Source organism: Delphinapterus leucas, chromosome 12, assembly GCF_059928025.1.
Source record: "Delphinapterus leucas isolate spDelLeu-1000000601 "Yukka" chromosome 12, BTC_Dleu_Yukka2, whole genome shotgun sequence".
NCBI classification, from domain to species: Eukaryota; Metazoa; Chordata; class Mammalia; order Artiodactyla; family Monodontidae; genus Delphinapterus; species Delphinapterus leucas.
The window spans coordinates 19,358,854-19,503,032 of NC_143140.1; the positions used below are offsets into that span (position 1 = coordinate 19,358,854).

A 144,179-nucleotide genomic window follows, 5' to 3' on the forward strand; every position below is an offset into this window, starting at 1 on the left:
TTTTTCAGAGCTTTCCTTAAGTACCTTGAAATAGATTACCTAAGTCAGATGGACCTCTTCACTGAATTGCTCATGATATAAAGACCTACGATATTTAATTTCTTTGTTCACTTGGTATCCTCTAAGACTTCATACGAGACCATATTGACATCTGAGAACAGGCTGAGAAATTATGCTCAGAGAAAACACAAGTCTATGTTTTGAAATAAATAGCCAGTATCTGTGCCATCCTATATCATCAATCGTTATGTCTGTATAGGTCCTCCCAGCTCCAAGGATTTCTCCCATTGATGGTTTGCTTCTCTGGTTAAAATCTTTCCTTATTCATAGACCCAATCAATCTGTACCTCAGGCTGTCCCCTTTCTATGCCTTCGCCACTGGTGAAATAGAATCAGTCATGAAACCATAAATTCCCCCCACATTAACCAATGGGATTAATGTGTTGTAGCAAAGCATAGGTCCAACAGTTCAGGAACAATTATTTTTTCTTTATTAGTGAAGTATAGTTGATTTACAGTATCATATTAGTTTCAGGTGTACAGCACAGTGATTCATATATACATATATATACATATATATATATATATATATATATATATATATACCTTTTCAGATTCTTTTCCCTTATAGGTTATTATCGGGCACAATTATTGACATAGAAACTTATTTGATCTTAAGTCCCAAAGGCAATTGTACGCCTCTACGTAGACTAATAATGCCTTGTTACATTTCTCAATGACTAAATTCAGAGCAAAGGCCAGGTTCTTCACTTTTAACCTGTGTAGATGGGTTATAGATATAGATTTAAAGCTGGCAATGCTCAGAAGTCTTCTAATTTTTCTTTCATTTGTGAGAAAGTAAATCTTTATGTTGTATATATGTTATTTTACTCAACTATACAGTTCTAACAACACTCACTAATTATTCTGTGGCTTTAAAAGATCTCCTCAACTGGGAACCAGTAACTCAATGCAGTTTGAAATATGGGGTAATAATAATGATTTCTGTTAATTGACTTGTGGTACAAGTTTTGAATAACTTTTCCATCTTAATCTCAAAAAAATGTTACCAGAGAGTAGGTTCTTGTCTTGAGGAGGAGTTTTTGCCCTTATTTGGTCTTGATCAAAAGTGTCATGGCCCCATGGCATCAGTCCGTGATGGGAACTTCTCGTCTGCAAGGCTAATTTTATTGTAACGAGAGCATAATGAGCAAAAGGTTACATTAGGTCGCTGGCGAGTCCCACCCTTTCCCACCTTCCTCTGTCTGCTTCCAGGACACTTACGACCCCCAAATGTGGTTTCCTGTCAATTTGGAGGTTCCTGCTTTTCTTTGTCTGCCCAAGGAGCCCCTGCTGTTTACAAGCTGTGTGGTTTCCTGCCATCTGGCCCGTGCCCCCCTTTCTCTGCTCATATTCAGTTATCTGCCTACTCTAACATTCCCCCTCAAGGAGTCTGCACTCTTAAAAATCTTTTAAGGGGCAAAGGGTTGATGCTCTGTCTTCTGTAACTGCTTCAAGCTGAGCATGGTTGTTGCCCCTACCTGGGGGTCCAGATCTCCTTGTTGTCTGTCAGAGATAGGGGTCGTGGGGTTGTGTAGAGTGGCAGAGAAGGAAAGTGCGGAGTAGAAGGAAGCAACCTTGCCCAGTGGGTGTTGATGTTCCTCATCTTCAGGCGGGATGGGTTGAAATCTCTGGTGTAGCATCATCTGAAGCTGGAATTGTTGTGTTCTAGAGAATAGAAATCTAACTAGGTAGATAAAAATACAAGGACCAAAAAGAAAGAGGAGAAATATAGTGGCTATGGAACCTAGAAATGGCAGAAGCCAAGTATATCCTGGAAACCAACCCTTCAGGGTCTCGGTCCATTCTTGCTTCCCTTGATTATACCTGTGGAGCCAGGAAGCCTGTTCATGGATTTTTTTTAACATTTACTTCTACTTCTCCCATGACATTAGTATATGTGCAGCGTGTTTTATTTATGACAGCAGAAATCCCTCCTTAGCTTGCTAGGAGATAGTCTAGGGCGTGGTGGTTGTCAAAGGCCTCCCCTGCCAGGGAATCTAGGGATTTTTGTAAGAGTGTGAGAATGTCTCCCGTTTTCTTTAGTGTGCTATCCAGGGAAGAGGTTGCCTCTTGGTAGGCAAATCCTCCCCAAGGGGCAGCTGCAGCTAGAGTTCCCATAATTCCTCCTAGCACCAGACCAAAGTTCCTTTATTTGTCTCACATGGGTTACAATGAAGACGGTTATTTGGGCTGGGGCCACAGTACCCAAGATGCAGTTTCCATAAGAAGTGTGTTGTCTGGATGTGAGAGAGCAATGGCTTTGGTCATTGTGAGGTAGTTCTCAGAGGTCCCACATAGCCATAATGATCCAGGTGGTGCTGGTAAAGCAGTATGACTGGTTTGGTTATACAGCTGCAGAAAAGTTCCGTGAGGTGGAATACCGTTGCGGTGGGGTCCCATCTATATTCTGGATTTGGTCTCTGGTTTAGAGTGTCAGTAGGGACGGCCTTCTTAAAGCTGAATCAGGTAAAATTAAATAAGTTGAGTATTTTTCCCAAATTCATACAGCTAGCATGTGTTTAAGTCAGAACCTGAAACAAAGTTCCTGATTTTAAACAGTGTGATCTTGAACAAGACTTTGGAGATTTTATTGGCCCAAAAAGTATTTAGAATATAAATACTGTGTTAATTGCAGGTCATAATTCTTGACAAAAAGTTGCCATAATTAAATTCACGAAACTTTTGGGTAGGGGAAAATTAATGATTAACAGGAAAAATTTCACATCTTCCAAAATTATAGGTCAGCCTATTGTATAGTCTTTTAGAGTTCTGTGGCAGTTTTATGCTCAAGAAAGTTTGGAATTTAGTTACCCAAATTGATATCTAAGATGGAAAGTTGTGTATCAGTTATGATCACGTCACAGATCTGGTTGCATATTTGTATCTAATCTTTTATGAAACTTTCATCTATTTCTAATGACAGAAGACAGAACAATACCCACATTTTTAAGCAAATGCTCTGACTGACTTCTTATCATTTCCCCAAACCCTTGGGCCAGAAGAATAAGAGAGTGGGTCTCTGGTGGAGGGCATCTCTCACACTTTCATGCAGCAGTCAGTACACACAGGAGGGGAGGGGATGTAGCAGCTCATCCCAGCAGTCTGTGACTCCAATATAATGCTAAGTCAGCACCTTCCATTCACCATTTCTGACCCAGCAGGGCTTGTATGGCTGAAAAATGGAAATCATTACAGAGAGCTGTAGAAAAAAGGAGTCTCAAGATGTCCATTCTTTTATGAGGTGGAAAACAACTGGGATTACCAGCAGTCACTCGGGTGCCACCATCTGCTCATTTAGTTCACATATCCAACTTAACCAAACAAACCACTCGACTCCACTAATTCAAAATTTAGACCAACATTTACATCAACGTAATAAAACCCTTTATGGATGAGGGAGGAAACTCCAAATGTTTCTACCAATTTACTCAGTGGTGTTAATGATCAATTCTAGCAAGTCACAGAATAGGAGGATTAAATCTGAGGAAGCCAGAAGAGGATTCTCCCAGGGTTTCTTCCTTCTCAGGCCTCTACCACTGTACTAACCTGAAAACCACCTAAAGGCAGGTAATGAGTCCTTATATCTATACTCACCAAACTGCATCAATCACTGCGTTACTCTCATTGCCTTTACTCTGAAATATGCCGAAGAACATATACTCATGTAAGTTACACGTCAACAAATAAAATCAACGTGTAAATTTAAGAACACAAATGTACAAATACCACAAAAACACACTCTTTTCAAGCTCATAAAAGAGGGAGTAGAGACTGTGTCATCAGCGTCATTGGAGCCAGTTGATAAGAGGTGAGCCACATCATCCATATGGATTCCTCCACGGGCCACCAACGTGTCTTTAGGCTTTTATCAGAATTCCAGCTTTCACAAGACTGTGTTCACATTTTGCATAGTCATTTAGTTCTTGCTATAAGAGTTATATTCAAAAAAAATTGAATGCTATTGATTTTAAAGTGACTTTTTAGAGCTACACCTGCACCAAAAGGCAGAAAATACAGAGTAATCGTTTATTCAACAAATATTCACTGAGTGCATATTATCTAGGCACTGGAGACACAGAAGTGTACAAGTTATGTGTAGACTTTCTTTTAATGAAGCACACGGTCTGTTTGTGTGTGGGGTGGAGGGGCTTAAGTTTACAAAATAACTCACTAAATAAATAAGCAATATTATTTAGGATAATATGAAGAAGTGCTATGAGACGGTGTGCTAGGGAGTGCATAGGACCACTTTAGATGTGGAAAGAAAGCCAGAGGTAAGAACCGATTGACCAGAGGAAATGTCCGTGGGAAGATCTAGAGGCAGACCTGAGGCAGATCATTCCAGGCGCAGAGAAAAGTCCTAGAAGACCCTGATGCAGGAAGGGAGTTGGCGTGATGCGTCAACAAAAGGCGGCCAGGGGGCTGGAGCAATGAGCTGTGGTGATCGGTTGAAATCAAGTCGGTGGGAAGGTCAACAATGACTGTGATGTGAGAGGAGATGAGAAATGATGATTTGAGTCTCCTGAGCACATACCCAGGAGCTGGTAGCTCGCTTGCAGCGCTTTGTATCCGTGGGCACCGGCTTGCTCTGAGGCAGGGCTGCATCCCTCCGCTTCTGCTGAACTGCCTAGCTGTAGAGCGTGCTGTTCTCTGAAAACATCACCTTCATTTCGACTGCACTGCGAGTAGGTGGCAGTGCCATTATGTCAGCCTTTATGAAAAGAAATTTTCACCAAAAGGTACAGAGTGCAGGATCTGGGAAATTCCTGCTTTAACTGCCCAGCAGGACTGAAACAAGGAGCCCGGGCCATTTCTGCTTCCCGGTAAGGCTCAGATATGCTCTAAAGCCCAGCGCTCTAACCCCTTCCATTCTGGTGAGGGCCCCAAGAATGCAGGAGTCCTGAAGAATCCAGATCCTTCTCAGTGGCAGACCAAGACACTGGCAACACAAACCTCTGTTCAGAAATGAGGCATCACAGCGCTCATGTTCAAGGTGCAAATAATCTGCCTTTTTAGCTGCAGAAGCCAAAATGTTTCTTTGGTTAGCATTTGGGGAAAGAGATGGGAACGAAATTGTCAGTGCAAACATTGAAGTGTTACAGAAAACGTCTTCCAAAACGGGATTTTTTTTCTCCTGCCCAAGTTCGTAAGACAGTGACAGAGGTAGAGGCAGACGTTTTCTGCAAAAATGTTTTCCCCTAACCAATGCCTCACGTGTATAGCACACAATACTCTTCAAACAGCATACATGGTAGAGTGAAGCCACAAGGAAAAAATATATTCTTTATTTCTACAGATGTCTTTTACTCTCTGTCACCTGATGTTTACATAAGAACTAAACAGTTTGAAGAGAATTATTTCTCATTTTGAAAAGAATATCACAGAACACATTTTGTGTTTGCCATCAGAAGTCTGTTCCCCTTTTTAGTTTTTCTAATAAGGTAATCACACTGCTGGAATCAAATGATTGTGACTCAGGCTAGATCACACACACACAATACCCAAATTCAACAGAAGCAGGGAAGAGCTTTCAGATGTATCTCTTCCACTGTACAAATGCTGGGAGTCTACAATTCAAGAAGCTGAAGAGAGGATGACCCAAAGCAAAAAATATAAATATGCTCCATTACTGAAGGGACTTGGCTGAAAAACACAAAAGTTCTACCCCCACTGCAATCAGCTCACATCCTTTTTATACTTTCCTCCTCCGAGACCTCCTCAGCCTAATGCACGGTTATTGAATTCATCACAGTGGAGCTATCCATTAGTTTCCAGGGTAATTGTTCTTTATCTAAAATAAAACTTTACAAATTATAAAAAGCATGCAGAGTTCACAGATATTATTCAGTATAACTCTTATGAGTTATAAAGTACTTTATAATTGCTTTTTGTTAATTATGAGATTAACTTTTTAAAATAAAAGAACAAAGGCAAAATAGGCTGGATGACACTTGACAAATACCAAAAGTGTAAGACTATTTAGAGGATTTTAACATTCAGGAGAAGGTAATTACCTAGAAGTCTGTAATATTAAGGATCAAATATGATGGACATTTACCTTCTTACCAGCAAGAATCTTCAAGCTATTTACTTTTTATTCTGATTATAACATATTATAAATTTGGTTTCTTTAAATTGGAAATGCTGCAAAAGAGAAAAAGTCAAATCATAAATTTGATTTCTCTTTCTGCTACAGTAAATTCCCATTAATGTGCTACAATAAAGATAGCAAAATAAGTAATGTATTAGTGTACTATCTGGGGAAACAGGGGTAGACGCTGCGTTGTTCTTTCATCTACCTGAACCCTTCAATAAAAACAGACAGAGAAACTAAACAAAAAAAGCCAAACACCAAAGGACCATGTCTATAGTGATACTAGGTTCAAGGGAAAAAAAGAAGCTATTAGTTTATTTTAATTTCGATCATCAAAGTGAACCAATAGATAATAACTGTAAAAGAACTAAGAGTATTTTAAGGGGACTGGACTACCATAAAAATAACCATTGTAAAAAAAAATACAGCCCTTCTTTTAAAAAAACAAAAACAATTCTAGAAAGCAAATAAAATAGAAAACTTAGGGAAAGAGGAAAGACTGATAAGATAATATGTATCTAAGAAGTGATTAAAAATATATATATTTCTGAGTTATATACTAATATTAAAAATGAAAGGATAAACCATAACATGTTTTAATGGTTATCCGTAGAGGAATTCAGAGAATAGATTAGAAAAGACATCGGTAGCAGCTACGCGTCATTATTTATTGTTGTTTTTTTTAAAAAATTGACCTATAAACATGTATGGATACATATAAAACAAAATTAAATTTTAAAAGACATCCCTAAAATTTAAAAATAAAACAAATCAACCCAAATATTTCTCTAGTTTATAGCATAACCACACAGAAATCACCTTTTCCAAGAGCCTTTAAAACAAAGTAATTTGATGTCATCTCTAGAGAGATATATCCTAAAGACAAAAGAGGTATTAAAAATTACCTGTTTTAATTATCATATGATTGCTGGTAACACTGGCATTTTATTCTGAGAAAATCATGTATGTAGTATGTGATAAAGTAAATGAGTATGTGATATTCAAATTTCCCAGAGTGGCTGTCAGGTTTCTTGTGGGAGAAAGGAGAAACAGATGTAAATTAGAAGGAACTAAGTAAAAATTCTATAGTGTCGTTTTAATTGTAGTTATCAATATTTATCCTTTAGTATTTTATCTTTAAAAATACAAACATTCAATTCCCTTCCTCTGTCCATCCACTGAAGAGGCCCAGAAATCTTTATAAATTAATAGCAATGAGCACCCCTGGTGTGTAGATTAGATTTTTTAAACATCATTTCGCACTGAAAGAAACAAGGGTTCTTTGGAATAAGGGCTAATTTCATCACTGAGACATAAAATACACATGGGGAGGGGGGAAGGGTAAGCTGGAACGAAGTGAGAGAGTGGCATGGACATATGTACACTACCAGATATAAAATAGATAGCTAGTGGGAAGCAGCCGCATAGCACAGGGAGATCAGCTCAGTGCTTTGTAACCACCTGGAGGGGTGGGATAGGGAGGGTGGGAGGGAGGGAGACGCAAGAGAGAGGGGATATGGGGATATTTGTATATGTATAGCTGATTCACTTTGTTATAAAGCAGAAACTAACACACCATTGTAAAGCAATTATACTCCAATAAAGATTTTTTTTTTTTTTTTTACAAAAAAAAGAAAGGATATTGAGAGATTGTGTTGAAACATTTTAGATGTTTAGTGTATGTTTTCTCTCATTATCACTTACAGTTAGAGCCATCAGCCTAGGGCAGAGAAACTCAAATTTGTCATGCATACTTAAGCATAGAAATTATAAGAAAACTGGAAAGGTGAAAGTTCACATTACAGATTAAATATATTTACTGCATATGATTAAAATTGTTAAAGAATGACCATATCTAATTTCAAGGGTTGCCCATCATTCTGCAGTGCTAAAATTCCATCATTCATTCATTTATTGATTTATCCATGAACTGGTGAACATATATGTACTTTCCTATGTATCGAGAGAGTGATTTCAGTGTTAGAGTTTCAGTAATTAATAAGGCATACACTTTATTTTGAATACTGAACAAGACAGTACTAACAAATAAGCAAATAATTTAAAACAATGTGGTAAATTTATGATAGAGATATGCAGTTTATTAGAAAATAATAGAAAAACATAAATATAACCACTCAGCAAGTGAAGGGAAAACTGTGAGGTGTTCCAGGTTTAGAAATATAATAAAGAAAAGGTCTGGGGTGGACATTACGTAGGATAGAGAGAGGGACAGGGATAATGATATGACAACACACAACTCTTTTGTCATCAAAATCGAAATACAGTATAAGTAATTTTATTCAATCTGCTGGGTCATTGTGTCGGGGTTGAAAATTTAGATCATTTTCACTAGTCTGTAAATTCTCCATGAGGATAAGTACTGCCTTGGCTTTGCTCATCATGATATGCCCAGCATCTAACACATTTTCCAGCCCATAATATGTGATCAATGAAAAGTTTTTGAATAGAGGTACGGCTGGATAGAGAGATGAATGAATAAATGTCTAGTTATTTTCAGAAAGACTGCAGTCAGCATTTACAGGCGTTAAAATTTGTCCTTCTCTTGGATTATTCCTTCCCATAAAGCCCTGGAAGTGACATTTGTTCAGAGAGTTTAAATATTGGGCTGGCTTTTGAAACATTCGCAGACACGTTAAGAAATAACCAGGGGGTGTCAGCTGCAAACAAGCAGCTGAGGCTGAAGAGATGGGCTTCAGGAGTCATCAGCAAGGCCTGCCTCTGCAGAGCCCTGACCCTGTTAGCAGACAAACTCTCCAGGGAAACTTTGATACATGCATTCATCCATTCAACAAACGTCTACCCAGTGCCTACAATGTGCTGGCACCATATGAACACTGGAGATGCAGAAACAGACTTTCACACACACGTGCACGCATACACCTGCCCCTACAGAACATATCTTCAAGTCAGAGGAGACAGATAATTAGTGAAACGTATAGTATTTCATCTAGTGATACGTGCTATGGAGAAAAATAAAGGAGAGAAGAGGCAACTAGAGTAATGGTGAACTGTGGTCTCACTGTCTATGGAGGAAGAGATAATCTGGGTGTCCAATGCATCTTGAATACTGATATAACCGGGACATAAGGGCATGAGGTTAGACCTATTGCCTCCAGAAAGTTAGTGATGGGGCTATGAGGGTTTGATTTGGGTGGAGGGAGGTAAAGGTGGAGAAAGGGGGTTGCTTGGACTGTGCATTGCTCACTCGTGCTGGGGTGAGAGGTAGTCTCATCTGGAGCACTGCCAGTTCCTGGGCCACCTCCTGACTCCTTCCAGGCCGATGTGGAGGGCTGGGCCAGCTGGTTATCTCCAGACACGTCCAATGAAGACGTTGTATTTACCATAAAACTTAGAGATGTCAGAGAGTCTAAGGAATCATGTACCTCAAGTTAATTAACTATTAGGGCTTTGGGATAATAAAAATAAAATCAGGGCTGTAAGCTTTCAATCAGTATAACTAATGCATTGGTCCTTAGATTGGTCTACTTAATAATTATAGGGCTCAATATTCTCACCACATCTCCATCCTCAAATTTGTTATATGACTTAGCTATATATCCAAAGAAATACTGTTAGAAAGAACTGTGTTGAGATACACGAACACGGACCAGTCTCTTTCAGACCAATGAATTAATTTTATTGATTGAAAGCGTAATGCCCCAATTTTATTTTTATTACTCCAAAGCCCTAATAGTTAACTTGGCATTCATGATTCCTTCTGATTCTCTAACATTCCTTTATGAGTTTTAGGATAAATATAACATCTTTATTGGAAGAAGACACGGACCTGTGATTCGCGCCTATGGTCAATGCAGGACCGAATGACTTGGCAGGTTTCCCAATGGTGCCAGGATTCCAGGAGACATCAGCTTTTCTATGGATACTGTGGTAACTCATTAAGCAACAAATCAGAGTGCGTGTCCAATCCTCCGTGACCCTTTGCCACGTAGACAATAAAAATGGGGTTTATAAACAAAACTTGGACAAAACAGAGTAATAATCACCTGCTTCAAAAATAACAAATGCTAAGAAACTTCTTTCGTATAAGGCAGAGTAGGGCCCAAATAACTACTTTCCAGATTGGAAGACAAAATTGCACTGTATGGCAAAGTTGGTGGCATCGCAAAACCATTTCACACCTGCCCCCTTAATGTAGTACACGATAGACAGGTGCGAAATGAGAAATACAGGCAACTCAGGTAACAGCTGACAAATGAAGAAGGGCCCAGCTGGGCTTGAGATTTTTAGAGTTGGTTTGGGAAGAGCTTAAATCTTTGAAAACTGGATGGATGGAGAGAAATGGAGAGGGAATTCCAAATAGGGTGAACATTGTGAGAAGAAACAGGGAGGTGGAAAAGTAAACTGCTTTTCCCAAATTTATTCGCTAAGGGATGGGCAGATTATAAGGATTTCAGCAAGACGGCAGTGGGATGGGTGCATAGCATTAGATTCGTGTACAGACAACTACAGAACTCCATGACCTTAAAAAAACATGGTAGGGAAACATTCCATCCCCAAAATAGGTTTGCTTCTTTCTTTCTTTTATTTTTTTCTTTTTGCAACATAACCAAATCAAACTTCAGAGCAAGTAAGAGAAAGAATGTTCTCTGCTGAGTTTTGAAAACCCAATTCCCTTTGCGTTCTTTATATCTTTAAATAAAACCAGAGGGAACTGCCATTCTCTCGGATATTGCTAACAAGCCAGTTTAGAAGCTTTCTAAAAAATCTAGAAACAATAAATGCTGGAGAGGGTGTGGAGAAAAGGGAACCCTTTTGCACTGCTGGTGGGAATGTGAATTGGTACGGCCACTATGGAGAACAGTATGGAGGTTCCTTAAAAATCTACAAATAGAACTACCCAGCAATCCCACTGCTGGGCACATACCTTGAGAAAACCACAATTCAAAAAGAGTCATGTACCAAAATGTTCATTGCAGCTCTATTTACAATAGACCGGAGATGGAAACAACCTAAGTGTCCATCATCGGATGAATGGGTAAAGAAGATGTGGCACATATACACAATGGAATATTACTCAGCCATAAAAAGAAACGAAATTGAGCTATTTGTAATGAGTTGGATAGACCTAGAGTCTGTCATACAGAATGAAGTAAGTCAGAAAGAGAAAGACAAATCCCGTATGCTAACACATATATATGGAATTTAAGGAAAAAAAATGTCATGAAGAACCTAGGGGTAAGACAGGAATAAAGACACAGACCTACTAGAGAATGGACTTGAGGATATGGGGAGGGGGAAGGGTAAGCTGAGACAAAGCGAGAGAGAGGCATGGACATATATACACTACCAAATGTAAGGTAGATAGCTAGTGGGAAGCAGCGCATAGCACAGGGAGATGAGCTCAGTGCTTTGTGACCACCTGGAGGGGTGGGATAGGGAGGGTGGGAGGGAGGGAGATGCAGGAGGGAAGAGATGTGGGAGCATGTGTGTATGTGTAACTGATTCACTTTGTTGTAGAGCAGGAGCTAACACACCATTGTAAAGCAATTGTACTCCAATAAAGATGTGAAAAAATAAATAAATAAAAGCAAACAAAATGAAAAAAAAAAAAAAGAAGCTTTCTAGACAGAATGTTTTCTTTGGGGAGCTTCAGAGCTGCCACGCTTATGAAGTATTCAAAACCACTTCCTCCCCCCAGCATTTTGCTTCTGAACGAGGGGCTCAGTATGACTCTCATGCTGGACTTGTTTTCCCCCTCCCAAGAGAGAAGGGAAGGTCTTACAGAACAACTAAACACGTAGAACTTAGTCATTCCTCCAGGAGAATGAGAAACTGCAAACAGTACTCTGACGTACGAAGAAATGTTTTGAAGACTGTAAATGTCTCTGAGGGGGAAGTTGATGAACGGGAACTCGGGCATTATTCACACTTCTCCTTTGTTCAGGTTTTATGTGACAACTAAAAGCACCCACGAAATTGTAGACACATCTTGTGCAAGGTTTATCTTCAGTGAACATAATGAAAGTCATACTTGGGACTATGGGGAAATCAGAAAACTTCCACTTGTTTTGGTATTTAAAAGACGTGTATCAGAAATTGCAAGAATTGTGCCTGGGTGGGTGAGAGCTCACTGAGCAGGCAGTGGCTAGGCTAGTTCATAAAAGACAACGAAGCAGCAACAATACTAATACGGGCACTTACTATGTACTAAGAGTTTGTATATACTATCCCACTTCAAGGTCATACCACCTACTCTTTGAAGGAAGGATTATTATAGGGAAGGTGAGGCTTAAAGAGGCTTAACCAACTTGCCCAAGGATATCAGGGCTAAACAGTGGCAGAGGCAGAATTCAGACCTAAGTGTCTTACTCCAGACTTGGCATGCTTCCCCACTAAGCCCCACCACCTCCCTGCCCACTGATAGTTCTGAAATGAGCAGGGAAGTTCCTAATTCCCTTAATTTCTTGTCTTTTTTGTCAAGTGATGTTGATTTCTACATGCTTGAGATAACTGAATGGAGTCTAGAAACTGGTCACCGTAAAAGGTCATGGAAGCAACCCCCGGAGGTAATGCAAGGAGTTCTTTCTGGAGATGCCAACATGTGGGGCTGGATAGCTTCTTCCTCAGGACCTGCCCAACACATGAGAGGGTACCCTCTGATGGCTTCCATGTGGCATCCAGTAGAGACCTTTAAAATATCAGGAAGATGTTTCTGAGGCTGCCCCAGAGTTAAATAACTTGGAAGCAGGGACCATAGGGAAGGCTATCATAGAATTCATGGGCCTGAGCAGAGACTCAGAAACTTTCACTGATGCTTAATGGAACAGCATTCATCCTGAACAAACAATTTTATCTCTCCCGCTCCCCAAATAGACCTTCAGTGATAAAAAGGACACAGCGCTGTTCCATGTTCTTGATACAGGAATCTTTAGAGATAATCTTCACGTAATCAGAAGAACTGAAAATACAACAGTGAAAAAATTTTAAGGGCCTCTTAGAAGTACTTTTAATTATTTTTTTACCATATTAATAATGTTAATGTTCAGATATAAAACTACATAGAGAAAAAATGGAGTGGTAGGAAAAGGTTGTTGATTCTTCAAGTCTAAATTTATTGAGCACCTACTGGATGACAGCTGTTATAAACTGTATCATGGAAGATAGGAAAGCAGTATATCCATAGACTATTTTGACTTAAAAGAATTGAAGATGCATGTATAACATGATATTTTTCAAGGGAAATAGTTACATATTGTCCATACTCTCCATTTTGGCGATTTGGAAATTGCACAGAATCTGACATCCAAATCGCATAAGGACCATATTGCAGTTTCTACTACTTCTTCATAAACTTTTAGTTTCCTTCCTTTAGTGGGTTAACACCAGGCTAACTACACTGAAAGCAATGACTCACCTTGCCTTAGGTTACGCACTAGTGTTTATAAATCTCTGAAGGAGTTATATTTTTTAGATAATGGATTTCTGTTCCTTCTGCCTTGCTTTGTATGATCACTTCTGCTATCTCAGCATGATGAATCTTTCCACCTTGTTAGATTTATCAGACAGTGAAGAAACTTGACAGTCTGATGACTCTCTTTGTTCTCCTTTCTCAAGGTTCTCCCTTGAAACTTAATGAACCTGTAATTAAAGCAGCTGCATTTCCTAAATAATCCTTTAAGGCAAAAACACTACCATTGTGAGCTGAGTAGTTATTATTGTCCAGAGAGACACTCTACGTAGCACTAAATATTTTAAATTGATATTAATAAATGTGTCTGAGCAATCACAAACTCAGTCCCAAGACTGGTCAAATATGCAGACTGAATAGGCAACTGCCTGCCCTGCAGTGACAGAGGGGCCGGCAAGTACCTGGTGGGTCCATCAAGACATCCATCCATATTTGCTCTCCCTTATGTGAAAATCAACCAGGGAAAATTTTTTTTTCTTTTGTCTTGGGTTTATATGTTCATCCCTACCGAAAGTATAAACATTGATGATGTGTATACATTTAATATAAGTTGGAAATGCTTTCTTCAAAGCATATTTTAGATTCAGGAACTATAAAGTGAAAATGAAAGGATGGACCATAAGGGAAATGGACACCTAATGTAAGTGGAAAGAGAATTCTTCAAGGGACTCAACTGCATTGGAGGCCAATGCAAGCTTTGGCTAATTCAGAGACATGCTCGGAGCTAACTGTAGTAAAACGAAAAGTAAAATAAATTCTGAATAATAATATCCTATCACAGGACTAGACTATTCGTCTGCATACTCTAGTGAACGACTTACGCCCCAATGCCCCATGACTTAATAGTTTCCCAAAATTTTACTCATTTATTCAACAAACATTTAAGTGTCTAAAATGTATCTTCCAATAGTCTGAGTGCCAGGGTAACAGCTGTGAACAAGATGGACAAAATTCACTCAGGAGATTTACATCCAGCTTTAAAATACCTCCTTTAAATCGAATCCCATTACACCATTTCTTATCATCTAGATCTATCATAGATCTGTCCAAAAGCCACAGGGCAGTTTTGCTTACAGATTACAAGTGGTCCCTTTCTATGGACTATTTTCACAAGTAGCGAAACAAATAAAATATTTTATCATTTACAAATATGTCTTTGCTCTGAATGAATAAGTGAACTCATTTCTCTGTCCCAGGGCATCGACTTCTCTTGTTAAGAAAGAACAGTCCAACCTCTCTGCACAATTCTACCTCCCATAATAAACATTTAATGCCCTTAAGCAAAGAATGTTATTCTCATTCTGGACTCTAGAAATTAAACGGAAACATTAATGTTATTCCTCTCATTTTCTCTCTGATGTCCTGTGTTGTATCCAAAGCACATTAGTTTGTTGAAAGGGTCAGAACTGAGACACAGGTGTCAGTGTGAATGACTGGGAGGTAAAGAAGAACCTGCAGAATACATCTTCATATCAGTTTGAGGTAGGAACCTTGGTTCCATCCACAGTTGTGAAAATGAAATGCTAGGCAGGCAGGAGTTCCTATTCAGGGTAGTTTATTAACAAGAAATAGAGGCTAAGGTCAAGTTCTGTATTTCTACCTGCTAGGCATATGCCCTAGTGCAATTTGCTTAATATCTCTAAGCCTTAGTTTCCTCACCTGTAAAATGGACACAGTATGTATACTCACTTGTTATGGATTTCAGAGGAAGCATTGTTCTATCCTTATGTTACCAATTTTGCTTGGTCCCTGTAGCCCTAAGAGAAGGCAGTCTTGAATATTTCTACCTCTTCTCTAACACTTTTTCCTTTGCTAATCAATGTACAAAGAGTAACATGTCAGTTGAACATGGGGGAAACCTGATATATACTGTCGTATCAACCCTGAGCAGTGTCATTGCATTAAAAGAAAAAAAGGAAGTGGTCCGGGCCTTACCTCCCTTCTGCTATCCTAATCACTAAGGAAGGCTTTTATCTTGTTGGCCCAGATAGCAAAACAGACCTTCTAAAGGCCTAGCTGGAGGCTTACCTTGTGCTGTACCTTTCTTCCTTTCTCTCTGAAACTATCCATCCTTTAGGAGACTGTATATTTGATGAAGCCATGTGGATTCTTCATGTATAAAGGTCATCTCTGTATGCTCACTTTCTGGACAAATGCCTCAAGATCTAGCTTTGGGGAAAGAGGGGAGCCTCCTTTTTAATGAAACCGTAGCCACAGTCTCCAAAGCAACTTTACGCAAAACAGAACCGATGCTGTACTTTGCTTTCATCTGGCACTATGCATCAACGTCTCACCTTGTTAAAGAACACAGAGGACAAAAGATTCGTAAATTTCCAAGGAAGAGTGTATAAAGTGTATGTATATGAGTTCAAATTCAAGAATCTAGTCCCTACAAGAACTGGTGAGAGTAGGTGGACCATCAAATTGCAAAGGCAGAAAGCCAGGAAGAGAAAGTCTTGTTACTTAAATGGAGCTGCAAGCTGTGGTCTTGGCACCAGAAACAATGCAAGATCCTAGTTCTTGGGACTTGGGATGGAAAGGAAGAGCAGAATTAGCTGTAAGATTGAGATGTTGGATGAGAGCCCATTTTGAGGAAAGATAACACTAGGCCCAGATACTGAAGAAGCACTGAATGTCTTAGTGAGGGATTGTTTGACACTTGCTATAGCCATTTAGAGGACAGGAAAAGACCATAAATTTGACAGGGAATTAATTAACACTGATCCAAATTGATTTCAATGTAAAATCCTTCTTACTCAATTAAAATAATCTAGAAAGATTTCATTCAGTGCAGTAGCTTTATTTAAGTAGCCATTAATATCCTATAAAAATATCCCCTTGGGTAGATCAGTGTTAGGATGTCACGTACCTCAAGGGGCCAACCATGAGATGCAATTGGACAAAAGCAGTCAGATGCAGGGAATCTAATAAAGAGCGCTGGGTGAAGAGAAGGGGAGAACTGTAGATCGCACAGAGCAGCTGCCAGTTGGACAGCACAAGAGCCTCTTCAGGGTGTGGTTTCTCAAGAAGATCCAAAAACCCAGGTTCTTAGAGTTTTTTAAGTACGGCATTAAACAAGTTTTAATATTGGCAACTAAGTCTAATTTTATAAATTCATGTTAGTGGGAATATCAGTGGTTTCAGCGTGAAGCCGTGGGTTTGTTATAGGACTGAGGAACCATTTTTTTAAATTCATGGGTCACTAGTCAGGGTGGAAATCAAATGTACTTGGCTTGCCCTTTTCTATCTGACAGAATTTTACCTAAATGACTTCATTAGCTTTTTTTTTTTTTTTTTTTTTTTTAATGCATTACGCGGGCCTCTCACTGTTGTGGCCTCTCCCGTTGCAGAGCACAGGCTCCGGACACGCAGGCTCAGCGGCCATGGCTCACGGGCCCAGCCGCTCCGTGGCATGTGGGATCTTCCCGGACCGGGGCACGAACCCACGTCCCCTGCATCGGCAGGCGGACTCTCAACCACTGCGCCACCAGGGAAGCCCTTCATTAGCTTTTTAATTAACAAGAATGGATATACCACTTAATCAAGTAATTTGAAATATGCTTTGTACCTTATATTATGATCTGTTATTAAAGTTATAACTAGTAAGAGGGAGATGTTTGAGTGGGAGGGTGAGCAGAGGAAGCAGGTTTGAAGATAAATGAAAAAAGAAGAAAGAGAGAAGCAAGGAGAGAGTGAAAAGGCAGAGCGGACAAATGGTGCTGGAAAGAAACACATCCTGGAAGAGAGGAGCCATATTCACACACTGGGAGAGCATATAGAGAGTAGTTAGGGACATTCTGAATTGACAGCAGTTGAGAATTTCACTTTGCTATGTACCTCATTTATCCACTCCCCAATTAATTCAAGTTAATAAAGATATATTGACTCTCTTTGGATGCCAAACACGGTGTAGCTGAAACAGATGCTGCAGTGAAGAAAAGCAGGCCCACGAGTTTATGGGATTTACGTTTTCATGGGGAAACGGAAATGAGAAGATCAAGACATTAATATCTAATCTGTCAACTGGTAGGAAATGTTATAGAAGGAAAATACCAGGGAAGGACAGGGAGAACTCGTAGATAAGAGATTGCCTCTTTGGGTAGGTGGTCAAGGAAGGCCCCATTTTAGCAGAAATCTTAAGGATGTAAAGGAGCTGCCCATGAAGTTAACACTACATACTTTAAGCCACCTCCATGAGGGCAGACATTGCATCTACTTTGTTCACCTCTGACTTCTCATCACTCAGCACACAATGATTACTCTGGGAGGGATAGCCAAAATAGCCTTACGCGGTAGGTATTAGTCTCTGGACAGCCATAGCAGGAGATACAGCACATTCCCCCAAACCTGGAAGAGTTCAAGGTCATCATATTCGTCTGTTAGGCTGCCATAGCCACATACCTCAGACTGGCTGGCTTAAACAACAGAAATTTGTTTTCTCACAGTTCTGGAAGCTAAAAGTCCAAGATCAAGGTGCTGTCAGGGTTGGTTTCTAGTGAGATCTCTCTTTCTGGCATGTAGATAGCCACCTTCTCACTGTGCCCTCACATGGCCTTCCCTCTATGTGTATGCAGAGAGAGGTCTCTGGTGTCTCTTCTTCTTCTTTTTTTTTTTTTTTTAATTTTATTTATTTATTTATTTATGGCTGTGTTGGGTCTTCGTTTCTGTGCGAGGGCTTTCTCTAGTTGTGGCACGCGGGGGCCGCTCTTCATCGCGGTGCACGGGCCTCTCACTATCGCGGCCTCTCTTGTTGCGGAGCACAGGCTCCAGACGCGCAGGCTCAGTAGTTGTGGCTCACGGGCCCAGTTTCTCCACGGCATGTGGGATCTTCCCAGACCAGGGCTTGAACCCGTGTCCCCTGCATTGGCAGGCAGACTCTCAACCACTGCACCACCAGGGAAGCCCCTCTTCTTCTTCTTATAAAGACATTGCTTCTATCAGATTAGGACCCTATTCTTATGACCTCATTCAACCTCAAATGAGGTTTTCCCTCCCTAAAAAACCTACCTCCAAATACAGTCTCATTGGGGGTTAGGGCTTCAATATTTTGACACTGGGGGACTACAATTCAGTTCATAATAGCCATTGTATCCAGGGAGTTTCATTAGGCTTCTTTAATCACAAGCAACAGGTAGTGACCATGATTAATTTAGACAAAATGGAATGTGCTGAGTGGATGTTAGGGACAAAGCTGCCTTTACTTCAGCCTGGTACCGCTGGTACCCAACTATAGTTGGGCAGTGAATAACCTGTACGATCATAATTCATGGCCTTATTCAAGAGCCTTGGAGAATTGAAGGAAATGAAAAACCAGACTTTGGAAGAACAAAAATCAGAGAATTTCCAGACTTCAGAAGCTGGAACTAATAGAGTCTCTTCAGTGTGCCATCTTGAATGACGCCAGTCATTTCAGTCTTTTTAGACCTCCCATCAAGATAAAAGTTTGGAGGCTCTCAAGTCAGGCACATCTCTCTTCGTAAAGAGAGGTCAAGAAACTTGATAAACAGTTCTACTGAGTCTTTCTTCATTGGGTCTGGGATGGTGCCCAAAGATAAATCAAAGGGCTGTTACAAGAAGCAGGAGGGGGCTTCCCTGGTGGCGCAGTCATTGAGAGTCCGCCTGCCGACGCAGGGGACACGGGTTCGTGCCCCGGTCCGGGAGGATCCCACATGCCGTGGAGCGGCTGGGCCCGTGAGCCATGGACGCGGAGCCTGCGCGCCCGGAGCCTGTGCTCCGCGATGGGAGAGGCCACAACAGTGAGAGGCCCGCGTACCGCAAAAAAAAAAAAAAAAGAAAAAAATGAAAAAAAAGAAAAAAGAAACAGGAGGAATGGACTCTTGGCAGACAAAGTTGTGACAGCTAAAACTCCTATTCCAGAGGAAAATGAGCCCTGGCGCCAGTGTGTGGGGATTGGAGTTCAAACTCTGCCGTGTTCACTGGCTCTGTGACTTTTGTCAAGTTACTTAACTGATCTGTGCCTCATATTCCTCATCTGTAGATAAAAGAAAATTGTAGAATTATCTCATAAAAACGTTGATTTAATTCATAAAAAACTTAGAGCAGTGCCTGACAGTCTGTAGGTACTCAAAAAACATTAGCTAATATTATTTTATCTGAGACTTAATGTCCTTATTCATGATCTACTGTATATTCTGCTTTAGAAAGTAATTTCTAAATCATTTGATTACCTGATTATTATTAAACAAATTTGGATTTAAACTGAATTTCTCTCTCTTTCTCTCTCTCTCTCTCTCTCTCTCACACACACACACACACACACACACGTACGTGCGCATGCACATGCTCTGATGTACGTCTCCTAAGTTTCTTCCTAAATATATTATTGGAAAATATGCTTATGAAATTGCTCTTCATGAAATTATAGTTGTGAATATTCAAACTCACTCAAAGGCCAGAGATCAAAGCATATGATAAATGCAGTATTTAATAGGCTATGAGGAGGCGGCCAGAGAGTGAAGGTGGGTGTTAGTAACGGTTGTGTAAAATTATTTCTATTCAACATCAGGCAGAGGGAAGAAATACAAAGTTAATGAAATATTTACATGACACAAAATTGGGAGGCACTGCAAATGTTGGAGAAGCCTAAGAACCAGTAGCAATGTAGCCATAAAAAGGAAAATAAAACAAATGAAATTCAATTAAACAACAGTGGAATATTATGATGAAATGAAATGAAATTGAGACAGTAGACTCCTAAATTATAACACTTATTACAGTGCACTTTGCAAAATTTTTTACATCGTCATCTCCACTGCTCAGCCAAAAGCACTGAGACATTAACTCATTTAATTAAAAAATTATTGAGTATGGACTATGTAGCAGATATAGTGTTATTCAGGGAGATGCACCAATGAACAGGTCCACATCCTAGCTAGTGATTGCTCAGAGTCTATTTCACCCATCTTTGTACCCCCTAACACACAAACCCGGAGAACAGGAGAAGAAAGGAACCAGAGGCCATTTTTCAAGTAATACCTAACTAAAAAAGGAATACTCACAGTCAGATGTATCTAAAAGGAAAACTAATAATAACACGTATTCACTCCAACCAGACCCTGCTTTCAGTCCTTGAGTTGCATTCTCACTTCATCCTCAAACAGATGCTGGCACCTTGCCTTGCACTATGGTTAAGGAAGCTAAAGGTAAGTAACTCTTCCAAGAGTACCTAGATTGCTATAGTTAGCAGTGGTGCTGAGATTCAAACCAGGTCTGTCTGATTTGGTCCTTTTAAATCCTCATAGATCATTTTAATTTCTAGGAGGTAGGACACATCTAAGAGGAGAGGAGCTTTATTTAAATCTGTGAATCTCGTGCATTTTTACTGAGCACACAGAGAATTTTCATGCTTGAATTCCTGATTCTTTTAGTTGAAAAAACTGTAAAAAAATTTTCAACTGGCCATCAGCATTAGTGATTATTTCATTGTTAACACTTCTTATTAAGATTAGAGTTAGAATATATCAAACATGCTCACTGCTTCTTTATTCTGAGCTAAACTCTCCTTTGTGAAATATTTATATACATTATCTCAGTTGATGCTTACAGCAACTTTGTAAGGTAGGTAGTGGATAGGGAGGGAGAAGCATTTCCTTATCCTTCTTCTATACTGTTTGTAAACTAAGATTTAAGATTTATCCAAGGGCATATGAGGAAACTTTTTTTTTTTTTTTTTTTGGAATCACCATCCCCACCGCAGCTTACCTGATACATTTTCCTAATCTTGTTTGAGCCCAAAATCACTCCTTCCAGAGAGGTTTGTTTTACCTTCCCGTAACTTGTTCATATCTATTTGTAAAAGACAAAGAACTACTTCAAAGACACTGTAAGACTTTCCTGAAGGGTGTATATAAGAATTTGAAGCTAAGTTCTGAAGTACTCCATAAATGCTGAAAAGAACAAACAAGAATAGACCTCAGGAAAATAATCTGAAATCAATGAGCAGAATCGCTCTAGAAATCAGTATCACCAAAGGAGACAAATGGCTGAAAACTGAGGACAAATTAGAATTGCACACACAGTGTAACACAGTACCCAAACAGGCAGTGATTCTCAAAGCTGTGTATAAAGAGACATTTGATCATACGTTAGGAAAGTAATAGCCTTTTTCTGCAAAGCTCTGGGGACACCGCATCTGACAGTAGTGTCTGAGGTAATATAACCCTAGCAAGAGTGCAATAGACAGGCAAAAGAAATGATTGGGGACAAGAAATATTAATTTCCAAGTTAGGCTAAGGAGCTTAATGTGTGTAGGTTGGTGATGTAATGTCAAAGAGACGCATGATTCTGAGCAATAATATCACTTCTCCAAAGAAAAATAGATGTTATTTAGTCTAATTTATGTGGGCTCATAAAAACAAACCAGCGGACCACTGAGGACTTAAAGAAACTAAAGCCAGATCTGTGCCTCTAAAAAGAGTGTTCAAAACATTCAAAAAATGAAAGTGTATCTTAATTTTTAAATTGGCCTAGTGGCAAAGATTTTTGTTGATTCATTCTTTCAGTGAATTCTTATTGGATAATTGCCATGTGCTAGGCAGTGTATTAGGGGCTGAGGTAGAAAAATGAAGAAACTTTACCCTAAAGAGCTCATTTTTAATTCAAAATGCAATTGCATTAGAGGGTAAAAAAATTGTTGGTTGTAGACAAGGGCAGAAATCTAGAAATTCAGGGAGGCACAGGGTAAGAAATGAGGTTATGCTCAGCGTTGGTGCTGTCATAGCACCTATCTCTACTCGGCAAAGTCACAGCTAAAGTCCAAATCTGTCAAAAATATGAAGTCAAGAATTTTCCCCATAGGATTCTGTTTCATTCTTTTACCTACTAGTTTCTTTTTATAAAACATATCTAGAGAACTTGAGACAACACGTTCGTTAATGATAAGATGTAGTTCTTTCTGATAAGCACAGCCCTGGCATATCCATTTATGAGAAACCAGAGTGACTTTTTCAACTTCGATTACTGTGAGATGACCACATCAAAGAAAAAAAAAATGCAATTGCAAACAAATGCTTTATTAAAAGGTGTTATGTGTCTTAAAATGCACTTATCTGTATTGGGATGAAAATAGGCGCTTAGAGGAAGGGCAAATTTTTTAATGGGGTGGGAAAAAAAGAAATAGCACCGTAAAACGAATTTCATGTTTTCTTTCATTTGGCTTTATAACATAAAGTTCCCGTGTTATTATACACTTTTCACGAACATTTTAATGGCTGCAGATCACGTCCTGGAGTGCAAGTGATCACACTGCTGGCAGAAAGGGTATGGAACAGGCATCATGCCAGGCTGGTGCTGACAGTAAGCCAGGTCACTTTATGTGTGGGTGCCTCCAGCATGTCAACCCCACCAGTGAGCAAAGTCACACTTCCCATAGCCCAGGTTTGAACTCTGCTCACCAAATCCATGCTTTGACTTCCATTGGAAGAAAATCAAGACTTGTCTCTATGTCATGCACTAGGGGTACCTGGTAGCTTCTGTAGCCTGGCTTTGGGCCAGTGACTCATCTGTGCTAAAGCTGAAGCACGTACTCAGAGAGGAGGAGTGGCCATGGCAAGTGGGTGCCATCCACACTTCGCTGGCACTAGTGGCATCATCCCACCATATCCTTCAGACCTGGAGGGGCAGTGTCTTCACTGTCTATAAGCCCTGTGGGTTGCCATAATCCTTTCCACACTAATCCTAAAAAGGAGGGAGTAGTTAACAGGTTAATACTATTAACCATATCAATTATCTCTTTAATTGTAATAGTAAGTAACACCTATGGCAGGCCCTGTTCTATCTTGCATGCACTAATTCATTTCAACCTTGGACTAACTTTAGGAGGGAAATGTGATTGTTTCCCATTTTATAGGGAAGGAAACTTAAGGTTTAAGAACAGTTGAGATTTCTAGGAGAAGCTGCCCAAGGTCACTCAGCAGGGCTGTGAGAGAGCCAATGTGGGAATCCAGGCAGTCTAGATATGGAGCCTACCTGCTTTACCATGGTGTTACCTGCACATCAGGACTTCACCTGTTTAATTAATCCAGTGAGTGGCCAGATCTCCACTAACAGAGTATATACGATATTGGAGCCAAAAGTCCTCTTTCAGTACCAGTTCATTGAAGCAACAACCCGTGCTCTTATTAAGACAGCTCTGACAAGGCCAACATAGCTTCAAATGAGAAACGGACAGAAGAAATGTTTGAAACAATAATGACTGAGAATTTTCTCACACTAAAGTCAGTCACCGGGCCACAGTTCCAGAGAGCTGAGAGAACACCAAGACGAATGCCCAAAAACTACACCTAGGAGTATGGTCTTCAAAGTACAGAAATTCAAAGATAAACTCCTGAAAGAAGCAGGGAAAAAACAATTGTGTGTAGAGAAATAAACATAAGATTACATTCAGCTTCTCCTCAGAAACTATTCAATCAAGAAGAGAGTGGAATAAAATATTTAAACTCTTCAAAGACTATAAGCATCTCTTACAACCAAGCTCCATGAAGCAAAGTGTAAACACCATATGTACTTATTGGTGTTTACACTTCTTTTTCTCTTTTACTTATTGAGAACTGTCGGTTCTCAATAAGTTCTCAGCAGACAAATAAAACTCTAAAAAGAACTAACTGGAAGTTTTAAAAAGAAAATATATTAGCTGAAATAGGAAATTCAATAAACAGGCTTAATAATAGAATGGTGGTGACAGGGAAAAAATCATTGATTTTGAAGATAGAGCAATAGAAATGATCCAATTCAAGGAATAATAGTTAAAATGCTTTAAAACATATCAAAGGCTTGAGACAAGTTCAGTAACAAAAGTCTTATCATTCATATTATTGGGATCCTAGAAGGAGAGGAGAAAAGATTGGTGTGGGAAAGAAATATTTAAATAGTATCTGAAAACTTCCCACATTTGTTAAAAGGTACTAATTTAGAGATTTCAGAAGTTCATTAAACCTAAATAGGATAAACTCAAAGAATGCCATGCCCAGACACATCACAGTTAAACCATGGAAATCATAGGCAATGAAAAACTTTTAATTTATTACATGTAAAGGAAAACAGGATGTGACTGAGATAATTGTGACTTTCTTGCCACAGACAGTGGAGGCTAGAAGACCTTGGAACAGCATCTTTAAAACACTGAAGGAATAGAAACAGGTAACCCAGAATTCTTTATCCATCAAAATGTTTTCCAGCAATGAAGGTGAAATAAATACATTATAGATAAAGCAAAACTAAGAATTTGTTGTCAGCAGAACTGCTCTAAAAAATACGTTAAAGGGAGTTCTTCAAAATGAAGGGAAATGATACCAAAGGTAAACTTTTTGAGCTTTAGGAATGAAAAAAGGGCAAGTAGTATAGTAAACACAAAGGAAAATATAAAGAAATATATTTAAAGAAATACATTTAAAATATAAAGAAAATATTTTCTTTCATTTTATTTAAAATATGTATTGTGGATGAAAGGAAAATTATACCACATTGATGTAATTTTCTATGTGTATAGATGAATACATATAAAAACTATAACATGAGAGTAAAGGAAGCTGAAAACAAGAGTGTACTTTTTATAACCACAGTACTGTTACCAATTCAGAAAAATTAACTTCGATAAAATGCTTTTATCTCACTTACAGTCCACGTTCTAATTTTCATAATGATATATTTTATATCACTTTCCCTAGAGTACAAGATCAGTTTAAGATCACATGTTACGTTTAGTCACATCTCTTTAATCTCCTGTAATCTGGAAGAATTTCTTATCTTTTCTTTGTATTTCGTAACATTGAAGGTTTAAAGTATACAGTACAATTATTTTATAGAATGTGCTTTGATTTCGCTCTATAGCTTCATGATCGAGATTTAAAGTACACATTCCCAGCTGCTGGAATACTACATAAATTATACTGGGACCTTTAGAGGATACCCCATTTGAAGGCACCTGTTGTCTGTCTGCTCTTTATTGGGTATGTTAAATTTGATCATCTAATCAGAGTGTCCTCTAATTTTTCCACTGAATAGTTATTATTTCTGTTTTCTAATAAGCAATGTATAGGAAGACCCTTTGAGATTATGCAGCTATTCTGATCTTCATCAAACTTTGTCCCTGTTTTTTTAATGTTCAAGTGATTTATTGTAAACAGGATTACCCTAGCACTCCACCATACTGGCTGGCCCCCTAGACTTAATACTCATTCATGATTCTTGAAACCTTTGGAATTATAATTTCAAAATAATAACCTTCCAACTCTGCCACTTCCTCTATATTTACCAATCAGCATTCTATTGTAAAAAGAGACATTTATCTAAACTAACCAGCTAACTAGCTTCTACTGCAGACTCGTAGATTCCTATTTTACTTTTAAAAAAATCTGCTTATTTTCTGGCATAACAAAAAATTCTAGGGTCATCTTGGACCTTCCCCAGTCCAGGCCTGGAATTAGCCATTTCTTCAGGAATATCTGGTTCCCGAGGATGGGATACGGTACTTATAAAACAACATTCAGGTGCTAGATACACTCTTTGCTATTAGGGCATCATTATTTCTAGGTCATTTCAGTGGACAGAGGTAAGATATATTTACAGGGATTTTGTTTTGCTTTGTTTCTCTAACCTGAGTTTATTTAGCCAAAGCATTGTGTTCAATAGTTACTTGAATTAGTTCCCCCCTCTACCCATTCAATGTGGCTATGTTACTCATTTATAATATAGTTGGATTTACTGGCATTCCATCTTAGAATTCCTTCTATCTTTTTAAATTTAATTTTGAATGTTTAGAATATGAACATGATTCCCAAATTAATCAAAAATTATACTCAGAAAAGTGTTACTCCCTCTGTTTTCTCTTTCTTTTCTCCTTAACCTAATAACATAGGTAACAAATCTTGCAGGGTTCTAGTTATCCATTTTGTGCTATTTTTTACAAAAATAAGTAGATTCACTCTGTATGACAGACTCTAGGTCCATCCACAAGTAAAGAGAAAAACAAATACCATATGTTAACAAATACAGTACATACGGAATCTAAAATAAAAATGGTTTTGATGAACATAGGGGCAGGGCAGGAATAAAGACACATACAGAATGGACTTGAGGACACGGGGAGGGGGAAGGGTAAGCTGGGACGAAGTGAGAGAGTGGCATGGACATATATACACTACCAAATGTAAAATAGATAGCCAGTGGGAAGCAGCCGCATAGCACAGGGAGATCAGCTCGGTGCTTTGCGACCACCTAGAGGGGTGGGATAAAAAGGGTAGGAGGGAGACGCAAGAGGGAGGGGTTGATTCACTTTGTTATACAGCAGAAACTAACACAACACTGTAAAGCAATTATACTCCAATAAAGATGTTAAAAAACAAAAAATGTAGATTCATGTATGTTATATTTCTCCTTCTTTTGTACACAAATGGAAAAATGCTATATATAAATGTGCACTTTACTTTTTTAATATATTACATATTACAAAATATATAAAGAACATAAAGAATAAACAATTTCCCTATATATTATGGTTATTACAATGTATTTTGTAAATCAGTTTTTACTCAATTTTTTTCATAGCTGAACAGAACCTTTTGTTCATTCAACAATTCCACTATATTTGGACATTTAAGTGGTTTATAATATTTTGCAGTTACAAATAATGCTTTAATTAATAACCTTGAGCATAGCCATTTTTGTTGGAGGTGTATCTTCAGAGTTAATTTCTAGAAAAGAGATTGCTGAGTCAAAAGGCAAATGCATACCCATTGACTTTTAGACATTCCCTTTCCTAGCGGTTGTACATTCTTTGAGCAATATATGAGTGACTATTTCAGAGTGACCACAGCTTCACCAGCATTGCCAACAGGATATATTGTCAAGCTTTCAAATTTTGTTCGATATTTCACTTATAAGTAAAGAAGAACATCTCTTCATGTATTTAAATATTTAAAGAATCCGTATGTATGTGTGTGTGTGTATACTGTTTGTGTGTGTATGTCTATATGTGATTTCCCATTTTCTTTAGGTTTTTTCTCACGTTTATTAAAATTTCTTCATATACTGAGTATATTTCTTTGTATCAGTGATGCATGCTGCAAATGTTCTTCCAGTTTGTCATTTGCCTTTTGCTTTTCTTTCTGATGTGCATTTTTCCTATGCAAATTTTAATAAATCTATTTATTATGAATATTTATATGAATTTATATATTTATATATATCATATGAACATAAATCTCTATAAGGTCTAAAATAATCTTATTTTATTGAATATTAATTTTTACATATATTTAGAAAGTTTCCCTACATTCATAAAGGAATTCATGAAGGTTTTTTTTTTAATACTTGGACAGTTTTATATTTCACAATTAGAACTGGTTCATTTGGAGTTTCCTCTGTGTATGTTTTGAGAAAATAGTCTTTTATTTTTCAAAATATCTCTTAAACTATTCCAACACCATTTACTTAAAAGCCCATCTTTGCTGTGGTGATTTGAGATATTCCTTTATTATATGTACTTGGGTTTATATCTGAACTTTCTATTCTATTCCATACATCTATTTGTTTATTCATGGGCCAGTGACACAAACTCTAATCATAGAGGCTTTGTTGTATGTTTCACATAGTGTAAAATACTACTTACTCCTCATAACTGTTCCCTTTCAGTGGCATCCTAGCCGTCTTTACATGTTTATTTTTTCCATTAACTCAACTAGCTCCAGAGAAAACTCTATGATTCTTTTACTTGTATCACATTGTTTATAAATTAACTTAGGGAGAATTTACGTCTTGATGCTGTTGAAATGCTCTAAAGAGCTACTTTTGTTCAATTCCACTTTTGTGAAATTTCAGGGCATTTTATATCTTTCACGTATGTTCAGGTTTTTTTAAAAATAAATTTATTTATTTTATTTTGGGCTGCGTTGGGTCTTCGTTGCTGCACGTGGGCTTTTTTTAGTTGCGGCGAGCGGGGGCTACGAGCGGGGGCTACTCTTTGTTACGGTGCACTGGTTTCTCATTGCAGTGGCTTCTCTTGTTGTGGAGCACGAGCTCTAGGCGCAGGGGCTTCAGTGGTTGCAGCACACGGGCTCAGTAGTTGTGGCTTGTGGGCTCTAGAGCGCAGGCTCAGTAATTGTGGCACACGGGCTTAGTTGCTCCGTAGCATATGCGATTCTCCAGGACCAGGGCTTGAACCCATGTCCCCTGCATTGGCAAGCGGATTCTTAACCACTGCGCCACCAGGGAAGCCCTGATCAGGTGTTTTATGTTAAATGTATTTCTAAGTATTTTATCGTATTTTTATTATCATAAAGAGGCTTTCCCTTTTATTATATATTCTCAGATTTTATTTGGTTTTGATGACTTTGAGGAGTATTGGTTGGATGTTTTTAGGATGCTCCTCTATTAGAACGGGTTTAATGTTTTTCTCATATTTAGACTCGGATTGTTGGTTTTAGGGAGGAAGATTGAGAGATCAACTATCTTTTTAATCTCTCCACACCATATCATATCAACATGAGTTACCATTGTAATTCATGATCTCCAGGCTGAGGTACTACAGGTCAGATTTTTCCACTGTCAGTTACTCTTTTGCCCCCTTTCTATAGATTTTTTTTCCCTCTTCCCATAGCATACTCTTTGAAAGACAATTATTTAAGAAGCGGGGATTTACACTCCCCCTCCTTGAGCATAGAGTGTCAACATAGATTATTTAGAATTCTTCTGCACACAAGACATGTCTATTCCCTCCCAGTTATTTATTTACTCAATAATTTATAGATATAAGTATGGGATTACGGATATTTATTTTATACCTTGGGTTATTCTTTTGTTCAGTTATCTTTTGCTCAAATTGTTCCACCATTGGGAGCTATTTCAGTTGGCTCCTATGTACCTCTGACATACCCATTATTGTGGGTTTCTATTTTTTAGCATTCTGTACTTTCTGACAGTACAAGATGCTCCAGGCCCATCTTATATTTTCTGACTCCAGTTCCAGAATCATCCACTTTTCTAAGCCAATTTTCCGAATTTTTTTTTTTTGGCAGAATAATGCTAGAAACCAGGATCTCTCCCTTAGAAACTAGGTGTGTTCATTGCTTTTGGGGTGTCATTGTTTCTTAGTCTGAGTTGACAGACTAAGGAAATCTATAGGCGTGATTCAATTTTTTATTAAGATTTTTTTAGAGCAGTTTAAGATTCACAGCAAAATTAAAAGGAAAGTACAGGGAGTTCCCATATAGCCCTCACCCCTACACATGCACAGCCTTACCCATGATCAACAACCCTCACCAAAGTGGTATTACGTTTGATGAATGTATATTACAATTGACCAGCCTATATTGACACATGATAATCACCTAAAAACCATAGTTTACATTAGGATTCACTCTTGGTGTTGTACATTCTATCAGTTTAGAAAAATGTATAATGACATGTATGCATGGCTATGGTATCACACAGAGTATCTTCCCTGCCCTAAAAACCCTCTGTGCTCTGCCTACTCATCCCTGCCCACACCCCACCCCCTGGCAACCACTGACATTTTTACTGCCTCCACAGTTTTGTTTTCTCCAGAATGTCATATAGTTGTTATCATACAGTATGTAGACTTTTCAGATTGACTCTTTTCACTTAGTGATATTTATTTAAGATTCTTCTATGTGTTTTCTTGACTTGATAGCTCATTTCATAGTGTAGAATAATATTCCATTGTCTTAATGTACCACAGTTTATCTACCCACTCACCTACTGAGGACATCTCAGGTGTTTTTAAGTTTTGGCAATTATGAATAAAGCTGCTATAAATATCCTAGTGCAGGTTTAGAGCGGCCATAAGTTTTCAATTCCTCTGGGTAAATACCAAGGTGTACAATTTCTGTTGTGTTGCATGGTAAGAGTATGATTAGTTCTGTAAGAAATCTCCAAACTCTTCCAAAATGGCTCTGCCATTTCCCATTATCACCAGTGATGAATGAGAGTTCCTGTTATCTCACATCCTCGCCAGCACTTGGGGCTGTCTGTCTTCTGTTTAGGCCATTCTAGTAGGTGTGTGGTGATATCCCATTGGTGTCTAATTTTGCATTTTTTCTGATGACATATGATGTGGAACATCTTTTTATATGCTATTTGTCATTTGTATGTCTTCTTCGTGAGGTGTCAAAGTCTTTGGCCCATCTTTTGTTTTGTTTTTCTTGAGAGGTGAGAGGCATGAAGTTTATTTTTTAATTGAGTAATTCTACCATATAATTAAACAACAAATTCTAGAGGGTTGGCCCATCTTTTAATTGAGTTATTTATTTCCTTATTATTAAGTTTTAAGAGTTCTTTGTATATTTTGGATAACAGTCCTCTTTAAGATGTGTATTTGGCAAATATTTTCTCCCAGTCTGTGGCTTGTGTTCTAATTCTATTGACATTATCTTTTGCAGAGTGGAAATTTTTAATTTTAATAAAGTTCAACTTACCAATTATTTCTTTCATAGATTGTGCTTTTGGTGTTATATCTAAAAGGCATATCCAAGGTCATCTCATTTTTCTCCTATGTTATCTTTTAGAAGTTTTTTTTTTTAATTTTGTGTTTTACATTTAGATCTGTGATCCATCTTGAGTTAATATTTGTGAAGGGTGTAAGGTCTGTGTCTAGATTCATATTTTGGCATGTGGATGTCCATTGCTTCAGCACCATTTGTTGAAAAGACTGTCTTAGTCCCATTGTTTTGCTGTTGCTCCTTTATCAATCTGCAATTAAATTTTGAAAGAAAAACTTGATCTTAGGTCACTTTGTGTAAATAATACCCTGAGATAGTAAGGTATCCTATTTTAATTTTTTTTCCACTTGTGAAAAAAACCCCTGGGTAAATCAGTATTTTCCTAATTTTATTCACCCCTCTTCCCCCAAAATGTAGAATGTAACTATGTAACTAATAAGATTCTGAAATTATCATCCATAACCATGCATTTTTAAATGGCTGGACTGATTAAATCATTCTTGCTGATACCACAATTTATCTAAAAGAAGTAATTCTCCTGAAATTGAACTTAGAAAATAAATGAATACAAATACCAGTCCACTTATAACTTTTCATTAATTACACTTTGCAGAAGATTTTATTTGATGAAGGGTATGATAATAAAATGTTTGATAACACACATGATTAAAAAAATATCTTAAGCTATTTTGGACCCACAACAGATCTCTTTTAAAACTTTACTTTGTTTATATCTCTTTTCTCCTGGGACACCACTGAACCTCTAAAGCTGTGATTACGGCATATTTAACTGGTTAGATGTACTGCATATGTGTGTGATCTAAACAATTTCCTTAATTTTTATGTGGAACTAAACCAGAATTCTTGTGAAATTTGAAATATATCATTTGTATTTTTTTTCTGTCATCTGCTGGTCTTGTTACTCAATTTGATTGAAGATTGAAGAAAAGTCCCCAATCTTAGACAATTTTAGACAATTGTCTTGGAAGGAAACCAGTTTCTTAAAAACGGGTTTCATAGTAGGAGATAAATATCAACAAATCTCTTTTTTTTTTCCTTCTTAATATGAACTGGGACAAATTTTACTATTGTTTTTGCAAACAAGAAATAATAATATTTCTGAAATAAAAAGGCACATCTTCCTGTTAACCTCTCTGGATAGGTACATTACTATATAGTAATCTACATTAGCAGGCTCAAGGTATGGAAGAATATGAATCCTTGGAAACACTTCATTCTGTGAAGATGTTCAGCATTTGGGTTCCTAACTTACCAGCATCCCTGAAGTGTAAAGGACAGCACAAAAAGGACCCTAGGAGATTTTTAAAACAAAGAAAAATTTTAGCCTGCCCCTATTTCATAGTCTTTGGGGAAACCTGGAATGGAGAAGAATCGGTGACAAAGTCAGAGCAAGGAAAAGTTGGACATGGTAAATTACAGACACTGACACCACTGAAACCGAGTCCCCCTAAAACTGAGTTCCTCTGCTGAGTTTATGATTAACCTCACTATCCAAAATTTTATTCTGTTTCTTTTCCTGAACGTGTCCCCACCAAGATTGAGAGGTATCAAAGGAAAGGGGGGATTGAAACCGTATACCAGCCCCTGTGTCCCTGTTCTTTGAAGTAAAAGGCTTTTGCTGTAGTCTCCCAGGCACCTCTTGAGTCTCAAAAGGCTGACTCAACAGTTAATGATTAGGAAACCTGAAGATGTAGAAACAAAGAACAGCTCTTGGGCTGGGGAACTGGTAACAATTTAGACTATAAATCCACCACATAGCAGAATCACCTAACTCACAGTTCAATGAAAGAGACAGATAAAGGCCTGGCACACATTCCTAAGTTGTTTTTACAGGAAGCAGTCCCCACCAGATGAAAACAGCTGACCACAAGAGCATAGACCCTAGACTGGTTGAAAGCAGAATGTTGATGATGCTTGAAATTTCACGTTGATGCCAACCAATCCAAGAATTGTGCACGAGCCAATCATGCACCCTGCAGCCCCCTCCCTCACACTGCCTATAAAACCCCTTCCCTGAAAGTCATCTGGGTGTTTGGGTCTTTTGAGCATGAGCTACCCATTCTCCTTGCTTGGCAACTTGCTATAAATGCTGCACTTTCCTTCACCACAATCCCGTATCAGTACATTGGCTTCACTGCGTGCAGGTGACTGGACACAAGTTTGGTTCGGTAACGCCAACACCAAAATCTTCCCCTCCAATGGAGATGTGTTTTCTTGGTTCTTCATCTTGCTTCATACTTCTATCTTTCCCCCTAAAAACGAACAAAAACCACCACTGTCTGTTGTCCCTGATATCTATCTTTCTCTTCTTCCTGTCTCTAAGAAATGAAGGAAAAATGGAAGTGACATCTCATTTTCCAGCAGAAGTAGACAATCCTTCCAGACTGCTGCTTTGAAACAGAAAGCCCCTCAGATGTTATTTCTGCTTTCTAAGTGGCATTTGGAAAATGAAAGAGAGGATATGAATCGAGGTATTTTCAGATTCTCCTTAATGTGTTCAGGTTCCCAAAGGATTCTGACTCACGTGGATCCAGTGAGTATGTTTTTCTTGATTCAGGAGCTCTGTAGCCACACTTATTAAAAAGCTTCCCCATTATCCTTGTCAAGTAGTTTTTCTCCTCTGCTGTCAGTTTAGGGACATGGAATTTCTTGTCCCCAAAGACTATGTTTTAGGGACATCAAACATTTCCCTTTGTTTCTTACAATTACCCCTTTAATGAAGTGTCTTCAGCACAGCAAAAGCAGTCTTCTGGTTATGGTATTAAAGAAGGTTTACCTTTGATATGTGGAGATCTGTGTTTACAAACAATGACTAATAAGAAAATTAAACACAGAATTCCCTAACTGAATGGATATCACATGTATTTACTTCCTACCAATAATATGCATAGTGATCTAGTCAGCTGTCACAGACCTCCATTTTTTTCCTTCTAACCCCAAAGCCATTTCAGGTTGTCTATACTCTGTAGAATTTTCTTCCCCCTTTTTCCTATTCTTTTTTCTCTTCCTCTTTATTATCCTGTTTCAGAGGAAGCAAGATCATATCTGGCCTGTTTCCCAAGTGTCACCTTCCTGATATTAAGCCACATTTCCTTTTTGTCTTGTTCAGGAGGATATGAAATGTATAGAATGAATTAAAGTTTTGCCAAAAGCATATATATTATGTAAAATATCATATTTGTTAGCAGAAGATTCTCAGATTATATATAACTTTTTTTAAATATAAAAATATTTTAAAATATAACTTTTAGATTATAAATAATGCAACTAAAATTAAAAGATAGAGAGCTGATGAGAAAAAGGAGTGGAATTAATTATATTGCCCAAGTACTAACCAAAAGTTAGTTGCATTGGGCAAAATATAATCAAAGGAAAAGCTATTTACAGAAACTCACAGACATATATTAATAAAAAAAAGAAATGTGTGATATGAAATATGCACTATATATTTTTTAGACCACAAAGGAAATCTTCACATTTTTTTCAAAATCAATATCATAGGTCCCATGTTCACTGACTAGAATTCACTGAAGTTAGAACTCAAAACAAAATGTTGATTAAAATATAATATTTGGAAGCTAAAAATTGAATTTAAAATAATATATAACCTAAGGTGGATATCAGAAAGAAATTTAAAAATATGTAGGCCTGAAATAAAATAAAAGTACAATATATCAAATCTCTTGAGTGTAACAAAATTATATATGGAAAAAATTAAATACTAAATGCTTTCAATGAACAAAGTTTTAAATTCTAGAAATTAGACCTATAATCAGCAATAAATTTTATCCATATCATCACAGTAAGGAAATAATTATGATTTAAATTAGTTATTAAACTATAAATAAATAAAAACAAGTTAGTTTACTCTCCCCCTGCAATTTTTCAGTGGGTTGAAAAATCTATTACTATAAAACTCCTGGCAATTCTGATTAAGAAGAATCAATAGGGCTTCCCTGGTGGCGCAGTGGTTGAGTCCGCCTGCTGATGCAGGGGACGTGGGTTCGTGCCCCGGTCCGGGAAGATCCCACATGCCACGGAGTGGCTGGGCCCGGGAGCCACGGCCGCTGAGCCTGCGCGTCTGGAGCCTGTGCTCCACAATGGGAGAGACCACAACAGTGAGAGGCCCGTGTACCGCAAAACAAAAAAAAAAGAAGAAGAATCAATGCATTTGACTTTATAGAACCTACATTCTAAGGGAAGTAAATAAAGTATTCATGTAGTAAGCAAGTCCTTGGTTTACCTGTACTCCCCCTCACTCTAACTGTAGCCAGTGCCATTGGAGGAGCACAGGGAGAATAAGAGCAAAGCAATTGTCTTTGTTTCTTATCAGTTTAGTCTGAAGTTTATTGGACATTATTTTACAGCAAGTAATTCTGTTGAAAGATGATTGCATCTTTAATTCTTTCTATCTATATTTCAGAAGGCAGGGTTGGCACTCAGTGCTATGACACATTAAATCACTACTAACCCTGCAGTTCTTTACTGGAATAGCTAAACTCTAGAAAGTGCCCAAATTATTCCACTCCCACCCTTCAAATAAAGGATACTGGGCCAAGTGTTTGGGCAGCACAACTCAATGTGTGTTGTGCAACTGTGCCCTCCAGGAAGCTCTTGTTACCGGGTTGCAACAAAGGAGGGAATGCTTAGAGCCATTCTTATAGTTATCTTACAGAGTAATTGTAGGTTGTGGAAACTCAAAATGTAACAGAGAACAAACCTGGCTCCATATTGGATCTATTCCTTTAGCTCTAACCTCTGTGCTCTGTTGCCTGTGCTTAGCCATGCTGGCTCTGCACCTTTGTAAAGGAATGTTGCCTATCGCCTGGAATATACATGATCGCCCATTCTCAAGGCTCTGCCTCTCAGGCTTGACCTTTAAATGTGTAACACTTTTACATTCTTACAGAGATAAAGTTGCAGAACGGAAAATAACATCTGTCTTGTTGGAGGTTTTCAGGAACGTCGTGACCAGACCTACATGGACAGCTGTAAGAACAGAAGATTATCACGTGCCTGCCGGGGTCTAGCTGGCAACAAGAAGTTTGCAACAAGGAGCACTATTCCTTGCCCCAAAGCCTCATGTTTTGATTTATTGGCCTGTCGTGCAGCGAGAAGTACAAACTTGGATTCGGTAACAATAATTCTTCAAATGGCCTTGTATTTTGTGTGTCCTCTTTTGCCTTTTCCCTTGCTCTATTAATTCATTTTTACTATATTTTACTAAAGCATTGGCCTGCAACTGAATGCGAATAAAAAACCAAACAAAACTGGTCGTTCACCACAGGTAGTTTGAGAAATACTGCTTCAGTACATCGGATGGCTTTTCTAGCAATGTTTGTAGCTACTTTTAAAAACCCAGAGGGAGCAGCTGCCTAGCAGCTACTAAGTGAAACATCAGCTTCAGTTGCAGACACTGTGATGTCAGGTTTGTTTGGGGGCACCTGGAACTCCCTTTGCACTCTCAGTGACATTTCTCAGCCTCCACCCTTCATACGTGCCTTTATTCAAACAACGACTCAGCTGCTGCAGGCATCACGCTGGTCACCAGAGTTCTGCGGTGAGCAAGAGCTGGTGTGGCCTTGACCTCAGAGACTTTACTTTAGTGGAGATATAATCCCTTTACCACCACCGCCCTTAGAGTTTCCTTCTCCACCTAGTTTCCAAAATTTGCTCTCAGAAAAGAAGCTGATACTGATCTTAGTGTTAAAAATAAGCAAAGTGTTACTCTCCTCAAGGGTAGCTCATGTGAATTATTACTTCTAACTATGGGATGAAAGGTTCAAGTGTTAGGTTAGTGAGGTTCAGGATGAGGTAGGGAGAGTGTTTTGCTCAAGGGAAATTACAGCACACATGCAACCCTGATTTATCTGGACTAAGCCCAGGGTCACTCCCTTCTCCCCTAAATTGTGTCTCTCGGCATTCATCTCAAACTCAAAGGACCACGGCCTTAACCCGGAATGGCTTTTCTCCATCAGTTAATAGTTAAGTAAGTATTTGCCCTTTCTGAGATCTATCACGCCATGCCCTTAGAACACTTTAACTCAGAATTGCAGCTACAGTATCAAAAACAGCAATCACAAAATTTCTCATTCACTCCTTTTAATTGCAGAGGAAAAGTCATGTTTGTTCCCAATCATTGTCACTTTCTTCTTAACTAGCTAGGAAGACATTTTGCTAATAACATGCCAGGAAATATACCTCCCAGGAGAGATTTATTCTTTAGTGGCCACTGAAGGACCTCTTAGCAAAGAAAATAAAGTAGATGACTAAGTGCAAAACATTCATTAAAGTGTTCCCCAAACATGTTTTATATGAAAAGAAAAATGATTTGGCGACAGAGAATGATTGGTATGTCAAAAGTTTCATTTCAGGCAACAATTTTGTTATTAGGACAAGCCTCAGTTGTCTACACCTTGGTTTTGTTCAGAAGATGTAACACAAGATAAGTTTAGAAAAACCTTCCAATGCTGTTATCTGCCCTGCAGTACTTCTGTTGTAAGTACAGAAGATAACTGTTCTGATATTTTTTTTCATTTCCTTGGGTACCAAATCTCTCTCTCACTGCACACGATGCCCTTCACGCTGCAGCTGTCTGCTGTGGCAGCTGCTACTCCCGCTGCTAAGGAGACCTGAACAAATAATCAAGGGGTTTGTCTCTTGGGAGGAGGAAATATACTCTTATCTTTAAACTCTTGTATGTCTTACAAGGAGCAACTGAAATGATTCTTATAGTCTAAGGTACCTCAAGAATGAAAGTCACTAAATATAGAGGCATCTTACACTGTGACCAATTCCCTGAATAGGTGATTACTTTATAAGAAGTGGGTTTATAGGAGTAGCTAAATCCGTACATGCACCCAGCACACTGCTGTCCCTTGCCAGAGAGGCCAGAGCTTGACTTCATACGATGCTCCTACAGCCCCGTAAGGTAAGTGTCACTTCTGCCTTCAGATTACTCCTGTTTCACAGAAGGATTTCTTGTTCTCCTTGCATTAATGGTTGCCAAGTATCACTTTAAAATATGTCCCAGCATTTGAAATACAGAATATCCATGACAAAGGAGACTTACCATGTGGCCGCATGATATTGTAAAAATGTGTCCAATTCAAAGGTGAGAAGACCAGAATGTTGGTTATCACTTTGCTTGGGTCTCTCAGGTTTCTTAACTATAAAGCAGGTTTAGAAACTGCGCCCCCCCCCCCAGAAGTGTTATAAAGATACAAGGAGCGGATATGGGGAAGTGCACCTTGAAAAGCATGGAGTGCTCTACCTCAGTGGTTCTCAAACTTTAGAATCAGGATTTGTTACAACACGTACTGCAGGCTCCTCTCTCTGGTGTCTGACTCAGCTCCTACCGGGTGGGGCTGGAGAACGTGAGGCTGATGCTGCAAGTCTGCACAGCACACTTTGAGAATAACTGAGAAAAATCAATTTAGTTGAAACTACATTCAGGGCTTCAGTCTCACCCTTTTTCCTTGCCTATCTCTGCTTTAAACAGAGCAGTTGGGCATGTTTTATTTTTATTTTTTGAATTTAGTGTATAAATACCCCAGTTCTGTTGTCTTTTTTTTTTTTTTTGGCAGTGTTGGGTCTTCGTTTCTGTGCGAGGGCTTTCTCTAGTTGCGGCGAGCGGGGGACACTCTTCATCGCGGTGCGCGGGCCTCTCACTATCGCGGCCTCTCTGGTTGCGGAGCACAAGCTCCAGACGCGCAGGCTCAGTAGTTGTGGCTCACGGGCCTAGTTGCTCCGCGGCATGTGGGATCTTCCCAGACCAGGGCTCGAACCCGTGTCCCCTGCATCGGCAGGCAGATTCTCAACCACTGCGCCACCAGGGAAGCCCCCAGCCCCCATGTTTTATTTTTATATCTTTGCCAGTATTGGGCCTGTGGGTAATATTTCATTTGAAAGGAGGTTGAAAATTGTCAGTTTTTAAAAGTATTTATTAAAATGGTAAAGCACTGGACTGTACATCTTCCCTAACCTAACAAAAGTGAAATGGAGTTTATAAATTATCTGAGTACTTTGATCAAATGGAAAACCTAAACTAAACATTAAGGGTTCAAAATCCGAAAATTTCAAGAGCCCATTTTATTCATCTTTGTTGTCCTAGATACTTAGGAATTCCAAATTGTTGAGGCACTCACAGATTTAAATCTGAAAAAATCTATAAGGAGAGCAAGATTTTTGTCTGGTCATATCATTAATATTGTATTATAAATCTAGGGACCAACTTTTTAACATATTTGATCCTTTCCGGTCTTTTTTCGGGGGGGGTTGTTAAGGAATAAAATCACTTTGTCTTAGGCAACTGAAAGGCATTATATAAATTGAATTTATGATCAATTTGTTTAACATCTTTACTGGAGTATTGCTTTACAATGTTGTGTTAGTTTATGCTCTGTATGATCAATTCTTAATCATCACAGTGCATGGAGGAAAAATTAACATTAAACAATCACATGCCTTCTTCTAATCCCATCAGTAAGCAAAATATATACACAATATTTACACTGCAAAATATATGGTGGGATTTTCTTAACAGATATTACTAATTTTATTTGTTTAGATTAATATGAGAAATTAAAAGTGAAGTGGGATTGGACATAGATTATAGCTTTTAATACTATTTCCTATGGGAAGGAACCAATCTCCTTGCAGAAATGACTATTTCCATATATATAAGAAATATACAAGATGAGCCTGAGACATCTTTCTTACCAGAAACAAAGCAAATTTTCAAATGACTCGTGGAGCCATGACACACTAACAGGAGCCAACTCAAAGGAGCTCACACTAGCCACACTTGGAGCAATTTTATCATCAGAAAGAATATTGACTGCAAGTAATTAACACACATTTTATATAAAGTTTTGTATTTTTAATGACCAAAAAACCCCTCATTGGCCCACATTGGCTACTAGAGCACCAACACATTACTTTGAAATAGAAAGTAAAGGAAAATGGCCAAGCATTCATCGTATAATCCTATAATCTCAAAGTAATCAATAGTAAATGGGGAAAAATATTCTTTATAGAAAATGTCCAGCTTTTAAAAACATGCAGAATGACAGAATTTGTAAACAACCAAAGTGAAATAATAAATCCAACGAACAATTATTAAATGGATTCTAAAACCATTAAGTGAAATGTTAATGAAGAACTTTATATTGGAGAAATCAGGCTGACCCCACCTGTACCCACTGATTAACTTTAACATTCATTAAAAATGCAAAAACAAGACACTTTGTGCTTTAAGAGGTACTTCAAAAGGAAGTTGAAAGCATCCATAGAAGTATTGTTGCCAAATAATGTATCTGAATCTAATCACACCCCCATATCTAGCTTACAGAGAACAGAGGAAAAGTTAATAACATCAAATGAAACCATCAGCCAGATGTGGAAACTGAAACATTCTATTGGACAAGAGAATGGCTTTCTCCAACATAGCAATAATATGAAAGGTTATACCACACAGAGTTTAGAAAGACGTATAACACATAACAGTAAGAAGACCTTAACTGGATTCTAATTTGACAAAACAACTATAATCTATAATCATATATGTCAGAAACAGTTGGGGATGTTTTATTACAGAGTAGAGGTTGGGTAACATTAAGTGAATATTATTAATTTGGTTATGTGTGATAATGGCATAGTGATTATACACAGGCATATGTGTATGATGTATGTAATTATGTATATATATACATTTTATCAGTTATATATACATACTGAAGTTTTTCCTGGCAACACCATGATGTCTGAGATTTGTTTTTAAAACACTTAAGCAAAATAAAATGTTCATGGGAAGAAGAAATAGTTGAATCAAGATTGGTAAAATGTTCATAATTGTTGAAGTTAGGTATGAGAATATAGGGGTTTAATATAGTATTATCTCTACCTATGTGTAGGTGTGAAATTTTCTCCCCAAAACTATGACATAATAATAAGTAGAGAAAGATAACCCCACATTGACATAGGGAACCAGAGGAACCTAGCCCACGGGTTCTCAAACACTTTGGTCTCAAAAGGTCTTTACTCTTAGAAATTTTTGAGGATGCCAAATAGCTTCTGTTTATGTGGGTTATATCTATCAATATTTAACATATTAGCAATTAAAACAGAAATTTAAAAAATATATATTTTTATAAATATTTCCGTAATAGCAATAATAATGCCATTATATGTTAAAATAAATAACATAGGCTTGTTTTTTTTATATATTTTTATTGGAGTATAGTTGCTTTAAAATGTTGTGTTAGTTTCTGCTATACAGCAAAGTGAATCAATTATACGTATACACATAGCCCCTCTTTTTTAAGATTTCCTTCCCATTTTGGTCACCACAGAGCACTGAGTAGAGTGCGCTGTGCTATACAGTAGGTTCTCATTAGTTATCTATTTTATACATAGTAGTGTATACATGTCAATCCCAATCTCCCAATTCATCCCAGCCCCCTCACCTTCCCCCCTTGGTAACCATAAGTTTGTTCTCTACATCTGTGTCTCTATTTCTACTTTTCAAATAAGTTCATCTGTACCATTTTTCCAGATCCACATATAAGCGATATTATACAATATTTGTTTTTCTCTTTCTGACTTACTTCACTCTGTGTGACAGTCTCTAGGTCTTTCCATGTTAGTGCAAATGGCATTATTTTGTTCTTTCTTATAGCTGGGTAATATTCCATTGTATATATGTACCACATCTTCTTTATCCATTCCTCTGTTGGTGGACATTTAGGTTGCTTTCATGTCCTGGCTATTGTAAATAGTGCTGCAATGAACACTGGGTGCATGTATCTTTTTGGAATTATGGTTTTCTCTGGGTATATGCCCAGGAGTGGGATTGCTGGGTCATATGGTATTGCTGGGTCATATGGTATTCTATTCTAAGTTTTTAAGGACACTCCGTACTGTTCTCCATAGTGGCTGTATCAATTTACATTCCCACCAACAGTGCAAGAGGGTCCTACACCCTCTCCAGCATTTATTGTTTCTAGATTTTTTGATGATGGCCATTCTGACTGGTGTGAGGGGATAACTCATTGTAGTTTTGATTTGCATTTCTCTAATGATAAGTGATGTTGAGCATCCTTTCATGATTTTGTTGGCAATCTGTATATCTTCTTTGGAGAAATGTCTATTTAGGTCTTCTGCCCACTTTTGGACTGGGTTGTCTGTTTTTTTGATATTGAGGTGCATGAGCTGCTTGTATATTTTGGAGATTAATCCTTTGTCAGTTGCTTCATTTGCAAATATTTTCTCCCATTCCAAGGGTTGTCTTTTTGTCTTCTTTATAGTATCCTTTGCTGTGCAAAAACTTTTAAGTTTCATTAGGTCCATTTTGTTTATTTTTGTTTTCATTTCCATTACTCTAGGAGGTGGGTAAAAAATGATCTTGCTGTGATTTATGTGATAGAGTGTTCTGCCTACGTTTTCCTCTACGAGTTTCATAGTGTCTGGCCTTACATTTGGGTCATTACTTCATTTTGAGTTTATTTTTGTGTATGCTGTTAGGGAGTGTTCTAATTACATTCTTTTTCATGTACCTGTCCAGTTTTCCCAGCACCACTTTTTGAACAGGCTATCTTTTCTCCATTTATATTCTTGCCTCCTTTATCAAAAATAGGCTGACCGTATGTGTGTGGGTGTATCTCAGGGCTTTCTATCCTGTTTCATTGGTCTATATTTCTGTTTTTGTGCCAGTACCATACTGTCTTAATGACAGTAGCTTTGTAGTATAGTCTGAAGTCTGGGAGCCTGATTCCTCCAGCTCTGTTTTTCTTTCTCAATATTGCTTTGGCTATTCAGGGTCTTTTCTGTTTCCATGCAAGTTGTGAAATTCTTTGTTCTAGTTCTGTGAAAAATGTCATTGGTAGTTTGATAGGGATTGCATTGAATCTGTAGATTGCTTTGGGTAGTAGAGTCATTTTCACAATGTTGATTCTTCCAATCCAAGAACATGGTATATCTCTCCATCTGTTTGTATCATCTTTCATTTATTTCATCTGTGTCTTATAGTTTTCTGCATACAGGTCTTTTGTCTCCTTAGGTAGGTTTATTCCTAAGTATTGTATTCTTTTTGTTGCAATGGTAAATGGGAGTGTTTTCTTAATTTCTCTTTCAGATTATTCATCATCAGTGTATAGGAATGCAAGAGACTTCTGTGCATTAATTTGTATCCTGCTGCTTTACCAAATTCATTGATTAGCTCTAGTAGTTTTCTGGTAGCATCTTTAGGATTCTCTATGTACAGTATCATGTCACCTGCAAACAGTGACAGCTTTACTTCTTCTATTCCAATTTGAATTCCTTTTGTTTCTTTTTCTTCTCTGATTGCTGTGGCTAAAGCTTCCAAAACTATGTTGATTAATAGTGGTGAGAGTGGACAATCTTGTCTTCTTCCTGATCTTAGAGGAAATGGTTTTACTTTCTCACCATTGACAACGATGTTGGCTGTGGGTTTGTCATATATGGCCTTTATTATGTTTAGGTAAGTTCCCTCTATGCCTACTTTCTGGAGGGTTTTTATCATAAATAGGTGTTTAATTTTGTTGAAAGCTTTTTCTTCATCTGTTGAGATTATCGTATGGTTTTTCTCCTTCAATTTGTTAATATGGTGTATCACATTGATTGATTTGTGTATATTGAAGAATCCTTGCTTTTTTGGGATAAACCCCTCTTGATCACTGTGTATGATCCTTTAATGCGCTGTTGGATTCTGTTTGCTAGTATTTTGTTGAGGATTTTTGCATCTCTGTTCATCAGTGATATTGGCCTGTAGTTTCCTTCCTTTCTGATATCTTTGTCTGGTTTTCGTAGCAGGGTAATGGTGGCCTCATAGAATGAGTTTGGGAGTGTTCCTCCCTCTGCTATATTTTGGAAGAGTTTGAGAAGGATAGGTGTTAGCTCTTCTCTAAATGTTTGAAAGAATTCGCCTGTGAAGCCATCTGGTCCTGGGCTTTTGTTTTTTGGAAGATTTTAAATCACAGTTTCAATTTCAGTGCTTGTGATTGGTCTGTTTATATTTTCTATTTCTTCCTGGTTCAGTCTCAGAAGGTTGTGCATTTCTAAGAATTTGTCCATTTCTTCCAGGTTGTCCATTTTATTGGCATATAATTGCTTGTAGTAATCTCTCATGAGCCTTTTTATTTCTGCAGTGTCAGTTGTTACTTCTCTTTTTTCATTTTTAATTCTATTGATTTGAGTCTTCTCCCTTTTTTCTTATGAGTCTGGCTAATGGTTTATCAATTTTGTTTATCTTGTCAAAGAACCAGCTCAGCCTATGTGGCTCAGCCTATCTCATGACTGCATGCGATGCTACTCCCCACCTGGTTCATGATGCTCTAGTCAAACAGGTGGGCCACCAACCGCCAAAGAGACCAAGCTGTTCCCTACCTGAGGCCCTTGCCCGTGTTCTTCTATAGAACACTCTTTCTCTGCTCCCATTTTCTAGCTCCTACATATCCATCAGTTCTCATCCAAAAGTCCCCTCCTCAGGGAGACTTTCCCAATAGTCTTTAATTATTATCCTACTCTCCATGATAATACTCTATTATTTTCTTCCACATATCACAATATACTTGTATCCCTCCTTATTTAATTTTGTCTCACTGGATTATAAATTCCATGAGGACAAGAAATTTTCTATCCTACTTTATCCTTTATATTTTCACCAGAGGGCACAGTTTTTAGTACATAGAATATCAATATATTTTTTGTTTGAATAAGTGATTGAAGGAATCACTGAATTCTTTTAACTAAATTGGTCAAGCTTTTGAAAAATACTGATAAAAGTGTTCCTTCTATCATGCTTGTCTGCTGCTCTTGGACCCGGATTGGATACTTTATAATAAGCCACACTGTAGGGAAAGGATTTTAAAACTGTCTCCCTAACTTATAACATCCAACAATCCAATGTCAGGTCAAGAGCTGGCTATTTCCCCATTCATTTCCTGGTCATCGTGTTCCGATTCTCACATTCTCTCATTGGTTTACTTTGAATGTAGCCTCTTCATTAATCCATTTATTCATATATTTGATGAGCACTTGCTAGCAAGAACTATAGAGGTTGGGAAACCAGACAAAAAACCCCGTCTTCGTGAAGTTCCACTCAAGTAAATTCCTATACGTAAACTTACTTAAAGAGAGTATGTTTCATCCACCTTTATTTCCCTCAAAGCATCTGGTATGATGTCTTGCACATAATGGGTGATCAAGAACTGCTTTTGAAGTAAAATGGCAAACTGTAACAAAACAAAACCTAGGACAACACTAATCTTACAGAAGGAGATGAGACACCGTCAAATTGGGCTTAGAAGCCCATGGCTCAGAGAAACATAAAACACTATCTTTGACTTTTCTTTTTACCAGTCCACCCTGAATTCATCTCTTTCCTACACACACAGAAACGTTACACGTCTAATCAAGTACAGGGTCGTGTATATTCAGCGTCCCCTGTGGCTTTCTTTCTCCATTCTCACCGCCACCACCCATTCTTACGATCTCAATAGCAATAATGTCCATCTGCCCACTTCTTTCCCCTCCCAATCCATCTGTTTTGCAAGATTTGCTTCTGAGTCCTACTGTTAATTACTTCAGTAGTTTTCCCAAATGTCATCAGTATCTTTCCACTGCTCATCAAATTATGTGTACACCTTACTCTGTTGGGCCACAGTCCCTACAGTATAATCTGAAATGACTTTTTTTGACTTATGTCCCTCCATTTTACTTGGAATTTTTGATTATCCAGCCAAGTAGAACTACATTCCCCAAACCTCTTGTAACTGAATTCTGCTAACACACATTCATACAAACGTATACATGTTTTTTTAACAATCCCTACTGAAGAAACAGTAACTGTGTTCGTTAAAGAAATAGACATCTGTGCCACATTGTTGAGTTTATAGCCTAGCTCCACTTAATATTACCTGTGTGGCCTCTGGCAAGTTAGCTAACCTTTCTGGGCCAAAGCTTCCTCTTCTATTATAAGGGATAATTACACCTGCTTCACAGAATTGTTATTAGGATTAAATGAATATGTATATGCAAAGGTCTCAGAACAGTCATTGGCACAAACTATATTCTCAAAAATCAATACCTAGTACCAAAATTTGACTAATTTCTCAGAAATAAGAAACCTATTGAGACTCGCAAAGTTGATTTGATTTTTCTTTCCTTTGGACCTTTTTTGGTATTTTGTTGACCATCTTTTGCCCTTTAATATGTTCTCTCAGACTTTTGAGATACTTGTAAATATATCTGATTTCCTTCTATTAAAATGATTAGACCCTTAAAAGTTGATAATCTATGTAAGTAATTTTTTACAAATGGTTTCTAAAATAGTGGCTGGTACATACTTGGAGGTTAATACTGAATTTTTTGGCGAAGTGAACTTCACTGTAACTGGACAAAACAAACTTATTTTACTTGTTTATATATTTTCTGTTTCCTACACCGTATCTAGAAATATGTTAAATCAGTGTTTATCAAACTTTGGACTAGGGATTCTTAAGACAAAAACTATTTTCATGATAATGCCAAGGCATTTTACTTTTATATTCTTGTTCTCTTACACGTATACAGTGGAGTTTTCCAGAGACTTAAGGAAATGGGATAATGTGTTAAAGCAATAGATTGAAGGCAGAAGCATATATGAGAACCTAGCTATCTTCTCTTAAACCAGAGATTTTAAGAAGTCTTTATAGCTTGTGAAAAAAAACACACTTCCTGAGAGGACAAAGTTCTATAGCTTGCCTAATTCAGTGGCCTGAAAACCCATCCTCTGGTAATTACTGTTGATAAAACAAGCCCTGAAGACAACGCTGAGCAGAGAAAGTAGCCCTCAAAGAATTTATTAAGAAAGGTGTCTTTAGTCACAGGTAGAGGGAAGGGAACACTTCAAAGGAACAAAATTGTGGAAAATAATCCGTGCCATTTCAAAATGCTCTGTTTATACTCAAGTTTTCTCTCTCTAAGTCATTTTGCCTCAAATTCTCTAAGACGTTGTGCACAATGCAAATACAATGAGTTTGAAAACAGAAGGTAAAAGTTTGAATCTTGGTTCTATTTATTGGTCAAGGGTGTTAGAATCTTCAATTCTCTAAATCTTATTGGTAATATGGAGGCAATAATAATAATTGCTACTATTTATAGATTATTTACTCCCTGCTAAAAGCTTTAGTCTTCATTTGATCATTAAAACTACCCAAAAATAAGACATGGGTTACTATTATGATTCCTAATTTACAGATAAGGAAATTTAGTTTTAAAAAGACAAAGTAATGTGCTAAAGTATAAAAAAAATTAAACAGAAAACCTCAGTTAAATAGAGTTGGGAGCCCAAAAGTGGGAGCTCTCGTGCCCTACAAGTATAGCAGAGCCCAAAAGGAAGGAGAAAGACTCTTCTTTCCTGGCAAGGACTCAGCCAATGAAAAGCTATGGACTCTTAGTTTACTACAGCCCTCCCAACTTCCTTTTCCTCTCTATAAAAATGTTCCCTTTCCCTTGTCCTGTAAGGACTTGCAAGAATCTCACCATGGCTGCAGAAATTGCAATTCTCTGCTGATCCTAAATAAACCCATCTTTTTTGGAGAAATATCTGGCAGTCTATTTGTTTCAGGTCAACAAAAAGGACACAGATCTCTGGGCATAGATTTCAGTCCAGATAGTCTAATTCAAAAACGCTTATTTTAAAAGTTTATTATAAAAGTAAAGCTATTTGTAAGAAAGTACTTGTAAACTATAAAAATTTGCCTAATGATAGTTACTATATATAAATATATACTATATATTACTATATATATATATACTATATATAAATGATAATTACTATAACTTTAAGTTTTAGGGGTTTGTGTGTGTGTGCTCTCATTTTCTTTCAGAATATGACTTTATTGATATTTATGTCAGTGATTTTGTTAATGAAAAAACATGCATGGTATATAAAAGACTTTGAGAAAAACTTTAGAAAAGGAAACTTGGCTGTATGTGTGCAATTGATCCTGAGTTTCTCAAAATTATTTCATAATGGAAACCTTTCTCCATAACATTGATTTCTATATCAAATCATTAGTGTACTTCAGAATACATAGGTAACCAGGCAAGACCTTACAGGACCTTCCTGGGATACCCACCCCACCCCCGCATGTCTTCCACTTGCCTCTTTTTTTTTTTTAATTAATTAATTTATTTTTTGGCTGTGTTGGGTCTTTGTTGCTGCACACGGGCTTTCTCTAGTTGCGGCAAGCAGGGGCTACTCTTCATCGCGGTGCATGGGCTTCTCATTGCAGTGGCTTCTCTTGTTGTGGAGCATGGGCTTTAAGCACATGGGCTTCAGTAGTTGTGGCATGCCAGCTCTAGAGCGCAGGCTCAGTAGTTGTGGCACAGGGGCTTAGTTGCTCCACGATATGTGAGATCTTCCTGGACCAGGGCTTGAAATTGTGTCCCCTGCACTGGCATGTGGATTCTTAACCACCACTCCACCAAGGAAGTCCCTGCCTCTTGTTTGTTGAAAAACTTTAGTCTTCTAAGCCTTCCCCAAGTTCCAATAGAGCAAATTTAATCAGAGAAATGAAGAAATGAGGAAACAAAGGAAAACAGTTAAGCAAGACAAAATAATGATAGTTTGGCCTTTAAACAAAGTTAAGGAATTTTAGTTCCTTTTCAAGGTCTATAGATAATATTCTGAGCCATATCCTTGAGTTGTTTTGCAGATACTGAAACCCTCACCAGGTGGAAGAAGTTAATTGCATGCTGACCACCAGCATGTAGACCCCAGACCTGTTGGAACCAGAAGGTTGATGATATTAACTCCCCAAATACTACCCTGTTACCTCATCACCTACCGATCAGAAGAATATCCAGCTGATCAGGCACCTTGCAATGCTCTCCCTCACCCATCTTTAAAAACCCTTTCCTGAAAGGCACTGGGGAGTTTAGGTCTTTTTTGAGCATTAGTCACCCGTACTCCTTGGTTGGCCTTGTAATAAACACTGCACTTCCCTCCAACAAAACCTGGTGTCAGTAGATTAGCTTTGCTGAGAGAAATTGAACAGACCCAAGTTTGATTTGGTAACACATATGCTGACCTAAGCACTTCCCCATGTGTTTAAAAATTTTATAAATATTTTTTTTTAATGGATGCATACTTTTCCAACAGATGGCTATACATGATTTGCATAGTCATTCCACTTTACTGGAATAGAATTTGTTCCCAAGTTTCAGCTTCTCTAAATAATGCTGAAATGAACACATTTGAGCAGTTTTCCTCTATATGACATAAATTCTCCTCATAGTTTTTCAGCTCAATCTCAGACTGTTTTGTAGCAGTAGATGAGAGTGCTCATTGCATTATGTCCTTACTTGTCAGTGCTGAGTAATCTCACTTAAAAGCAAACTATTTGGTTACTTGATAGCTTTCAAAAGTATGAACTTACTATTTTTTCATTTCAGTTTTTTTCAACTTTTGGAAAGCAATTTTTTTTCAGCTTTATGAGATATAATTGACAAATAAAACTGTAAGATATTTAGGGTCCAATGTGATGATTTGATACCTGCGTACATTGTAAAAGTGTTCCCCCTCATCATTAATTAATGCATCTATCACTGCACATATTTCCTTTTTCCTTTTTTCTTTTTGGTTAGAACACTTAAATTCTACTCTCTTAACAAATTGCAATTTTACAATGCAGTGGTATCAACTATAGTCACCATGCTATACATTAGATCATCATACCTTATTCACTTTATAGTTTAATACAGTATTACCAGCCTCTCCCTATTTCCAGCCCCTGGCAACCACTTTTCTACTGTTACTATAAGTTTGACTTTTTTTTATTCCACATATAAATGATATCATGCAGTATTTGTCTTTTTCTTTATTTCACTTAGCATAAAGCCCTCCAAGTTTGTGGAAGGCAAATATTGTCACAAATGACACGATTTTTTTCTTTTTTTAAGGCTAAATAACATGCCAGTCTATATATAACCACATTTTCTTTATTCATTCATTCATCGATGGGCGCTTAAGATTGTTTCCATACTATGGCTATTTTGAATAATACTTCAATGAACATGAGAGTACAGATATCTCTTCAAGATAATGCTTTCATTCCATTTGGATATATACCCAAAAGTGGGATTGTCAGATCATATGGTGGTTCATTTTTAAATTTCTTCAGGAAACTCCATACTGTTTTCCATAGTGGCTGTACTAATTTACATTCCCACCAACAGTGCACAAGGATTCCTTTTCCTTCACATTCTCACCAGCATTTATCTCTTGACTTTTTAGTAATAGGCATTCTAACAGATTTGAGATGACATCTCATTATGGTTTCGATTTGCATTTCCCTGCTAATGAGTGATGTTGTGCATTTTTTCATGTACCTGTTGTTCATTTGTATGTCTTTTTGGGAAATTTCAGAACCTCTGCCCAGTTTTTAATCGATTGAGGTTTTCTTGCTATTGAGTTGTATGAGTTCTTATATATTTTGGTTTGCAAATATTTTCTCCTATGCGGTAGGTTGCTTTCCATTTCATTGATAGTTTTCTTTGCTGTGCAGAAGCTTTTAAGTTTGAGGTAGTCTCACTTGTTTATTTCTACTTTTGCTGTATTTGCTTTTGGTGTCAAATCCCAAGAAATCGTTGCAAAGACCAATGCTGATGAGCTTATTCCTTTTTTTTTCCTTCTAGGAGTTTAATGGTTTAAGATCTTATGTCCAAGCTTTAATCCATTTTGAGTTGATTTTTGTGTATAGTGTAAGTGTGGGTCCAATTTTACTCTTTTGCCTATGGTTATCCAGTTTTTCCGACACCATTTATTTATGAGACTATTCATTTCCCATTGTATATTCACAACTCCTTTGTCAAAAATTAGTTGACCATATAAGCATGGGTTTATTTCTGATCTCTTAATTCTGTTCCACTGGTCTATGTGTCTGCTTTTATGCCAATATTATACTATTTTTATTACAATAGCTTTGTAATATGTACAATATATTATAGTTTAAAATAAGAAAGTATGATACCTCCAGCTTTATTTTTTTTTCTCAAGAATACTTTGCCTATCCAGGCTCTTTTGTGGTTCCATACAAATTTTAGGATTGTTTTCTCTATTGCTGTGAAAAATACCATTGGAATTTTTACAGGATTTGCATTGAATTCATAGTTTGCTTTGGGTAGTATGGGCACTTTAACAATATTAATTATGCCAATTTATGAACATAGACTATCTCTTCAGTTATTTCTGTCATCTTCAATTTCCTTTATTAATGTCTTATATTTTTCAGTATATCAGATTTTCTCCTCCTTGTTAAATTTATTCTTAAGTATTTTACTGTTTTTGATGCTACTGTAAATGGAATTGTGTTCTTAATTTCTCTTTCTGATAGTTCATGTTAGTGTATAGAAATAAAGTTAGTTTTGTATGCTGATTTTTTATCCTGCCACTTTACTGAATACATTTATTAGCTCTAACAGTTTTTTTAGTGGAATCTTTAGAATTTTCTATATTTATTAAGTCATCCACAAACAGAGACAACTTTACTTCTTCCTTTCTGGTTTTGATGCCTTTTATTTCTTTTTCTTGTCTAATTACTCTAGCTAGGACTTCCAGTAGTATATTGAATAAAAGTGGCAAGAGTGGTCATCCTTGTCTTGTTCCTGATTTAGAGTCACTGAGTGTAATTCTGGATGTGGGTTTATCACATTGTGGTCTTTATAAGGTTGAGATATGTTTCCATTCTAATTTTCAGCATATAAATGAAGTTTATTCATTTTTATCTATTTGAATTTCCCTTTGTGTAAATAGTCTACTTTTTCCCATTTGTTTATTGAGATTGCAGTTTTCTCATGTATTCATAAAAGCTTTATGTATATGAATAAACTTAACCCATTTTCAGTCACATGCATTTGTATTTATTGCTTTGCAAACTGTTCTTTGGTATTAATTTTTGTTGTATTTTAATTTATAGAATGCGTGTGTATTAAATTGATCTATATTTCTTATTAAAATTTTTCCATTGCTCTTATAACTACTCTTTTCTTGTGCAATTTTTAAATCTTATCATTCAGTTTTTCAGTATTTCTGCAGTCAGTATAAAAAAGAAATAAAACAAATGCAGGCAAAATCATCTCCATGGAAAAGTAACAATAACAACAACTTATTAGGTCCCTTATAGGTGGCAAACATTATTCTAGAGCTGGGGTTGTAGAACAGAATCTGATATAATCTGTCCCCAGGCAACTTAAATTCTAAAGGACAAAAGAACAAAGAACATCGTATTACCAAAGTGAGTTAAGTTCATTACTAACTTTAGTACAGTTTTGTTGAATCTTCAGTTGAATATTTTTATATTACACTTTCAAACATGTTATTTAATAAGATCCATTTTTGTATACAAATGATTCCCATTATTCGTTCAGTAGTTATATTGTATAAATTCACCACAAACACTGAATTAGCAAATACTGAATAATTGCTCCCAGGGGAAATACAGGGTAAGGTTCCTGAAAGTCTCTGGTCACGACATTTTGTCAACCATCAACACTTAGCCTTGTTTTATTTGTCTCTGTTTAAAGACACTTCATTTAACATATATTATTGATTCACTAATATTGAATTCACAGCTAATAGCACTATAACTCATGCCTGAATAAAGCTTATCTAGCATATGTATTTTCTCCAGAAGACACTTCACAGTCTTCTTGTACTTAAGAACATTAGGCAACAGCTCTGCATTATGCTTCAGAATAATTTTTAAACAGTGAAAAGACAGTTAATCAAAGAAAAGTACAAAAATGCCCCAAAAATGACACTAAATAGATGACAAAAAGGACACATTTACAGTTTGAGAAGTGAAACAAAAGGCAGAGTATCAGCTTGTTGAACCTCAGCTGGGAATGTGCATGTTGGATGACTCAAATTTTTTGCCACTCTTTGCATATCCACGAATGACCACAAAAACATGGCATTTATTGATTTGAGATTACAAAAAAAAAAAATCTTATTGAGTAGATGAATTCACAAATGCTGAAACCATGAATAATGAAAATCAATTGTTCACTTTTTACCCAGTCATTTTATTGAATACTCATATTAATTAATCACCAACATTTTCCAACTGATAATCTGATTTTCTACGTATATTGTCATGTATAGTAGAAATAATGATAATTTTTTCTCATTCTTCCCATTGACATTTGAAGTTTCATTCCTTATTTAAGGAAATAAATTTCATCACTATTATTTCACTCTTGTCAACTATATATTTTTAACTCTATTATCTTTTTTAGACAACCTCAATAAGAATCTGCCTTTCTCTGTTATTGACTTATTGCTTTAATTTATAGGCTCCTAACCAAATAATACAATCTACTCCAAGTGCACAAAAGCCCGTTTCATACAAACCAAAGCTGCTACCCTATGCCTATGTTTGGAGATTCATCATCTGAACATTCTTTTTTCATTCACTTTCTCACTTGATAAGCAAAATCTAATATACAGAATAACAGGCCTGATTTGAGTAACGAAATAAAAACAAAATAAAATTTTATTTATTAATTCTCTATCAGTTATTGCCAGAGATAATACAAAACACATTGCCCACCCCCAGTGTCAGTTATCAATATCTATGATTGTAGCTGACCTATATTTAAGATTCATTTCAGATTAAATTGTTCACAAAATAGTAAAAGCATGGCATGTATGTTTAATCTCCACCACCAACCTGATTTGCTTTCCACCACATTTCACCTTATCTTTTTGTTGTTTAATTCTGTATTATTACTGCACTAGTATAAGGCCCAGTGTTTTCAGTGGCTCAACACAGTGAACGCTGCAGATCTTTATTAGATAGCAAATCTTATAAAATTGAAAAGTAGAGGCCCTGTTATAAAAGGCATGCTACCTACTGTACAATGATTTATGGATGATGCGGACATAATGAGAAAATAGGGATAATTGCAGATTTAGGGTAAGGAGAGCTACTCTTTTCCCAGGCTTAGCTGAGTCTATAGTGTAATCTTTGCCAACCTAAGACAGGCACACTTCATAACCCATAGCAAAATATTCTTAAACTCTATTCACTGTTTATTAACTGTGTTCTGTTTGAACTTCAAATTCAAAGGGTATGTTCAGGTGTTAAAGAAAAAAAAAATGCAAAGAAAATTTAAAAGAAAAGAATTGATCAGTTTTAATAAGAAAAAATTTTAAATTCTGAGTAGTCAAAAAAATTGAGCAACTTATATAAATGGACAATTAAATCAGGCAATTTCAGACAAAAAATAGTAGAAAGTATATTAAAATATAATTAAAATACCCAAATTCCTAAATAATCAGAGAAATGTAAATTGATATATAAGAACATAAAACACAAAAGTGGAGGGCTTCCCTGGTGGCGCAGTGGTTGAGAGTCCGCCTGCTGATGCAGGGGACATGGGTTCGTGCCCCGGTCCGGGAAGATCCCACATGCCGCAGAGTGGCTGGGCCTATGAGCCATGGCCACTGAGCCTGTGCGTCCAGAGGCTGTGCTCCGCAACGGAAGAGATCACAACAGTGAGAGGCCCATATACCACAAAACAAAAACAAAAACAAAAAAATACACAAAAGTGGAAATGTAGAAAACACTTTATCCAATGCTGGTAAGGATGCAAGAAATCAGAGTCTCTTGATGACTAGAAGGAGTACAAGCAGTTATAAACAAACTTAAGAGCAATTTGGCAATTTTTAAAAATAGACTGAAAATGCAGATCTTTGGCTTATAAATCTTATTTACAGTAAATTATCTTGAGGAAATAATCAATGTGAACATATTTAGTTAGCTTCAAAGATGTTCATGATGGTTCTCGTTAGAATAGTGAAAAATGTCCCAAGAGAGCTGAATGGTTTAATGAACAATATAAATTTACCCAATATAATGATACATAGTCATTAAATATGTTGTTGTAGGAGATTATGTGGTGACATGGAAATCTTCAGGATATATTTTTAAGTGAAAAATGCACATTATAGAGCTCCAAATGAAAAGAGCTTAAAAGTTACCACTCCTGTCCTTACAACAAGAAAATGCTGAACAACTGAAAAATCAATGATTTTTGTTTGTACCCATCAGGGAACTGTGGTCATAAGACACACTGGTAACTTAAATTTGGAGATTTGGGTGCATATAGAGAGATACAGCAATGGAGATCTGGAAAAGAAGCTTCTGGGACCACAAACTGTTTAGAATTACATGATAATTTTTATTAATTTCTGGATGTTGAATGTTGATTAGCTTTGAGAGTGAGAAACTCCTAGGGCCACTGTCTTAGGGGACCCCACCACACTTTTGTGAATTTTCCTTCAAGAACTCCACCAGGTCCTCACAGTGAGAATATGATAAGATCTTCTCTTGGCTCTGACATAGGAAGAGTGGAAAATAACCATTGTGAAATAAGCCAAGAGTCTTTTCAATAATGAAGGCTCACTCTCCACAGTAAAGGACTTTGTCAAAGCTCAATTCTGAAACTCTATCCCATCAGGAAGAGGGAATCCCTCTCCATTCCAACCCCTCACCTAAGAGAGGAACAAAAAAATAGTCAACAGGGATCAGGGCTTCAAGGAAGTAGATTGAGAACATTGCAACTAGGGAAGGGGATAGGAGGAAGGGGAGATAAAATCTACATTACTAGACTTATGAAGGTCCCAACAGATGGGCCCCCTAAAAGCCTGAAATTTAATCAGAAGATTATAGAACACTACCTCTTCCATATACCCTACCACCATACCAACAGGATTCCAAGATAACAACAGGGTTTTACAGCCAGAGAAGTTATAAAACAGAGACTTTCTGAGTAGGAGTACCTAGGGAAGCCAGAAGTCAAGAGGGGACCCAAAAACAAAGACAATTGAGGAATATAAGCCAATGATACCTGTAGCTACATTAAACATTAAACACAGCCCAACTCCTAGCCAGATTAACATCAATCCTCACACAATGCCTATTACCCCAGTTCCTACTACCCGAAACCATAGGTCCAGCCAAGACATGTCAAAAGGCAAGAAAAAACACTTTGAGGAGAAAATGCAATCATCAGACCTAGACTCAGATATGACACCGATGGTGGAATCCTCAGAGAATTTAAAGTGATATTCTAATGGAAAAAGATGATATGAAAAAACCTGATGAACAATATGAGTAAAGAGGTACAAACTCTAAGTCAAAAGGAGATAATAGAAATCAAAACTCAGTAACAGGAATGAGGAACGCTCTCAATGGGCTCATCAGGAGACTCGACATGGCTGAGGAAAGGATCAATGAACTTAAAGACAGGTCAATAGAAAGTTCTCAAACTGAAACGCAAAAAAAAAGAAAAAGAAAAACGCACGTTAATCATGAGCCATGGTGTGATTCTAGATTGGTGTGTGTCAATGAGTTAACAATAATTATTTCTAAATTGGCAGTGGTATTATTTGTGATTTTTCTATCTTCATGCATATCTGCAGCTTCTTCAAGGAACATAACTGCCTTTGACAATAATAAATATACAAATTGTTATAGATAGAATTTCATTATAGTTGCTCATTGGTAATTGGATTCAGTGTTATGACATTTAATATTATTTTTGTTAAAAGATCCTAATTTGGCTACAGAAGCTGAGTGTATAGACACACACACACACACACACACACACACACACACACTGATATGTACAAAAGTTTTTGTCTGAGAAGGAGAGGGAGAAAGGTTTTGTGGAAGAGAAGCTACAAAGACAGAAGATGACGAGAATGGAGTATCTGATCTTCCTATGGCCTCTGGGACTGTTTTTGATCTCCTATGAGTAAGGAATAAGGGGGGAGAAGACATCAAAACTGTTCACTTTGTGAAACTGTATATATGCTTAGCTACTTTTAGGGTTTATGACACAAAATGCAGCAGCATGAGCTGGAGAGGAGGCCTCTCAGTCATGGTACATAACCCGGGTTTGGCTGAGAACTGGAAACTTGGCAAGCACTTGCTGTAGTCTGCAGCCCCTAAAAGGGAGCGTCACAGCTATTTCAAGCTACTCCTTTTGCCATATATGTGAATATGCAGCACATGGAACTGCATAAGCACATGTTTGCTGTGGAGTTTCAGGAAGAGAATCAGCTCTAGAGGCAGCCTACCTGGGTTAAAAAATGGCTAAGAAACCTGGGATCCCATAGTGCTTCAGATTTCTCACCTGTCAAATGAGGGAGTAAATAGTACCCATGGTATGTGGTGGTTGTGAGGATACAATTAAATTACCATACTAAGCATGGCACAACTCCTCACCCTGCAATAGATTATCATGTGCAGTGGCTAGCTGACAAAATGGCCTTGAATACAGAAGTTCTAGCGCTTTCAGAGCATTGTAAAGTAGCTGCAGGAAGGTGAGGCTGAGGTCCTGCTTTTTGTAATCAGCAACTGCAAACCGGTAGATATTTTATCTGCTGGGTTATCTTTTAAGAGGAAAAAATTCGTTAACCACAAAAAACTCAAGGTTGAATAATTCAAAAAAGTCGTCTAAATTTTCAGTTCAAAGATCTTGTTAAATCTCAATGTTTTCACTTCTTTTTCCCCATAATGTTTATCCTTCAAAATGGAATGTACAGAATAAGAGTGAAGATTAGCTATAAATCTGGATGATGCAAACAGAAGGAGCTCCAGAATGAAAGTCAGGAAGTGTAGATTCTAGTCTTCATTCTGTAGTCATCCTTGGGGTAAGTCATTTTACAACTCTAAGGCTCAGTTATCTTAGCTGAAGAATAAGGATACTGGAATATATCTTCTTGTATAATGAAGACTGTTATACTGTGAAAACCTCTGGCCTGGCTTTCAGAAGGAGCCAGTCTGAATCTTAGGTTTATACTTTCTGGCTCCATGATCTTGAGGAGGTCACTTTACTTCTTGATCATTTCACTCCATGGATGCACTTCACCTCTCTGCCTGCACACTGTCAGAATATTGAGAATGTCTGAAATAGAATGCCTTCATATTTTTTGATGACAAATTAAAACATGGTATAAACAGAGGTAATCAAACAGTCATGAAGCAGAATTTTTATCTTTGACTGAATTTACCAAATTGAATAAAGCTACTTTAACTCTTTGCTTCAGTTCCTATATTGCAGATGAGAAAGTTTTAAGAGATTATCTTCATCAAACCTACTATTTTACATATTAGAAAACTAACCTCAGAAGGTGAGGTCAAGGAGTTTGGGGGAATTGTATTCTTTTTCATCTCAGTTGTATCTAATATGGTTAAGTTCATCTCTTCAAGACCAATCTATGCTATGTAGCATAAATTAATTCTTCAAAAGAACTGTTACTAATTTGAAAAAGATACTCAAATTTACGTTTCACATATTCTTTACTCTTTATTCCTATAACTCAGAGAAAGTCTTACCCATTTTCAGAAACCTCAATAAGTCAATGTGAAAGGACACATTTTCCTTTTCATAGGTCAAAAAATGTAGAAGTAAATACCTGTACCTATATTGCAAGATAAAGTCAGTAAGAGAAGTATTTTCACAGAATCTAACACAGGTATAAAGAAAAAAACAAAATTGTTCTTAAATAATTACATATGATTCTAAGAGTTGGAGGCTTCTTAAACTAGTCAGCCTACCACCAAAAAGTTTTTTGTTGCTGTTGTTGCGGTATACGGGCCTCTCACTGTTGTGGCCTCTCCCCTTGCGGAGCACAGGCTCCGGACGCGCAGGCTCAGCGGCCATGGCTCATGGGTCCAGCCGCTCCGCGGCATGTGGGATCCTCCCGGACCAGGGCACGAACCCGTGTCCCCTGCATCGGCAGGCGGACCCTCAACCACTGCGCCACCAGGGAAGCCCAAAAAGTTTTAAATTAGCACAGGCCTCTCACCAGTCTTTCCTATCTTCACAAGTCAGGACTTGAATATATCTGATGATCAAATGATCAGGACAACCCTTTGATAAATAGAAAATACTATACAAGATTTTACAACCTTATCATATTTTATCTGAGAAGTATGGCTAAGATAGCAAAGTTAGCATAATTTCCCCTAAATGTGGTGAGTTTCTGTTGGGTGTGAGAACTATCTACATTTTTAAAGTGATGAAGCTGCTGAGTTTATAATGACTTATTTCTCATTTCAAAAGTACATCCCCCCAATTCTGAGGTTTATGTAGTCTTGCTCTCCTAACCTTTTAATCATCTCTCTGTTCCACCATTCTCTTTATATAGGAGCAGCAGGCCTACATTTCTGAGTGTGTAGGAACTGGAGGCCCACATCAAGCTGTGTGACATGCCTGAATGACAAAATAATGGAATGATCCCGGGGACTCTGGAGTCATGGCAGAGATATTTTATTGCTTAGCAACCCAGACTGATATCAAGAGTTTTGCTAAATGCAGGTGGTGAGTAGAACTGTTGAAAATCAAAATTGCTTTGCTATAGTTTTTTTAAATAGTTCTCAGCAAGAAATATTAATTAACTTACCCATTTATTTGTTTGATTGATTGCTGTAACAGCTTTCTGGCCAAGCACTAAAGTGGCAATTACAGTTAGCTAAAGGGCCATAGAAATAAAACACAGGAGATAAAAACACCTGCAACTTCTTCTGGAGGATAAACCTCTGCTTTTCTGAATTGATACTCAAGTGCATTTCTTTCATCATTGTTGCTATTCAGTCTAGGAAAGTGAAATGGTCTTTGAAAGCACATTAAAAATAATGGTATATTACCTAAAAGCTGTATTTTTCAAGAGTATACTTTCAGTCCAGATATCATAGTTATTCCATGCTTGGGCCTCTGTTTGCAGGAAAAGTGAATAAACGATTGTGCTAAGTAGAGTTTCACAGGTTCTTGAATTAATTTCAAATATGCCATGGGGAGCCAAGTATAAAATATTAATCATTTGTTTAAATCAGAAGTATATGTCCAGTTTATGTCACAATAAAAATCACACCTGCTGCTACGAGGAATGACTACTGTGAAGACATACTTTATCAGTTTTCATATACCTGTAAACCACTGTAAAAACTGAAAAGAAGAGCTTATTGTTGATATCTTGGATATCACATTTTAAGGATAAGCTACCTTAAAATGAAAGACTCCAGTATGAGGGTGGTATTCCTTTCCCAGTCATAAACCTGGGCATGTTTTCTATTTTCTAGTTAGCAGATGACATTAGGAAAACAATAGACAGTGCTTTGAGTAGTTATCAATATGGTGCAGGCCAGCAATAAAGGGAGACGTTTTATCTCAAAAATTAGCTGGACACAAACAAACCAGAATACTCAGTTAACAAAGATGACCTCTTTAAAAAGTTGGACACAACAAGTTTAGGAAAATAAGCAAATGAACAGAAAAGAAGACCACATTTTCCGTGTATTTTTTCTGCCTTTCTTTTTCTTTCTTCCTTTTCCCTTTCTTTTTCTTTCTTTCTTTTTCTTTTTTTCTTTCTTTTTCTTTCTTTCTTTCTTCCTTCTTTTATTTTCTTTCAGTTTGTTTATTTAATCATGATTTCAATTTCTTCTTCAGTCAGTTTCAGTTCTTTGAGTGTCTTTCTAGGAATTTGTTCCTTTAATTTATCTAATTGGTTAACATACGATTATTCTAATATTCCTTTATAATCTTTGTTTTTTAATGTCTGTAATACCAGTAGTAATATTCCCTCTTTTCATTTCTGGTTTTACTAATATGAGTCCTTTCTCTTATTCTGGTCATTCTAGCTAAAGGTTTGTTAATTTAATTGATCTTTCAAAGAACCAACTCATGGTTTCATTGATTTTCTCTATTGTTTATTTATTTCATTTATTTTCACACTAGTATTCATTTTTCCTTCTTTCTGTATGTTTTAGGCTCAGTTTTCTTTTTCTAATGTCTGATGGTAGAAGGTTGTGGAATTAACATCTTTTTTCTTTTATAATTTAAGCATTTAAATTTCCCTACAAGCACTATTTTATCTGCACTCCACAAATCTCAATATGTTGTATTTACATTTCCATTTATCTCAGAGTATTCTCTAACTTCCCTTGTGATTTCTTCTTTGACCTATTATTTAGGAGTATGTTGTTTAATTTCCGCATATTTGTGGATTTCTGAATTTCCTTCTGTTACTGAGTTCCAATTTCATTCCATCATATCAGTGAACATACTTTGTATTACTTCAGTCCTTTTACATTTATTGAGATATGGTCTATTCTGGAGAATATTCTATGTGCACTTGAGAAGAATGTGTATTCTGTTGTTGGATAGAATGTTCCAGAGATATCTGCTAGGTCTAGTTCATGTACAGTGTTGTTCAGGACTTCTATTTCTTTGTTGGCCTTTTGTCTAGTTGTTTTATCCCTTATTGAAAAGGGGGTATTAGAGTCTCCAATTATTATTGTTGAATGGTCCATTTCCCTCTTTAATTCTGTCAGTTTTGCTGCATATACCTCAGGCTCTGATGTTATATGTTTTAGTTGTTTTCCTTCTTGATGGGTTGCCATTTCGCCATTATAAAAATGTTCTTCTTTGTCGCTAGTAACAATTTTTGTCTTAGAGTGTAATTTGTCTGCTATTAGTATAGCCACTCCAGCTCCTTTTTGGTTAATGTCTGTGGAGTATGTATATTTTCATTCTTATTTTTACATATTTGTGTCTGAATCTAAAATGGTGTCTCTTGTACACAACATAACGTTGGATGATTTTTTTAAAATATCTACTATGCCAGTCTCTTCTTCTCAGTTGTAATATTTAATCCATTTTCACTTAATGTAATTACTAATAAGATAGGATTTAACTCTGCCATTTTGTTATTTATTTCTTTACTGTTTTTCTATTCCTCCAATACCACCTTTTTTTAGGGTTAAGTGGGTATTTTCTAGTGTACATTTTTTTTTCCTTGTTGTTTCTTTTACTATATATTTGTAATCATTTTCTTAGTGGTTGTCCTGGGAATTAAAATTAACATTTTAACTTATAAAAATCTAGTTCAGATTAATGCCAACTTAATTACAATATTATACAAAGACTTCACTTCTATACAATCCATTTGCTTCCCCCTCCTTTGTGCTCATATACAAATTACATCTTTATATATTACTATCAATACAGATTTACAATTTTTGCTTTATGCAGTTTTATTTTAAATTGGTTATGAAAGAAAAATCCCAACAAAAATACATTCACACTTTTAAAAAATATTTACCTATGTAGTTGCCCCTACCAGTTCTCTTTATTTCATCATTTGGATTTGAATTACTATCTAGTGTCCTTTCATTTGATACTGAAGGATTCCCTTTATGGTCTCTTATGGGGAGGTCTGCTAGCAATGAATACTCTCAGTATGGTTTATCTACGAATGTCTTAATTTCTCCTTTATCTTTGAAGGATAGTTTTGCTAGAAATAGAATTATTGTTTAACAGTCTTTTTCTTTCAGCACCTTGAATATATTCTCATATTGCCTGTGGCATCCATTGTTTCTGATGAAAAACTGGTTATTAATCTTATTAGGAATCTCTTGCACCTGATGAGTTGCTTCTCTCTTGATACTCTCTGTGTTCTCTCTTAGTCTTTGGCTTTTGACAGTTTGATTATGATGTGTCTAGGTATGGATCTCTTTGAGCTTCTTGGATGTGTCAATGAATCTTTTTCATCAAATTTGAAAAGTTTTTATCCACAATTTCTTCAAATATTCTTTCTGCCCTTTTCTCTCTGCTACATCTAGGAATGCCATTATACATATATTAATGTGCTTGATGGTGTCCCACAAGTCTGAGGCTCTTTTTGTTTTACTTCATTCTTTTGCTTTTCTGTTCCTAAGACTGGATAATCTCAATTGGTTTACTTTCAAATTTGCTGATTGTTTCTTCTGCTGGCTCAAATCTGCTGTTGAGCTTCTCTAGTGAATTTTTTATTTCATCTATTGTACATTTCAATTCCAGATGTTCTATTTTATTCTTTCTTAAAATAAGTTCTACCTTCTTACTGATATTCTCTACTGAGACATCATTCTCAAACTTTTCATTAATTCTTTAGAAAAGCTTTCTTTAGTTATCTAAGCATTTTTAAAATAGCTGATTTAAAGTTTTTGTCTAGTAAGTTAAACATCTATGCTTCCACAAGGACCATTCTATTGAATTTTTTCCAGTGTATGGGCCATAGTTTCATATTTCTTTGCATATCTCATAGCAATTTGTTTTGAAACCTGGACATTTTAAACAATATATTGTGACAACTCAGGAGATCAGATTCTCCTCTGTCCCTGATCTTTGCTGTTGTGTCTATTTGTTGTGGTTGTTTATTATGGACTTTTTGGAACTAATCTGTAAAGTGTGTGTTCTTTGTCATGTCACTGAAGTTTCTGCTCAGTTATCTTAGTAGTCAGCTACTAATTGAGCAGAGATTTCCTTTAATGCATGGAAATATTAAGTTTCCCAATCTTTGATGAAGGGCTATGTGTATTTGGTGCTAAGAGGCTGTGTGTGTATTCAACACTCGACCAGGTAACTGACAAATCTATCCTTGCCTTTACTTCCTGCTCACAGAGAACCTATGGTCTAAAGGTTTGTGTATCCCCCAAATTTACATGTTGAAATCCTAACCTCCCAAGTGATGTTATTAAGATGTGAGGCTTTGGGGAGGTGATTAGGTCATGAGGACAGAGCCCTTGTGAATGGTGTTAGTGCCCTTATAAAGAAGGGCTAAAAGAGATCCCTTGCCCCTTCCACCATGTGAGGACATGGCAAGAAGGTGTCATCTATGAGGAAGTAGGCCTTCATCAGAAAAATCTGATGCCATGATCTTGGACTTCCAAGCTTCTAGAACTGTGAGAAATAAATGTTTGTTGTTTATAAGCCATTCAGTTTATGGTATTTTTGTTATAATAGCCCAAACAAACTGATACAAGGGTTTAGATCCTTCTCAGGTTTTTTCTTAACATGTATACAGCCCTGGGCATATGAACAACCCTATGTATTCATGCAGCCTTCTAGATCCTCAGAAATATGTCAGCCTTAGGGTCAGCTCATTCCCCAGATTTTCCTAAACGTTTTGGTTAGCCTGTTGTTTGCTCCAACCTTTAACCACCATCTCAGGCAAACAGAATATTTAACAATTGCCTCTAATTGTTTTTGGATGCCCCCAGAGAAAAGGCTATTCTCACTAGGTGAACTCCAAGTCAGGTCAAGTAAAAACAGCCCTGCCAGCAAGAACCATCAGACAAACCAATGACAGTCCTCTGAGGATGGGTCTTCGGAGCTGCTCCAGCACAATTGTGCACTTCCAAATGGTGCCACGCTTCTGGTTTTCACCATGATTATGGGCTATTCGTTTTTAAAGCTACCACTGAGCTTGGCAGGAGGGCATGGGAATAGGGAAAGTTAAAATGCCACAACACTTACTTCTTTTACTGAAATTCAGCTGTTTTTACAGATTCTGTAAAGCTTTCGATTAATTTATAGAGTTCTGAAAAAAAAATCTGACAATTTTTGCATTGTTCATTTTTATGGAGGGGAGAATATTCAGAGGTCCTCATTCTACTATGTTTGGTAACATTTTTTATTTAGTTTAGATTTGTTTTGTTTTATAACGTTTTTATGCACAACATCAAATTACACAAACTTCAGCTTACTCTATTGCTGGGATCTACTCCACAACTAAAAGCTAAGAACAATAGTAATTACCACAATAACTAATATTTATCAAGGTCTTAGTATGTACCATTCATAGTTGTAAACATTTTTATGTATAATGAGTCTTTTAAAAAAATTTTTATTGGCGTACAATTGACTTATAATGCTGTGTTAGTTTCAGGTGTACAGCAAAGTGAATCAGTTATACATACATATAATGAGTCTTTTAAAAGAGCAGTTCAACAGGTTAAGTTATTCTCAGTATCCTTTTTTACAAATGTAGAAACCAAAACATAGGTAACTTGCCCATCACCACACAATCAGTGGTAGTCAGGAATTGAACCCAAGAAAGCCTTTACTCTCAAGTATAAATTCTTATGCATGCCACACTAAAACTAAAAATTGAAGCTTGGTAAAAAAATATATCTAAATAAAGTTATCTGGCTTCCTTATATAGAATGACTTCCTAGAATATAAAGGGAAAAGGGAGAGGAGATAACTATTTTTGATTTAGAAGTTGATTTGGACAGCTACTCTCAAATATATCTATAAAAGGAGATTTCCAGACTACCTTTAAGAAAATAATGCATTAGTAGGACAGGATGAGCATTGAGTTAGGGCCTCTTTTGTTACCAGGGCAGTGTGTCCCACCACTTTGTCTGCTAATGCACCAATATTTGGAAGTAGCTACAGAAGAAGGCAAATAAAACCACTCACTTTGGATGCTGCTTACTGTTTACTCTTAGATTTTTAATTTGATTCTTTGAACAACCCATGAGATATAATCTATTCTTTCAGGTAATGAAATAGAAACTCTAAGAGGTTAGGTAAATTCTTGAATATAAAGCATTTTGTTTTTACTGTGTGACAGGCAATGTTCTACGTACCTTAACAATCATTGACATTTTTCCCTTCACAACAATCCTGTGAGATAGGGATTATTAGTGTCATTCCCATTTTACAGATGAGCAAACTGAGGCAGAGAGAAGTTAAATAACTTGTCCAAGGTCAAGTGGTAGAGCTGAGATTTGAACCCTAGAGAATCTAGCTATAGAGACTGAATTTTTACCACTACAATAAATTGTATAGGATTGCAAGGCCACTTCTGTGGGACCACAAAATGCCACATTAAAAATGTCAAGATATTAAACTATAAAATAAAAATTTCAATCCAATAAAATTAGTTTTATGTCAGTATAACTCTTAATCCTGTCTTGATTGAATGATACACTTTATATTGGAAATTTTAAAATACTATATAAAGACTTCAAAGCCCTCTCAAATCCTCCATTATCCTGGGATTATTTCTACAAAGGACATGAGTTTTGGTCATTTTCTATAATTCAGGAACAAAATTTTCTATGCGTCAGAGAGAAGAAACTCAGGCCTGAAGAGGGTAGAGGACTTTCCCAAGGTCACCTGGAAAACCTGGGAATAGATCTGAGTTGCACGATAAGTTCTCCACCTAGTTCCTCCCACACATTACTGCCATAGTAACTCACTTCATAAACATAGTTCCAATGGGCAGAGTACTGCCACCACTGAGCTGACTTATGCTGAATGCTAGAGCTTTCTCACAGTACTAAGAAATGCAAGCCAAATGCATGCCACTGATGAAATCATCTAAAATTAAGCACAGATTTCCCAAAACAAAAGAATGAATGATTCATTTTCAGTTAACCAGAATGTAGAAGACTGCTCTTCTCTTCCTGGTAACCCCATTTCCTTAAATACAGACTTCTTGTAAGTTTCACTTCTGTTAACTGTTTTGGCTTTAAAATTAGGGCAGTTTCCCACTCCCCAGACTGATTATATATTTGAAACATCCTATTCCCTTTCTGTGGCCATTTTGACCTTTCCTTGAAATTATGAACTATTTCAAGCTCACCTGAAGTTTTGATATCCTTTTGGTCTTTTGGAAACCCTGCGTTTAGAAGACTTTCATCATTATATCTACCAAACTCTGACCTCAATCTCACCTCCATTTAACCCTTAAGTTCTGGGTTAACTAAACAATATTATTTCTAGGCTGACTTCATCAGTGATTTTAATCATTTTATTAAGTTTCTTCTGAATTGTATTTTGATTCCCTAATGCCTTTGCATATTGACTTCTTTGAATAGAATGTTCTCCTAACAGTTGTTTTACACAGTAAATCAGTCAACCTCTGACTTTCAACAGAGAAGATGCTCCCTCTGTGGATACATTCTTGACCTTCCAGCCTCTGGACATCACTGAACTTTGCATGCCGCATCATAATTGCATTTATTGCATTGCTACTTAGCTGTATCTCCCAATCCACGTGAGAACTCCTCTGAAGGAAAGGACTGAGATCTACTTGGCAGATATGCACAGCATCTGATGAACACGAAGAGCCCAATGTCTACTTTAGAATTAATGAAATCAATTTAAAAACTCATCGATTTGGAATAATGGAGTTATTGCCAAGTTTGACTTTGTAAAAATTCTTTGTTATAGAATATTTTATAAAACAGCAACTACACTTAATAGTCCTATTAGTGCCAAATACAGTAAATAAGATAAAACTAAAAGCTAATTAACCAGTAATATGTGGGCAAATTAATTTCTAACAAGTCACAGTTCATACACATTGTAAACCAGATCATTAATGCAAAATCTGTTTTATATACAAAAATAATGTTGCTGATCTTTAATGGGAGATACACAGGGATAAAATCCCTGATTTCCTGGGCATGTGGCTTAAAAAACTGTTTATTTCACTTGCATTCCAAAACCTTAATGATTGTTGAGGAAGTAACTATTTAATTTTCAATAGGTGTTATTATTTTGACAAAAAGAATCATATATATCCCAAAAGAAAAGTTCCATGTAAAAGGAATTCTGTTACAATTATTTTTCATTATTTCATGTTCCAATGCTGTGTTCTGTACGAGAGCACTTATAAAACGAGAGAAAAGCAAAAGTTAGATAGACATAAGCACATTTGACCCCATAAAGAATTTCTAAATTTTTTAGTGTCGACTACAGATCTGTTTGAAGTGTCTAGGTCTTTAAGACAATACCAGTAAGTGATTAAAGAAAAAGATAAAAAGAAGAAAAGCAAAGGCAAAATGTATAAGAATCTATTGCTGTCATTAATTTAAGACTCGTCAAGTCACTGGAGAAGTTGTCCAAGCATGTGAAGAGTTTCAACCTCCAAGTAAAACTATGTTGTTCTGAAATAAACTATCATCCCATATGCAGTTAATTTGCTCTCTTAAGGTGTCTAAATATTGTTATTCAGGGCACTGAGAGAATAAACATACTTAAAGCTGCTTGGAAGAGATAATTTACCTCACCTACGTGAATATTTTATTTCAAACAATAGTTTTTTCATCGTTTCACTAAAAAAACAATTTAGTTACTATATCTGCTGCTTTACTTTTTTTTTAGTAGGTGATTATCAGCACATGAAAAAGATATGGTATTATCACATTCTATTTATATCTCAAAATAACCTATTGGAATACCTCTAAGTATATTTTTAAAAGAAAAATACAAAGTCACCTGTACAGGGAGAAAGAGCTTAGGTTTTTCTTCCTTGGGAAGAGTAAAAGCTTAAGTAATATGCTTTAAAAATTATATATGATCAGCCACCAACCAATCTGGTTTTCTTAGTACATTTGGGCATTTAGCATATTTTTGTCTTCTCATATGTGTTGTGCCTCATTGCATTTATATTTTAATCTATAATTATAATTAGTGTTTTTTACTTTTATATTATTTATGTGCCTACAAGATGTTGCAATAGGTATATATTAAGAAGTCAGATGAATAAATAAAATATAACTCTTACTTTTGCTGCTTTTACTGATCTTATTCCCTGCAATCACAACTGGTGTTATTACTACTAATAATAATTGCTTTCTCCCTCACTACAAAAAAGCAATAATATGAATGCTGTATCATATTTTCAAAAATCCAGAAACAGAGTTGAAATAAGTGAACAATTCAAATATTATTATGATGAATCTTTCCTCAATGTCTAGAAGCTCTTTGGAAATAAGAATGAGTTATGTGTCAATTTTGAAAAAATCATTTTCAGTTTTTTCCTTATTCTCCAGAATTTTTGGATATAACTCCAAATCCTTCTCTTTGTTTGCTGTTCTGAAGATATAATTATCTTCACACACAAGGAACATGGCAATAGTATGCTATATTTGTAACTCATTGCACATTATTAAACTCTGCTCCAATTCCACCCTTCACATGGAATCTTTCCATTTTAAAACCTCATTGCTCATTTATATAACTCTAGCCATTTATTTGTATAATACTAGTAATAGTTTAGCCTATATATGCTTATATGCATATGCTTATGTTACTTATGCTTAGATTTTATTAGAACTAGGTGTTAAGGGCATGAAGAGTCTTTCATACCTCTGATATTTGTATCTTTCTTAAAAATAGCTCCCATGAATTCTATTTATGTATTTATGATTTCTTAACATAGAGCCATAGATTCTTTACAAATAATTAGAACACTTGTATGACTTTTAACTTTTTTTGTTCTTCCTCTGACTCACCTAGAAGGCAGAAACAATACCTAACGTTTCCTTAATAACTAAGCATCTCCCTAACCCTACCTGGGAGCTGATTAATCTGAGCTGCCTACCTGGAGATGTTTATCTGATTTGATAGGAGAGTTTCCATAGCAGAGCAGCTTCACTGCTGTTGCATCAGAAATGCTGACATTTGGGCAGGTGGGGGTGACGAGCAGTGGAACCATTGAAATAGTTGGTGACAAATACCAGCTGCTGCTGGCGAAGGAGCCATAAGGTAAATACTCAGGTGCCTTCAGCTAGACAACAGCTGAAGGGGAGAGCGGTTATGACAACCGATTCCCCCCAATGCCAGTCATTATTTGTTCAGCTTCCCTCAAAACATGTATAAAATAATCCATATTTTCAAATCTGTATTTCAAACCATACAAAAAAATCAGTTATATCACTACTCCCTCACAATTCAAATACTTCTGTAATGTAAACATGTTTAAACATCCATGTGCATAATAATAATCTTAGTAAAGTTCTGCAGCATAGTAAGCTGTATTTAATAGTATGTTCTTTCTTAATTTCCAGCCTTAAAAATGGTAATTGTTCAATTGATGTTGAAGACAACCGCTGTATGGTTCAGACCGGAGAAGTTCTCAGAGGCCAGCCACATGTACAGTGGATGGCAGCTTTGAGAAGTCACATTGCAAAGGAGATTTGTCACAAGTCAATATTTAAGGTGACCATACAGAGACATAGAACAGTGGCATCCAAACATTTACCCCCTAGGAAAGATGAATCTGAGGCATTTTCTCTGGAATTTTTAAACTGCAGGTGGTCATAGTGTAATAGAAAGTGGCTTAGGACTGAAAATAGGAATTGACAGCCTATAAATCTGTCAAACACTCAGACTTCCTCACGCATCTCACAAGCAGAATTCTAACAACCAGGAGTTAAGGACTTAGCCAGAATATCAAATGTTTCCCCGTTGGAGAAAGGAAATAAGAACAGTGAAAAGATCTCCATGTATCTGGTCATGTCTATGTAAATGAAATCTTGTCACAGGGCTTCACCCAGGTGCCTGATCCCTTTCTTAGTGTCTCACATTTAAACATAAGAAACAGTAAGAGTAACCCTTTTTTGAGAGATCCTGAAAAACATTTTCCAACAAATTCATGAATAAATCAAGAAAGGGAAAGATGGGATTTTAACTCAAGAAAATGTCTAAAATAATGAAAGAACAAATAAAAGTAAAGGAGGGAACAAAAGAAAACTGCTATTAGTATCCTCAGAGCAGGGTGAGAAAGATATTCCATCCACAAAACAAGAACAAGTTGTTAGGTTTCTATTGTTGTGTAATAAATTACATGATTTATTGTGCTTAAAGCACCGCAAATTTATTATTTCACAGCATCTCTGTTCAGAGTCTTATATGACTGCAGTCACCCTCATATGAGGCTCAAGCTCCTCTTTCAAGCCAACTTGTTTTGGTGAAAGAGTTCAATTCTTTCTTGTAGAGGACTGAGATCCTACTTTTTGCTAGCTGTAACCCAGTACTCTCGTTTCCTAGAGACCACCTATCAGTTCCTTGCCAGGGTGGCCCCCGTAACCATGAATGTTACTTGCCTCCAGCAAGGAGTACAATTCTCTGACTTCTTCTATCACTGTCCATTGAGCCCCCATTTGAAAAGCTCAACTCATTTATCTCAAGACCACCCACTATAATCCCCCTTTCAATTAACTCAAAGTCTACTGATTAGTGACCTTAATTACATTTGCAAAATCCTTTCTTTCACATGATGTGATATAGTCAAGGAAACAATATACCATCATATTTATAGTTTCCTCCCACACTCAAGAAAAGGTGTGTATATGAGAGGCCAAGAAGCTTGGAAACCATCTTAGAAACCTGCCTACCACCCACTGGAAAAGAAAAAAAAATCAGAAAACAGGAAATAATTATTTATAACATAAAATATAATTGCTGAACAAATTGCAATAGAAATTTTGAAAGATAATGATATGGAAATAGAATCTGCAGAGAGAGAAATAGAAACAGAGATGAGAGAAAGAGAGAAAACAAAACCATGAGTAAAAAATCAAGAAACTTAGGGAAATTGTCTAGAAAATTCAGCATTCAACAAATTGGAGTTCTATAAGGAATAGAAAAAATTCAGAGGAAGAAAGTTAAAGAAAGTAAACGAGAATTTTCCTGAAATAAAGTATATACATTTCTAATAGAATAGGTCTACAGTACCCAGCAAAAGAACAAAAACAGATCTACAGCAGAGCACATCATTATACGATTTTAGTATAGGAAATAGAGAGAAAATCCTAAAGTCTCTAGAGATTTAAAAGAAACAAGTCATGAATAAAGAAACAAGACCGATATTTCTCACCAGAGCACCAAATGTTAAAAGCCATTGGAGTAAGTACTTTAAAAGTCTGAGGGAAAATGCTTTTCAAACTAAAACTTCACCCAGCTAAACCATCATTGCATGTCAGGCTAGAAAAGCATCAAGGAATTTTCATGTCTGCCAGGGTGCTGAACACTTACCTCCCATGACATTATTTTGAGAGGTCCTGAAAAACATTCTTCAGCAAATTCATGAATAAATCAAGAAAGGGAAAGATGGGATTCAGGGAATATGGGATCAAATCAAGAAGTCTAGATTATAGAAAGCTAATGGAGAGATACAAAGCTAAATGTATAAATTAAAAATATTGAGACAAAAATTGGGCATGTGAAAAGTGGGGCAGTTATTTACAATACAAAACCCACACATTGTGCATTACTTTGGCTCTGGAAGAAGTATTTGCATAAATGTAATGAGGAAGGCAATGATCATTGATTTTTTTTTTTTTTTTTTGGCTGTGTTGGGTCTTCGTTGCTGCGCATGGGCTTTCTCCAGTTGTGGTGAGTGGGGGGTACTCCTCGTTGTGGTGCACGGGCTTCTCATTGTGGTGTCTTCTCTTGTTGTGGAGCACGGGCTCTAGGTGTGTGGGCTTCAGTAGTTGTGGCACATGGGCTCAGTAGTTGTGGTTCACAGGCTCTAGAGCGCCAGCTCAGCAGTTGTGGTGCACGGGCTTAGTTGCTCCGTGGCATGTGGGAACTTCCTGGACCAGGGCTCAAACCCATGTCCCCTGCATTGGCAGGTGGATTCTCAACCACTGCGCCACTAGGGAAGCCCCAATGATCGTTGATTTAATTCCAATGTTTGGAGGGATAAATTTGGGAGAAATGGGGGAGCGGCGGGGAGATTTCAAAGAGCTAACTCTTCATCTTTACTATAGAAAGTCAAAAGGTAGAATCTAAAAATCATCAACCGAGAAATATTCTTAGAAAAAAATTATTTGGAAAAATATCAAAGAAACAGCTGAGTCAAAACTTTGCTTGAGGAACGAGACTAGAATGGGAACAGCTCTTTCTCATTATTAACTTTCTGTTACTATTGGATTTATTTTAATAGTGTGCTTATATATTTTTTCACCATATAGAGTATTTCCTGCATCTGTTGGCTTCATCATAATTGAATTTCAGATAATCTTTTGGAAAAAAAACACTGTTGCAATGTTTTGTTAAACACAGAAAGCTAAGCTTTTAACATGTAGAATGTTAGTTTACCCCACCATCAACCTAACAAATTGAAACTTCTTGATTCCCACTTTTTTCTAGTGCTAATTATGGTTGGTATATATTTTTATTTATTATATTAAGGAAAACCTACATTTGTAGCACTTTGGAAGTATTAAAGCATTTCAGCTTATCTGATGTTAGTTATCCTTCAACAACTGTAATGAAGGCAGAATATTCATTAAATATACACATTAATTATTAATATTAAATATTCATTCTATTGTAAAGATTAAGAAATTGAGGTTCATGAATTAAGTAAATACTCAGAATTATGTTTTTCTTAGAACCAATCTTCTAACATTAGCATAGTGCACTTCTTTTCACACCATGCTTTCTCCTGGATATAATATTTTATTTTATTTGGAATGTCTAGATCAAGTCCCATTTTGACAGTCAAGGTATTGTGTTTTATTATCTGACATTTTAAAAATTTCAAATATAACACCGTGTACTCAGTATATCCATTGATGTCACTGTGAAAGGCAATTTCCTTGTTATATAATTGTATGTAGGAAATATGTATATATTTAATATATATACTATTTATGCATTTATAATTTTACTTCTACTTTGTTGAAAAAAAGTGCATGAATATATATTTACTCTAGAGAGTTCTTCAATGTATCAGAATGTACCATGCGTCTTAAAAAAAAAAAATGCAAACACCGAAAGGATCCAACGTGTGAAAATCAAGAAAATAGGAGGCAAACATTAGCCAACTGACCTTTCCTTCAACCCTTCCATGCTTCACTTCAGAAGACTCCCACACCTTTCACCCTATCCTCAGCATATACTAAGACACTGGCACTCAGAGCTTTTGGTTCTACCTTTAGGGAGCTGCCAGATTTGAGATTTCCTTTGGACTCATTTTATCTTCTCAGAAGAACTCAGCCAGAATTTAAGAAAGGAGACAGATGAGAAGTAGACTTCAGTAGTGGAAGATGATGACTTCAACAGAAAGGAAAAGTAGTTCATTCCTTTTCAGGCAAAATCCGTGTGGATTTGGGGTGGTCATAAAGGCATCCTAGCATCACCCAAGGCAAGCAAACAGCAAGCACATAGTGATTCCAAGATGGATCCCAGAAGGACAATTCAATTTATCACATGACAACATTAGGAAGGCAGAAAATTGGGAAAATCTGTAAAGGAAGCTCCCCCACATCCTCAGGTTTTTTGAACTATTTTTTAGATCCAAAATACATATATATCCAAAAACTGGCACCATAAAGGAAGTGGGCTTGCCAACTTCATAAAGAACAGATGAATTAATGTAGTTTTACTTTAATTAAATGTATGCAATGTAACTGTGGCAAAAATTCCTGTCCAGTGTCTCAGCTCTCTCCAGAAGTGTTGAGAAAAGTGAAATATGCCAAAACAGCCATACTCTATGAAGTTAATTACTTGGAAAATAGTTGCAAATAACAACAAATTGCAATGACACAAATGGTATCTAAAAAACTTTGTTCGTCTGCCTTTTTGACAACTAGTTACTGAATAGCTAGAAGATAACAGGCAGGCATAATTCCTGCTCTCAAGAAGTTATCTAGTAAAGTTGGAAGGATCATAATTTTTTAAAAAAATACAATTGTATAAAGCATAAAAGAGAGTGGTACTTGGTGCTGGCTCAACTGAGCAGCACATCTGTTTTAGGGTAAGAACATGGAAGTCATCTTAGTGGAAGTAACCCTGAGCAGAATTTTGAAGATGAAGTAAAATATAGCTTGATTCCAAATTGTGTGGGAGAGGACAGAATGGATAACTGTGAGGACTGTGTTTAGTGAGCAAAACAGAAAGTCAACTAGCACAGCTTAAATCGATAGGAATATTTTTCCATAATAAATACTCCTTGAGTAGGAAACTTAAGGTTGGTGCAACTGCTCAAGCAGTTGGTGAAGGATTCAGGCTCCTTTTAGCTTCTTTCTTTGCCAGTCATACTGAGTAGCTTTGGTTCTCTTGGGCATAAGAGAGTTCTAACTTGGGCATAAGTTCTAACTTCAGGTATCATGTCTGCATTTTAGTCAGAAAGAAAGGGAGAAAGATGAAGGGGGAAAAAAAGTGCTCCTTCATCTGTCCATTTTTACGAGAACAATAGCACTTCTAGAAGTCCTATACAGTAGACTTTAGCTGTTCTATTATGGACCAAAACTTGATCACACGGCCACCCTCATAGGCAAGGAAGGTGAATATTTTTAATTTGGCACATTGCCTCCCCAAATAAAAATGAGGGCATGCTAGTAAAGAGAAAATAGATATTGTGTAGGAAACTACCTCCAGGATTTCTACTTCTGAGAAGGCACAGTAGTTGTATTTTGTCCAATTCCACCTACTAAGTATTACTAAAGACCTTGGACATTACATATAAGACAAACACAAGACGATTCTGAAAGGTGAAGAGAAGACAGATTGTCTAGGGACCTTTGAGGAACAATAAGGTGGTGACTTCTCTAGGTTTGATTTTTGCCTCACATATCACAACTTGGAGCTGAAGAAAACTGCAAACCAGACAAACCGACAAGTAAAGACAAAAAGGGCACCAACAAAAACCTTTAATCAAGGAACAGGGAAAGGAGCAGCCTAGCAAGTCAGAAAAACTTTTAGACCATAATCACTCTACTCAGCCAAACACCACAAAAGAAATGTAAGAAATGTGGCCCCACCTGCATACATAAAAACAAAGGCTGAGTAATGATCCTAGACTACCACCCTTGTGAATCTGTGAGGATGTACTAAAACTTTTCCACTGAGTTATGTAGAGAAGGCCATGTAGGAAGGTGGAACTTATATTCCTCACCTTTTCATCCTTCCCTGACCACCATCAGTAAAGGCCACATGGGAGGCCTGGTTTTCAGCATTATGTGATAGCTCCTCTCTGCTGGGCTAGTGTCTGAGGAGACCTAGTGGAGAACGGACTTGCAACATCATCCAATGTTAAAAAGACCACCTACCATGGTGTCAATGGAGAACAATTGATAAGCCAGAACTCCCACTCCTACCTGGCAATAAAGAGGAGCATCCTCTTTCTTCTGGGTGTCAATTGAGGCCACTAGGAAACCTAAACTTTAACCTCCATCTGCTAATAATGAGGTAGTACTGCTCTCCCTTTCCCCTGCTGGGGTGGTACCAAAGAAAGCTAGCTAAAACAAAAGTTTTAAATAAGTTCCAGTGTCTCATAATATGAAAATGTCCAGGTTTCAGTAAAGAAAAAAAAAATCATTCATCATGCCAAGAAACAGAAAGTACTTAAACTGAATTAAAAAATAATAAAAAGGTGCCAATAGCAAGGTGACAAAAATGATGCTTGAAACAAGTGAAAGAAAAAGAAAGAAGGAAAGAAAGAAAGAAAGAAGAAAGGAAAAAAAAGAAAGAAAAGAAAGAAAGGAGGGAGGGAGGGAGGGAAGGCAGGAAGAGAGAGAGAGAAAGAAAGAGCAAGCTTTGGCAAGAAAGAGTCTTGAAATAAATAGAAGATATAAAGAGAACAAAATGAAAATGTTAAAACCAAAAATACAACTGAAATAAAAAGTTCAGTGCATGGGCTCAAAAGCACAAATTGCAAGGCAGAGATTGACAGAGTAGTTTGGAGTAGTAGTTTGGACTCCTTTATTTTTTTGTGTGTGTAGAAAAATAATTTTATATATATATATATATATATATATATAAATTTTAAGTTGATGATCTCAAGTTCAAACCCATTTTAATGATCCCGCATTTTACTCCCTCCTCAGGTTTACTGTTTTTTGACACTATATTTTACATCTTTTGTTTTGCGTATACCTTAACTACTTACTGTGTATGTAAATGATTTTACTACTTTTGTCATTTAACCTTCTTACTAGCTATATATACGGTTGATTTTCTACATTTACTGTATATTTGCCCTTACCAAGGAGCTCTTTCCTTTCATAATTTTCATGTTATTAGTTGTAGTCTTTTTGTTTTTGCTTAGAGAAGTCCCTTTAACATTTCTTGTAAAGCTGGTTTGGTGGTGCTGAACTCTTTTAGCTTTTGCTTATCTGTAAAACTTTTGATCTCTCCATCAAATCTGAATGACAGCCCTGCTGGGTAGAGTATTCGTGGTTGTTGGTTTTTCGCTTTCTTCTATTGTTGATTTTTTTCTAGTGTATTTTTATTTTAGTTATTGTATCCTACACCTCTGTTTAGTTTTTCTTTATATTTTCTCTTTGTTAAAAACTTCTAACTTCTCAGTCTGTTTATCCATTCTTCTCCTGAGTTCTTTGAACATCTTTACAGTTCATTACCTTGAACTCTTTATTGGGTAAATGGCCTGTATCCACTTCACTTAGTTCCTCTTCTGGGATTTTATCCTGTTCCTTCGTTTGGAACATTTTCCTCTCTGTCCCCTCACTTTGCCTAATATGCTGTTTTTATTTCTATGTGTTTGATTGGTAGGTTATGTTTCATGACCTTGGAGAAGTGGCCTTTTATAGGAGATGTCCTATGCATCCCAACAGCACAATTCTCTCTGGTCACCAGAGCTATATACTCTAGGGGTGTCCCATATTTGTGCTACATTGGTCCTTCTGTTGTGACAGGGTAATTACGTGGGTGACCTTGTAGGCCCTACCTTGTGTGGAGACTGCCAGCCACTGGTGTGTGGGACCAGGTCATGAATCTACTAGCTGCAGGGGCTGGGGATCCCAGAACTAGTGTCAGCCTACTGGTGGCCAGGTCCAGTTCCTAACATGGCTGGCCTTGGGGTCTGGGGTGTCCTAAAGCTGTTTTCTGCCCATTGGTGGGTGTGGTTGGATCCCAGCGTGACTGGCTGAGGGCCCCAAGGTGTCTCAAAGCTAATGTTGGTGGGCAGGACCCAAGCTCAAGGGGTCTCAGCCTTGGGGCTGTCCTTCTGGTGGGTGGGATTGGAGTCCAGGATGTTCCAGGGATGAAGCATTCCTATTGGTGGGTAAAGCCAAGGCCTAGGGTTCTTAGAGCTTTCTTCAGCCCCTGGTGGTGGGTCCAAGGCCCAGGGCCGTCCTGAGGCTAGTTCTAGCTCACTGTTGGGTAGAACCAGGTCCCTGGGTCTCTGGTTGCAGGGTCTGGGGGTTCCATAGTTAATGTTCTGGCCAGCTGGTGGCAAGGTCCAGGAGGCAGGAGTCCTGGAGCTGATGCCTACTCACTGGTGAGTGAGGCTGGTCCTGGGCTTAGGGCCAGCCCACTTGTGGGTGGAGCTGGGTCCCAGGGTCTCTTGGCTGCAGGACTCTGGGTGTCTCAAGGCTAGTGCAGGCTAACTGGTGGGAAGAACTGGGTCCCAGGGTCTCTGGCTGTACATTCCTGGGGGTCCCAGAGTCGGTATGTCTGCCCTCTGGTGTATGGGGCCAGGGCCAGGCGTCCTGGGGCTGTTGCTGACCTGCTGGTAGGTGGGCTTGGTCCTGACATGGCAGACTGGGGCTATGGTGGTCCTGGGGCTGGTGTCCACATGCTGGTGGGTAGGGCTGGGGCCCAGGGGATCTCAGGGCTTGTGTCCACCCACTGGTGGGTAAAGCCAGGTCCTGGGTTTAGTTTCTGCCCCCCGTGGGTGGAGCCAGGTCCTGTGTTCTCTGGCTGCCTGGCCCAGATATCCCAGAACTGGTGCCGGCAGGCTGGTGGGTGGGCAGTGTGCAGGAGGTCCTGGGGCTGGTGTGTTCTCACTGGTGCATGAGGGCTAGCTGTCTTTAAATACTTGAAGGGCAGTAATGTAAATGAAGGGGAAAATACTAGAGGAGTTGAACTTATAATGACATGGTAGAGAAACACTGTTAGGTTCAATATCAGGAAGAATTCTTAAAGGCTATAGCCTCTCAATAATTGGACATACTTCCTGTGAGAAGGGACCACCCCATTATGGAAGAGTTGATGAGGACCTTGGTGAGCATTAGCCAAGAGTGTTAAAGAGGAAATGCCTTAAGGTCTGTGAGATTGAGTTAGATGACTTCCAATTCTTTTCTATAATTCTGTGAGTTTATGGCAAAAATTACTGGTATATTTTCACCAATCTGACCCTATGATTTTACTCAATCCTATTTTCAGATGATAAATTATATTTGGCCTGAATTAAGACCAAAACCTGTAACATTTTAATTTAAAAGTATTAATTGAGTCACCCAAGATTCAAATATATTGCTTGGATTTCATAAAACAGTGTTCCAAGTAACTCAACTAAAAAATCTCATCTTTAAATGGGGCCTTATTTATTACCCAAGACATATTGGTAACTAAGACTCTGGTACATAATTCCTGACAACTGTGGCCTATTTCTATTTAGGAAGATATAATTTTCTTTGATATTGTGTTTTACACAGAAGACTATTCAGAGATGCATGGTTGTTTCTACAAAGACAGCTCACTTTTAAAAACATAAAAATGGGAATATTGTCTCAGTGTGCAAACAGAATGTGTGTCTCTCCAAACAATTCTTAAAAGAAATTTATATGATAAATTATAAAAGACAACTCCATTTTTATATGGCTTACGTTTTATAGCCAGAATGTATTTGCCTTCATTTTAAAAATTAGGTATTTTGAGAAAAGTAATTATACCTATAATTATGAATAGCCATATAGCCTGAAGTATTAACAACTATGCCAATGACAAAAAATGTGAGTCTGGAACATTCAGGACTCAATATCTGGCACCATACAGAGCAACAATAAATGCTACATAAACACTAGTAAAGTGAGTGACATGAAATCTCACACTCACGAATTGTGTGACAACATAGAGTTCCAGTTGTCACACCATTAAATCTGATTTCCACATATGGATGCTGGAACAACCAAGTTAAAAGTCCACAGCCCTTGGGTGAACATTACTATTTATACCTATATAATAAAGAAATATTAAATCACGTCTCAAGATGCACAATATGAAGAGATAAGTGGCTTTAGAAGTGATGTCTTAACATTTTTAAGAGGGAAATAGTCAAGAAAAAAAGACTGAAATAGGAGGCGTTTAACTTTAAAACAAATCATGATTCTTGACATATTATTATCAAGAGACTCCGAAATTTTGTCTAACCATTCTCTGATAAAGAAGTTATATTCCTTCATAAAGCCCTAGAGATACATTCTCTAAGATTTGTGAGATATTTGGTGAAGTCCTTCGGGAAATATATGAGTAAACCAATACTTTCCTCTTAAATCTTTGAAGCACAAGAAAGAAATATACCTATTTAGTATAAGCAGAAGATTTAAGAAATATGTGAGAAAAATATGTGCTCATGAAACTGTTTTATAAAGAAAGGATCTCCTGAGAAGCATGTGACTGCAGAATTTCTTCCATCCACTTTCTTGAAAAAATTGCTTCATGCACGGCTGATAAATTGATTATATAAAGATGGAAGGAGACAAAAATAAATGCCTTATTACTTTTTAAACAACTCACTAAAATAACTGAATTCAGAGACAAGGGACTTTAAAACTCAAGGCAATCCTGATTGATGAGAAAGGCCTAGTTTGGAGGGGAAGAAATATGGTACTAACCACCTGGGTGATTTGCGGTGAAGATACAATATCTGTGTCACCAGGACTACTTTGTTACAAGTCATAGCACAAGGATTACTACTACTGAGTGTCCTTCCTTTGTTGGATGCTTCACTCAGCTACCTTTTCTAGTTTGGTTAACCTGGGTGTATTATTTAACACCAATCTTCAATTTCCTCACTGAAGCAAGGTCAATGATAGCTGTGTAGTTGTGAAGATTAAATGGGATAAGGTACTCAGCACCTAGCATAGGGCCTGGCATCTAATAACCATTTCATAAATGTTTTCTTAGTGTTATTAACTCTTGAGTCATACCCTAGAGGTAGGTATTTTTAAAGTATGGGGATCACAGTGAGGTTATGGAATAAGTTAGAAAACAAAGTCATGACACACTTACATACATTTTGTAAACAGGCTGACATGTTTCTTTGGCAGACAGTACAGTATTTGGCCCACAGAATGTTTTTCTTTTCATATTTGGAATTATTTTTCAATGTATAGATTTCACAAACCAATTTCAATTTCCCGCTTTTATTGAAAATGTGAAATATCTAGTGATATTAGACCTACCAACCCAAATGGCAACCATCAGGGTAAAGTTGGAGCTGTTCTTTTGAGTAGAGGTTCTCAAGTTTGCCATGGTTTCCACTTTTACTATTATCTCCACAACAACAAAAACACAATAAGTACAAATTATGATTATGCTTACAAAATTGTCCACAAATATTACTATTGTTCTTAGATTTTTTCCATAGGAATTGCAAACCTGGTGGTGCCCTCCATTTGACTGAAGTACACAGACTCCTCCATGTGTCTGAACTACCCAAGTAAGTAAAGTAAGTAGCTCTTTTTTTAATTTTTTTAGGAACCGCCATACTGTTTTCCAAAGTGAATAAACCAATTTACATTCCCACCAACAGTGCACAAATTTCCCTTCTCTCCACATCCTCACCAACACTTGTTATTTCTTGTTTTTGGGGTACTAGCCATTCTAGTAGATGTGACATGATAGCTCATTGTGGTCTTGGTTTGTATTTCCCTGGTAATTAGTGCGTTGAGCACCTTTCATGTACCTGTTGGTCATTTGGAAGTCTTCTTTTGAAAAATGATTATTCAGTTCCTCTGTCCATTTTTCACTTGGACTGTTTGTTTTCGTTGTTGAATTATATGAGTTCCTTATGTATTTTATATATTAACACTTTTTCAGATATATAGCTTGCAAATGTTTTCTCCCATTATATAGGTTTCTTCTATTTTTTTTATTGGCTGTGCAGAAGCTTTTTCTTTGATATAGTCCCACTTTTTGATTTTTGCTTTCATTGCTTGTGCTTTTGGTGTCATATTAAAAAAATCATGGACAAGACTAATATCATGAGCATTTTCCTTACATTTTTTTCCTAGGGTTTTTTATGATTTTAAATCTTATATTTAAGTCTTTAATTCACTTTGAATTGATTTTTGTGAGTGGTATAAGAGTCTAGTTTCACTTTTCTGCATATGTAATCCAATTTTCTCAACACCATTTATTGAAGAGATTATTCTTTCTCCACTGAATATTTTTGTCTCCTTTGTCAAATAATAGTTGACCATATATGCAAGGGTTTATATCTGGGCTCTCAATTCTGTTCTATTGGTATGTGTCTATTTTTATGCCAGTACCATACTGTTATGACTACTATAGCTTTGTAATATAACTTGAAATCAGGATGTGTGATGACTCCAGATTTGTTCTTTTTCTTTTTTTCAAGATTGCTTTTGGCTATTTAAGGTCTTTTGGATTCCATACAAACTTTAGGATTTTTTTTCTATTTATGTGAAAGATGCCATTTGAATTTTTATAAGGATTGTATTGAATCTGTTCATGGCTTTGGGTAGTATGGATATTTTAGCAATATAAATTCTTCTGATCCACAAACATCATATCTTCCCATTTGTCTGTCTTATCCAGTTTCTTTCATCAAAGTCTTGTACTTTTCAATGTTCAGATTTCTCACTTCCTTGGTTAAATTTATTCCTAAATATTATATTGATTTTGATGCTCTTATGAATGGTATTGTTCTTTTTATTTTTTCAGATATATTGTTGCTAATGTATGCAAATGTAACTGATTTTGGTATGTTGATTTTATATCTTGCAATTTTACTAAATTCATTGATTAGTTTCAATAGTGTTTTTTTGGTGAAGTCTTTAGGATTTTTTTATATAAGATCACATCATCTGTAAAGATAATTTTATGTATTCCTTTCTGATTTCTCCTTTTATTTCTTTGTGTTGCCTGATTACTCTGGCTAGGAATTCCAGGACTATGCTGAATACAAGCTTTGAGAGTAGGCAACCTTGCCTTGTTCCTGATCTTAGAGGAAGAGCTTTAAAACTTTCACATTGTGTGATGTTGGCTGTGGGTTTTTCATATGGCCTTTATTATGTTGAGGTATGTTCCTTCTGTACCAATTTGTTGAGGATTTTTATTATAAAAGGATGCTGTATTTTGTCAAATGTTTTTTCTGTACCTATTGATGATCAATGATTTTTATTTTATTAATGTGATGTATCACATTTATTGATTTGGGTTTGGCAATATTTCATTGAGAGATTTTGAATTTGGTTTGGCAATATTTTGCTCTTTAATTTGGTTTGGCAATATTTCATTGAGAGATTTTGCATCTATATTTATCAGAAATTTAAGTCTGTAGTTTACTTTTCTTGTAGTGTCCTTATCTGGCTTTGGTATCCTGGTAATATGAGCCTTGTAAAATGAGTTTAGGGGTGTTCCCTCTTCTTCAATTTTTTGGAAGGGTTTGGGAAGAATTGGCATTAATACTTCAAATATTTGGTAAAATTCCCTGGTTCTGGACTTTTCTTTTGGGGAGGTTATGATACTGATGAAATCTGCTTACTAGTCATTTGTCCATTCAGATTTTTCTATTTCTTCCTGATTCAGTCTTGGTAAGTTGTGTTTCTAGGTATTTATTTCTTCTAGATTATCCAACTTTTTGGCATGTAAGTGTTCAGGGTAGAAGCTTATGATCCAATATACTTATGTAGTATCAGTTGTAATGTCTCATCTTTAATTTCTGATTTTATTTATTGAGACTTCTCTTTTCTTAGGCTAGCTAAATGGCTGTCAATTTTGTATATCTTTTCACAAAATCTTGCTCTTTGTTTCATTGATCTTTTCTACTGTTTTCTTGTCATATATATTTTTATTTCCTCTCTTATCTTTGTTATTGTCTTGCTTCTCTTAACTTTGAGCTTAGATTGTTCTTCTTTCTCTGGTTCCTCGCATAGTAAATTGTGGTTGTTTATTTAAGATCTTTCTATTTTCTTAATATATGCATTTATCACTTGTAAACTTTCATCTAAGAACTACTTTTGTAGAATCTCATAGGTTTTTATATGTTGTGTTTGCATCTTCATTTATTTCCAGATATTATTTCCTTTTATATTTCTTCTTTGACCAATTTATGGTTCAGGAGCATGTTGTTTAATCCCCACATATTTGTAAGTTTTCCACCTTTTCTCTTGTTGATTTCTAGTGTCATACCATTGTGGTCAGAAAAAATACTTAGTGTAAGTTTAATCTTATTAAATTTACTAAGACTTGTTTTGTGGCCCATAATATGATCTATCCTAGAGAATGTTCTTTGTGGACTTGAGCAGATATGTATTCTGCTGCCATTGGATGGAATGTTCTATATATGTTTGTTAGGTCCATTTGCCCTAAAGTGTGGTTCAAGTCCAATGTTACTGTGTTTTTGTTTATATCTCCTTTCAGATATGTTAGTATTTGCTTAATATATTTAGATGATCTGACATTAGGTGCTTATGTATTTGGAATTGTTATATCTTAATGAGTTGATCCCTTTTTCGTTATATAATGATCTTCTTGTCACTTGTTACCTTTTTCAGCTTAAAGTCTACTTTGTTTGATATAAGTGTAGCTATTCCACTTTTTTTTGGTTTCCAATTGCTTGGAGTATGTTTTTCCATCACTTCATTTTGAACCTATGTGTGTCCTTAAAGCTGGAGTGAGTCTCTTGTAAGTAGAATATATTTGGGTCTTGCTTTTTTATTCCACCCAGCCACTCTATGTCTTTTGATTGAAGACTTCAATCCATTTATATTTCAAGTAATTATTGATATGTAAAAACTTAATACTGTCAACTATTAATTGCTTTCTGGTTGTTTTATAGTTCCAATGTTCCTTTTTTTCTCTCCTGCTGCCTACATTTGTGGAGGGGTGATTTTCTGTGGTAGTATACTCTGATTCCTTTATCTTTTGTGAATGTATTATAGGTTTTTGCCTTATGGTTACCATGAGGCATACATAAATTTTTTTTAGATACTGTTATATCTATATATATATATAGATACATATTTTATTTACTTATATCTATATCTATTTTATGCTTATAGAATCTTAACTTTCATCATATACAAAAACTCAGCCCTATTACAACCGCTTTCATATTTTTAATGACAGTTTACCTCTTTTTATATTGTGTATTTATTAGCAAATTATAAGAGCTATAGTTAACTTTAGTACTCTTTTCCTTTAATCTTTATGCTATAATTAAGAGGTTAACACATCATCATATTACAGATTAGAGTTTTCTATGTCATACTGTATATTTACCTTTACCAGTGTATTGTATACTTTCATATGTTTTAATGTTACTAATTAGTATCTTTTTATATCAGCTCAAAGAACTTCTTTTACAATTTCTCATAAGACAGGTCTAGTGATAAAGAATTCCCTCAGCTTTTATTTGTGTAGGAAAGTCTTTATTTCTCCTTTATATTTGAAGGATAATTTTGCCAGATAGAGTATCCTTGGCTGGCTTTTTGTTTTTTCTTTTTCCTGCAATTTGAATATACCATCCCATTCTCTCAACCAGTAAGGTTTCTGCCGAGAAATCTGCTGATACCTTAATGGGGGTTCCTTTGTGGCTTACAAACTGTTATTCTTTTGCTGCTTTTAGGATTCTTTTTTTTTTTTTTTCTTTGTGGTACATGGGCCTCTCACTGTTGTGGCCTCTGCCGTTCCAGAGCACAGGCTCCGGATGCGCAGGCTCAGCAGCCATGGCTCACGGGCCCGGCTGCTCCGCGGCATGTGGGATCTTCCCAGACCGGGGCACGAAGCCATGTCCCCTGCATCGGCAGGTGGACTCTCAACCACTGCGCCACCAGGGAAGCCCAAGGATTCTCACTTGGTCTTTGAATTTTGACACTTTCATTACAATGTGTCTTGGAGAAGATTATTTTGGTTTGAAATAATGAGATAATCCATTACCTTCATGAACTTAAACATTCTGCTGTTGATGCTCTCTGCTGTATTCTTCATTTCATTCATTGAAGTCTTCAGCTCCAGAATTTCTATTTGGTTATTTTTTATCTTTTCTATCTCTTTATTAAATTTCTCATTTTGTTCTTGTACTGTTTTCCTGATTTTGCCGAGTTGTCTTTCTGTGTTTTCTTGTATAATTGAGTTTCCACAAAACAGCTATTTTTAATTCTTTATTGGGTAAATTACAGATCTCCATGTCATTGGGTTTGTTTAAGAGGAATATTATGATCTTTTGGTGATGTCATATTTCCTTGATTTTTCATGTTCCTTGGAGTCTTGCATTGATGTTGTCACATTTGAAGTAGCAGTCACCTCCTCCAATCTTTACCAGCTACCTTCAGGTAAGAGTTACTTTTCATTAGTCCTGCTATATAAGCTGTGACTTTCTTCTTCAGCCTTGTATACTGCTCCATGTACCTGCTACATGTACCTCCAGATGTACCTGCTCCATGCCTCTTTCTCCCTCTTGTGGCATAAATCTTAAACTTGTATGTTTCCTCTTGATCTTACAATGCACCAGGCTGGCTGGCTGGCTGCTGGAAACTTCTATTTTGTTTTCCCAAAGGTGGCACTACAGCTCAAGATTGTGGGCAAGTTCCTCCCTTGCCCACAGACCTTGGACTGTTTTCTGTACACGTTCCCTGTCTACTTGAGCTCACTCCCACTGCTACTCTCAGGAGTATACACAGGGAGCTGATCCTTCCTGTCATTTCCATTTTCATAAAATATCTTTTTCCATCCTCCCACTTTCAGTCGTTGTGTGTCTTTAGCTCTGAAGTGAGTCTTCTTATAAGCAGCATATAGATTTTCTTTTTAATCCAATCAGCCACCATGTGTCTTTTCTTTCTTTTTTTTTGGCTGCGTTGGGTCTTCGTTGCTGTGCATGAGCGTCCTCTAGCTGCAGCGAGTGAGAGCTACTCTTCATTGCGATTGCATTGTCGTGGCTTCTCTTGTTGCAGAGCACAGGCTCTAGGTGTGTGGGCTTCAGTAGTTGTGGCACACAGGCTTAGCTGCTCTGAGGCATGTGGGATCTTCCTGGACCAGGGCTTGAACCCGTGTTCCCTGCACTGGTAGGCGGATTCTTAACCACTGCACCACCAGGGAAGTCCCAGCCGCCCTGTGTCTTTTGATTTGAGCACTTAGTCCATTGACATTTAAAGTGATTATTAATAGGTATTTACTTATTGCCATTTTATTACTTGTTTTCTGGTTGTTTTTGTAATTGTTCTCTGTTCTTTCTTCTTTTAGTTTCTTCCTTTGTGGTTTGATGATTTTCTTTTGTGGTATGTTTGTGTTCCTTTCTCTCTAGGTCTTGTGTACCTGCTGCAGATTTTTGATTTGTGGTTAGCATGGAATTCATATATGTTGACCTATAACTATATCTACTTGTTTTAAACTGGTAGTCATTTAACTTCAAACACATTCTAAAAGATCTATATTTTTTAACTCTCGTCCCCCACATTTTGTGTTTTGATGTCATATTTTGTACCTTCATATTTACCCCTTCACTGTTTATTGTAGTTATAATTGATTTTACAATTTTTTGCCTTTTAATCTTTGTACTAGCTTATTTAACTGTTTGTTCCTCAGCCTTCAGTATATATTTGTCTTCTCTAGAGGGATTTTTCCTTTCCTATAGATTTTTACTTCTTTTTATAGCTTTTTCTTTTCCATTTAGAGAAGAGCCATTAACATTTCTTTTATGGTAGGTTTAGTATTGATGAACTCTTAGTTTTTGCTTGTCTGAGAAGTTTGTTAGCTCTCCTTCAATTCTAAATGATAATTTTGTTGGGTAGAGTATCCTGGGATGCAGGTTTTTCTGTTTCATCACTTTAATTATATAATGCCACCCCCTTCAGGCCTGCAAAGTTTCTGCAGAAAAATCACCTGATAACTTTATGGGATTTCTTTGGATATGACTTTCTCTTTTTCTCTTGCTGCCTTTAGAAGTCTCTCCTTATCTTTAACTTTTGCCATTTTAATTATATGTCTTGGTGTGCTGATACCCTGATTTTGGACTCTCCAACCCCCATAATTTTTTATGTGAGAAATAAATTTCTGTTGTTTAAGCCACCCAGTCTATGGTATTCTGTTATAGCAACCTGATCTAAGAGACTTGTACTATAGAGAGAGAGATGTGTGATTATATCATATCTATATTAATTTATTCTACTTTCCATCTTTACTTGATTAACATATTCTCTCTTCATATGAATCTTACACACTTTTCCTGGTCCCCACGGCAGAAAACATGGTTTTGTACATTTCTTGAGTGTTGTTGCTTTACTACTTGACTCTTACTTTCAAGTTCAAAATAAGAAGAGATTCATTGTCCCAGTTGGTGCCCACCTCCTGAATGAATCAAGAGTGACCAGAACTTGGGTCAGTTGATAATATGGTTGCAACATCTGCAATAATATGTATAAAGTTTTTGCCAGAGGGAGAAAGGAGTGGGGGACAGATTATCTGAAAGGAAGGGAAAGATCATTTCCAAAGGAGAAAGTTCAGACACAGAAAGCAATAGATCTTCAATGCATTAGTATTTACAAGCACTTTTCAAAGAGACCAACACATGAAAGTATTCAGTAAATACTGGTTTTCTTCATTCTCTGCTTAGCGATTTTTAGTGGCTTCAAATTATCTTAGCAGCCTTCCATTTTTTTAGTCTTTGTGTAAGTTTGTCAATTAAGGGAAGAGCTCTTAATTCCTTAAACAAATCTAACATTTATTGTCCCTTATGTCCTTTTCCTCCCTTTCTCATCTCAAACTAAGAAACTGTAGGTGGTTTCTTTGGCATAAGTTACACAGGGATTTTTCTCTAAGAGTCTGTAGAGTGTGTTGGAATTGAGTGTAATGTCTGAAGTCCATAGGATTTGTAATTAAGTTCTATTAATTTTATAATCGGGTAAGTCGGGTTTCTCTACAGTTCAGTAGTATCTATTTCACAGCATTGTTTCAGATATCAAGTAAGACGACTGTGAAAGAACATTGTATATGGGGCAGCAGGTCCCTAAGGTGAAATACAACATGGCAGGAAAAGCTTCAAAAGTTTGGAAAATGTACTACAGAAGAAAAGGACAAAGAATTCTAGTCTTAGAATGTATGCAGTGCAAAACTTTCTTCTGGGTAATAAATGGGATTTCAAGAATAAATATAACTTCTCCTTTCTTTTCACTCAATGTAAGAAATATGAAAAAAGGCCAAAATTGCTTTAAGAAGACCAAAGGGTTGAAATAAAATTATGCCAACTCATCAGCTTCCTTCCCATTTGACTTAACAAGAATGAGAGTCTCGATCAGTGGGGAAACTACTAGTTCTATTATTCTGAAGTTTTATTATGAGTTATCCCATAGAGAAATCACAGTACTAATAGCTGGAGAATTCAGGGCAGTCACTATTCTCCTGGGGTCTTTTTTAGTCACTAGCCACTGCAGCCGCTGACTTTCAACACACTTTGAAGGGAGTTCAGGGTGGAGATCAGGAATGACATACTCTGTGTTCTGGGAAAAACTGACAGAACAGGTCTTTGGATAGCTCGATACTTTCAGGAATTTTTATGAGCCCAAATTTTTGCATCTTCTCATACCTAGAAAAGCACTAAAATTATTAACCGAAACATCTGCTCCTCGTCACTAGCAGAAACCTTCTGCAAAAAATATGTGCTTGATTGCATGTATCCCCCTTCACCAGTCACATATACACTGACTTCCCCTGTTACCTCTTCAGAACAGTTTCTCAGAGCTCTCTGAGATGCTGTCTCCTGGGCTATAGTCCTCATTTTGCCCCACATAAAACTTAACTCACAGCTCTCACGTTGTGCATTTTTTTTTCAGTCAACAAAGTAAAAGCAGGAAGTCGACATCTATACTATGGCAGTAACATCTGTAGTGTGCATAGTAGACAACTGAAGTTTAAAGTGATTTAACATCAGAGTTGGGATAAAATTTTCTGGGCTTCCCTGGTGGCGCAGTGGTTGAGAGTCTGCCTGTTGATACAGGGGACACGGGTTCGTGCCCCGGTCCGGGAGGATCCTGCGTGCCGCGGAGCAGTTGGGCCCGTGAGCCATGGCCGCTGAGCCTGTGCGTCCAGAGCCTGTTGCTCTGCGGCGGGATAGGCCACAACAATGAGAGGCCCGCGTACCGCAAAAAAAAAAAAAAAAAAAAAAAAAATTTTCCATTTGAATATTCAATGTTGTTCCAAAAAAAACCCCAAGTGTTTTCTTTCAGGAAAGCAAGGGATACTTTATTTTATTTTTGTCTGTGTTGGGTCTTCGTTGCTGCAGGAAGGTTTTTCTCTAGTTGTGGCCAGTGGGGGCTACTCTTCATTGCTGTGCGCAGGCTTCTCATTGCGGTGGCTTCTCTTGTTGTGGAGCACAGGCTCTAGGCACGCAGGCTTCAGTAGTTGTGGCACACGGGCTCAGTAGTTGTGGCTCGCGGGCTTAGTTGCTCCACGGCATGTGGGATCTTCCCAGACTAGGGCTCGAATCCGTGTCCCCTGCATTGGCAGGCGGATTCTTAACCACTGTACCACCAGGGAAGCCCACAAAGGATACTTTAAAGATATATAATGTAAAATGTATCACTAGACTTCAAATGTTAATTTTCAAAAATAAGTATATAATTTGAATTTAACTTATATGTGTAAATTACTAAATTCCACTTTGAATTAGAATTATTTTCAAAATTCCTTTTCTGGAATTATTGTTTAATGAGTCTTTATAAGCAAGACATTTTCATTTTAATTACCATGTTTTCTTTCTACATGATAAATGAGATTTTTACAGAAGAAAAGTGACACTTTCATAAAACACTTTCGAAAATGTAGTCTTACAAAAACCAAGCATCATTGTCATAATGATTCATAGCTCAAATCTATCCATAGAATTAAGGTTCTCATGTTTTGATACTTACTTATGCGTTCTAAGTAGAGATATATTTTAATTTTGAAGAGAAATAATGTGATCTGTGAATTTTTTTAAGTCATAGCAAAGTGAAAATACACACCATTTGACATGAAAGAAGGTTGTTCTCTGAAGTTAATAAAGTATTGTAGCTGGATGTTTTTTCCAGTTATTTGTGAGAAACTACACAGAGTTCCTTCAGAAAAACCACATTATCTTTCAAATGCCTTTTTATAATTAAAATATAAATGAGACATGTAGAAGAGACTTGTGTATCCTAAAAGTAAATAAAAATGTTTGCTTCACCCTGCACTGGATTATCAGTAGACAGGCAATGTATGTATTTAGAGCACAAGGAAAACAAGAACAGTACTATTTGTATGTATATGAATTTAATATTTCAAAAATGGGAAAATGCACCTCTATTGTCCTTTCTTGCATCTATGTTAGTGTACAGTATCGAATGTATGTGTATATGTGTGTGGTGAAAAGGGAAATGAGACAGAAATATATTCTGTGCAAGCTTCCAGGAAACTGCTGACCTTATTATCAACCATCCTTCCTTTAAACATTCTTGTTTCTTGTCTCATTCATTTCCTTTCATTCCTTCCTTGAAATATGAAAACTACAGTTTCATAAAATAAACTGTCAGAAAATTTTCTATATTATACTTTACATTCTCAGAAGCCATTGAGCACTACATAAATAGAATACATAAAGTTAGAATCATCTAGAAGCATCAGAAAATTTTCTCAGCAATCTGTGGAGATGACTTGTATTTTTCACAAATAAAAGAAGGGAAGAAGATAGTGATATATTTTTTTTACCTGATCTCATGTTTATAGAACTCTTAAGTGAAGGCAATGCAATCCCAATCATGTTTTTGAAGGCACCTAGGCAATCTATTTTTTAATCATAAATTTGCATTTTGGTGTGATTTTTGACACAAGAATAAACTTCCGTTTCATGCCTATGTTTCCCTTAAAAATCAGACTTTCTACTTTTCCAAAGATTGTAACAATTTACATCCATTTACATACTGATCATGTATTGATCTCCCCCCTTACCAAGAGGCACAACTGTTTAAGATATTAAAATGAATTACTTAGATGAATTTAGTTTTTTTTTTAAAAAAAAGATTTTTTATGGACTTCCCTGGCAGTCCAGTGGTTAAGACTCCACGCTTCCAACGTAGGGAATGCAGGTTCGATCCCTGGTCAGGGAACTAAGATCCCACATGCTGCGCAGCCAATAAACAAACAAATAAATACATCATTTTAAAAAAAGGTTTTTTATACTACTTAAGCACCTGCTAAAAAGTTCAGTAGTGTCCTTGAAAGCAGGGGAACACTAATAAATGTTGAACATCTAAGAGGGCAAATGTTGGGCATAGCTTTCCTCATGTAGTCTTTACAACTACCCTATAAAATGGTTATTGTTATCCATATTTTATATCTGAGGAAGCTGTGGCTCAGTAATAATAAATTGCTCAACACAGTAAGTTGCACAAACAGTAAGTAGGAAAGCAAGATTGTAAGTCAGATTTCTGTATCTCCAAAATTTGCATTTATTCACAGTGTTACTGGTTCTCCAGTCTTTACATTTCTATTACTCAAGTTTCAAAAGAGAGAGAGAGAGAGAATTAGAAATATAAGATTGCCAAATTTTTCCTTTACTGAGTGTGGACATTAAAAATCAAATGAGCAATTTTCTTCTCTGCTTATGCCGAAAAATTATAGAAAAGCAGCAGGGAGGAAAAAGTACAAAAACCCAAACTTCATTTTCTGCAAAATAAAGAGATAAGTGTAATCTATAATCTGCAGATGCCAAATTAAATATAAATGCTGATGTTAAGCAGAAAGTGAAAAGAAGAATAGAAACACATGAGGATGAAGTACGAAGAAAACTCAGAAACACCAGCAAAAATTCACTTCCTGTAGGTGAAAGGCTCACCCTGAAATAATTACATTGCCTACTTAACAGCAGATATAGGAATTGGGGTTACCAGAACTGTTTGCAGAAACCTTTCTCCACACTAATTAATTCAGAGAAACAAAAATTGGGGAGATGCATAAAAATGGCATAGTTTGGCCAGAGCCATATTTTCAGGGCCATGTTTGTTGTCTCTATTATAACAAAAAATGTATTCTCTAGAGTGTAAAATCTTAAAACGTGCTCTAACCCTCCCCTTCCCTTTAATACTACAAAATGTTTACTTTTTACTATCCAATCTCTGATTATTCCAGTGTCTTATTATAGTAATTCTTTATACTAAAATTCTCCTGTTTTAATTACTGTGTGGTTTCTGTTGCCTGATTGGGCCCTGGGAAAGAATGAATGTTGGTATAAATGGGAGCAGATTGGTCATGAATAGATAGTTGCTGGGACTGGTTAAATAGATGCATGGGGGTTTATTATATTCTCCTACTTTTGTGTATATACAGAATTCTCCATAGTAAGAAGACAGCTAAACCAGCTTTAAAAAATATGTCTGCAATGGAACATATGACTATTCATTCTACATCATAGAAAAAAAGACTGTAAAGAGTTTTGCTCAGATTTTGCCAAGAAGAAAATTTGTAACAAATTTACCCCACCCCCCAAAATTTACTTTTTAGAACTTTTTATATATCAGAATTGCAGATAAGACATGGTGGATCTAAATACACATATGTAACAGTTGAATTATTCAGGTACTCGGCATGAAATAAGCTTCACACTCAAATTAGGGTCTTTCAAGGAAGGCTTATAAAGAGAATATTTTCAAAGGTGTGGGCACTGTGACGATATTAACAGCAGAGCTGTTACCACCCTAGGACGCAAAAATATGACCATAAGGAGCAGGTGTTAGAACCTGAAGGAGAAAGTTCTATAAAGAAGGCTACCTTGAAAGATCAAAGAGCACAGCAGTCTGAGGTAACCTCTCAGAAGGTCCCTGACTTCATTCTCCTCCCTCCTTCGGGTCTCCTGAACCTAACTGGAGACCACGTGGCAAAGGACCTACCTGTTGGTCCGTACCTGTCAGTAGCCTCTGGGACATAGATCAGGGTGGAATTAGATGGAAAGTACGAATGGGGAGGTCAAGGAAAAGCTATGACGCAGAGGTACAAAGACATACTCAAAAAATACTTACGGTGAATAACACTGGGGTATAGAGGAAAAGAAAGGGTGAGGGAAGAGGAAGAATAAGACACATGAGATAGATCATGGTACACAGTAGCAAATTTATAGATCTGTGTACAAAGTACACAGTACAAGGTGAGGACGATTCTGTGAACTTATAATCACTAAAACAAGAACAAAATCCTTGTCAAAGATCAGAAATACACACTGCCAAGCAAGAAAAAGTATGGCCAAATGGTCTTTCCCAGGTGTTGTAGCCACCTAGACACCTACCAGCAATATATTAGGACCTATTTTCCCACAGCCTTACAGAATTATAAAACTTTTGAAATTTGCTGAGCTGAAAAGTAAAAAATGGTATCCTAATGTAGCTGACCCCATTTTCTCTTCAGTAATTTAAGATACAAGGTATATCATATACCAAATTTCTACATGTCGCTGTATCTATTATTGAACTTCCTATTTCATTTCATTGTTTTGTCTATTCATTTGCCAACATCATCTTATTATAATTACACAGGACTTTTACTATGTTTTCATGTCTGGTAGAACTAGTCTTCTCAGACTCTTTATATTTTGGAGAATTTTCCAAAAATTCATTTGTTTATTTTTCCATATTAACTTCAGTTTGTCCAGTTAAAAAACATGCTTCGTGGGGATTTTATAGCCATTGTGTTAAGTTACAAAATAACTTAGAAAAAAACAACATATTCTGAAAGCTCTGTCTTCAGAATATTGTTGCAAATGTATATAAACTTTGAACTGCTAAGAATTTATCCTACAGATGTGGTGCACATGTATGAAATGCTTTAAGTACATGACTTCATTGTGACATTGTTTGTTATACCATGCCGAACACATCATAATCAAAGTCAAAAGGCAAACGACACAAGGGGAAAAGTGTTGACTCCTGGCACGGAGAAAGGGTTGACCTCCCTTACATATAGTGAGATTTCTGTAAATTGTCAAGAAAAATCCCCATAACACAATAGGAAAATGGATAAAAACATGAAATGGCAGCCCATCTCCACACCAACCAAAAGCAAACAAGTAAACACAAACAGCCCCTAAGCAAATGAAAGCTTGCTTAAACTGACTCACATGTAAGATAAAATTAAATTAAAACTTACTGTGTAAAAGTGTCAGAAAGTTTGCCCTCTAACTCTGTTGAGGAGGCTGTGTGGAAACATTTGCTCTCATACATTGTTGATAGGAGTAAAAACAGGCAGAGTTTCTGTGGAAGGCAATAGTCAAATACCAAAATTACAAATCACATACTCTCTGATTTGATCATCTCACTCCTGGGGATGTGTCATGCAGATACACATAAATTTACCACAAATATGTATAATTATTTTTAAGCCATAAATTAGAAATGATTCAAGTATCCATCTGTAGACCATTACTTAATTAAAGTATGGTACTTCATAATGCCATATAATGAAACTGTAAAAAGAAATGCGGAATCTCTCGATAAACTGTGACATTTTTAATGATATCTTACTAAGATAAAAGAAAAAAAGTATGTGCAATACTCACTCGAAAGAAAATGAAATACTTAGGTATAAAGCTAACAAAACATACAGAATTTATATGTTATAACTTACAAAATGCTGGTGATAGAAAGAGGATCTAAATAAATTAAGAGACATGCCATGTTTATGGTTTGGAGATTCAACATAGTTAACATAAAATTCTCCCCACATTGATCTGTAGATTTAACGCAATTGCTATCAAAATTGGAAGGTATTTCATAGACATACACAAGCTTATTCTAAAATTTATGTGGAAAAGCCAGGAACCTAAACAAGCTAAGACTATTTTGATAAAGCAGAATAAAGTGGGAGAAATTACTATACCTAAAGTTAAGTCTTACTATAAAGCTACAGTATTCAATTTTTACTTAAAGTATTCAGTATTCAAGGCTTACTATAAAGGTACAGAACTATAAAGCTACAGTATTCCAGCTACAGTATTGGCAAAGGTGTTAATACATATATCAACAAACAGACTAGATAACCCAGATAGAAATACAGTCAACTGATTTTTAATAAAGGTACACAGTGCACAGCAAAGGAAACCATAAACAAGACCAAAAGACAACCCTCAGAATGGGAGAAAATATTTGAAAATGAAGCAACTGACAAAGGATCAATTTCCAAAATTTACAAGCAGCTCATGCAGCTCAATAACAAAAAAACAAACAACCCAATCCAAAAATGGGCAGAAGACCTAAATAGACATTTCTCCAAAGAAGATATACAGACTGCCAACAAACACATGAAAGAATGCTCAACATCATTAATCATTAGAGAAATGCAAATTAAAACTACAATGAGATATCATCTCACACCAGTCAGAATGGCCATCATCAAAAAATCTAGAAACAATAAATGCTGGAGAGGGTGTGGAGAAAAGGGAACACTCTTGCACTGCTGGTGGGAATGTGAGTTGGCACAGCCACTATGGAGAACAGTATGGAGGTTCCTTAAAAAACTACAAACAGAACTACCATATGACCCAGCAATCCCACTACTGGGCATATACCCTGAGAAAACCATAATTCAAAAAGAGTCATGTACCAAAATGTTCATTGCAGCTCTATTTACAATAGCCCGGAGATGGAAACAACCTAAGTGCCCATCATCGGATGAATGGATAAAGAGGACGTGGCACATATATACAATGGAATATTACTCAGCCATAAAAAGAAACGAAATTGAGCTATTTGTAATGAGGTGGATAGACCTAGAGTCTGTCATACAGAGTGAAGTAAGTCAGAAAGAGAAAACCAAATACTGTATGCTAACACATATATATGGAATTTAAGAAAAAAAAATGTTATGAAGAACCTAGGGGTAAGACAGGAATAAAGACACAGACCTACCAGAGAACGGACTTGAGGATATGGGGAGGGGGAAGGGTAAGCTGTGACAAAGTGAGAGAGAGGCATGTACATATATACACTACCAAACGTAAGGTAGATAGCTAGTGGGAAGCAGCCGCATAGCACAGGGAGATCAGCTAGGTGCTTTGTGACCACCTGGAGGGGTAGGATAGGGAGGGTGGGAGGGAGGGAGACGCAAGAGGGAAGAGATATGGGAACATATGTATATGTATAACTGATTCACTTTGTTATAAAGCAGAAACTAACACACCATTGTAAAGCAATTATACCCCAATAAAGATGTTAGAAAAAAAAAAAGGTACACAGTGATTCAATGGAGGAAAGATAGTATTTTCAACTAATGGTGTTTGAACAATTAGGCACCCATAGACAAAAAAAAAAAAAGAATCTCAACCTAAAACTCACACTTTAAGCAAAAATTAACTCAGTTTGGGACGTGGGATTAAATATGAAACAATATAAAACTTTTAGAAAAAAAATGATCAGAAGAAAATATTTAAGATCTAGCAATAAAAGAGATTTTAGCCTTGACACAAAAACCCAATCCATGAAAGAAAAAATTGATAAATTAGATCTAATCAGAATTTAAAACTTTTTTAAAGCCCATGTGAAGAGGGTCAAAACACCCACTGCAGATTGGGAGAAAATATTTGCAAGCTATATATATCAGACAGATGTCTTATATATAGAACATGTAAAAAATTCTTAATATTCGATAGTAAACTCCCCAAGTCCAAATATTAAATGGGCAAAGACATGAACAGACATGTCTTCGGAAATAACATACACATGGCAAATAATTACGTGCTAACATCACTAGCCATAAAGAAATTCAAATTAAAACCACAATGAGATATTACTACACATGTATCAGAGTAGCTAAAAGACACAGTGGTAACACCAAATGCTCGCACTCGTATGCTGTGGTGGGGATGTAAAATGGTACATCCGTTCTGGAAAATAGTTTGGCAGTTTCTCATAAACCTAAACATGCATATGTCACTTCACCCAGCACTTTTACTCTTGGGTATTATCCCAGAGAAATGAAAACTTACGTTAACATAAATGTTCATAATGTTCATGAATGTTCATTGCAGCTTTACATTTGTAATAGCCAAAAGTTAGAAACAACCCAATGTCCTTCAATAGAAGAATGGTTAAACAAACCAAGGGACATCTTTATGGTGAAAACTACAGCAGTCAGAAGGAACTAACTGTTGATACATGCAGCCACTTGGATGAATCTGAAGGTGACAATGCTGAGTGAAAAAGCCTGTCTCAAAAGGTATATATGTAAGTTTCTACGTATATAACATTTTCAAAATGAAATTTTAAAGATGGAGAACAGATTAATGATTGCCAGATTTCACTAATTTTACACAAATACATGTAAAACTGGTGAAATCTAAATATGCCCTGTAGATTGTACCAATGTCAATTTCCTGGCTTCAATATTGTGTTAAAGCTATGCAACATGTTACCACTGGGTAAACTGGATGAATGGTACAAGGGACCATCCTATACATTTTTTGCTACTTTCAGTGCATCGGTAATCATTTATATATTTTTATATGAATACAAATATATTTCATATGTTATTTTATATATATTTATCAAAATCATTTCAAAATGGCAATGTGAAGAATTATGTGTATAATATGCTATTGTTTTGTGGAAAAGGGGAGAGGGGAAATAACATATATTTGTTTTTGCTTACGTATCCATAAAGGAACTCCAAAAGTATACTAATGACAGTGATTACCTGAATGTTTGTAGGTTGGGGGAACCGTAGCAAATAGGAGACAGATGTAGAAAGACATATATATATATATTTTTTTACATTTTGAACCATGTTAATCTATTTCTTTTTTTTTTTTTTTTTTTTTTGCGGTACACGGGTCTCTCACTGTTGTGGCCTCTGCCGTTGCGGAGCACAGGCTCCAGATGCACAGGCTCAGCGGCCATGGCTCACGGGCCCAGCCGCTCCGCGGCCTGTGGGATCTTCCTGGACCGGGGCACGAACCTGTGTCCCCTGCAACAGCAGGCGGACTCTCAACGACTGTGCCACCAGGGAAGCCCTATTTCTTATTTTAAAAAGTAAATAATTATTATTCTAGGCATAAAAATAATTATAATGACCATCATTCATAAAAGAACACAACACCAAAATATTTGAATGACGTAACCTTGGATTTAGGTCAGGTATTCAAATTTAATTACTATTACTTTATTAAAATTTTACTTCATTATTATTTCTCTTATTTCTGTTGATTTAAGGAAACTTGACCACTGGTCAGGGCTGGTCTTGAAAATAACACTCAGAAAACACTGCATTCATTCACACCAATGTTACCCAGGTGCCAAAATGAATCTCTTTTTGATTTGCAGTACTGTGCTTTCAGCATATGCAAAGCATTGTTCTTTTGGACTTTAGAAACAGGAGAAACAAAGAGATCCTTTAAATAACCTCCACAAATTGAAATAGAATATGCCTCTCTGTGCTTTAGTGTTCCTTGGGAAATAGACTTATGTGGTACTAGTTGTACATTTCCCAAAAAAGAAAACAAAGAACAAGAGAAAAGCAAATTTCAAAACTCAAAAGAATTTTTGGAAACAGTCAAGAGCAAATGAGGGGCCTCAATAAAATATGCACAGGCAGCCTCTAAGCACAATTTATTAATGCAGCATATTAAAGTAAAATGCCAGCCACCTCAGATACTAATGGAAATCAATAAATGTCAATGTGCATAGTGCTGCTATGATGGAAATCTCTGCTTTTTTATTTATCTGCTACAACAGAGAAAAGTGAAAGTTGGTAACTTAGGCCAATAAAATATTAAAGATACTCTGAGGTTATTCACATTCAAAACTGCAATTACCTGCTAAGTTAAAGGGCCATTTTTCTAGGTATCTAAGCTTTATGTATCAAAGCTAATTTTATTTATTTAGCTACACCACAGGGCTTGTGGGGTCTTAGCTCCCTGACGAGGGATTGAAACCATGCCCTCCGCAGTGAAAGCGCAGCGTCTTAACCACTGGACCGCCAGGGAGTTCCCAAAGCTAATTTTAATATTAGCTGTCTATGCATTTACTTTTCTCATTGCTTCTTTCAATATACTTACAAAGCAGTGATCAGTTTAGCCAATATTTACAGGAGAAAGGAACAGACTTTAAGAAACTATGAAAGCAAATTTAAGAGCTCTAAATTCATGTTGTTGTTTTTTTTAAGTACACATGGGAACACACAAATGTGTTAGCAATTGGACAATCTATCATTATTGGGGAAAGGCAAATGTCTTGAATTTCAATGGCAGCAACTCAGTGAGGCCAGAGGGTCTACAGGAAGGGTGCTCTGAAGAGGGAACATGTCTGGGAACAGAGTTTCCCTCTGTACACACTTTCTTCCATTGAGACCACTGTCATCACTAGCATGTCTTCCAAGTCTGGGGACATTCAAAGCAAGTATTCAAAGAATGATAACAGCTGACCCCTCTGGCCTGGTCAATTTTCACCCATACCAGTTTGGCCCACGCTCTCACTCCTCTACCCTTTCTGCTCAAATGTCCCCTTATTAAAGAGGCCTCCCTTGGTACTCCTCACTAAAAGAGCACACCACTGTGTATCACTCACAGTTTTCTTCCCAGCACTATCACCACTGCCTGTTTTATATTTACTTGGTTATTGTCTCAGTCCCCCTCAGGAATGTCAGCTCCATAAGGACAGGGATTGGACAGTTTGATTCAATTCTATGTACCCAGTATCTGGAAAAGCAATAACTCAGTAAGTCCTTCTACTTAAACCTCACAATGATTCTGTAAGTAAATGGAAGCTAAAAATAACTGGGTTCCCCAAAGTTACCCATTTGATCAGGGGGAAATTTTATGACTCAAAGTCATATCTCTGAGTTCTAAATTCTATGTTTTTTCCAGCATATCACGCAGCTTCTCATTTTGATACTGTGAATTACTTTAAATCTGGAAATTCTCATCAAGTCTTTGTGGAAATGGGGCATTGTGAAGAGTAAGTGTCCACCTAAAAAGAGCACGTACTTTTTTAATTAGTTTGTTATATAATTCCTCCTTCATGTGCACAAGCAAAAACTTTTTTCCAGAAACAGAGAAAAATATTCAAGTATACTTATAATTAAGAATAATATGGAAACAAAAAAAAAGTGTCACTTTTCAGGATAAATTTAGATGCTAATGCAAGGGCATTAATAAATCAATGAAACTAACTGCAACTATTTAACAATTTACTAAACATTTATAGAGTATCTTTTATAGGTCAGAACCTCTGCTAAGGCCATGGAGTTATAAAGATAAATAAATAATAATCCACGTCCTTAAAAGTGTTAAATCCACTTCAAGATATAGACATATAAGTAAAAATACAATATAATGGAATCAGAGGCTTTTGTAAGTTGTTAGGAGAGCAAAGGGAATCAGTAACCAGTTCAGCCTAGGAGCATCAAACAGAAGAATTGCAGTTTGAGCTGCATCTTGGAATATAAGTAGACGTTCCCAGGTCCAATAGCAAGAGGGAGTAGCAAATATATGAAGCTGGGAAATGATATGTGTATTTCAAGGACTAGGACATTTAATATGTCTGGGCGTCAGGTACATTGAGAAGGTACAGCTGGAGATGGGACTGTCAAAGAGCATAGCAATACCGCCTAAATATCCTTAAGAAGATTCAGTGAGATGATGCATGTAAAACCATCAGCATAGTGCCTCACTATGTTCTGAATAAATGCTGGCACTTGGAATGGAATGGAGGAATCGAGATTTTTATATATCCACAATTCCAAAAGGAAAAATGTCTCTTGGTATAAAAATAAATCCATTATTTATCAAATAAAATTCTTTATTGGGGTCCCCATGTGTTTAGAAATGGCAAGCATATTATTTACACAGAGCAGTATTCAAAACCAGGGAATCCAGATAGCAATCTTATGTGATGTTTTCAGCAAGAACCGATATACGTGACAGGGAGTTTAAGAAGTAATGAAGCAATCCTGTATTTAGAACCAGCCGTGATATGGACTTCACTTGCTTCAATAACAGGCTGATTTTACAGGGAAGAGGGTGTGAGTTTGATTTCTTTTTTCATTACTCATGACTTCAATCCTTAGGGAAATGACAAGATAATTTAATTCCCAAACACTCATTTGGGAGTGTCAATGATAAATGATTGGAAATATTGCTGCTCCCATCACACGGCTTTTCTTATTGGTTCTTGCCTCTGTACTTCTTTCTTCTCTTCACTCAGCCCCAAGGAGTGAACTTGATATTGGAGCGATAAAGCTTGTCACAATAAATGTAATCTTCTGTCACAATCTTTCTCTTTTTCCCCTTTTCTATTGTTTCCCCCTAAAAAAATCTTCAGTTTGATCCTTGCATGGCAACTTCATACTTCTGTATGACTGAGGGACAACAGGAATTAATTCCACTGTTTGTGCCAGTCAGCACAAGAAAGTTGTAATTTTCCTTGTCACTGCATCTTACAACCTCCTAATGAGCAGTTCTAATGGTGGGCTATTGAATTACACAATAAACAAAAGTTTTCCATCATTTAACATTTGTTCAAAGACTCTGCTGCGGGTCCACGAGAGGAGAAAGAAGAGAAATGTGCACTTATCCAGTGAATTCAATCAATGCAAACTGCAAATTTAGTTATTCAGGCTATCAAAATCTGTTGTTGTTATTGTATTAATGCCTAAATTATTTGAAAAAAATTACCCTAACCTTACATGAAAGCTTGGCCTTTGTTGACATAAATGTGCCTAACAAAAAAAAAAAGATTTTGTATTCTAATTGAAGAATTGTTTATTTTGCAAATGAGTAAAGGGAGATACTTGGGCTAGTTATGTTTGTCTGAAAGGATGTAAGGGCTTTATTACATAGAACAGGGATCAGAAACCTTTATCTTTTGGGCCAGACTGAGGTCTTATGCCCATAAAAGTCTACTGTCTCTACCTCTGGACCTATGAACTGCCAACCCACATGGTTGCAGCCAGGATTCCCACCAGGCTCTTCCTCACCACAATTCCCACTGAATAGCAGGGACTCAGTGGGAAGGACACAAGAGCCAGAACAATGCCTTCCTTCTGGGGGGCATGGCCTTCCCACCCTAGCTCCTGCCAGCTTCCCTCCTGCTTTAGGCTTCCCTCCATAAGACTCATTTAGTTCATCATAACCTCATCCCTTCAGAAAAATCTTCCTTCACCATCCTGTGCAAAAGTACAGTAGGCATTTCTAGAAGGAAAATGCGATCCCATGAAGGACCAGTGTATGGAAATTTGTATTTAAAACATTAATGACAATGGAAGTACAATTGTGCAGAAAGCATAGAAAATGAGGTTGCCCATTTAACTTTGCTTTCTGGTGCTGAGACGTATTTGGCTCTTAAAGTACCATGACCTTTAATTGTGAACTTTCCTGTTGAAAATCTTCTTAGAATGTATTAGTGCACTTTTCATCCTGAGTAAGTAATATCACTTAGCCTTTTTTGATGATTCAGCATCTTGCAGTAGTTTGTTAAGAACAGATAGGCCGTTTCTCTTTTAAGGTAACACATTTTTCTTTCACTTGTACGCTTTTAACTAAAAGACTTTTACAAAACTATGTGGTTGAAAAATATTTTACTAAGCATTATCCTGCAAGGTGAAACATTCATTCGTTCATTCTTCATGCGTTCATTTACTGAGCACTTAAGTAGTTCCTACAAAGTGCAAAGCACTGTGCCAGGCTCTGGAATGCAATGGTGAAGAACACTAAAACCTCTAAGAAAGGAAGAATGTGCGGGCCAAGTTCACCTTATATTCTCTTAAGATACTGTTGAACACTCCCGAAAACCCATCTGTACACCTGCAGCATTACCATCCACACAGCATGTGGTAGAAAGACTGCAAATACCTCCATCTGGAAGAATCTGAAAAGATTCTCAAAGGTGACCGGGACTTAAAGAATGAGGAAGAGGAGGGGTTTAGCATTTCAACCACATTTTTCAATAACCCTACATTTTCTTGCTCTGCTAACAATTATTCTTAACTTTCTGGGGAGCCCCGTAAAGAATCTAATAAAAAATGTTAATATATTTGTATATCCATATACCTATACACGCACACACACACGCACACACACAACCTCTTCTTTATCAATGGACACAGGTTGCTTCCATATCTTGACTGTTGTAAATAATGCTGCAATGAACATAATGGTGAATATATCTTCTCAAATTAGTGTTTTTGTTTTCTTCAGAAAGATACCCAAAAGTGGAATTGCTGGATTGTATGGTAGTTTTACTTTTACTTTTTTCAGTAACCTCCATACTGTTTTCCATTGTGTCTGTACCAATTTACATTTCGATTAACGGTGCACAAGGGTACTCTTTTCTCCACACCTTTACCAATACTTGTTATTTCTTATCTTTTTGTTGTTAATCATCTGATGTCTTTTTGTGAGGTTGTAGTTCATTGTGACTTTGATTTGCATTTCCCTGATGATAAGTAATGTTGAGCATCTTTTCATGTGCCTGTTGGCCATCTGTATGTCTTCTTAGTAAGAATGTCTCTTCGGGTCCTCAGCCTTTTTTTTTCATCTTTATTGGAGTACAATTGCCTTACAATGGTGTGTTAGTTTCTGCTTTATAACAAAGTGAATCAGTTATACATATACATATGTTCCCCTATCTCTTCCCTCTTGCATCTCAGCCTGTTTTTTAACGGGGTTGTTTGATTTGTTTTTTTTCGGTACGCGGGCCTCTCGCCTCTCCCGTTGTGGAGCACAGGCTCCGGACGCGCAGGCTCAGAGGCCATGGCTCACGGGCCCAGCCGCTCCGCGGCATGTGCGATCTTCCCAGACCGGGGCACGAACCTGTGTCCCCTGCATCGGCAGGTGGACTCTCAACCACTGCGCCACCAGGGAAGCCCCTGATTTTTTGATATTGAGTTGTAAGTGTTCTTTGTATATTTTGGATATTAATCCCTTATCAGATATATCACTTGTTAATATCTTCTTCCATTCAGTCAGTGGCCTTGTTGTTTTGTTGATAATTTCCTTTGCTGTGCAAATGTTTTTTAGTTTGGTGAAAACTATTTATGTATTTTTGTTTTTGTTTCCCTTACCAGAAGAGACATATCCAAAAACCTATTGCTAAGATAAATATCAAAGAGCATACTGCCAATGTTTTCTTCTAGGAGTTTTATGGATTTAGGTCTTACATTTTAGTTGTTAGTCCATTTATAGTTTATTTTTGCATATAGTGTGAGAAAGTAGTCCAGTTTGATTCATTTGCATGTAGCTGCCTAGTTTTCCCAACACCATTTATATGAGAGCCTGTCTTTTCCCCATTGTGTATTCTTGCATTCTTTGCCATAGATTAATTGCCCATATATGTGTGGGTTTATTTCTGGTCTCTTTAATATGTTCCATTAATTTATGTGTTTGTTTTGTGCCAGCACCATACTGTTTTAATTACTGTAGCTTTGGAGTATAGTTTGAAATCAGGGAGCAGGGTACCTCTAGTTTTGTTCTTCTTTCTCAAGATTGTTTTGGCCATTCAGGATCTTTTGTGTTCCCATACAAATTTTAGAATTATTTGTTCTAGTTCTTTGAAAAAAGTCATTGGTATTATGATAGGGATTGTATTGAATCTGTAGATTGCCAATGCCCCTTTTTAATAATATTAATTCTTCCAATTCATAAGCATGGTATATGTTTCCATATGTTTGTGTCAATTTCAATTTGTTTTGACATCTTATGGTTTTCAAAGCACAGGTCTCTCACCTCCTTGGTTAAATTTACTCTTAGGTATTTTATTCTTTTGATGCAATTATAAATGGGATTGTTTTCTTAATTTCTCTTTCTGCTAATTCATTGTTACTGTAAAGAAATATAACCAAAAAATATATATATATATATAAAATCAATTTCTGTATATTAATTTTGTATCCTGAAACTTTACTGAAATATTTATTGTTTCTAATAGTTTTTTGTTGGTGCCTTTAAGATTTCTATATATAGTATCATGTCATCTGCAAACAGTGACATTTTATGTATTCCTTTCCAATTTGGATTTCTTACATTTTTTTTTCTTGTTTGATTACTGTGGCTAGAATATCCAGTACTATGTTGAAAACAAGTGGTGAGAATGGGCAGCCTTTTCTTATTCCTGATCTTAGAGAAAATGGTTTCAGCTTTTCACCATTAAGCATGATGTTGGCTGTGGGTTAGTCGTATGTGGCCTTTACTATATTGAGGTATGTTCCCTTACTACCCACTTTTTTGAGATTTTTATTATAAATGGATGTTGAATTCTGCCAAAAGCTTTTTCTACATCTATTGAGATGATCATGCGATTTTTATCCTTCCTTTTGTTAATGTGGTGTACTGAATTGATTGATTTGTGGATATTGAATTATCCTTGGATCTCTGAGATAAATCCCACTTGATCATGGTGTATGAGCTTTTTCATGTGTTGTTAAATTTGGTTTGCTAATATTTTGTTGAGGATTTTTGCATTTATATTCATCAGTGATATTGGCCTGTATTTTTTTGTGTGTGTGTGGTGTCTTTATCTGATTTCATTATCAGGGTGATGCTGGCCTTATAGAATGAGTTTGGAGGTGATTCTTCCTCTTCAATTTTCTGGAAAAGTTTGATAAGGATAAGTGTTAACTCTTCTTTAAATGTTTGATAGAATTTACCTGTGAAGCCCTCTGTTCCTGAACTTTTGTTTGTTAGGAGTTTTTTGATTACTGATTCAATGTCACTACTGGTAATCATTCTATTCATATTCTTTATTTCTTCTTAATTCAGTCTTGGGAGATTGTATGTTTCCAGGAATTCATCCATTTTTCTAGTTGTTCCAATTTGTAGGCATAGAATTGTTCGTAGTAGTATCTTTGATCCTTTGCATTTCTGTGGTGTCAGTTGTAACTTCTCTCTCATTCCTGACTTTATTTATTTGGGTCCTCTTTTTTTAATTAGTTGGTCTAAAGCTTTATTAACTTTGTTCATCTTTTCAAAGAACCACCTCTTAGTTTCATTGATCCTTTCTCCTGTTTATTTAGTCTCTTTATTTCTACTCTGATCAATATAATTTCCTTCCTTCTATTAACTTTGGGGTTTTTTTGTTCTTCCTTTTCTTGTTTTTTTAGGTGTAAGGTTAAGTCACTTATTTAAGATTTTTCTTATTTCTTGAGGTAGGCTTGTTTTGCTCTAATTTTCCTCTTTGAACTGCTTTTGCTAAATCCCATACATTTTGGAATGTTGTGTTTCCATTTTTATTTAACTCAAGGTATTTCTTTATTTTCTCTTTGACTTTTCAATGACCCCACTGGTTGCTTAGTAGCAAATTTTTTGATTCCACATGTTTGTTTTTTCCACTTTTTTTTGTAGTTGATATCTGGTCTTATGCACTTGCAGTCAAAAAGGATGCTTGCTATGATTTCAGTCTTCTTAAATTTACTGAGATATGTTTTGTGGCCTATCATGTGATCTATCCCAGAGAATGCCCTATGTGCATTTGAAAAGAATGTGTATTCTGCTGTTTTGGAATGGAATGTTTTATATATATATATATATATATATATATATATATATATATATATACACACTCTATATATATTCCATCTGATCTAATGTGTCATTTAAGGCCAATATATCCTTATTGTATTTTTATCTGGATGATCTGTCCATTGATGTATGTGAGAGTTAAAGTCTCTTACAATTATTCTGTTACTTTCAATTTCTCCCTTTATGTTTGTTAATATTTGCTTTATGTATTTATGTGCTTCTATGTTGGGTACATATATATTTACAATTGTTATATTTTCTTGTTGGATTGATCCCTTTATCATTATGTGATGTCCTTCTTTGTCTCTTGTTACAGACTTTGTTTTAAAGTCTATTCTGGCCTTTTTGTTGTGCTGCCCACACTCATGGGCCACTCTCCAGTGGTGTCTGATCCCCATGTACTCCTTTCCTCCACACTAGCACTGACATGATGCTGTCCTGCAGCCTAGCCAGCACCTGCTTCTGCTAAGCACCATCACCTTTGACATCATCGTGATGGCCAGCCACAGCTGGCTTAAGTCGAGTGACAATATCCACACGTTCTCACTGTGATGGTGATATTTTCACAAGGGTGGCTACAGCAGGACTTACAAGGATGGCTGCCAGATCGTCATGATGTACATGTGGGGAAGGGGAGCTGCCACCAAGCCCTTCTGTAGCTTTATCATCCTGGTGATCTGTTTCATCCTCTCCTTCTTTGCCCTCTGTGGATCCCAAATGCTTGTCCTTCTGAGACTGAATGGTGGCTTCCTGGCCCTGGCTGCTGTGTTCCAGATCATCTCCCTTGTAATTTACCATGTGAAGTACACCTAGACTTTCAATCTCATACCAACCCTCCTGTCACTACATCTATAACTGGGCCTAAGTCTTCAGATGGGCAGTCACAATTATCCTGATGGCTGTGCTTTCTTCTGTTTCCTTCCCAACTATGAAGATGGCCTTCAGGGAAATGACAAGCCCAGGTATTTGTACACATCCACCTAAGTTGGGAAATGAGCAGAAGAAAATCACTGCTACTGAGATGGACTACAAAGAAACTGTTTTCCTCAGAATAATTTGAACTTATTTTTATGGCAATGTTCATAGAGTTAAACTAGGCAAAGTGCGAAAATAATTTGGGAGAAAATGTTTCTTAAATGGTGTTATAGTTTTATATTCATATCTTACATGTGTCTTGTAGAATTAGACAAGACTTACTCTTTTAACTAATTATCTATAAGATGCCAATATTTTCTTATAACTATCTATGCCATTTATACTGCATTTGTAAAAGAATGTGAATATTAAACATACCACTTTATAAGGTAAAAATAAGAAGGCTTCAGCAATTTGAGTAACCTAATCAAGTTTTTGTTTTTCCTGGATGGAATGGACTAGGTCTATTAAGCACTAAGGAAAAGAGGGAGATATTAGTAAAAATTGTTACTGACCCAATATTCTAAAAGAAGTACAATAAATAAATATTTTTCAAGCCTCCAGCTATTTAAAGCAAAAATATTTCTTAAATATGTATTATTTGTGAGAATTTCTAATTACTAACCTTAACAAGTGACTTCTTTCTAAGCTTCATGTTAACTTGATATGGCATTGAGGAAAGTATTTTTTCATGGCCATAGCCTGTTGCAGTAGCAAGGCCTCCTTAAGTAAAATTTTAAGATAAAATTTTCTCATTTAAAGTGGTTTATAGGGTTGGAGTGTGGGAAAATGCTATACTAATAAATCTGTACTGTTTTGTGTGTGTGTGTGTGTGTGTGTGTGTATGTGTGTATTTAGTACCAGAATAGATGAGACTGAAAGATGGACTAGTCATGACTGATGGATAGGATTAGGCTGTTCAGTAAAGCATCAGCGGTTGGTTCCTGTAACAAAAGTAACATTAAAAAAGGCTAAAGAGAAGAAATGGCTTGAGTTTTTTATCTTAGTTTTGACTGGGCTCTAATCATATAGACACAGCTTCTAATAGATTGCAACTATAAGCAAAAACTTAATCTAGTTAAAAACCTGGTTTTCCTTGACAAAGAGATTTTTAAAATCTGATGCAAAACACACAACAGGAGAATTCAGGGATTTGAGATTTATCTGAATGGCAAATATATGATACACCATATGGATTTTTTTTACCCTTTGTACTTACATAATGAAAACAATTCATTTTATATATCAAATTATTATTTTATAAGTTGTAAGAGTGAGCAATCGTAGTTTTCAGTATGAACTTTTCCCAATAAAACAAGTGTTCTAATCTTGAAAATAAATAAATAAAGTCTATTTTATCTGATATAAGTATCACTACCCCAGATTTCTTTTCATTTCTATTTGCATGGAATACATTTTCCATATTCTCACTTTCAGTCTGTGTGTGTCTTTAGATCTGCAGTGAGCCTCCTGTAGGCAGCATATATATCAGTCTTGATTTTTTACCCACTCAGCCACTCCATGTCTTTTGCTTGGAGCATTAGTTCATTTACATTTAAGGTAATTATTGATAGGTATGTACTTATTGCCATTTTGTTCATTGTTTTCTGCTTGATTTTGGAGTTATTCTTTGTTCCTTTCTTCTTCTGCTGCTCTCTCCCCTGCTCGCTCCCCTTGTGATTTGATGACTATAGTTAGCCTTATGTTTGGATTCCTTTCTTTTTGTTGTGTTGTTGTTATACAGTTTTGTTATATAGCTTTGGTTGGTGGTTACCATGAGGTTCATATATAATAACCTGTGTATATATGTGATTATTTTAAGTTAATGGTCCCTTAAGTTCAAAAACATTCTAACTACCCTTCATACTTACTCTCCCCATGTTCAATGTTTTCAACATCATATTTTACATTTTCTGTTTGGTGTATCCCTTTAGTTATTGTGGATATAGATGATTTTACTATTTTTGTCTTATAACCTCCCTATTAGCTTTCTGAGTTGTGGATCTACTACATTTACTGTATGTTTGCCTTTACCTATGAGATCGTTTTTTTGTAATTTTTGTATTTCTAGTTGTGGTCTTTTCTTTTCAGCTTAGAGAAATTCTTTGAACATTTCTTATAAGGCCAGCTTAGTGGTGCTGAACTCTTGTGTATTTTGCTTGTGTGTAAAATTATTTATCTGTATTTCCAATCTGAATGACAGCCTTGCTGGATAGAATATTCTTGTTTGTAGGGTTTTTTTCTTTTACCACTTTCAATATTTTGTGCCACACCATTCTGGCATGCAGAGTTTCTCCTTAAGAGTTTGCTGACTGTCTTATGGGAATTCCCTCGTACTTAACTAGCTGCGTTTCTCTCAATCCTTTGAGAATTCTCCCTTTATCTTTAATTTTTGCCATTTTATTTATAATGTATCTTGGTGTGGACTCTTTGGGTTCATCTTGCTTGGGACGCTCTGTCCTTCTCAGGCCTGGATGTCTGTTTCTTTTCTCAGATTATGGATGTTTTCAACTATTATTTCTTCCAATAGGTTCTCCACCTCTTTCTCTCTCTCTTCTACTGGGACATCTAGAATGTGAATGTTAGTACACTTGATATTGTCCCCAAAGTCTCTAAAATTATCTTCATTTTTTTAAAAAGTCTTTTTTCTTTTCTGCTTGGGTGGTTTCCGCTACTCTGTCTTCTAGTTTACTGACCCATTCCTCTGCATCATCTAATTTACTGTTGATGCCTTCTAGTGTATTTTTTATTTCAGTTAATGTATTCCTCAGCTCTGTATGGTTCTTCTCTATAGTTTTTAAATCTTTGTTAAACTTTTCACTGTGTTCATCAATTCTTCCCTGAGTTCATTGTGCATCTTTATGATCATTACCTTGAGCTCTTTATTGGATAGATTGCTTATCTCCACTTTGCTTAGTTCTTCTGAAGTTTTGTCTTGTTCTTTTGTTTGGAACATATTCTTCTCCCACCTCATTTTCTGTAATTCTCTGTGTTTATTTCTATGTATTTGGTAGATAGGTTACATTTCCTAATCTTGGAGAAGTGACCTTATGTAGGAGATGTCCTATGGGCCCAGCAGCTCACTTCCCTCTGGCCACTAGAGTTATATGCTCTAGGGGTTCCCTCTATGTGGACTGTATGCACCTTTCTATAGTGGCAGAGCCAACTACTATGCATGTGCTGGTAGGTGGGGCTGGCCCTTGGCTAGTTGGCTGCCAGGCCCCGCCTCATTCAGCGGCTGCTGACCCACTAGTAGGTGGGCCTGTGTCCTGGCATGGCTGGTAAAGTGCCTGGGGGTGGAGGGCGAGGGCTGGAGCTGCTGTCAGCCCACTGGCAGGCAGGATTGTGTCCTGAGGCAGCTTCCTGGGGGACTGGTGGGTCCTGGAGCTGATGCCAGCCTGCCGGAGGATGGGTCCAGGTTCTGGCAAGACTGGCTGCTTGGCCCAGGTTTCCCAGGACTCTTGTTGGCTTGCTGGTAGGAAGGTAACCCCCTGGTACTAACCAGCTAGAGAAAGGACACTGAAATGGAGTGTCCTTGTGGTAGAATGAGTACCCTAAAAATTGCTGCTGTCAGCATCTATGTCTCCAGGGGGTATCCCAGTGGCTTCCTTCCTGTCCAAGATCAACAGATGTATCTGACCCAGGCTTCTTTCAAATTGCTGCCTCTGCACTGGAACTCAGAACATGTGAGATTTTGTGTTTGCCCTTTAAAGTGGAGTCTCTGTGTCCCACAGACTTCTGGATCTCCCATATGCAAGCCCTGCTGGCTTTCAAAGTCAGACATTCTGCGGTTTTGTCCTCCTGGTACAGGACCCCTGGGCTGGGGACCCTGATGTGGGGCTCATACCCCTCACTCTTTGGGGAGAATCTCTGTAATTGTGATTATCCTCTTGTTTGTGGAAGTGTGAATCTTGGTTATACCTTGTCTTTGCCCCTCCTACCTGTCTTGTTTTGGTTCCTTCTTTTGATCTAAAATAGGTCATAGGTATCATTTCTTAAAGGTAGGGGAGGGAACTCCTTCGTGAATGAAAATAATCTGGCCAGTCCATCCGCCCTGCTGTGTTAGACTGCGGCAGTTGCTATAGCAAATATCTGTGTTTTATGAACATCACCAAGTAACACTAGGAGTCAAAGATGAAAACAGACTTGATTAAATGCAGACTAAGTGACCTTTAAAATTATTTCATTGCTTCTGGACAGTGGTTTGGGTTATTGTGGACAAATAGCTACTCAGTAGATACTTGTGGTACTTGGGGCTGCATCTACATGAGGCCAGGAAAGCCCCCTCCATGTGTCTGCCAGAGTCTTTCCCCTTAGAAATACACACCAGCCAGCCACCTTTACTATGAAGAAACCCACAGTGAACATTAAGAAGCACAGCAAGACAGCTTATATGTGCTCAGTTCTGTTTTTCTAGCTGAATACAGTGATATATTTACCATCCCAGATTATCTTTTCTTCTGGCAAACTTGAATGCTCATGGTATCTAAAATAATCAAAAACCTTACAGAAATATACAGTACAAAATGCAACCATACTGTTAACTAAAACTAGAAAGAAGGTAAGTTTTGTGTTCAATAATCTCTTAAATTTCACTCTTCCCCTGGGGCCCTCACATGACTGCTTGTGACATGCTGCTACTCTTTCTCGTCTATCTAGAAGTATTTGAGTTATAGCTCAAAACCAATCCTTTCTTATCCCCTAATATTCAAAAATCAGATTATTTTAGGGCTCCCCTGGTGGCGCAGTGGTTGAGAGTCCACCTGCCGGTGCAGGGGACACGGGTTCGTGCCCCGGTCCGGGAAGATCCCACATGTCGCGGAGCGGCTAGGCCCGTGAGCCATGGCCGCTGAGCCTGCGCGTCCGGAGCCTGTGCTCTGCAACGGGAGAGGCCACAACAGTGAGAGACACGCATACCGAAAATAAATAAATAAATAAATAAATAAATAAATAAATAAATATATATATGGCCAGTGGCTGAACGTTCTCCATGAATGCTCTTGGGATATGATAGCTTTAGGTATGCAATGGTTAAGAGCACAAGAGAATTCTGATTCTAATGTGTATTTGATCTAACTTTGAACAGATTACTCTCTCTCAACCGAATTCCTATTATTTAGATTGAGATTACACCTCCTCCTAGGATTGTTTTGAGGATTAAATGATATAATATATAGACACTAAGCACTGTGCATAATGCAACATAAAAGCTTAATAAGTTGCAGTGTATTTTTACCGATATTATTTTCTGCTACTCTGTTGCCATGTTATCCTGTAAGTTTTACTTTACTGCAAAAAAAAAAAATCAGATTATTTTAATGTTCTGGGCTCCGACAATCTACAGCACTCAGAAACTCATTTACATTAAGGTGTAAAGGACTGATGGCTAATGGGATGTAATAAAACTTCAAGAAGTATTTATATTTTAAAACAAAGGAAATGAATCCTTAATTAATAAACATCAGGCAGGAAACAGGGTAAGTTTTCTAGAATCTCTTAAATCCCAGCATATAATTGATTTGCGATAGCATCAATAAAACCGGTTCCAAATCATAAGTCTGTACAGTTCTCACTTTCAACAATAAAAGGGATCACAATGATGGATGGTCCAAAACATTCACTGTTTCCAGCAGAACTACAGATGTTGGCAACTTCCTTCCTTGGATGTCTGAGTGACCCGAGATCTTACATGTAACTTATATGTGCTATTGTATGTCTAGTGTCTATTAGATTGATTGCATCAGGCTTAAAGAGTCTTCTATTTGAAGAACTTGTAATAAAATATTTTTTCCTCTTCAGGAAAAAGAAAAACAATAAAAGGGATGTTACTAACACGGAAGCATAGCATATAATATCAGACCCTTGCTCCTAAAGACAGGAAAGGAAGCTGACAGAATAGAATACTAAGTTCTACTGAGCAATCACATTGCTCCAAGAACTGTCTCAGGTGTCTGCACTTATTATATAATGCAATCTTAAAGTCTTTTCAAGAGGGACATATTAGCCCTATTTTAGGTATAGGAAAACTGACATTTACAGGGATTAAATAGCATGTTCCAAATTGCATACTAATAAGGAGAAAAAACAGAAGTTTAAACAGCTTTTCTGACTCAAAATTCCATGGTCTCTGGATAGACACCTGGCTTATTCTGTGCGAACAGAGGGAATCCAATCAACAGCTACCATGTTTTAAGCACTCTCTGGACTGAGCACTGCCACATGGCAGCTTGCTTAATCCTCATCACAAATCTGTGGATAAGACACTATTTGGTCCACATTAACACGTGAAGAAATGGATGCTCAGTGTGGTAAAGGTCACAGAACTGGCAAGTGGTAAATCTGGAATTGGAGCCAAGGTGAGCCTAGGTCTAGATTCTAATTCCAAATTTACCAAAGTTTCTATGCTGTGTATTTTTTGTTTCAACTAAAAATGGGTGATGATACTCAAAGACATAGGGCAAAAAGTATTGGGGGCAGAATTTTCTCCAATTTATATATCTCTTTTATCCAAAACAGAGGAGATTCCACAGCCCATACTCACTATTGTAATGTTTGCTCCTTGATGGAAGCAAATTTTTTCTTTTATGTCTAGTCTAAGTGTTTTGGTTTTATGTCAGTTTAGTGAATACTGATAAGTTTTTGTCTCCAAGATTTACTGCTTTTGTTGTTAGTGGTAGTGTTTTAGAATTCTGGGGAAAGGTACAGAGGGGAGAGGAAAATAACGAAAGGGAAAGCTCTTGGCAAAGAGGGGCTCTGATAATAATACACAATTTAAAAACAGAGAAAAAATAGCATTAATTCAAAAGCTTTTATCTATATAATGAGAAAACAACCCTAATACCTGAAAATATCCTGTTACTTGCCTGAATTTACTTTTCACTCAGAAATTTGACTCCATGTAAAAATAGGCATATGTCTCAAGTACCCAAGTTTTTGACATATGTATATCGCTCAGTAACTTTCCATAAAAGGGAAATACCTCCTGCCATGCATTACTCATCACAGCCAAAGCATTTATATTTAATACTGCCAAATCCAGCAGCTTAAATGTACCTTTTTATCCATACCAACTCCCTTGGAAGAGGTCAGGGGCCATGATGTGTTCCCTGGATGGTCAAGGTTGTAGTCAGACAGAGAGGGACAAGAGTTTGGGAGGAGACCAAGAAGGAAACCTGTGTTCCCTAGACACAACACTGAACTTATAGATAAACCCTTAAAGTTCTATTCTACTTTACTGTTTCAGATTAGCATTTAGAAAATGCTCTTCTCAAAGACTAACTGAAACAGACCTGATAATACATCTCCTTTCCAAGTATAATGATACAAATTATTCAACTGGGGCTGCTGCCATAATTCTCTAAATCACAGAACTGGATGAAATTGTTGTAATACCTCGTTCATGATAATGACTGTGATGATGATAACATAAAAAAATAATACCCAATTCACGATAGTGTCATAAGGTCTAATGGGGGAGGGCGGTTATTTAAAGTATGTGGCACAGAGTAAGTCCTCAATAATGCTACTTCCTCCCCAATCTCTTTTAAAGTGAAGCAGTTAAATTCCCAGCAACATGTCTGGAATCCAACTCTACGCATCAGGATTACACATGGAAGAGATGAAAGACTTTGAACTATGTTCTGTAATGTAGAATGAAAACCTGGTTGGATACTGACACTATTCGTTTCATTTTAAACACTCAAGAAATAAATAAATAAATAAATAAACAAAAGACAGGATCCTTTGTGGAGTATCCTTTGATTCTTGTTCCCAACCTAGGCTTAGGAAACTCAACAGTGTCTCCAGTTGAATGGGTGGGTACCAAGAAATTGACAAACATTTCTCACAAATAGTTTAAATTACTGCCACTGAAAACAAAAAAAATCACAAAGTGTTTTGGGAATAAAACATGGGGAAGGGTTTTCTCTGGAATCAAAAGGCTGCTAGATCACTGCTCTAGGATATTAAGTCTCTAAACTATAATAAGAATAAAATATAATAGATGGAAAGCACAGAGCTTTCACCTTTGATTATATAGTTACTTGTGTTTACAAAAGATGAACTCTACATAATATGTAAGTGTGTACGTGTCTGTGTGTGTTAACAGATGGAATCCAACTGGGCTTACTAAGTGAAATAGATTACAAGGAAATCATGCCATTTGCCATATGCTCACAATTGTTATTTCTTTCATTTGTTGTTTTATCATTTGTTTTGTATTTTTAATTAATTCTTTTTTTTTTTTTTTAAACAGAAGACAAAGCCCTTATTTGGAAGCGATGTAAAAACAAAGGACTGAATCTGAGAGTCATGCTTTGCTGACCAAGATCCAGAAGTAAGCTGTTTGTTTTAGGGTAGACAGGATTTGAAGCCTCTGGGGAAAAGCATGTAAGGGGAAGCATTCAACATCTTCTGAAGCTGAGCCATGAATACCATGTAAACAAGTCAGGAAAACAATGTATTGTACATTAAAAAGCACATTTTCTCATCTGCAAGTTTTATGTTGCTTTTGTTTTGGAGATATATATATATATATATATCTCCTTAGGAAATGATAGATACTCTATAACTAAGCTGTTATACTCAGAGTGTGGTCCATGGATGAGCATCATTGGTGTTTCCTGAGAGCCTGTCAGAAATGCATAATCTCAGGCCCCACCATAGACCTACTGAATCAGAATCTGCATTTTAACCCAGGTGACTCAGGCTCATTAAATTTCAAGAAGCACAACTATGAAAAAGCAATTCCACTTGACTTTCTATAGCATTCAGGGACCCCTTTCACACCCAAGGATCCTGCCTGTGCCAAGCATTGTTCTAAGAGTTTCATATAATTATTCTCAGTGTATCTCACCCTGGTCACACATTAGAATTACCCAGAGAGAATTTTTTAAACAAGATTATCAGGCCCTACTCCAGATAACATAATTTAATTAGTCTGAGACAGGGACTGAGCAAAGGTCTTTTTAAGCTCTCCTGATAAATCAAATATGCAGTCAAGGTTGGAACCAATTGCATTATCCCATTTAATTTTTACCTGCAAACATAAAGGTATGTATGATTACATTTGCAGAGGAGCTTGCTCATGGTTGCAAAACATGCATTTAAACTCGTCTTTCTGATTTCGAACACTCACGCTTGCAGTTTAAATCTACCAAAGTGTTGGGGACCTTCATGCCATCCGATTCCAAGCTCCCCATGTGTGATTATCCCAACATGCTATACTCTGTTGGAAAGTCTCTGAGAGAGAGGAGAAAAGAGAGTGGACTCTGGGACCTTAAGGTTGGGCAAGGCTAGGATAGAAAGATGAAGAACCATACAACTGCTTCTGCACAAAAACAGACCGGCCCGGTGCTGAACCCATTGAGAGTATTCAACAGACCAAGAATGGGCTGGTGAATCACAGGGGGGAGGTGTGGATCTACACACACTATCCCAAATTCGATTAGCACATGCGTTTACAAGAGACAACCAGGTGTGTTTACAAAAGTACCCTGGCAAACACATGAAAGAATGCTCAACATCATTAATCATTAGAGAAATGCAAATCAAAACTACAATGAGATATCATCTCACACCAGTAAGAATGGCCATCATCAAAAAATCTACAAACAATAAATGCTGGAGAGGGTGTGGAGAAAAGGAAACCCTCTTGCACTGTTGGTGGGAATGTGAATTGATACAGACACTATGGAGAACAGTATGGAGGTTCCTCAAAAAACTAAAAATAGAACTACCATATGACCCAGCAATCCCACTACTGGGTATATACCCCAAGAAAACCATATTCGAAAAGAGTCACGTACCACAATGTTCATTGCAGCTCTATTTACAATAGCCAGGACGTGGAAGCAACCTAAGTGTCCATCAACAGATGAATGGATAAAGAAGATGTGGCACATATATACAATGGAATATTACTCAGCCGTAAAAAGAAACAAAATTGAGTCATTTGTAGTGAGGTGGATGGACCTAGAGTCTGTCATAAAGAGTGAAGTAAGTCAGAAAGAGAAAAACAAATACAGTATACTAACACATATATATGGAATCTAAAAAAAAAAAAGGTCATGAAGAACCTTATTTTATAAAGGAATAAAGACGCAGACCTACTAGAGAATGGACTTGAGGACACGTGGAGGGGGAAGGGTAAGCTGGGACAAAGTGAGAGAGTGGCATGGACATATATACACTATCAAATGTAAAACAGATAGCTAGTAGGAAGAAGCCACATAGCACAGGGAGATCAGCTCGGTGCTTTGTGACCACCTAGAGGGGTGGGATTGGGAGGGTGGGAGGGAGGGAGGCGCAAGAGGGAGGAGATATGGGGATATATGTATAGCTGATTCACTTTGTTATAAAGCAGAAACTAACACACCATTGTAAAGCAATTATACTCCAATAAAGATGTTTAAAAAAAAAAAGTACCCTAGGCACAGCCTCTGGACCAAGTAACCTACCCTTTGTGGGCTGCTCTATCACTGCAGTCCCATCAACACACTTGCGAGCAAAAGATAGCCTGAAATTTCAACTGATTATACCAACATGGGATGACCAGTCAGAGGCTAATGTGTGGAATGTTCCTACAGAGTCAGGGAGGATGTGAGTCATGACTTCACGCATCATTTAAACAAGCCATGTGTAGATTCTTTTAAGCATTTGCCATAAATGGCTCCTTATATCACCATCTGTTCACTTTAGGTACAAGAAATATTATAAGATCATTCTTGTTACATAGATTTCCAGTTTGCAGTTTTGAAAAGCGTTTCTCCTATCTTTTGAAAAATGTGCAAATAAGTAAGAAGAAATGGGCATTTTCTTTTACAAACTAGACTTGCAATGGTGTTAAGACAATCTCTCTGTCAGCTGGCCCAACTCCAGGGACTGGGTCTCTCTCAGGGAGCACTGAAAATCCTAGTATAATCCTAAAATGTGGATGTTGACTTTGAAAGTCTAATTTAACTGACAGGTGTGTGAAATGGCACATAGAAAACTCCCCATTGGAGACAGTAAAAATGCTAGGGAGTAACAGTTAAGGAGAATGGCAATGATATAACCTCACTTATTTTCTCATTATATATGATCCTTTTCTAACACAGAAATTAATTTTTGTGATACATAAGATTGTACTCACATTTATAAACACCTGTTTTTAAAGTAAATGTCAAAATTACACAGACTGGAAAGTCTGCCTTCTGGGAAAAACTGACATATAACACACATTCCTTCTGGGGGGGGGGGAAGCAACCCTCTCTTTAAATGGTAGGTGGCAGTGTTCTACCTTTGAACTATGGATATATTAACTTCAAGCCAATGAAATTCTGAAAAGAAAACAGTGATGAGAAAAATCATAATGATGAAAGAGTTTAACAATTTGTTTTCTCTATTTTGCATATAAATTCTGTGTATTCTAATGTCTGACTTCACCCAATGTCACATTAATCAAAGGTCACAATGTTTTAAAGCACTAAGATTTTAGCATTACTTCAGGATAAGAGAAGAATAAGAAAATAACTAAGTTTGCAAATATGAAGAAAAACTTTAGTTTTATTTTAGGGATCCTCTGCCTGAATGTGCAGTTCTGAAAAAGCTGCCATTTTAAATAAACGATAAACCCCTTATCTCTTGGCTCATGGAGCTTCATGTTCACTGAGTCTAGAGAAGTTGATACCATTTGCAGGGTCCAGGAAGAGGGAGTCAGATTATGAGCGGTGAGCACCTGCGTCCTCTGCGCAATTCAGAGGCACTCTGCCCCCTGGTGGACTGCTCAAGCATAGGCTTTGAGAAAGGGTTTGGAAGCCTCATTTCCCGCCCCCTTCTCCTACTGGCCTCTTCTCATCTGAAAACTCCAGTAGAAGCCCCAAGTTGAAAGCTTTTGCCCATTCGTTTCGGTCAAAAATTTCCTTTGATATAATATAAGAACCCTCGGCTACCTAATCAGCCCTGCACGGCTAAAATAAGAACCATATGAGACCAACGCGTTATCTTTGGTTATCATGGCTTTCCATAGGTAAGAAAAAAGCAGAGAAGTGGAAAATGAGACACTGGGGAGAGACGTGGAAGCGGTGAGGGCCTTTGGAGTCTGGGAAACAACTGGAAATCTCTGGACAATAAAGAGAAAAGAGAGTTTTAAAATGACTGAGAGGGGCTTCCCTGGTGGCGCAGTTGAGAATCCGCCTGCTAATGCAAGGAACACGGGTTCGAGCTCTGGTCTGGGAAGATCCCACATGCCGCGGAGCAACTAGACCCGTGCGCCACAACTACTGAGCCTGCGCGTCTGGAGCCTGTGCTCCGCAACAACAGAGGCCGCGATAGTGAGAGGGCCGCGCACCGCGCACCGCGATGAAGAGTGGCCCCCGCTCGCCGCAACTAGAGAAAGCCCTCACACAGAAACGAAGACCCAACACAGCCAAAAATAAATAAATAAATAAAAAAGCCAAGCATTTGAAGCCCTTTAGAAAAAAAAAAATGACAGAGAGGGCGCTACAGGAAATGAAATATTCGGCAGTTTCCTCTGGGCCACCAGAACCACAGCAAACCGTCTCTTCTGCTTCTTTTCGGTCTCTTGGCTGTGTGTCGCCAGCCCAGGGGGTAAGTCTGAAAGGCTCCAAGCCTCAGTTGCTTCTAGCTTAGCCATGTTTCTCCCATTTGGGCTAGTTTGGTCTTCCCCAGTGCAAGCTTTCTCAAATAGCCCTCAAGGTTTTCTCAGCTACAGGTGCCCTGCACCCACAAAGAAGGCCGTGACAAAATCATGGCTAAAGAGGAAGTATCACCTGCTGAGAGCTTAGAAATCTTGATAAGCGCTTTACGTGTACAGGCTCTAAGCCTTTGCAACAGATCGCAAACCACACAGCGATAACAAGCTCTATATGCAGCTCAAACCTAGAACTTTCTGATTCCAAAAGCTATGTTTTCTGTCTACTTCTCCAGTGTTCAGATAGGTTGGTCTCCTCCTCTTAGGTCTCCCCCAGGCCTGCTTCTAACTCAGGTCCTCCCTTTCCTTTTTCTGTATTTCAAGCACCATGTAGTGCCTTGGAATCTAATTCCCCAGCCTAGAGACTAAACATTCCTTCTAAGAATGGTGATCTGGAAAACCCCTGGGATAGTGGAACTGACTTGCCCTCTTTGCAGACTGTGTCTAATTCCTTTTAAATTCTTCCTCCGGATATAAACTAAATCCCTCAAATTGTGGCAGTACTTGCACCAGAGTATCATTTACAATCAACTTTTCTCTCTTGAAGGTTCAAACTCCTAATTGCAACCCAGAATCCAGTGAACCAGTCTTTCCATAATAATAGAATTACCACCCAATGCTTTTTAGGACACAAAAAAGGACTTTTATTTCATTATTTTCCTAAACTTCATTTTGAATTACACATGTTTTGAAAGGTGGAAAAGGCAATTTGCAGTCACATTAACTCCATCAAATACACATAATCTGAGCTTTTGCTGCTTCGGTGAATTACAGTCCACTCAGGGTTTCCTGACGCAAGAAGATAATACTAAGATAATAGAGAGGAAGAATGAAGAAGATTGGTCTGTAGAAAATGTGTTGAAGTCAATAACTGTTCATTCATAGGTGCAGTGTCCATTCTTAGAAAGGAAACTCTAAAATTCCTAGAAACACAAGACAATATTGGTATTTGGGGATGAACACACATTCATATATTTGTGTGAAATTTTGTGCAGTTCAACAGTATGGAAAGTGTTATTTGTTACCACAGCCAATGAAAATATACTTTCATTTCTATGCCAGTTAAATATTTCCATCTCCCATATAATGTTCTGCAAAAAAAGCCATACTATGCTATAGGCAGCAGTAACTGAAAAGGCGCTTAACAGTCTTAACTACATACCCCTAGGATGAAAAATACACTTTGCATAAATCATGTGCAATGGTGGATGAGAAGTCTGGATCTCTTAGAACTACAAGGGTTTACAAGCTTCTACTTCATACAGTATGACCCCAATCCAGTCAATTCAGCCAAATAGTCAAGCAAAAATTTAGGTAGGTCATCTATAAGTGGCAAACAACCCGTTTGACTAAATTGACCATGTTTTGTTAATATGAGGACACAATCATTGCAGGTGCCCTATAAAGAAATCACTTGTAAATGGCTATTGGTTTCAATTAATTTTGCCCTCTTAGGCTCCTAGAAGTTGGCTTAATTGCTTCTAAGGCCCAAGAAAAAGCCTTAACAAAAACACAAACATATTAATAACATAAAAATAAATATCACGCTCTGTGCACAGTCTTCTCGGTAGTAAGCTAGATTTCTCCATGGGAGAAATGTCACAAAAAATGAACAGAGAGACGTGGGGATACAGTAGAAATTTAGGGTTATATAATGCCTACAATTTGCTCTTACTCCAGTGACAGGTGTCAATGTTGATCAAAATTTTCTTTTGTACTTAGTTTACGTGTGAATCTTTGAATAGGATATTTTCAAGAGTCATTATGCCAGAGTAAAGGGCTGCACAGCAGGGAAGCAATGTACTTCACCTCAATACATCTATTGTCTGACAGTCTGGACTGGGGAGCTTCAAGCAGGGAGTGAATCCATTTTACAAAGACAACTTGTTTCTGCAGACAAAAGGTATCACCTGCAGAAATCTCTCTAAAGAACGGAGTGTGAATCTTCTTTGGCATAATAAATGTTCCACAGACATTCATTTTTCATGCAGGTAATCCTTAGGGGCTACTCCATTTTATTCAGATCATGCATATTTCATCTATTAGTGTGTGATTTTGCCCTGTGTCGGGGAGTCCTCAGAGTGAATTTGAGATAACAACTAAGTATTTTTAGAATTTGAAAAAAAAAAAGAGATAAATTTAAAGTATTACTGATAGTATGTATTTTCATTGAAGTGTCAGGTCAATGACAAATTTCCAAGGTTCAAAAGCTTGTTAGTTCCCTGGTTGCCCAGTAAGTCTGAGGTTTGGTTCCGTGAGTTACAGGAAAACAGGCTCAATGTTAGCTTCTCTAAGCTTTTTGAAAGTCCTTGCATGTCATTTTCTAATAATCTTTGTTCCTACTCAAACTTCAATAGCAAGGGAAAAGAAACAGGTTTTTATCTTTAACATGGTTTTTAGAGGTTTTACTATTTTGAAGATTTTTGGAGAAAGGAGCTAGTTCTATTGGTTACTTTATATGTTAGCACACAAAGGAATTACAGATGGGAAGGAGAGTGCAAATGACTGTCAGAAAAAAGTCTCATGCATTTAAGATTTTTTTACAAGTCAAAATATACATCCTCCTGTTGCCACCCATTCCTTAATTGTATAAGAACCATTCCTATCTCATCTGTCTCCTTCATAGCTCACTCAATTGGGATTAAAAATACTTTTCTTGGAAAGCAACTTATATATCTTATACCCATCAGTTTCATCAGTGGCGTTAATAAGAAATATAGCAGCAGCTTGGGTTGAGTCACCCATCATATCCCCCATTTCTGGGGATTTAATTGTGTAAAATGACAGGTACATGAAATTAGGAGGAAAAAGCAATCTGCAGACTTTGGCACTAGCACACATAACATTTTGTTTGAGTTGTTAAGGAATGAGGTTTGACAATCACTACACAGGAATTACAAAATTAGAGATCTGCAGACAACAAACAATCACAGGCATTGGTTTTCAGCTTAATGCCCCCATCCACCCCCCACCCCATATAGTTTCAATTATAATAAAAATAGAGATCTTAACATCAGAATTGTGCTGTTAACTCTTCAAGCCACACATAGGGTTTGAAGCACCAAATCCACAAGTTTCTCCAATCAAGTTTAAATGAACAAAAACTGAATGAAGACTGAAGGATGCCAAAGTAACTGTTCTTAAACGAAGCTGTAACACAAAGTTCTCCCCCAAACACAGGGTATTAGTGTCTAGTTCAAGTACTACCAGGCTGTATGTAGATCATGTCTCAGACAGGCTCCAGACAAGAACTACAAGTACTTCTGGTTCTAGGGGGCATCATCCATGATACCAAAGCAGGGCAGGGATCCCTTTTCCATCATCGATTTTCTGAAAGTTGCAACCCCCCTTGCGATGGGCTGTGGCAGGGTCGGTGCTGAAACTGGGGTTTGAGGGGAAAAAGTGAGCCCCCTCCTCAGCTGTTTGAACAGTTCTCCTTTAGAGCTCTCGCAGGGCTGTCCTGGCTTCTCAGGATCCATTGCCCTTGCTCACAAGAGAGAGCCTCACTCCGACCCAGTAACAGTCAAAGAGTCGACCTACCTGTGGAACCAGACACAACATGGTCCCCCAAAGGCCACTTAGGCGACCCCACTGCAATTGACAAGTCAACTTGTGCACTTAAAGCGTATCAGTTTATGGAGTGCTTGTTTGAAGTCCTCGTTGGACATGGTATAGATGATGGGGTTGATGAGGGAGTTGACATAGCCCAGCCACGTGAAGAAGTCAAAGATGGCCAGGTGGAACCAGCAGGCATCCTTGCAGATAGGCATCACCAGGGAGATGATGAAGAAGGGCAGCCAACACACAATGAACGCTCCCAAAATGATTCCCAGGGTCTTGGTGGCTTTGCGCTCCCTAGCGGCCATGAGTTTCTTCTTCTCCAGCAGGGCGTCGGAGACTCGCACTTTGACTTGGTTCACGTACACAGGAGACCCCGATTCGCTGGGTAAGTCTGCAGCCCGCGAATTAATGGAGGTGACGGAAGACGTGGACCCGGGCGAGTCAGTAACCAGCTGGGCTCGGGTCAGACGCTTGCCGGTTCTGTTGGGCGTCTGTTTCAAAATCCGGGAGCGGGCTTCCACGTAGATGCGGCCATAGAGGGCGATGAGCAGCAGGGTGGGGAAGTAGAAAGCGCCCACCGTGGAGTAGACAGTGTAGAGGATGTGATCCGTGTTCACCACGCAGTTCGACACCTCCTCCTCGGCTTTGGCCTGACGCCAGAAGAAGGGCGGCAGCGAGATGGAGATGGAGAAGACCCACACGAGCGCGATCATGACCGCCGCCCTCTTGGGAGTCCTTTTAGCCGAGTACTCCACGGCGTCCGTGATCGCCCAGTAGCGGTCCAGGGCGATGACACAGAGGTGCAAGATGGAAGCAGTGCAACAGGTGATGTCCGATGACAGCCAGAAGTCGCACACCACCTGGCCCAGCGTCCAGCGGCCCGTGACCGTGTACATGGTGCTGACGGGCATGACCAGGATGGATACCAGCAGGTCGGTGACCGCCAGGGAGGCGATCAGGTAGTTGGCGGGGGTATGCAGCTTCCGCGTCCGGTACACAGTGGCGATCACAAACGCATTGGAGAGCGTGGTGGCCAAGGTGAAGAGCGCCAGCAGCACGACCAGTACTACTTTCCAGGGCAGGGCTATGGAGTCCTGGTAAATGTAGCTCTCGGCGCTGCAGTTGTGGGAGGGAGCAGCAGAGACGTTGGCTTGCGAAAGCCCCGTCTGGGAGCTCACGGACAGCGGCGGGGCACACTGAGGGCCCGCTTCCTCCATGTCTCTCCAAGCGCAGCTCTCGGGCATGGAGCGGACGAGGACGAGGAAAGGACCGCTGAAGGGACCAGAGTCTTGTCCCCTGGTGGCTAGTCGGATCCGTGGGTTCCTCAATTACTCCTCCACCCAGGTTCCCAGGTGAACCTAGAGGTCAAGGGCGAGGCCGGCGGGCGCGTCCCCTGCACTTCGGGGCGCCCGTCGCTGCCGCCGCGTCTCTGGCTGTTCCTCTCTACGCCCCGTCTTAGTCCCGGGTTGTTAAGGGCTGGTCCACAGAGCCCCGCTGCGCTCCGGCTCCCACCGGGGCGTCTGGAGGAGGAGGCTGTAGTTCTGTTTGAGGAGGGAGCATCGGCCAGGTGGGAGGTCTTACCCCAGTTGCGCGGGGCTAAGCGTCTCCTAAACCGGGCGCTCCGGGATCTGCAGACTCGGCCCGCACGAGTTTCCTAGCTGTCGAGACCAAATCTTGCAGGCCATTGAGGGGTCCTGATCTTGCATTCCCGCCCTCCTCCCCAGGCTGGGGCAGTTTTCCTGCGGCGGCCGCGGTCGCCAAAGCTGGGCGGGGTGAAATCTGGGAGCCGCGCTGCGCCGCGCCTCGCGCCGGAGCTCTGCCCGCCCTTCTTTTCACGCGCTGGCCACTCCGGCGAGCTGCCCCGCGGAGAAGGGGCCGCAAGAGGTGGGACTCGGGGGCTGCGGCTGCGGCTGCTCGCGCCGCGCCGCCGCCGCCACCTCGGTCCCACGGGCGCCGCTCGGAGCCATGCCGCTGGGCGCACTGGTCTGGGGGACCTGGCGCGGCGGGCGGGGAAGGGGCAGGTGTCTGGGGGAGCTGCAGGGACGCGGCATACGCCGGTCCGGGAGGAGCATGTGAGTGGCGGAGCGGTCGGGCTCCTTTTATAGAATCCAGGTCCGGTCCGCCGGAGCCGTGCAACTCTTGCCGCGCGGCGAGTGCCAACGCCGGCTCCCCATCACCTTCCCTTTTTCTCTCTCCCTCCCTCCTATCCTCCCGCCCGGTTCTCTTCCCCGCCAAGGAAGCTCCCGCCGGGTCCTATCGCCGTCTTCTCCAGGTCCCATCCCCTGGCCCCTCTCCCAATCCGAACACCCGGGAGCCACGGTTCTGGCCGGAATGGGGTTGAGGGCGTCCTGTCCATGCTTCTATCTTCTTCCGAGCTTGCTGCACGCCCCTCCAGTTACACTCGCACCCTCAGCCGCGGGCACGTGCACAGCCTCACTAGGCTCCTTACTAGGTCCCTTACTAGGCTCCTAAGTACCGTCCCCCCACCCCACCCCACCCCCCGACCCCAGTAGGCCCGGCCAGCGCTAGATGGAGCCAGCCGCAGTCTCTGACCTCGCCACTCTGGAATTTTATCCAGCCCTGCGGGCCACACCCAAGTTAGAAGGAGGCGCCAGTAATATCGCCTTAGAAGGAAATGGCCAATACTGCATTTTATACTTCGGGATTCAAGTCATAAACTCTCGGTACAATACAAACTAATTTTTCATATCTGATTTTAGGAATCTGTGCTTTCCATTTAATCCCTCCCCTTTAACTGTAAGTCGACAGGAAAGAAGAGAGAGAGAAAAAAAACAACTGCAAAAATGTACAAGTATCACAAACACAAGCACACTGTGAAATTAAACCGTCCGCTCCACCCTCCCACTTCAGCCTCTCAGCAGTTCAGTGTCTCAGGAAAACAGTTTGCAGTGAGCGCGCTCACTCCTACAGCCCGTCTAGAAAGGAGGTCATCAGAATTCAAGAAACAAACGGGCTCTGGGACCACGACCACCAGCACCATCCGTGCGCCTCCTTCGGCTTCAACAAATACATCGGGGTATCACCCATACGCGGCTCCAAGCAATACCAGTACCTAGGTCCAATGACCCCGGAGCAGGTGCTCTGTACCCGTTCCTCCTCCATCCCTAACAGAAACACATGTAGAGTAGAAGTACAAGTCAGAGAACATTTAAAGAAAAGTACCAGGAAAGGACACCGTATTTTCAGCTGTGAGAGCTAAGTGATCCCAACTGCGAGTTCCAAGCGTCTAGCTCCGTGTTTGGCAGCTAGAGTGCATTCAATAAAAATGACCTTATGATTGCACTTATCAGGATAAGTGTAAGCACATTTTAAAGAGAATTATTCAGTTTGGGGCCGGAGATTATCTGGCCCGTTCAGTTTAGAAGAGTCATTGAGATCCTTTGAAAGAAGAGCTTTTTACCCAAGGTGACACAACCCTAACCCCAGTTCCCTTGATTCCCGCGTCTCTAAGCCAACCAGACGGGCAAAAAATCTAGTGTCTGCTCTATGCTGGGAATTCTTCTAGGCACCTGGGTTGTAAAGGCCAGTGGGGTAGACCCAGACCCAGTTTTCAAGCAGTTTACATTCTAGAAGAGGCAGGCATGCAATAATAACATGAACAAGTAAATAATTAGCATACTTTCATATAGCGTTAAGTGTTATGAAGAAAATAAAACACAATCATGTCTCGAGAGTGAGGGTACTTCTTTAGGTGGAAATTCTCCAAAATCGTCCTCTGGCTGCAGTCTGGGCTGCAGCAGCCAAGCTGGGTATAAAGGCACCACCTTCTCTGGCCTCTCCTGCCTTCCCTAGCGCCCAGCACCGCTCCGGTAAATTTAAGCGTCATTTGCACCGCATCTTAAGGGGTCCTGCCCATCCTTCCACCCCACCCACCTACATCAGGCCGCTGGCGAGTTAACTTATTTTGCGAACTGCAGAGCTCTCTTAGAAACCGCAGCAAAGGAAAGCGAAGCAGGCGAGCCTAAACCACTAGGTGGAGGCGTTAGTCAGGATGGAGCAAAAGTGTGTGTGGGTGCTGGGGGCAGGCGGCGTGAGGGGAACGGGCAGGAAACTGTTTTCCTGCTACCTTAGGGGAGCGGGGCAAGGTTAGAGAGAACTGCTGAAGGGATGCGGGGAAGAGGAAGGCAAAGAGGAATGCTAGAGGCTGCAAGCAGCCTTTCCTTTTGCAATTTAATTGCTCCTCCTCGGGCTTGGCTTTAGCGAAGTGGGGAACCTGTGGCTTTCTCCAGCCACGCCTTCGCTGCTTCGCGAGTCCCGGACCCTGAGTGCGATCTGCCACCACTGGGAGGAGTTTGATTTTTCCTCCTTCGGTTAAGAATTTGCGTGAACACACCCGGCCATCACACGGATGGGATTTTGGCAGAATTTAGTGGAGAACCGTCCTTCATTAACTTGGCTCCCTTGTTTCACTCACTTTTTTTTTTCACTTAAAAACATATAAAATATAGATAGTTGCACATGACTGCATGTTTGTGAAACACTCCAGAGACCAGGAAATCTTTAAAGTCGCCTCTGCCAGGGTCGCCCCTGCGGAGGAGGGTCCCTTGGCCGCTCTGCAGTCCGCAGCCGCGCTGGGCAACGTCCCTTCAAGTCTGCAGGAAATTCAGCCGACACAGACTCAGCTGGAGGGGCAAAGAGGGAACCGAGGTGGGGTACTGAGCTTCTGCTTGACTACCGGGCACTGAAACTGCGAATTAATGTGCTCCCCTCATCAGCTCCAAGCAAGCGGGGTGGCCTTTCAGCAGAAACTGGGGATGGGGGATAACACTGCAACTGCAGCGACGCCTGTGATTAGACACGAAGCCTGAGAAGGTGAACTGCAGAGGGACCACAGAAGAATCGCCCCTCCAAGAGACCGAGCCTATGCTAGAAGGAAATGCTGCCGCTGCTGCCGCAAAACACGAGGCGCGGTCCTCCGGGGTTGCAGCGCAGCGCTAACGAGACCCGACGCAGTGAGGACAAGCCCCTTCCACCTCCACGCAGCCCCAACAGACACCCGGTAGAACGTGCTGCAGCTCAGCTCTGGCTTGGCTGGAAGCCAGCCAGCCCTCTGGTCTGTGCGCTTGCAACATCCCTACACTCTTTCCTGCATCTCCCAGAAAGAGACTTTAACTTCAGGGCACAGGAGCAAAGAACTTCCTTGTGAATTTTATCTTTGCTTTGCAGAAAGAAAAAAAAAAAACAAAAACTCGAACACTCACGCTCTTGTCGCTTTGCTCTTTTGATAAAGCAAAGTGCAACTTCACACGCTCCATCCCCACCAGTTGAAAAATCCACAAGCAGTCCCTAACCACAAAGTGTGAGGACCTGGCAAGCTACTTCTTGCAGATTCTGCCCCCTCTATCTATGGCCATGTTCTTTTTTGTTTGCTTGCCTTTTTTTTTTTTTTTTTTAACTTCCACCCAGGAAATGGGCAGCAGGAGATGACCATGAGCTCTGTACATCCTCATGCATGGTGGTAGCCTGTTTCTAGGTTTCTCTTATATTTCTTCCAGTAACGATTCCGTAAGAATAATACTGGTAGTAATGAAAGTTACCTCTTACTTATGTCTTGCTTGAAACTATGGAGATGTTCCGATAAATGAACATTTACATACATACAGATGTATATATACAATTTTTGCAGACAACCTCTGGGGTTTACCAGACCTTCTGAGGCTCAGATCCCTCTCCATATTATTGACCCAACACTGGGCTTTTGACTTGGTATCCGTGTCACTGTACTTATGTGTTGTGTGCTCCTCAAGGGGTCTTTAAGCCAAATAATAAAAATGGGTGCTTTATTCTCTAAGTGCCAGGCTGGCATAAATTAATGCCTGAAAATTAGTAACTCTGCTACGTGTTTGTGTATGAATACAAATATTGTATAAGCTATATCTGCATTTAAAGAATGCAGACAAAAATTAGAGCACGTATGTATAACTTAGACATGTTCTAATGCCTGTGTCTGTAGTAACAGCCACTTTGCTACTTCCAACAGATACCCACAACAGGTAGGTTACTGCTGGTTCAAAGCTAGCCCAGTTCCAACTAGAAAAAGAGTCACCTCCCAACTTAGATCTCAGTCACGTATTACCTCACTGAAGACCTAGGTTTTAGAAGATAATTTCTAACCTAAAGCTTATAGTAACATAAGCAAGGTTGCGTGGGGGAGAAGAGCACTGATTTTTTTTTTTTTTTGACAAAGAGCAGGTTTTGGCAATAATAAGAAATCACTGAATAGGAAAACAATGCCAGCAAATCCACCGAAGTTGAGAGCAGCTTGCTGCCACCAGCAGGCATTTCTGTGCAGGATGAAGTCTCTCCTAAAGAATGAAATCCAAGAATTTAATAGTGAAACTGTCCACTGGCTTAAGGAAAGAAGCAATAGAAATTGGGTTTTGCCTTATTTTCAGACTAGGAAAAATTGCATCACTGTGTGATTCTTTCCAGTTTTGCAGAAAACCAATCAAGCTATTTTACTGCTTCTTCATCTGTAAATAACGAGTAATAAGCACTGTCTTTTATTGAGGGCTGTGTGCTAACTAAACCTGCATGTTCCACGTACATTCTCTCACTTAATTCCTATAACAGCACTAGCAGTTGTCATGATCATCTTCATTTTCTGGATGAGGAAGCTGAAGCTTAGAGAATTTAAGTAAGTCTGCCAACAGCTGGAGAATGATAGAACTAGCCTCTCTAATTTCAAGGTCCTCCTCTTTATCAATGGTCTACACCCAGTCAGCCAGGCAACTCAGCACTGGCAGCCCTTTTAACAATCCTGCCTGTGGCTTTATTTCATCTCACTTGTGAAGTGGCATCAATGCTGATAGCTATTTAAATCTCCAGAGTAGTCTTTGGTTAGGTGCCTATACATTTTTTTCTGGGGGGTGGGCGGTGGTAACGGTAAAATTCAGGTAGAGAATTGTGCACCATGATTATGTTTAGCCAGTTAATCATCACTTCCTAAGTAGCACGGTTAGGTGATCACATACCACATACCACATATTCTGAAGTCCACAGCCCAAACAGTTTGACTTCCTTTCCTGGTCCCATTCAGTTACCTTCAGGGTTCACTTTTTTTTCTTTTCTATCTCATCTACCTTTTTTTTTTTTTCTCCTCTTCATTATCCTTCCCTGTCTTCTCATCCTTAATCACTTCCCCCTAAGCCTGACACACATATGCATTAAATAAAAAACAAAACAATAGATTAAAGCTTTTACAATTTGTTTGGAAGAAATACGTTAAATACAGTGACATTCCCTGTTCTCCATTTTTAACTATGTTAATGTAAATATCAGTTAAAAAAAAAACTAAAAAATTTGAACTGCTAAGTCTGTTGAATGTAATTAACTTTTTTCCCACCAGTGGGTCAGTCAGTGACTTAACCAAAAAAAAAAAAAAAAAGAGGGCCTTTTCCTTGAAAGAAAATTATTCAGATCAAAGTTCTTTAAAGGACGTCTTATCAACCAGATATCAGCAGTTTGGCAAGTTCATCTACTAAGAACTTGCCAAAACCAGGAATATAAACAAAATGAATCTAGATTCCTATGTACTAAAATTTTTGTCCTTTATGCATGAAAGAGTTCCTCCCAGCCCCACTCAGATCTTATTTGTATTTTTAAAATTTTTTTATTTTTAAAATTTTTATTGGAATATAGTTGATTTACAATGTTGTGTTAGTAATGTACAATGTGTACAGCAAAATGAATCCGTTATACATATATCCATTCTTTTCCAGATTCCCTTCCCATACAGGTTATTACAGAGTATTGAGTAGAGTTCCCTGTGCTCTACAGTAGGTCCTCATTAGTTATCTATTTTATATATAGAAGTGTGTGTATATGTCAATCCCAATCTCCCAAATTATCCCTCCCTACCTTCCCCCCTGGTAACCGTAAGTTTGTTTTCTACATCAGATCTTACTTCTTCTTGCTTTACATACACTTCTAACATGTTTGGCTATGTGATTTCCAAGGCCCCTGAAGATTAGAAGCATCACCTTAGAAATGGATGAGAAATTATGTCAGGTAAACATATTGAATGCATTACAATGTCACAGCTGTTATCATTATTGCAAAATAGTTGGGAGAATCCAGGGTAAACTTCAAAAAATAAAAACCTAAAATAATGACAATAATATTATTATTTGTATTAACACATTTGTTTTTTTAAAGTCTTTATTGAATTTGTTACAATATTGCTTCTGTTCTATGTTTGGTTTTTTGTCCCCAAGGCATGTGGGATCTTAGCTCCCCAACCAGCGGATCAAAACCCACTCCCCCGGCATTCGAAGGCAAAGTCTTATCCGCTGGACCACGAGGCAAGTCCTTAACACATTTAATAGCATGAAGTATAGTATTAACTCAGACATTTATTACAAGTGATGGAAAACCATTTAATCATACCTAAAAACAAAAGAGAATTTGCTTCAAGGAGAGCTGGACCCCTCAAAATCAAGAGAGGAGGGCTCCCCTGGTGGCACAGTGGTTGGGGGTCCGCCTGCCGATGCAGGGGACACGGGTTTGTGCCCCGGTCCAGGAGGATCCCACATGCCGTGGAGCGGCTGGGACCATGGGCCATGGCTGCTGAGCCTGCGCGTCCGGAGCCTGTGCTCCACAATGGGAGAGGCCACAACAGTGAGAGGCCCACATACCACAAAAAAACCAAACCAAAACAAAACAAAAAAATCAAGAGAGGAATTGAGCCACCAGCCACCTTGGACCAGGAAGGAATGCAGCCAAGCCTTAGGAACCATCCTCACTCCGGACACCATCACGACTCTCCTTTTTCTGTTGGTTCTTGTCTGTCTGTTGACTTTTTTCATCTATTTCACTGTAGACAGGCTTTCTCCACATTGTTGAAAACACAATCATTAATACCTTTTGAGGATTACATTTTAAAGCTTCAATCATCTTGTAGAAACTAATTTGAATCCGTTCCAAGTTCAGAACTTCTGAGAAATGGGTTCTGCTTCTGAATAAAATGTAGACCGTGACAGGTCAACATTCTGAAAGTAACAACTAGAAAGGCTGAAAAACTGTGGAAGCAAGAAGAATTAGACAAACTAAAATCCCAGAGAAGGAAATGTATTTCCTTGAGGAGCTGATGATTGCTGCCTGTTTTATTTCCTTGAGGCATTTGCTGGTTCTGGACACAGGCTGTGGATTAAACCTGGTCCAGGCAGAGGGATTCTACTGGGAAAAGAGAAGCAAAGCTTTTGATAGTCATTAGGACCAGTGTGACAATTTTGAATCTAGAAGCGCCCCAAATGCATGGCCAGTTTTCTCTGTGGACATTTGCTATGTGTTGCAGCAAAATAGGAGACCAAGGAAGTGGGTAGGAAAATTCTAACAGGCAAATTGAAATCCCCCAGTTTTGGAGTGCTTAGAAGAAAAACTCTCTCTAGGGAGAAGGAGGCCTACATTAAACATAGACTGAAGATGCAGAGAGACAGAGACCTTCCAGGCTCTCAATCAAAAGGCCAGGATGGCAAAGCCCAGAGAAGAGGATACATCACAGACGGGCTGAGTCTAGTTGCAAATCAGCCTGGACACAGCTTGATGTCTGACCGGTCAATGTAGTCAGTTCTACATGCATTCTGCCTAACGTAGGAAAGGGTGAATGCTCTCTGGACAAAATCATACCATTTGGGGCCTCTAGAGTCCATTTATATACAATATCTGGTTGCAATTTAAAAATGATACATGCACAGAGGTAATAAAAATGTGACAAGTAATATTAACTAGAAAATCAAGACAGCAGAAGTAAATCCATACACAATCCAGATATTAGAGTTAGCAGGAAAGGACTTTTTTAAACTGTCATAAGAGGGTGTGGAGAAAACGAAACACCCTTACATTGTTGGTGGGAATGTAAATTGGCGCAACCACTATGAAAACAGTACGGAGGTTCCTCAAAAAACTAAAAATAGAGTTGTCATATGATCCAGCAATCCCACTCCTGGGCATATATCCAGACAAAACTACAATTCGAAAAGATACATGCACCCCAATGTTCATAGCAGCACTATTTACAATAGCCAAGACATGGAAACAACTTGAATGCCCACCGACAGATGAATGGATAAAAAAGATGTACATATATGCAATGTACCACTACTCAGTCACAAAAAAGAACGAAATAATGCCATTTGCAGCAACATGGATGGACTTAGAGATTATCATACTAAGTGAAGAAAGTCAGAAAGAGAAAGAAAAAACCATGTGATATCACTTATATGTGGAATCTAAAACATGACACAAACGAACTTATCTACAGAACAGAAATAGACTTACAGACATAGAGAACAGGCTTGTGGTTGCCAAGGGGGAAGAGGGGTGGGGGAGGGATGGACTGGGAGTTTGGGATTAGCAGATGCAAACTATTATATATAGAATGGATAAACAACAAGGTCCTACTGTATAGCACAGGGAACTATAGTTAACATCCTGTGATAAACCATAGTGGAAAAGAATATGAAAAAGTATATACATATATGTATAACTGAATTACTTTTCTGTTCAGCAGAAATTAACACATTGTAAATCAACGATACTTCAATAAATAAATTAAAAATAAAATAAGTGCCATAGAGTGTAGGAGACAAAGGAGACATGTCACATAATTTCTCAGTTTTGGTAAATGTTCCATGATTATGTTAGATGTTAACATAAGGGAAACTGGGTGAGGGGATGTAGGTATTCAATGTAATATTTTTACAACTCTTTTATAATTCTGAAATTATTTCCAAAATTTTTTAAAGTTTTTACCTACGAGAGGGCTGAAAGATTTAGGATAATGGATCGGGGTAAGCACAAGACTTCTTAATGAATACGTTTTGTGTAATTATGATTTTTGAACCATGTGTAAGTATGAACCATTAAGAAATAAATTTAATATTTTTAAATAAATATAAATAAGAGGAAAGATTTTTTTAAGGAATTTATTCTTTAGCTACTCTTTAGATTTTGTCTGAAGATGTATATACAAGGCTGTTCACGTGACATATGATGCAATAATATACACTATTAGAAGGAAGAGGTAGACAGATATCATTAATAAAGCAAAATAAAAGGATTTATGTAGAGTTTATTGCAGAAAGTATTCAGTCCTTAGGATCTCATATTCTAATTTAATATCAAAGTGAAGTTTCCATTACTACTGCTTATAAAGTACAAAATTACATCACCAGCTTTGCCAACAATAAGTTAGAGAAAATGTAAATGCTTTGCCTTAATCAGACTCCTAGTAAATGTTCAATGAATGAGTCAGTGTTGCCTTTCTCTACCTCTCCTCTACAGACTTCAGATGGCCTTTGTCAGCAGAAAGGAAATAGGATGGAGCATGGTTTTATGGCAGCCTCTCCGTAGACTGAAATATACTTCGAGTACATGAAGTAATGAACAGAAAGAAAACTGATTAGAGGGGCATAATGATAATAAAAACCTTTTCATGTGTTTTTCCCCTAAAATTGCATTTCCATGTTTAACTGAGAATCCAATTGTAAGTACAGGGTTTGGGTCTGCAGATTTGCAATTATTTAATTGTACAGAATAATTAAATATTTTCTCTTATTTGCATGTGCCATTGCATGCCAATTGCACAGTACTGTGTACCTAAAGGTCAGATTTTTAAATCTGACCATATTTGCTAGTGAGGTTTAGCTGTTGACAGAGATACTAACGTGATTGTGCTCCTGGTATCTCTTCTGTGATAAGAGGCAGCTGCTCTATGGCATGCCATCCATCAGGCAATGGTTTCTTTATATTATATTTTTTGTTATTATTCTTCATATCTCAATTTACATGAATTTAAAATCAATTTGGCTGCCAAATAATGAACTGGGACACATATTCCTTTTTTATGCAGTTACTCCATGTGCTTAGGGAAAACACAATAGTCATAAGAAAAGCTAAGTCATATTTTCTTTAATGCCAGGTAACTTACAGCCGTGATTTGCTTCATGGATTTGCCAATGCCCAAATTAACTTTGCTCTCCTCATCAAGTCTGAGGATAAAGCTGGGTTTTATCAGCTTTTCATACAACTTTTCCAGATTCCTTCTGTGGATTTATAAAGGCTGATTTCTGACACTAGGGTTATGGAAACAGCTAAACAATTTGTTTTTATCAGTACTTCCTACATAGTAAACATTATTTGATTGGATCAGTCCCTCTGAAATGTTCTTTTTCTCAATTTTGAATGGGAAATTCGAGATTAAAGTGTTGATTTCTCTTGCTGGAAAATTTTACTTTCCTATCAAATTGGTGCTCTATACTCAATTTCCTATTCTCATTAGACTATACTTTCATCACGTCTCGGTCTCTTTGTGTCCCAGTGGAAGGACATTTTTTTCCTGGATGTTTTTGCGGGGTGTTTTTGTTATTGTTGTTGTAGTATTTGCCTTTGTGTGCAAATGTGTGTATTAAATTTTTTGTTTCACTGAATAAGGACTTACAGATTAAGAATTCCCTAGTACCTCAAATCCCTTATGCAAACTTCTTTTTGAAGGGATGTTTCACTGAGCTTATGTTAAGTTTAAGCTATTGAGCTTAAAACAGAATACCTAAATGAATTTTCATTTCATTTGAAATATTTGGGGGAGAACAATGTGTTATTATTTTTGTACCTAGTTTCAGTGCTGAATAAGTTTCAGGGTCTCTGCTGCCACACAGACCTGAAGGCTGAAGAATCACTCCTTCATACAGCTAAAACCCTTTCCCAGCACGCTTTTTGGAAAGCTCCGATTTTGTATCCCCATCCAGTAGTTACTTTTCAAACATCACAGATGTTAGACATTTCAATGTTCCTTGTCAAAAGTCTCAGGTTCATTCACAGGAGCAAATGGCTTCAACTAGTCAGAAAAGGCAATCATGCTAGAGCAGGGTTTTGGGGGCCCACTGCTGCACTGTGGAAAGATCTGAGCTGAGAGGTCTGAGTAGCTGTGGTAGGAAAGAAGACCTCGCTAAGTGGGCTTAGATGAGAACTACCAACCAATGTGGAAGTATACTACATTTCATCCAATCTAAGGAGTCATCAATGGTAAAAAGAACCATTATTTTATGTATCACTAAAAAAAAAGAAAAATGCCACCAATTAGATTCACAGGGCTTCCTTATTATTTAGAATTTTATGTTACCCCATTGAAAGAGATCTCTAGACACGTGGAAATTTAGATGTTTAACTTATATGTCACTTTTTTGCATACATAAAAAAATGAAATTAATTGGTTGAGGCATACTCATGAATTTATATTAAGAATGTCAGTCTTCTGAATCACTTTCAACATGCCATCAATTTTCATATTTTCTCACACAGCATCATCTGTGTCACCCAGAGCATAAGTAATACAACATTTCTATGAGAGTATCGCACTGTTATCTCTGTTATTGTTCTCCAACGCAATATTCTGCTAGCTTTTTCAAGATGTGTAAAAACAAGTAGCGAGTGACAACCACATCACGACTCTCCCCAGTAATTATACAATACAACCTATTTCAAAGATGCTCAAATATGGAAAAAAATGTTCTTATTAGACTTGATAAAATACAGTAAATTCAATATGTTTAACAGCTTGCATGACTATACTGGTCTGATGATTATCAGCCTTTCCTATATATTCATTATAATTGGTATTTACGTAGTCTGTTTTGTGTGAGAAAACCAAATACTTCTCAAGTATTAATAGCACATCTTCTAATTATAAATATTTAAAACCTATAAGTGATATTATGTCCAACTCAGAAGTTTGACAAAAATTAAAAATTTCATTGTTTATCTGCTAAGAGCTAGAATGAATATTACAAATCAAGAGAAGTTAGGTATAATTTGTGAATTAACTTTGTGAGTCTAACTTTGGTAATCTGAACTTTCATGTAAACTGGGAAAAATCCAAATTGAATACAATTTTTAAAACTATGATGAGAAAACAATACTGTCCATCTAAAAACTAACAAAATAGCACAGAGAAGGATTTTTTAAAAGGAAAAGGAAATTTGAGAATTGCTAGATACATCCAAAAAGATGTGTAAGAGCATGAAACTAAGGGAGATCGATGGAAGTGATTGTTTAATGTGAAGCCAGAGTTCCAAGAGACTTTTAAATGAGACAAGAATGCAAGAAAGCCTTAAAATATCAATACGCAAGTCCATTCTAGAATTAATTAAGAAAAAGCAGTAATGCCACAGAATACTGAATCAGTAATAGAAAGCACAGAATTAAGAATATCTTAGAATACAGAGAAAGAGAAGCAAGAGATGAAAAGGAAAGAAAGATGAGAGAGATCTACGGGGATTCTGGAGAAAGAAACCAGAAGACATGCAACAATCAATGATACAAATGAAGAAAACTTTACTGCACTGAAGAAAATGTTTATTCACTGAAAAGTCTACTTATTTTGAAAGCACTTAGAAATTGTAGGCCAAATAATAAGAAAAGACATACATATAAATATAGCTCATCATGTTTATTTGTTTGATTTCCAGGATATACTATTTTTTTAAGTCCTGAAAGAACTGATGCAGAGAAAAATAAAACAGATTACCTTCAACAAGGGGATGAGTAGGGGATGTTTCTTTCATCAGTACTTCATCACCTTCCGGTGATGATGAAATGTCTGTAGAGTTCTGAGAGAATAAATTTTGCAAAAACAGATTTCTATATCCAGCCAAATTGCTTTTCAATATTGCTATACTGACAGATGAATGGATAAAGAAGATGTGGTACATATATACAATGAAATATTACTCAGCCATAAAAAGGAATGAAATTGGGTCATCTGTAGAGATGTGGATGGACCTAGAGTCTCACATAGAGTGAAGTAAGTCAGAAAGAGAAAAACAAATATCATATATTAACACATACATGTGAGATCTAGAAAAATGGTACAGATGAACCTATTTGCAGGGCAGGAATACAGATGCAGACATAGAGAATGGATGTGTGGACACAGAGGGGGAGGGTGGGATGAACTGGGAGATTAAGCTTGACATAAATACACTACCATGTGTAAAATAGATAGCTAGTGGGAACTGTGGTATAGCACAGGGAGTTCAGCTCAGTGCTCTGTGATGACCTAGATGGGTGGGATGGGAGGGGCAGAGGGAGGTGCAAGAGGGAAGGGGATATATGTATACATACAGCTGATTCACTTTGTTGTACAGCAGCAACTAACACAACATTGTAAAGCAATTATACTCCAATAATAATAAAAAAAAGGAACATGAAGACAGACTTAGATATGCAAGAAATTATATACTTAAAAAAAATCAAAGCTATATTTAACTGAAAACTTTGGAATGTTATGTACCAAAATGTTAACCATTGATATTCTTTGGGTAGAAGGATTAGAAATGATTTTCACTTATTCTCTTTTGAATTGTTATTTGCATTTGAAATTAAGTACGAATTGCTATTATTTCCAAAAATAAAACTAATTTTATTTTTAGAAGATATTCATTAAGCACCTTATAGTAATGTAGAAATTATATTGCTACACCATCCTAACCCTCAGAATTTATTTAATATTATACATATTATGCACAAGTGAAACAAATTAGTTCAATTTTAACAGGTATTGAAATTACATGCTATCTCTTAAAAATAAAATTTACCCAAGGTAAAATCTGCATGTGAAACACAACTAAAACCCTTTTAAAGTAAAGAGAGCTTATGTATAGATTACGTGCAAGTACCTGATTTGTAAACATATGTGCATCTATTGCTTTGTGATACTTTTAAAAATTATATTTAGTAATTGTAACTTATCACCGATATATTACAACCTAGAAAATTTGCAGCCTAGACTATGTTTCCAGAAAGAATGGACTGATTTAAACACTATAAAATTTCACTGTAATTTCATGTTCATATTGACTACAAATTTGAGAAAAATGTTTTACATCTCGCATTAAAGGTGAATGAGTCTCAAGAATATGATATCAGCTTATCATGAATTTCTAATTTTCTAAATACTGTATTCAAAATCATAACAACATTTTATCTGTATTTGAATGCCCTATCTCAATAAAAATATTTTATATCTGTCCAGTCTCGGATCGTTTTTATATAAAGCCTTTTCCTCCAGGGAGCAGTTAATAGGTTCTTGACAATTTACTGTTTTTATAAAGTAGTTTAAACATCAGCAAAACTTCATTAATAGTCAAATGTTAATATTTACTAACAAAATAGAACAGAAATTCTAATGCTCTGTGGCTGTGTAAGGATAGGGGTCGTGAATGTCCACATGGATTCAGAACCAAGTAGGATGCTGGGATCGCAGTAGGAAATTCAGTAAATATCTGTGTCATGAAACAGTAATAGCTATTCCAAAATGGAGCCAGGGGCATAAAGTTTATAATTGCTAGTATGGAGATCTTTATGAAGGTGTTCTAAAATTTAACATTTCTCATCTATCATTACAAAAATAACTAGATTATCTTTTCTTTATCAGGCTGATTAGGAGCTTTGAATCAGAAATTAAACTGATTGGTAAGAAGAAAGAGTTTTGCTCATGTTGAGTGTTTCCTATAAAATGGGCACTTATGTTAGTTTCTTATTACTGCTCTGCTAAATTCCTGCCACTCAGTGGCTTTAAACATTACAAATTTATACTTTTGTGATGTTGGAGGTCAGAAGTCCAAAATGGATCTCATGGACTAAAATCCAGGTGTGGGCAGGACTGTATTCCTTCTGGAGGCTTTAGAGCAGTGGTCCCCAACCTTTTTGGCACCAGGGATGGGTTTCGTGGAAGACAATTTTTCCATGGACCAGAGGGTTGCGGATGGTTTCAGGATGATTCAGGCGCATTACATTTCCTTGATAAAGTAAGTAAATTTTAATGATAATTTTACAAGTTGTCTAGTAAGTAAAATGTTTTTCTGAGCTTTATGAGCTGCTCTAGCAAACTAAATCCAAGGAGGGAGTCCTGGGAACCTCCATAGCTTTTCATTCAGAAGCACAGGTAACAACCCGAACCTGTGATTGGCATCTGAGTGGAGGGAGGTAGTCTTGTAGCACTGAGCCCTTCCCCTGGGGGATCCCACGCTCTCTCCAGGTGGATAGTGTCTGAACTGAGATGAACTTGTGGGACACTGAGCTGGTGTCACAGAAATGCTTGGTGTAGGAAAAAACCCACACATTCAGTGACCAGAAGTGAAATAACGCTGTTAGCATAGTGTGAGAGGAAAGGAGAAACACAGTAAAGTTTTTCCCTTTAAACGGACCTAAAAGAATGCCATTCTAAACTGAGTCTATGAGTTTATGCCTAAGCCTGTCACTAGAAAGTGTGGCCTACAGTGGAGAACTGTTTACACGGTATGGGGGTATGGCCTTCAAATGTGACCCTACAGCAAACATTCAACAAGTTTGAAAGGACTTGATAATCTCAAAAAACATTCACATCTCAGATTGTCAGGTGAAATGTTTTTTCATAGTTGTCTCTGCATCCCAAGGACAGATTCCAATTATACTTTAATTTTGAGGTTATAAGTTGTCATCCTAGCATGTATTCTGATATACTCTGATATTCTGATATACTCCCAAGATATATATACTTCTGATATACATGTATTCTGATATATTCTGATATACTCCCAGTATATAAAGTATACTCTGATATACTTTATATTCTGATAAAATCCCAAAGTTTATACCTCTAAATTGTTTTCTGATAACCTATAAAAATAACTCTTCTCACTCTGTGGACCGCTTTAGGCCTTATCCTTCTCACCCACCCATCCAAACCCAACACACACAACTACGAAAATTACTATTGTGAAGAAATTATTCTTCTATTAAAATGAATTTGATAGTCTTTTTATTTTCAAATATTTTATTAAGCAAAAGGTTATCTCGATTGGTAATGAGGCTGATTCTCTTAGATGGCATATATAACCACAAATTTAATAAGTCGATTACATATTTGGTATAGTAATACAAAAAGTATCTTAAAGAAAATAAGGGACTTCAACAACAGCAAATAAATTATTATAAGATTAGGCCTAGCCCATACAAAAAAATATATATGTATGTGTGTGTGTGTGTGTGTGTGTATATATATATATATATGTAACAAAGCAAAGAAAAAATCACTAATGTTTGGAAAAAGATCCAGCACATTAACTGCTTTGTGAGCTTGAAATACATTATAATAAATACACCTAAATTTATTGGCAATGGCATTTTCAACATAGACTAGAGTGGGGGAAAAATCCACCAGACTTAGTCATGCCTTCTTTGACAGGAAGAGTTGTGAAAACACATTTTATATAATCAGTTCATACATGTTCTTTCTTTTTTCCTTGGCACAGAGGAGAAAAACACTAATTAGTACTACCGTACTTTCCTGGGAGACTTATGCTGCGGTCAGTGATTAATTACATTTGAGAACAAATGGCCAAACACTTCAATGCTTTCATTTGTATCAAAGAGTGAATATTGAAAAGACTGTGAATCAATGTCCATTTTCAAACTACTAGATATCCAGGAACGAACGCTATGTGAAAGAGGTGAGTAGAGCTATTGATTCCTCTCAAAACCGCAATGAATTAGGCTAAAATAGAGAAGACAATAGAATGTATATAATGCTACAGCTAATTTTACTCAGATGAGAAATTGATAATGCCCAGTGAAACTCCATACCTCAGATAATTGCTCTGAAATTCCCTTGTATCAACTACAGCTCTGCTTTTTGGGCAAGTCAATTACACTCTTGGATATAAATGCCTTGACTTGCACATTATTTACCACAAGGATTCTGAAATACCTAAAAACTTTAAAGGAGTATTTAGGATCTTAGTGGCCCCCAAGAATTTGCTTCTCTCTCTCTCAAAGCTGCTCTCTTTGGGAGTACACAAAGAACCTCTAGTGTGCTTGATGTAAAGAGTGATCATTTATTTCTCCAAGTCACTTACGTCTCTTACGTCCTGTTTATACTGAGACCTGACACAGCTGCCTACCCCACACCTACCCACATCTAAATGCTCAAACTACCAACACGACACATCCAGCTTACAGACTGTGATTGGATTTGAAAAGTAGCATCAGCAATCGGAAGGGGGTGGTAGGATCAACCTGCTCTGTAGGGAAGAGCATTTTACCATCGACATTACTGAGAATTACTGGTGCGTAGTAGTCTTGAAAAACACTTTGACTTTTTGTCTGACTTATTACTGTTTCTGTAGTCTCTGCAGATCCTGCAGCCCATCATTGCCTGTGTCCTGGGTAGACTCCTCTCATTGTTTCACTCCTACCCTCTGCTTCATCTGATGCATTTCTTTTTTCTTTTTTCTTCTTTTTTTAAAATGTATTATTTGTAGAATATGAGGCTGCCAGGTTATTGCACCCCTTCATTTACTCACATCAGCCACTTCTAAAAGCAATTCCATTGTTATCTCCCACCAATCTGTAGCATCCTGTTTTTACTAACTTTTCCCCTGACCTCCCTTTCGGTATGTGTCTTTATTTTCCCCTTGCTGTCTCTCTGTTCTAATATCTGTATGGTGGAGTAGTGTTTTCAACCATGGAACTACTTTTAATCATGGTCAACTTTGGGAAATGCTACCATTTTTATGGTAATAAAGGACTGTATCATTCACTTGTAAAAAATAAATGTATTATTTGTAGTAGCAGTAGTAGTAGTAGTAATAGTTAATAGCTGCCATTGTTGTCCGTGCAGCTAAAACCAGACTTGGGCTGAGGAGGTGTGATATAAAGCACCACTTATCAAAAAGGACTCTGATTTGGCAATATTCACCATGCCTTATGGTTTGTTTGTTTTTGTTTTTGTTTTTGTTTTTTGCGGTACGCGGGCATCTCACTGTTGT

At 37.7% G+C, this 144,179-nt stretch overlaps 1 protein-coding gene and 1 pseudogene across 1 annotated transcript; one reads left to right on the forward strand and one right to left on the reverse strand.

Moving 5' to 3' along the window:
- The first annotated feature begins 9,980 nt into the window (after positions 1-9,980).
- LOC111183283 (p53 apoptosis effector related to PMP-22-like) lies at positions 9,981-108,170 on the forward strand (annotated as a pseudogene).
- Positions 108,171-123,519: 15,349 nt separating this feature from the next.
- HTR1B (5-hydroxytryptamine receptor 1B) lies at positions 123,520-126,832 on the reverse strand. Its single transcript, XM_022590343.3, has one exon. It carries the CDS (start codon positions 125,595-125,597, stop codon positions 124,398-124,400), a length of 1,200 nt encoding a protein of 399 aa, XP_022446051.1. The 5' UTR covers positions 125,598-126,832; the 3' UTR covers positions 123,520-124,397.
- Between the last annotated feature and the right edge of the window lie 17,347 nt (positions 126,833-144,179).

Coding starts and splice junctions, on each gene's coding strand:
- HTR1B (XM_022590343.3), bottom strand. CDS start 125,597: ATGCCCGAGAGCTGCGCTTGGAGAGACATGGAGGAAGCGGGCCCTCAG.